The sequence below is a fragment of the Taurulus bubalis genome (genome assembly GCF_910589615.1).
Source record: "Taurulus bubalis genome assembly, chromosome: 14".
In the NCBI taxonomy this organism is placed as follows: Eukaryota; Metazoa; Chordata; class Actinopteri; order Perciformes; family Cottidae; genus Taurulus; species Taurulus bubalis.
Genome location: NC_136602.1, coordinates 5,392,548 through 5,532,216, shown reverse-complemented (window position 1 = coordinate 5,532,216; position 139,669 = coordinate 5,392,548). Strand labels below are relative to the sequence as shown.

At 41.6% G+C, this 139,669-nt stretch overlaps 7 protein-coding genes across 7 annotated transcripts; 3 read left to right on the top strand and 4 right to left on the bottom strand.

Moving 5' to 3' along the window:
* Positions 1 to 1,255: 1,255 nt before the first annotated feature.
* On the bottom strand, positions 1,256 to 25,657 carry LOC306746527 (melanopsin-A-like; the record flags this gene model as incomplete). Its single annotated transcript, XM_079229450.1, has 11 exons — positions 1,256 to 1,420; positions 1,884 to 1,943; positions 2,858 to 3,022; positions 3,115 to 3,310; positions 4,353 to 4,460; positions 4,564 to 4,740; positions 5,223 to 5,394; positions 6,735 to 6,938; positions 7,260 to 7,393; positions 9,313 to 9,458; positions 25,460 to 25,657. 11 exons carry the CDS (start codon positions 25,655 to 25,657, stop codon positions 1,256 to 1,258), a joined length of 1,725 nt encoding a protein of 574 aa, XP_079085576.1.
* A 9,560-nt stretch (positions 25,658 to 35,217) lies between these two features.
* arfgef3 (ARFGEF family member 3) lies at positions 35,218 to 71,997 on the top strand (the record flags this gene model as incomplete). The annotated part of the gene is made up of 41 exons (XM_079229448.1): positions 35,218 to 35,302; positions 37,646 to 37,697; positions 40,459 to 40,540; positions 41,059 to 41,199; positions 41,366 to 41,434; positions 45,148 to 45,264; positions 45,625 to 45,670; positions 46,912 to 46,996; positions 47,300 to 47,404; positions 47,616 to 47,734; positions 48,452 to 48,699; positions 48,891 to 49,003; positions 49,404 to 49,536; positions 49,666 to 50,252; positions 50,893 to 51,245; positions 52,627 to 52,793; positions 52,994 to 53,159; positions 53,552 to 53,659; positions 54,874 to 55,089; positions 56,042 to 56,152; positions 56,842 to 56,992; positions 57,494 to 57,799; positions 59,397 to 59,530; positions 59,842 to 59,987; positions 60,088 to 60,267; positions 60,377 to 60,518; positions 61,017 to 61,139; positions 61,535 to 61,638; positions 61,922 to 62,066; positions 62,176 to 62,304; positions 62,554 to 62,730; positions 63,465 to 63,579; positions 63,733 to 63,835; positions 66,663 to 66,794; positions 67,585 to 67,715; positions 68,640 to 68,858; positions 69,018 to 69,189; positions 69,311 to 69,412; positions 70,005 to 70,411; positions 70,633 to 71,113; positions 71,806 to 71,997. 41 exons carry the CDS (start codon positions 35,218 to 35,220, stop codon positions 71,995 to 71,997), a joined length of 6,894 nt encoding a protein of 2,297 aa, XP_079085574.1.
* An 11,611-nt stretch (positions 71,998 to 83,608) lies between these two features.
* LOC306746796 (high-affinity choline transporter 1-like) lies at positions 83,609 to 89,348 on the top strand (the record flags this gene model as incomplete). Its single annotated transcript, XM_079229776.1, has 8 exons — positions 83,609 to 83,792; positions 85,431 to 85,544; positions 86,192 to 86,347; positions 86,525 to 86,673; positions 87,161 to 87,304; positions 87,937 to 88,090; positions 88,271 to 88,488; positions 88,616 to 89,348. The coding sequence occupies 8 exons, from the start codon at positions 83,609 to 83,611 to the stop codon at positions 89,165 to 89,167; spliced, it is 1,671 nt and encodes a 556-aa protein (XP_079085902.1). The 3' UTR covers positions 89,168 to 89,348.
* Positions 89,349 to 90,349: 1,001 nt separating this feature from the next.
* lhb (luteinizing hormone subunit beta) lies at positions 90,350 to 92,810 on the bottom strand (the record flags this gene model as incomplete). The annotated part of the gene is made up of 3 exons (XM_079229447.1): positions 90,350 to 90,595; positions 91,339 to 91,457; positions 92,756 to 92,810. 3 exons carry the CDS (start codon positions 92,808 to 92,810, stop codon positions 90,350 to 90,352), a joined length of 420 nt encoding a protein of 139 aa, XP_079085573.1.
* A 2,002-nt stretch (positions 92,811 to 94,812) lies between these two features.
* Positions 94,813 to 97,223, top strand: cox20 (cytochrome c oxidase assembly factor COX20). The gene is made up of 4 exons (XM_079230035.1): positions 94,813 to 94,932; positions 95,449 to 95,563; positions 96,008 to 96,071; positions 96,652 to 97,223. The coding sequence occupies exons 1-4, from the start codon at positions 94,900 to 94,902 to the stop codon at positions 96,794 to 96,796; spliced, it is 357 nt and encodes a 118-aa protein (XP_079086161.1). The 5' UTR covers positions 94,813 to 94,899; the 3' UTR covers positions 96,797 to 97,223.
* Positions 97,224 to 100,006: 2,783 nt separating this feature from the next.
* Positions 100,007 to 111,330, bottom strand: LOC306746385 (high-affinity choline transporter 1-like; the record flags this gene model as incomplete). Its single annotated transcript, XM_079229296.1, has 8 exons — positions 100,007 to 101,150; positions 101,256 to 101,473; positions 102,308 to 102,461; positions 103,417 to 103,560; positions 106,202 to 106,350; positions 107,412 to 107,567; positions 110,264 to 110,377; positions 111,147 to 111,330. 8 exons carry the CDS (start codon positions 111,328 to 111,330, stop codon positions 100,599 to 100,601), a joined length of 1,671 nt encoding a protein of 556 aa, XP_079085422.1. The 3' UTR covers positions 100,007 to 100,598.
* Positions 111,331 to 131,172: 19,842 nt separating this feature from the next.
* LOC306746520 (solute carrier family 22 member 7-like) lies at positions 131,173 to 135,379 on the bottom strand (the record flags this gene model as incomplete). Its single annotated transcript, XM_079229443.1, has 9 exons — positions 131,173 to 131,422; positions 132,047 to 132,155; positions 132,311 to 132,525; positions 132,689 to 132,789; positions 133,183 to 133,306; positions 133,481 to 133,649; positions 133,835 to 133,989; positions 134,293 to 134,396; positions 134,999 to 135,379. 9 exons carry the CDS (start codon positions 135,377 to 135,379, stop codon positions 131,173 to 131,175), a joined length of 1,608 nt encoding a protein of 535 aa, XP_079085569.1.
* Between the last annotated feature and the right edge of the window lie 4,290 nt (positions 135,380 to 139,669).

Genomic DNA, 139,669 nt, shown 5'->3' with positions numbered 1-139,669 from the left:
AAAAGGTTAAATAATCAAATGTATGAATTTTAGGGAGATTTTAATTCTCTAACCCATAATTCACAGTATTTCTAAAGAGCAACGTAACACTAAATACACTTTGACATTTACAGAGAAATTCTGTCTTCTAGATCAATGAATATGTGACATTGTGTCCACCCTAGAAGACAATCTGGGCCTTGCACGCCACTTCTTTTTCCAATTATTTTTCCAATTATTTTTCCAATTCTGCATTTCCTGTTCTGTCTTTTAACTTCCAGTTGCCATGGCTGGATAAAGTAGAACGTTTCCGCCCTGATTGGTTGACAAAGCCTGCTACACATAAATGTCATGAGACCTGGCATCAACACAGATATCGAATTAAGATTACAATATGTGGTGCAAAATGCTGCATTAACTAGCTTACAACTTGCTCAACTAATAAACTTTAGCATTAATTGCAACCGTTATCTGCTCCCATCTCAAGGTTCGAGTCACAGGATATTGTGCTCATAATATCAAAGTGCAAAAACACCCAATAGGTTTTGCATTGTTTTTCATTTACATAATGAACTTATATTTTATACATGTATTACCCCTGTTTTCTCCTAATTTAAAAAATATATTTGTAGGGTAGCCTCATGCATTCATTTTTAATGCATCCTGGCTCTGCATCCCAAAATAAATGAGTTTGAGAAAGCATGACGATACCTTCACCTGGCAACGATAATGTCTCTATAACTGTGTGCGGATATTAGTTTTTGGAAATTGGACTGATTTTGCTCATTTGCATAGAAATGGGCCAATTTGTGTCAAATGTATTTGCATGTTACATAATTCAAATACATTCCACCCTTTGTGGATGCTTTGAGAATCACACAGTTTTCATTTGTGCAGGTTTAGAAGCTGCAAAAACTGTGCAATGCTTTTGTGAATCCACAAGTCTGTGTGTGTAATGACTCCCCTCTACATTTTGCCCTCCTTTCATCTTGTACACTGGTGCAATCATCTGTGACCGCTGTGAGGGGAATTTTAACAATATGTCAAGGGTGTGTGTTCAAGCTTGTACACGGTGTTATGTTGCTCTTTAATTGATGCCACTTAAACTGTCTGTTGTCATTTTAATTGATCACCCTTTGTGTTCTAGTAAAAATTGAATTCAAAAGATATTTATATAAATGTAATAATGACTTCCTTGAATACTGTAGTTTTTTTTCCTGATCTACATTTCTAAACATCTGACTGGACGTGAGCCGGTCACATGGCTGCAGGAGCTCTACCCAGACCCCGCCCCCGAGTTGCTGTTATTGGCTGTCTTTGGCCGGGCGGTAAAGGAACCGTTCCGTCCGGTGGGAAGGAAGGGGCTGGACTCCGAGGTGATGACGATGCTCGGGATTCGACCGATCGTGCCTCTCCGAACGTGTCCCTCAGCATGATCGGTCTGTCAGACAGAAAAATACCGTTATCATTTTATGTGTATGATTATTTTGCTTTTAAGAAAGACATGATTTTCATCTGGATTTTATCAAAATACAGAGGCTGATTGGAATGGCAATTGTTTTGCAGGTATTGAGTCATAAATCAACGTATTGGACAAATTAAAATGTTGAGCTGATAATGTTGATGGTTTCATCCTGTAAGTGGCGCATTGAGCCATATTTTTTTCTCTCTGCACAAATATTATTAACTCACCAGAATTGTATTATACTAATTCCAGAGCTTTATTAAATAAAAGTTTAGAAACATTTTGTGGTATGCACTCTTTAATATCTGATATCTATAACAATGGCATCACCAAAATCAGAAATATAACTACATGACTATATCTTGTCTCTTTGAAGGGGAAACACTTGGACAAAGATTTGAGAATTCATTTTCTTTATGCTAAATCTGACAGTACTCACATTTGGGACGCTGCCGCGTTCACCGACTCCTGCCATGGAGATATCAGTGTCACAGGACGTCTGGAAGAAAAAATAAACACATGCAATCCCGTTAGGGGATTATCATACTGACTAACCAGCGTTCTGCAGCGGCCGCCATGACTGAAGCCCTCCTCAACATTAATATTAAATAAGATCATTTTAAATCATGAGATACACCTAAATTAGATTTTAATGAAATTCATCAGCATCCGGGAGGCAGACCGGAAACTAGAGCGTCAACCACTCATCAAATCCAGGATAATGCTTTAAAAAAGTCATGATTTCAGTCGATGATTAACATCAAAAGGAAAAGAGAGATGTTCTGATCCGAGATAAAAAGCACATCAAGCAGATTAAATAAAGAGCACCAAAACACAGTGCAACAGATTAACATGAACACCGGCGTTATGGAAGAAGATGTTTTTCTTTCACCGCACACAAACCGCCTCAACTGACCCTCAAAAAATAACCCGCAGTCCCTGCGACTCCCCCGAAGATGACCCCCGAACCTTTAATAATAATCTACATGAAGAGTCTTTTGAAAAAGTCTGTAAACCTCCTGCTGTTTCGTCCGTCTCCAGCTGTTGTCAAGACACCTGAAGGTCGGCCAGGGCCAATTTTCTCTTTGAGGCAAGTTACAATTTTCACTTCTGCCGTCGTGAATCATCAGCAAAAAGGACAAAAATCTCCCAGGGTGCAATCCAGTGTGTCACATTCTGTTAGTTTACTCATTGTTAAAAGAAAACTGGAATAAAACTTGCAGTTTTTGAATCAGTTCATCTTTTGATTCTGGTTCAGTTTAGGATGAACTTGTTTTCCACAGCAATGTTTTTTTTGGTGTCTTATAGGAATCGTAGTTGGGATGAAGGAAACATTTCAAGCCATATTTGAAGAGCTGAAAAAAGCCTTCAAGCATCAACAATCAAATCGAAAGGAGTTGAGGAACCGTTTACTTTTTCGAAGATGCCCGAGTCGTGGCTCTTCATCTTGGATTTGAAGCTGGAGGAGGGTTTGAAGTCCGGGAGCTCGGCGGTGTCACTGCTGATTTCACAGGACACCTGGCGGCTGGCGGGTCTGGAGCCCACGCTGGAAAGGTCAGCCTCGGTGTCCGTCATACCCTTCGGAGGAAAACACACACTTTGACACACACACACAATCTGTTTTACATCATCACGTATGACGTCAGGGTACCGTTTTTTTCCGAGCTCACCGATTCGCTGTCGGAGGCGGAGGAGAGGCGGGACTTGCGGTAGCTCTGCCGCTTCAGCTGGCTGCCGACGTCGGAGGTCTGGCTGGTCACGGTGGAGCGCCGCGTTGACATGAAGCTGCTGCTGGCCGATTGGAGGTCGCGAGGAGGAACACAGAGCAGCATGCCAAGAAACGGGATGTACTTCGCCAACGCTATCCTGCACAGAGAGAGATCAAAATACCATGTGGCCCCAAGTGAAACACAGGGTTTCCACCAGTTTATCGCAAGCACGGTGGCTCAAAAGGCCGAAGTTGACGTTTCACGGTCAAAGCACTACTTTTCCTTTAACCGTGATGTGACATGACATCGATAAATAACTACAGTTATATAAGCTGTTTTCTTTTTTTCCTCCTGCAGCTTTGATATGCCGTCATATGTGTCTGTGTGTGATTCATTCTCTCCGGTCGATTTAACATTCAGGTTAATCAAGCAGTTGAAGTTCGGAGCTCTCTCTGATTGAATCAATTCGCTGATGTTAGCTGCAGTCAAGGGTAAGGTGTTAACCGGCAACGTGTTGATTTAGCAAAGCTCTTCTATGCTCTTATAATATAAGGTTAGTGTAAAGTTAACGCGAGTGTGATTCGCCCCTCTAATGCAACACTGTGGGGACATCGACTAGATACTAATGTTTGAATCATTTAATTTTTCTTCTTTTGCGACCAACACTTTTTTAAATGTAATTGCACCTTCTTCTTTTTAAATATCTGTTAAAATAGTATTGAACGGGTGGGTGTTTTTGGTGCATTATTTGTATGATATTTATTTTGCTTTTATTATTATTATTATTCATTTTATTTCATCTTATATTCTATTATTTACTTTTATTTGGTTGCTTTACTTTCTTGTTATTTTCTTCTTTACTATTGGAAACTGATTAACACACACACCCAAAAAAAAAACATTTTGATCCTATGTCACACACATATGATGAAATTTCAAAGCTGCAGGAGGAAAAAAGAAAATATCTTATATAACTGTAGTTATTTATCGATGTCATGTCACATCATGGTTAAAGGAAAAGTAGTGCTTTGACCGTGAAACAACTAGTGGAAACCCTGGGTTTCACTTAGTGCATTCTCATCAATAATGTATATTTATAAAAAAAAATAGTATCAAAGTAAAGAAGAAAAACATCAACAGCTGTATCAAACTTTTCAACAACATTTGAGGTATTTCTCAACCGTGTGTGTGAGTGTTACCTGTATTTTGGGTGTGTGATGGCGTAGATGATGGGGTTGTGTATGGCCGAGGCCTTGGCGATGACGGCGGGCACAGAGTTCATGTAAGGAGTCAACATGTCTGCGTACCTGTAGCAGAGAAACAAGTAATAACAGTGAGGACAAACTTCAGCAGCAGGTAGAGAGGAAGCAGGTCTAATCCTCGTCCAATAAATGAATGATGAGTTTTTACCCGGCGAAGGCGGTGAGAGCGACGGCGGAGTATGGCGACCAGGAGAAGACGTAGAGCAGGATGACGATCAGAGCGATCTTCGCCATCTTCCACTCGTTCTGCATCCGTTGGAAATTCTTCATCGAGTTTCGGCAGCTGCCGTGACTGTGAATGCTGCCGTTAATCTTCCCCACAGCCCTGAAACACACAGACACACACACACACACACTTGTATTACTAGACCTGTGAGGACAATGTGTTGACGCACATTCTTTTATTGAAGGTATCCTGAACTCAGGCTGTCTTTCCTCTGTATACTACAATAAGAAACTGTTGACTGTCCTCAGTTTTACGTTTTGAATGTATCAGCAAACTAGAATTAGAGTATAGACCTATATAATCATTGTTGCAATAGGAATGGTGAATCACAGATTACATTAAAGTAATAGTTTATGTTCTTTTATGCTACAAAAAAATCATATTTAACTGTTTAGTTTAGTCCGGTTAAAGTAAATTACTCCTTTTGCAAAAACAGTTATGTCTTAAAATTACAACTAACATGCACAGCAACAAACAAAAATGTCAATAAAACACACAAAAAACACCAAACACACACACACACACACACACACACACACACACACACACACACACACACACACACACACACACAGACTGACTGGTTGGTGAGGCGGATGGCGCGGAAGATGAAGAAGTAGCAGTAGATGATGATGAAGAGCGGCAGAAAGAAGACGAAGATGAAGAGCAGCATGGTATACGCTCGCACCGACGGGGTAAAGGTCATGTAGTCCCACGTGCAGGAAGTCAGCAGGCCCTCAGGGACATAGGCACCTGATGGGTGAGAGACACGGACACAGAGTTTTAATATCCCATCATGCTCTTTGAAGCTGGGCCCAGGGGGCGAGTCAGTGATCCCACTAAAATGCAGTGTCCATTGACCATTTTCACAGCAATATGATTCCCCTATTTCAGGAGTTTTCTCAAACGTGTGAAACAGCGCCCCCTCTGTGTTGTAACTTCTGTTAGGTGTCTGCCGGTGCGTGTGGTCAAATGCGGTACTGCAACCTGACTGAAGTTTACTGAAGTAAAAGTACTAATACCACACTGTACTTGATTTATTTTTTAAGTTAATAAAATGCAAGTGTAGGCCATGTATCTGTGCTATATGTGCATTGTGTCTTTGTGTCTTGTCTAAAAGATTACACATTTTACAATATGTTGTTTGAAGTATAACACCAATAGAGCCATATTGACCTACTTGTTTTAATATAGATGACTGAGATCCAAGTTTAATTTAACTGACCCCCCCTTAAACAACGGCTGGCCCCCGTCTGGCTCCAGTCTGGTCCCTGTGAACTGTCCCTGCTTTCAGGGGTTTTCTGTTTGGACAAGATAAAAATGTATCCAGGGGAAAAAAATGCTAAATGATACTGAATATTACCAAAGCACCAGGTTCCATTCAAATTAAAGCCTGTTTATTGGCTGGTTTACGTTCACCTCCAGCAACTGCAGACCTAATCTCATAAACTCATAAAGTCCTGAAGCAGCTTCCATAAAAAGGTCAGAAGCAGAACAAATATTTTCTTTCATTTCATCTCTCATGCTGTCCTCATGAAAAGAAAAAAGAAAACATGGACACATACATCACATACGCCAAGAAAAAAAACACCCTGTACATTTCTGACATAATGAAACATTTTCCACCTGGAAAATCTTTTCATGAGATGGAAGAAGATTTATAGGAGCTTTTAAGTTTCCATACATTATAATTTACATACAAATGTGTGTGTGTGTGTGTGTGTGTGTGTGTGTGTGTGTGTGTGTGTGTGTGTGTGTGTGTGTGTGTGTGTGTGTGTGTGTGTGTGTGTGTGTGAGAGAGAGAGAATGAAAACCAGGTGAGAAGAAGAAGCAAAACACACCACATATGTGTGTGTGTGATTATACTGAGTTATACTGATAATAAATGGGATTTGAAGGATAAATGAGCAATAACTTTGATAAGATAGAAAAAGCTTTGAGGCAGAACAGAGCAGATTTATGTGGAGCAGATAACAACAGAGCAGCAGATTAAACCCTCGAAACAGTTGAGAAAAGTAGAAATATGCTTCAGTCGGGATGGTTGTGTGTGTGTGTGTGTGTGTGTGTGTGTGTGTGTGTGTGTATATCCTCACTCCAGCCGAAGAACGGCGGCAGGCTCCAGCACAGGGAGTAGGCCCAGGCCCCCATGAGGATGAAGAAGGCCCGTTTCCGCGACAACACGCCGATGGAGGTCAGAGGTCGCGTGATGACGAAGTAGCGGTCGACAGCGATCACCGTCAGCGTGATCATGGAGCAGATCCCGAAGAGAGCGCCGCAGAACGCGTACAGCTCGCAGCCTGAAGACGGACGAGTGAAGATTAGTGTCATTTTAATATAATAATGTTTATTATATCAACATTCTTTGTAACGGACATTCTCTGATTATCTTTCATTCAATAAAGTATCTTAGGGAAAATAAAACCAAAAACATCAAATGAAAAGAGACAAGTGATATGTTTTCCTTATTTTTTCTTCTTTGTTTTCCACAAACACACGGGAAGGAAATTACTTAAAAGGACCGGATTTACACATCTTTACGTTCTGGAGAGAGAGAGAGTGTGTGTGTGTGTGTGTGTGTGTGTCTGTGTGTGTGTGTGCGTGTGTGTGCAGTGGGCTACCTTTCTCTCCAAAGATCCACCTCCTGTGCATGCTGGTGGTGAAGAAGATGGGCGCCTGGGTGACGCACATCAGCAGGTCTGTGATCGCCAAGTTAATGATGAACATGTTGGCCGGCGTCCGCAGGCTGCGACACCTGCAACACACACACACACACACACACACACACACACACACACACAAACACACGCAGTTAGTGTAATACATTAATGACAGCAAATTAATGGTTACAAATTTGCTGCTTTTCCTTTTAATGTTAATGCATGTTAATGTATTAATAATAATGTTGAGGTTTGGACTGTTGGTTGGACAACATAAACATTGTGAAGGTGTCCCGTTTCACCGTTTTTACAAATAAAAAATCAATCAAATCGATTAATGAAGAAAATAATCAGCGGAGTAATCCAGACTGAAAATAAGAATTACTTAATAATTGAAAATGAACTCCACCTCAAAGAACAGAAAAATCCTGCTTTGACATTAATGCATGAGTAATTATAATCTAATGATATTTTATATACTAGTCTAACAGTCACAGGCGACATATTTATACTTTTACTTGTAACAGAGTATTTCTACATTGTGGTATTAGTGCTTTCACTTCAGGAAATTATCTGAATGAATACTTCCTCCACCACTCTCCATATGCACACATGTCCTCAGTTTGATCTTTGACAAGACTTTTCAGAACCATTTCCCCCCCAAAATCCAATGAAAGCTGATTTTTAAGCTGCAGAGGTTTTCATAATCAAGTCAAGTTGCTGTTGCTGTTGATTCTCTGTTGGTCTCATAAAGTCTGTTTTAGAGGACGAGCAAGAGCCTGCATGGAAAAAAAGCGTGCTGCTTCAGTTGTATACTTAACGTTGAATCAATGAAGCACACATTACAGACATCAATGTCTGATTTGAATGAGAGATCAATACATGTCCCATAAAGGGTCCAATCAATATGTGGGCAGAAGACATCTTAAGTGCTCAAGCTTCTTCAAAAGTCTCCAGAGAACTCTGTGTGTCTCAGAAAGGCATTTTCTGTGCAATCATGGAAGAAAAAAGACGTGAGTGTGTGGTCGATAAAAGCAGGCGGCTATGACACATTTAGAAGGACGAAGTAACTTCAGTCTGAAAACCTCTGCAACTTAAGAAGTCCCTCGGAGTCCATCGCACCAATTAGGAACTCTGTCCAATTATTTTCACCTCAAACGCCATCTTTCCTTTTAATGTGTTGTGGCTTATTTGTTACTTTTATTTCAACGCCAAGGAGGAATACATAAAAAATCCTTTCATTTTGTACAGACAGATTTTGTCTCAGCCTCTCAAAGAGCAACATAACAACTGTAACAACATCCTGTGGGATGGCAGAGAATATCAAACTATTATCACTTTACAGCATGTGCTGATGTCTTTTCAGTACGTTTACAGATCTTTATATATACACGAATAAAACTCTGAAAAGACTAATGGCTATGACAATATGCATTTCAATTAAGAAGCATCTCTTAAATCAACCAGGAGAAAGTTATTCATGCTTTTATCTCATGTAACTCTCTTTATTCTAAACTCGTCTGCAGCTGGTTCAACATGCAGCTGCTTGGCTTTTAACTGGAACCACGAGAAGAAAACACACAATGTCAGCCTCCTTTCATTGCTTTCAAATTACAATAGAAATTCAGTTAATAATTAACAAAATATAGGACTAGCTCCAAGCCATATATATAACTTGCAAAACCCATACATAAAAGGGCATTTCAGCAGAAACAATTGATTAGCAGTTCTAGTCATACACATGTTTAGAAACTGGATTTTAACGAGCTTGTGAGTTTTCTCTCCTGGACAACATTACAACATTTTGTTCAACAATGCTCAACCTTTAAATGACTTTCATAATCATTAACAGCATTATCAAACAGATTTTTGCAAACTGCATGACAATTGCATTTCGTATTCCAATTAGAATTGACAGTCTGTTGCAGTAACGGTTGAGACATTGCAGTGTCTGATTTATCTTTGTCTCCTAAGGATCAGTGCGACCATATTTGGGCACAGGAAGTCGTCCTACCTGCTGAAGGCGTATATGACCAGGAGGTTGCCGATAATGCCGGTGATGCCGATGGCGAGAATGACGGAGCCGATGGTGTAGTGGGCGTGGTCGGGCACGTCCACCGTGGGGTAGGGGTGGTGGGGGGCCTCGGGCACCATCGTCACCTGGAGGACCAAACAGGAACATTATAAACGTGACGATGCTGCAGGTGGATAACATTTGAACAAATCACATTTATGGTGGAAAATGGTCTGTTTCTAACGTTGAATCTTTGGCTTTCCAGAGTTGTACAATGTTGTCTCAGGTCCTGTCTACACGACCTTCGTTTTACGAAATATATATATATATAGAAATATATATACGGGGTCTCGGACCCCTGCTTGACTCTTCAGACCCACTTCAGCGTAGTTGTTGCTGTGTAGTGAGTAGTTTGACACCTAATTCATCACCTTTTATTCATTTATCATCTTTCACATATTACGCAAAGAAACATCATCATTTCCCAAATTACGCACTTCACCTCCACACGGAAGCAATGAACCCGGAGTCACTCGCTCTGTTTTAGTGACCTAATATATTTGATTAAAAAATATGTGTGGCCAAGACCTCTGTGTTATAAATCTCTGGCCCAGACCTAAGAGAAGGTGACTTATCATTAGCTAAGTTCACTCAGAAGTCAACTTTCTCTCTCAATTCTTTTGGTCTTTCAGAAGAAAAAAACTCCTGCCGCCTGAAAAGACTGGTCGTGGTTTTTAGGCATTCTCTGAAGTGACATTAAAGTATATGAGGAGGGATTAAAAAGTCCTTCTTATCGATGACATTATCATTCCACATAGTGAAAGACCGACCCACCCACGGACCTCTTTAATCAGAAGCTACCAGCCTTCATTATTTTTGATTGGACTAATATCTCTCACAAGTTCTGCACATCGCTGTTTCTAATTAACTCTGAGCTCCATCTCTCCATCCTCTTCATCCCGTCTCCCCGTTGCCACGTTAACCGCATAATTTACTCCACCTCCGGCAGACATATAAGGCCCAGCTAATCTAAAACGGAGGTCAGCCGGAGCAGCAGTCTGTTTTATTTGACTGAGAAGCACACTGAAGCGGTGAGGATGGAAACCAGCAGACCTCCACTCTGCCTGCAGTGTTTTTTTTTAAACAATATTTTGCTTTTAACTTTAAGGTAGAGCTGGGCAGTACGGCCTAAAATGTACATCACGGCATCATTTTGAAGCACGGACGGTAACGGTATATTTTATTTTCCTTAAATGTCAAAATAAATGCTTTTGAAGGAGTAGAGCCCTAATACATTAAAAAACAACATTTAAAATAATTGAAAAGCTGGTTAACAAGCTGCAGAACATGGGAATATTCAAGTACAGGTAACTCAAATTGGTAGTGAAGTACAGTAGTGAAGTACTACACTATCACATATGGAGGGAATGTTCATGTCCACATACATTTGGCCATGCACAATCCCTTCAAATATGTAAAAGAAGATTGTTATGAAGGTGTGATTAAACTGGAGCAAAACACACACACACACACACACACACACACACACACACACACGCACGCCATCCAGCCCATGGGGCGTAAGTACACTCAAGCGAGATGTTGATGCTGCAGTGACCCATGAAACCAGAAGATGCACCCAGTGTGTTTTAGTCTCAATGTGCATGTTTTTTGATTTATTTTTTTTGCTCACAGTGTAGAACAAACAGTCAGCATCAAAGAAAGAGGAGGAAGAAGAAGCTGTGAAGGACGTGGCGACAGTGATGGAGTCAGACTTGTTGTGACAGCACACGGCTGATGCAGCAGGAAACAAACAAACGCGTCAAGGACACGCAGCCTCAGAGTGAGAATCAGCAGCGGAAATCAACTAAAAACTCACACAACACTTTGAGTCCGCGTGAATTGTTGAAGCTGCAATATTTTTTTTTGTCCGAAAATTTTGCAAAAGATGGCACTTTTAAAACCGAATGAGCTTGAACACGTCCCATTCACAATTAAAAAAAGGGCTTGAAACATTTTATTTTAATTGTCTTGATCTTTATCTCAGATTCACCGTTACATTTCGTACTTTAGAGTACAAGACACACAGTTTATCTCAGAGTCTTGGTGTCTCTGATAGTGATGAACTTCCAGAATATAATCAGATAAATCAGCAGCGCCCCGCGGCTTTTCTGAGATTTAAAAGGATTTTCAGCTCATTGTATTTCTGTCTGGCTCCCAACTTCACTGTTATGGAGAGCATAGTGGAGCATTCAGCAGCAAAAGAGACAGATAGTTCCCCCAAGGGTTGGAAGTGAAGTGAAGTCTCCTCTTCTGGGATGTGGGGTAACTTCAGCCTCTACTTCTGCATCAGATAAATCAATAAAAAATGTAATGTTCTGTTTACTTTAGTGGAGGTAAAACTGTAGGAGGATTATTGAAATGTGCAGCAAGTGGACAAAACATCAGGCCGTACTCATTCATTCAAAATGCTCCTCCAGTCCGTGGCTTTCTTTATCAGAATGTTTTTCCACCCCGTCAGCAGCGAGTGTTTCCTGCTGCAAGGACACCGATCTGTCACCACATTACCCGCCGCACGTCGAGAGCAGCGTGGCCTGTCACGAAGGATTCAGCGTCTCAGCTTCTCCCACAACCGCTGCCTTTGACTCAGGGAGGCTCAGTCTGAACCTCCATCCTCACATCCCGGATGATGCTTCCTCCATGTTTCTCCTCCTCACTCCTCATTTACTAAATGTTAAACAGAGCTAAGTCTAAGTCTGTCATACCTCAAGATGAAATATTGTCTGCGAGAAGCTGCATGTCCCCTCGCTTGTGCAGCTTCAGTTTGATAAACTTAAGTTATACACATTGTTCACACTGTTCTTATAAAATGTTGTCCCCCTTTCAAACTTTTGAAAATCCAACCTAAGTCTTTGTTCGTTGTGGTTTGAATGGACTCTGCTGTTTCTGTACCGAAGCACTTAACATCTTTATGAAGTAAAATACATCTTAAATACACTAAAGTTAACTTAAATGTGTGAGATGTTCATGAAACCCGTCTTTAACTTCACAGTTGATGACGTGGCCGTCGGCAGGACTCTTAACTTGAAAAGCTTTTTAGCTTCACATGTTAATTATCTCTGTGACTTTACTGAAAGGTCGTTTTTCTCACATCCAATATTCCCATGTGATGATTTAATGAGCGTCTCCATGTGCAATAATCACATACTCATTATCTATATTTAGTAACACGAAGTTACCGTATTCATATGAATCATCATTTTGGACCTTAAAAAATGAAACAGAGCGGGATACTGATGCATGTTAGGGATCTTTGATTATTCCCTTCATATCTGTCAATCAAACGGAAAACTGCCTTGAAGAATCGTTCCTGATGAGCATTGCATTCAACAACCAGCCACAATTATATAACGAGATAAAACGACCTGTACATTAACTACATTTCAGTTCATCCTGTGGTGCTATAGCTCTCACAATGGGGTTAATAACTTTAAATAATGTGTGAGTCAGGAGAGACTCGTGCTAACATATGAGCATTATTAACAGCAGATAGAGAATCTTCTCTGAACTGGATATAAAGTGGATCAATGGTGGCAGGCTGACAGCCAGCAGGAATCTATTTCTGCTCCAATTATGTAACACAATCACACCGTGTACCTTTTCTATATGCAGCGTACCCAGATAACGCTCTCCCTGTAATTACAGTCTGTGTGAATAACTCTGGATGTAATTAAAGTTTCATCGCCCCTTATCTGCTCTGTTTTTTTTTCTCGTTCCAGTCAATCTCATGATGTTTCTCCTGCCGATGAAGTCATCTCCAAGTCAATCATCTGACACTGGAGCTGCGATTGTCCAAGTCCAAGTTTGGAAGATGTATAAAAGGGCCAGCTGAGGGATTTTATGCTGATGGGCTGAAACTACGACAAACAAATGGACGATGTGTTCATAGAGTATCTGGACGATTAACCCGTCACTCAATAACTGACTTTGATGAGCCACACCAGCACTGTAAAACCACTGCCAAAACAAATACAACACATCTCTGCAGGTCTAATGGCCTAATGTAGATTAAAAGACAATTTACCACAACTGGAGTTCCTTCTTGACGGGGACTGATCGGGTGCAAAGAAATATCTTGCATGGAAACTGATAAAAGCACTATTTATATGCCATGGGATTGTACAAAGAAGGCCAATTTCCTTTGAAATGCTTTAGAACCAGGAGAAGTTAAGAATCTTAATTTGAGTAAATATTTTGCCAGCAAAATTAAATGTTGAAAGGATATTCAACCTGTTATTTATAATGCATGTAATATCGACTTTTCTCTTCACAGGGCGTGTACAAAGGGAATACATGAAAATGAGATATGAGTTTACAGATAATTGCAGTCCCTCCTCGTCTTTGTGGAAGTTAGTTCATTACTTTTTTCCCACTACACCGACAGTCTCTGGGCATTTCTGTAAGAATCTTTCTGATTCTTTCGGACTATTCAGGGGCAAATAGACGCTTGAAATAGGCATCAACTGATTTTTGGCAAGAAGAAAAAAAACGATCAAAGTGGTGATGAGAATCTTTTGTGTCTGTGGTGGTTTGTCTGTTTGTAAGCGTGCGTGTTTGTTGTCTGCTATTTGTTTGTTCGTGTTCTCTGTTTATTAGTGTTTGTTTGTTTGAAATTGTGTGTATCTGTTTGTCCGTTTGTTTGTTGGTGCGCCTGCTGGTCTGCTGTGACGTCGGGTCAGCAACCATCAGCCGAGATGAAGAGACTGAGGCGACAGGAGCACGATGGGAAGAATAAGAGCGAGGCAGCATGATGTGTCGATTCCAGTTCCCATCAGCCCTCGGTGTGATGCTGCTTTTCACAGACAGAAAGTGAGCTTCAGAGCAGGAGAAACGTTGTAGTATGAATAAGAGCAGAAGAAGTGTCTAAAAAAGAGAGACAGTACTGCCGGTCTGCCAGTAGAGCGCATGTGTCATATACATAGAATACAGATAGACAGCTGTTATTGTCGTAGCTAAACGGCTAAAGTGCAAAACAGCTAAAGTTCTTTTGGTGTTTTTGTCAGTCACCACCTTCCTCTTGCCCAGAAAACATTGCCCAGAAAACAAAGACAACAGTACAGTTTAAATAGGACACAAAGCGCTCCATAAATTAATTAAATCAATCAAAAGTTTGCTTTGAAAAATATCAACATTCTCTGCTGCCCTCAGGAAGGCTGTTCCATAGATCTGGACCATAATGCAAGGATGCCTCTCATGAGTTATTGTTCAGACTTTAGGAATAATTATATTATCTATAATTAACCCCAGGGTTCTAGTAGCTTCATAGCATAAATAAAATCGGTCAAATATATCGGATGAAGACCAAGAGCTTTATAATCCACTAAAAGCACCATAAAATGTATTCTTGGAGCAAACTGATACCCAATACAGAGACTTTGAGATTGATGTAATGTGTTCTGCAGAAAACAGGCAGCTGAATTTTGCAATACTTGGAATTGAGATATATTCTTAATAGAGCATTGCAATAGTCAATCCTGCAGGCAATAAAGAGGTGGATTTATGTCTCTGTATTGGCTTGAGATAAAACAGTCGCAAGATGGTAAAACGCATTCTTAGTTTATAACTAATGTGAGGTTTGAGATCAAAGATAAAGATAAAGCTTATCTCTCTGAGCTTCACTTCTAACTACCAGGACTTCTGTTTTGTCCCTGATGAGCTGTAAACATCAATAACTTAATACCTAAAATACAGTTAAAAAGGGCACCTATTGGCCCTGGATTATCAGGAGACACAGTTCTGTAACGCTGGGTATCATCAGTGTAGCTTTGGGAATGTATGCCATGCCTCTTGATGACGATTTGTAGTGACAGCACATAAAGGTTTAAAAGTGTGGAACCTAAAATGTAACCTTGAGGAACACCACGAGTAATCTTTACAGCTTTTAGATGTACATTACTTCATATAAAATCAATTAACACCATTTTATCTTCAGTTTATTACCAGTTCACCTCCAGTTCACCACCAGTTTGGCACCAGTTTGCCTGTAGTTCCCCACCGGCTCCCTGCCAGTCTACCATCAGTCCATCACCAGTCTACCATCAGTCCATCACCAGCCTACCATCAGTCCATCACCAGTCTACCATCAGTCCATCACCAGTTCAGCACCAGTTCAATACCAGTTCACCAAGGTCAAACTAGAAGCCTTGCAAATCAAGTGGTCCTCACAAAGACAGAACACACACACACACACACACACACACACACACACACACACACACACACACACACACACACACACACACACACACACACACACACACACACTCTCTCTGGCAAAGTGCCATGTACCACTTGCACACCTGCTGCACGGCACAAACACACATAAACAAACACACAAATGTCCCACATGAACACACACACAGTTGATGTATTGCAACAGGATCAAAAGAAGTCAAACTGTGTGGCAAATTTGGGGAGAAAATTCAAATCATAGGCTTGATAGGGCTGAAAATGTGTGTGTTGTGTGTGTGTGTGTGTGTGTGTGTGTGTGTGTGTGTGTGTGTGTGTGTGTGTGCGTGTGTGTGTGTATGTGTGTGTGTCCTTGAACGGAAGAACATTTTTACAAACTGAAGATATTCATGTGCAAGGTGCATCTCTCTTCTTATTGCATTTGTGTGAATAAAAAGGAATTTACAGAAATCTGAACAGCACTTAAGAAATATCCAGGTGGCTTCGCTGTATCAGCTATCTCACGGATTCAAGGATGTATTGTTCTCATTACACAATACAGGACTGCACACAGTTGTAGTCGTAGCCCACTCAAAAAACTGAATGAACTGAGCGAAATTAAGTGAAATAATCAAACAATTGCTAGAAATTAGAAAATCATTAGCTGCAGACGTGGATGAGAGATAACGAGGCTAAAATGACTGTTATGAACAACATGGCTGCTATCAATATTTTAAAAAAAGAGAGCGTGAGCACAGAGTGTGTGCCCTCTTTTCATCAGTCAGCCATGAACGCTTCCCACACCATAGCTGACTGAACGTCTGTATCACATGACAAGCGTACGCATCACACATGTTGTGTGTGAGTTCACCGTCTCTTATACAACAGGCGCTGTAACGGAACAGAATCGGGTCAGTGTTTGATCCTGTCACAGATCAATAACTCCAGCAACCACCGAGCGGAAAGAATCTCCTGAAGTCTTTAATAAAACACAAGAGGAAGAAGATATTTGTTTTTAATCTTTTGAACAACAAGCATGATGAGATTGTATTAGTCGAGTTAAGGGCATCTGTATATATATATATATATATATATATATATATATATATATATATGTATATATATATATATATATATATATATACATATATATATATATATATATATATATATATATATATATATATTGCAATAGTCAATCCAGCAATATATATATATACATTTTATACTTTCAATGCAAAATAAGTGAGTCCAGTTTAAATATCTGACCAGTAAAATGTGACACCAGTTCCCTAAAGATGTAATTTGTCCCAAAACAAAAATATATTCTTTGCTCCTGCAGTATCAATCTATCTATGCAGATAGTTTTGGTTTTATATATTCAGGTTTAGAGACCTCTAGTTTCAATAACAATAAAATAGAATGAAAGGAGTTGAAAATAAGAGTTTACATGATGTTTTTTGTAAAACAAATAAAAAAACATGATTGTTTTTTTGTACCGGTGAACTGAAATGAAACCAGGCTTATCAGTTGTGTGTTTCAAGGACCTGACAGATCTCACACAGAGACAGAACACTTTATTTGCACATGACTTCATCTTCAGACTCACTGAGCCAAAGAAGTACTTTGAATTCGCATCATCTACATGTCAAACAAGATTACAGGTCTGCTATTAGTTGTGCTGCAGCACTTGTTACACAGCAGGGAACTAAACAGCTGGGTGGATGAAAAAAGGAGAGACAGCTTTACCTTTCTTAAATCCTCAACAAGTCTCTGAATTATCTTCCACATTTCTCATTTTGAACTGCCACTCAATCAGGTCTGGAGGTCTGTTGAGCTCAGTGTGCCTGTTAAGCTTCCAAATTGATTTGAAATGTAGCTTTTTATCCCTCTTCAATAACTCTTTATTGAACGAAATGTCAGGTAACAGCACAGTGCAGAGACAATATGAAAAAGCTCAGAGAGATAATGTGACTTATAAGCACTAGTGTGTTCCAACAGGGTCAAACCTTTGTTCACAGCTTTCTATATTCCCTAGATTTATATATGTATATATATATATATATATATATATATATTTGTTTTTCTTCGAAGGCTGATAATTGCCCTTTAATCGTCAGTCTGAGATGAATGCTAAAGCTAACGTTTACTGTTTTTATATCACAGATTTTTGACACATCTCCCAGCTGGACCAGTTATCAACAGAAGACTATAATACATATATATTATATATAATATAAAACTACCGAATGAACACGAAAACATGCTGAACTTTAAGATCAAACCAGCAAAATCACAGGTTTACATTTAGCTGGCTTGTGAGCTGGCCTTTTGAACCCGACCCATCTGTGAACTTCATTCCTCAGTGAAGAGTCAACAGATCAGGACTTTATTATAATTACAGCAGCTTCTATGACACCAGGATCCTTTGGTGTTTGGAAGATACACGATTTGGGACCAGCTGGAGGGATTATTTACAGATTATCAGTATGAAGAGAGGTTTAAAATGTGCTTTTGACCTGTTCCCACGTCCTCTATGGACTGGTGGCTCCGAGGTCCAAACAAACCACAACAGGCTCAGGACCTGTTCTGCCTCGTTATTTCATGTTAAAAAGTATAAATATGTTTATAAAACATTCACAGGACTGATTTTCATCTCCGAAATACATATAAGAACTAAAAAAATCTTTGTTATGTTGAAACTCGACAGCTCAGATTTGATAAAACAACCAAACGCGAATCATCTTGTTAAATAAAACGTATTGTTTGTCATATCAGGTTTCTGGAGACAAAACTCTGCAGTGAAATGTTTTTTATCAGACAGCTCTCTAATTTTGTGTTCTTACATGTGTTAGTGTGGACTGTCTTTCCATAACTGCATTAATCACTTGATATTAACACAAAGTTACATGAAATAATAAATGAATGAGCCGCTTTATTTGTAGAACAATTGATCTCAGAAAACTAGACCGACGGCTGTCTTGAAGGAAAAACATCAACCTCAAAGCTTATTTGGATAACGATCAACAGGAACGCAAAGTTTATGTTTTTGGGCCAAAAGCCTCAAGTCCTTGATGTTTATAAGCTGATAAAAAAAACGTATTATTACATCTGATTTCAGTCAGATAATCGGATGGAAGAAGTAATCCAAAGTTATTCTTAACAAAAGTGCAGAGGTTTTATCAGATTCACACACTGAAAATATCAGCAGTTAAAGAAAATAAGTATTCTAGATATATGTAGTAAAGGTATTTAAATGTAATTGAGTAGATGCTTAAAGTAGCAGGAGAAATGGAAATACTCATACAATACTTGAATACATGTACTTTCCTCCACATTAAATAGGACAGTCTGTCAGGGTTACATTCCAGTCCTTTAAATCTGTTCAGTAATCCTGACTTTTGGTCCAAAAAGAGTTAAATATGAGATCCTTTGACCATAAATCCAGCCCTCAGATTCACCTCAAGGTTATTATCTAATACACATACGAAACAGACGTTCACATATCTCATCATGGCCTCAAATCCCTGCAGTGTGTGTGTGTGTGTGTGTGAGTGTGTGTGGGGGTGATATGATATATATTAGCTGCACATATTTCCTGCTATCAATGGATCTTTTCATCCTTGCTCTCTGTTTTCATTCCCTTCATGCCTCATTTTATTTGTTCAGAGACGACTTCCTGAGCATCGTGCATTTTCTTCAGCCTCCAAACGAAATGACGAAATATGTTGTTGATCATTTCTTTTTCCAAATCATACGGGGGTGGAATGTGTTTATGTACCGCATTCACGTACACATTTGAGGTACTTAAGTCTTTTCTTTTCATGCTACATAATTTTTTCTATACATCACCACATCTCCGAAGGAAACATTTTACTGTTTATTGCACTAGCTGGTAAATGATCAAGTGGACATTACTGTAGCTAACTCAGTTCAACTAAAGCTTTGCTCAAGATTATTGAGACTGTGGTTGGTCTTTATGCTTCAGTGGCTGAGGAGACTTTGACCATCACAGCCTCCTGGACACTGAAAACCAAAAAGACTGCATCGTTCTCTTTCATGAGATCACTCTTGTTTAGACTATTCCATCGTATTACAGCAGAATGAAGACACACATTTTTACCTATTAACGCTCTACCGAGTGAAATGTAACCCCTTCAATGCAGTGACACAATAGGATTACAAATGCATTTAGTTGCAACAACCTTGTTCTAGAATGACAACACATAACTTTGTAGCCTTTATGTACCGTAAAAGTCGGATTATACGCCGCTCCTACCTCCGGTCAGTGTCCCGCTGTAGCAAGCTAGGAGCAGCGCTAGCTAGCGCTGCTACTAGCTCCCCGCTCCTGCTGCTAGCTGGCCGCTGCTGCTGTTACTGTCCGAGTCCCCTCTGCCCAAGTCGGGTGTAGAGCCGGGGCTGGTCCCTACCTTTGGTGGTTGTCGGGGAGCTAGCGGAGAGCTAGCGGAAGTTAGCGGAGAGCTAGCGGAAGTTAGCACGGAACTAGCATGAGCGCCAGCTGGCTACAGCCGGGTGCAAATGGGGACAATGACCGAAGATAGTAGTGGCGTATAATCCGACTTTTACGGTGGCTATGTTTCCCAATTTGACCACATTGTCCTGCTGCTTCCATGTTTGATTGAGATCCGTTAAAGCCGGTTCTTGACCATGTACAATCGCCTCCAAACAACACACACGGGAAGCAAAACTTCTCTGACAAGCGGTGAGATCTTTTGTCCTGGAGAACCATGTTAAATCTATGGAAGCCCGTTTCCGCACACACAAAAAAGAAATCATAATTATGAGATAAAAGTCGAAATCATGAGATAAAACGTCATAATTACGAGATAGTAAGTGCGCATGCGCTTCAGTGACGCTGGCTTTTATCCTTCCTGTTATCTGCGCTATCACAAGTCTCTTCATCCCCTCGCCTCATAATTATGACTTTTTATCTCATAATTATGACTTTTTATCTCATAATTTCGACTTTATTATCTCATAATTTCGAGGAGCAGAATTTTCTTTGAAGTTTTAATTTTGCAGCACAACATATAGTAGCAGTAGGTTGTGGTAGTACTTATCTACAGTAATATCAATAAGCTGTATGGGATCCTCTGCATACTTTCTATTATTATTCTGACTCTTATTATTATTATTATTATTCTGACAAACTTTTGTGGGAATTCACATCAAGTGTTATCAGTCGTGTAATGCTGGCAGAGCCTCTCCAAACAGTTGTCATGTAAAGTAAAAAAACATTCTCCAAAAGTGCATTTACTCTAGTACTGCACTTAAGTACAGATTCAAGGTACATGTACATGAGTATTTTCCATCTATTCCTACTTTATACTTCTACTCCGCTACTATTTATCTGATAACTTTAGTTACTTTTCAGATTACAGTTTTCCATCTCCTTCCTGTCCAGTGAAAACCACGTGTCTCCAGATGTGTTGAATTTTGAATGTTTGTGATGAACTGACGGATGAAGTGTTCTTCATGTGTTGAGAAAATTCTCCTGCTACTTCAGTAAAATCAATATCTAAAAAAGAAAATGTGATCGTGGAAAATGCATCGCCTCAAAGCTGAAAACAGGGACGTTTTACATTTTTGGACATACATGGTTCTCACAGGACTGCGCCGCTAAAAACATATGATGATGTCATATCAAATGATGCACTGCTGTAGATTAAAGTACACAACAGTATTTAAAGAAGTTAAAACCATATTCTGCAGTAAAATGCAACGTACACACTAATACAGCAGAAACATCATGATAGTAAAACAACAGGTAATATTTTACTTGAAGTACTTTAAGTACATTTAGCTGATAATACTTATATACTTTCTCTGAAGTAAGGTATTGAATGCAGGGATTTTACTTGAAACAGAGTGTTTTCACAGTGTGATATTGGTACTTTACTGAAGTAAAGGATCATTGATTAATACTCTGTGAATTATTCATTGTGAAAAGCGAGTCTACCAGAATATCAACCACATTTTTGCATTCATCAAATGTAATTCCGTAAAATCCTTGAGCAGAAATTAAAGTTGAATCACCTCCGTGGTATTGGAGCTGTCACTCAAACACAAATCAGAAACTCCCAATGCCACATCTTGGTTTGATTGTAAAATAATTTGAGGGTATCGGCTCACAACTGTCGTCATCCTCTTTCGATGACTCACAGAAAGAATGAAAGAGACGACACTGAAACGTTATCTGAAGGCCATCCATGCACAGTTTCACGCCGACATTAATGTGTCACATTAACCTACATGTAACTGACAGGAAACAGCTCCAACTGTTGACATGGGGGGTCACGTGTTTACACGCCGACGTGGCCACGTCCTCGTCTATTTAAGGAACCCAATCTCTTTCTAACTACTGGCTCTGAATTGAAACTAATCTCTGACATTCAGCAGCGTTTTGTACATTACATTTAGCTGACGCTTTCATCCAAAGCGACTTACAATAAGTGCATTCAACGACGAGGACAAACTCAGAACAACAAGAATCAAGAAAGTACAATTTTTTCAAGAAAGCCAAACTACAAAGTGCTATCAGTAAGTGCCATTTGAGTGCTACTGGAGTGCTACTTTCTTTATTCGAAGTATAGGTTTTGCAGCAGTTGTAAAGTGGAACACTAACTACTACTGTAGCTGTTAGATTTAAATTGTGTTCACCTTTCCTTCAATAATGGCTCTTTTAACAGACATAAAAAAAGTATTCTGGCACCACATGTGCTCAAAGAAACAATATTGATGTTATGTCATACTTTTACATGAATACAGACAAAATGTTGCATTACTTAAATTATGTTATATACTATTCTGTTGTTAAAGTATCACAGTACTCTTAAATGTACTTTTTCTGACTTAATGTCACAGCTGTGGGTCACCTCTGCTTCACAGCTGGTGACTCAGGCCACTCGGTATACGGTGACCTGTGTGAAGGGATGAAGCTTCTGCTTTTAAAGTTTCCCTCAAAGGCAGTTGATGCACGTTTGATGCGGCTCTGAATGTCATTGTCAAGGCTGCCATCCTCGGAGGGAAGGCTCCCCAGATATTTGAAAGCCGCCACTGCTCTGACAGCTGTTCATCATCGTCATCAACACTGAAGGGCAGGTACACAGAGTGGGTGGGACACTGGTCCTGCATTGACAAACCACATCTGTCTTGGCGGTGTTGACAGGGAGCCGTATCCTTTTGGACGCTCTCGACGCCGAAGCAAGGACAGTCTGATTGGCCGATATGAAATTCCCCTACATGACGATAATGCTTTAAGAAAAAGAAAAAAAGTGAGATTATGGTCTAAAAAAGCGAGAGACGCCCATATATAGTATATGAACCTCTCGACTGAAGAGGCAGTGAGCCCTGTTTAACACAAGGGCATGCTGGTGTCAGTACATCAGGTCAATCAACTGCTAGTAACTGAATTGTACAGTCTTTACACCTTTGATTATCTCAGTTCTGTTAAATTGCTTTTTACAAAAGCCCCAATGATTGATCATGCTTTGCTCACTGGGACTGGAGTTTTGGTCATGCTGCTCTTGGATGGTGAGTTTTAGGGTGGGAGTGAATATTTGTGTTGTTTCCATCTTTAGTCCCGACTTGGTTATTTCAAAGCTTACAAATCACGTTTAAAACAGAAGTTGGTGCATCTGCATTCATTTTGCTAACAAGTTTGTACATCTTTCTTCTTATAAGTAGGGCTGTACCTAATAGTTCAAAGCTTAATGCATAACATTGAAATTGAAATAATTACTATTAATAACTTCCAGAAACAATGCGTGAATTAGTCAACCTGAAGCTACCAATATAATCTTCACACTGTTTAAACAGACGTCTCCAAAACCAGGCAACTTACATCAAAACAATATATATTCATGAATAGCCCAATAGGTAAAAGAAATATATGCTTTTTTTTATTTTGGGGTGAACTGTCCCTTTAAAAATTGCCAACAAGTTCCGTGACAAATCTAGCCGCGCTATCACTTTAGCGTCTTGATGAAACTAAAAGCTTTGCAGGCGCAGACACAGAGACAGAAACCTCAGACTAATATCTCACAATCTGAATAAATTCAACCAGACTCTCTGCATTGACACCATGAAGGAACATGTCTTTCTGACCTTTAACCCTGAGCCGAGAAACAAAACAAAGAGGTGGAAAAGAAAGAGTTGGAGAAGACGGTGACTATCTGATCTGAGCTCTTATCTCAGTATTTTCAGTATTAGAAATACTCTGTTAAGTTAAAGTTCTTCATTCAAAAGTTAACTATAGTAAAAGTCAACAAAGTATTAGCATCAAGATATACTCTAAGTACCAAAGGTAAAAATATACATTAGTGGCCTTGTACCACTGGTCAGTATGTTTCTCATCATTTACTGTATTAGTATTTGACTTTATTAGTTTTATTGAGTACAGCCAACAATAAATCATCTTCTCGAAGACCTTTAGTGTCCGATATTAATTTTCTGACTGATACCAGCTGCATGAAATCAGCTTACTGGTGGTTTCTGTGTGTGTCATTCTAACTACCGTCAGTGGAAAGTTGGCATGCGAGCGACCCACAGCTGACATCGAGAACAGCTTTACAAAGACAACACACGTGCCAATGTCCAATCGACACAACGTTTGCAGATGCAGAGGAATGTTCTGAATAAATACGTCAATATGTGTTTGGAAAATGTGTAATCGATACACGCACACACGACGCGATCCTCGGGAAGTGCGTTATCGGTCCACCGCCGGATCACCTGCACATGCTGCAGGTGTGTACAGTAACCTCGCCGCTGGAGGAGGATATAAAGTCGACCTTTCTGCTGTGAAGCGTGACGTCTGTGCTGCTCCGAGGTGTCGGTGGAGCAGAGCGATAAGGAGAAACATTTCTGCACTGCATCCCTTAATCTGTGTGTGTGTGTCTGTGTGTGTGTGTGTGTGTGTGTGTGTGTGTGTGTTCTGATACCACACCAGACTGATGTGGCATCAGGCGTAATCTAAGATGTATTTTTTCTCCTCCTTGTGCATCCGAGTGCTACGTGTTTACAGCGCAAACAGCCGCACAGAGAGTCTGATGAACCAAACGAAGCCCTCGGGGGAGGAAAGTTGCATTCATGCATTTCCCGCCGATGTGAGATGTGAGAGACACGTCGGGCACTCAGCACATCCCTCTGTGACTCTGATGACAACACAACATTCTGCAGGAATCGGTGCAGGATTTGAGCGCATGCACACAGTGAAACAATAAGTCACATTTTTATTCATCAAACATCATCATAGGCTAAACTACATATACTAATATATCAAAAACAAAATGGAAACTGTTCTTTAAACATTTATGTGTAGTGTTTTTCAATGTGATGATTTAGTAGCCTATGACCTGATGATATTATCAACAATATAATGTAATAATAACACATGTCATCTAATGTAAGAAGCTGCATTTTGAACATCTTTGAAAGTAACCTCGATATGAGAGCGCACCAAACTCTGGAGGGAATATATGTTTTTAATATTGATTTGCTTTCTGGGAATTGTTGGTACTCTGTATAGAGTATGTAATTAGATTATTTTCCGATCACTATTATTGATTACTCAATTCGGGACTATTTGTATTACCATTGAATATTTTGTTTCTTTCTTTTTCCTTTTTTTGGGGGGGAATTTTGGAAAAAATATTAATTAAACGATTTACTGCTTGATGCATTATTAAATGATGAATTAAATGCATACAGAATGAAATAAACACTTTTCCCTGTGCATTTTAAGTAGAATATTGCGTACTACATCAACATTATTTTTCCAATAAGCGTGCAATAACATTAAAGAAGTATAGTGGTTTCTACGGAGTTGGGCTGCACGCTATAAACACCACCAGCCTCGTGGAACCGCAGCACAGAAACTCACCGAGAAGTTACTGGCCGTGGGCGCGGCCGCGGCGGGAAGCTGGAGCTCCACGAGTCGGTACGCATCCACTGCCGAGCCGTTGCCGCTCGCCGCGGATGCTGCAGACAGCGCCAGGGTCTCGGTGCTGCGCGCCGTGCAGTTCGGCTCGCGCTCGCTGCACGAGATGATGCTCTGCCGCGTGGGCAGCAGCAACTCGCTCTTCCCGCCGTTCATCCTCCTCCTCTTCCTCACCCCTCCTCTGTCTGAGGGAGGAGAGAGAGAGAGAGAGAGAGAGAAAGAGAGAGAGAGGGGGGTGTGGGGGGGGGGTGACTGACAGGTGAGAGGATGTGCAGCAGGTGGAATTAAAGGTGCATTAAAACAATGTCAAACAGAATAATCGGAATTCTACTGAACATTTGCGACATTATTTTGGATGCAGTCGGTTCTACTTTATTTGAGTTTTCTATGCTACTTTACTTACATGAATGTTGGTTTTCAAAAGGATTGTTTATAAAACTATTTTTGAGGGTTACAAGTGTGAATGAAATGTAATATAAATATATATATTTTTTCTCTTCACATTATATTTCCTCCTTTGCAGTCTTTCTTTTTTGCATATTAGATTTACTTATTGTATTGCAATGATTGACTGAATAAAACTACTACTACTACTACTACTACTACTATACTACTACTACTACTACTACTACTACTACTACTACTACTACTACTACGCGACTACTGTATACATCCAGCCTTCTCTAGTACATCTCAGAAGAAAATATTGTACATTTTACCCCAACACATTTTTGACAGCTTTACACATTCAAATTATTAAAATAAAATAATAATAATAAAGTATCTTGTATTATGTTAATCTATGCAGCAGGAGGCGATATAAAGTCATTAAAATGAGCTCCACCATAACCAGCTGCAACATTAAAGTGATGAACACCTCAATGCATTAATAACCCAACAATATAAGACTTATATATATTCTAAATTGGCTTTCCTGCATAAGGTGTACTATCATTACCCTTATATTTAATTCAATAGAAGGAACTTTTGATGAATGATTACCAGAATCACCTCTTTTTTTCATAATTAAACCATCTTTCTGCAAACCTCGGATTAAGTTCAAGTACATTTTTATCAATGCTAACATTTCTTTTATTATTATGATTTCTTATAATATCTGTGCATGAACACTACATTGTGACTACGGAAAGTGTTTTTTCTCCTTATAAAAACACCTATAATCCACAGACTTCAGACTCTCACTGGGGTTATTGTACACATCTGTTCTTTGTCATGCAACTACACATTGGAAATGCAGTTTTCAGTTCTCAATCGATACAAACATGTCACCGAAGAGAAATCAATACAGGAAATAACAGGCCTTGTTTTTATTTCACTCAGTCTGATCCTCTGTTTCCAGAAACTCCCCAGCATGCATTACTCTCCAGACCTGAAATGATCCATCTGCCCATCAGATGCCCTGAAACTGTTTTACTCTCTTGTGCACCTGCTCACCTGTTCCTCATTCCCATATTAGCCTCCACAGTGTGTTTACCATCTCCTCTCATCTACTGCTATATTGTTCGTGTTGCTTTGTGCATTTGAGGTCCAGCCTCTCGTCAAACCAAGCTCAAGTGCCTTGAAATTGCATTCGTTCCAATAGCCAGCAGGGGGCGACTCCTCTGGTGGCAAACAATAAGTCAGATTGTATAGAAGTCTATGTGAGAAAAGTAACCTACTTTTCACTTGATTTATTCCTTCCGTAAACATGAGTGCATGGTCTCAATTGCTAGTTTCAAGCTTTTTTTCAATACAGCATGGTGTTCATTTCATAAATGATGGTCCCATTTTGAGTTAGACAATGCAGCAGGGTATACTTTAGGGCGGGGCTACAGGCTAAAAGCAAAACAATCTGGAGGTGTGGAGTTGGAAGGAAGTGAGTTGCAGGCCATATAGGCTCCAGGCTACATTCACTGATAGCAGAACACACATTAATCTAAAACTCAACTGTCAGCCGGTTGACTTGCATTGTGGGTAGTGTAGGCACCAGATTTTGATGGAGGAGAATAAAATAATATGATATCTCTGGTTTTTTAAACTGTCTGTTAAACTTTGTGGTGTTACACATGGTAATAATCTATACTGGATAAGATACCTCATGATTGTTTCGGGTATGGCTTCATGGATCTTTTTTTATGTTTCCCCGATGCATCACTAAACACTATACTAATAATAAATCCACCACCAAGACCGCAGGACTGGATTCACTTTCACTGAACGACTGAATCATTTAAAAATGTCTCCAAATGTTTCAGTTTGTTTTATACACAATAACATCAATAATTTAGCTGCTTAAACAAAGATTGACAAATTGCTTTGAATTCAAATCCAAATATGATGTGAACACTTCACAGGACTAACATCCATCAGTATGTCACAGAGTTAGAGAGGACATGGTCTCCGTACCTGAACGAGTCTTGAGAAGATGAAAGTGAAAATCCAGGATCAAGATCAGAACCACAACCGTGTCCAACGTTGTCAGGAAGAGTTAAACAGCCAAACCCTGGTGACCCTCTGGGGGATGATGGGTAATTTAGCTCCTGGCTTTTGTCTTCAGAAGCTCTGATGCAAAAAACACTCTCCTGTACACCATCCTTTACTTGTCTGCTCAGGTACTTTAACTCAAGGACTATTTAACTCTGAGTCAATTAAACCTGCAGGAAACCCTCAAAGCTCAGAGTTCCCACTGCAAAACAAAGCAAACCAACGTTCACTGACAAACGTCCGGTCGCCAACTCCTGCAGCTCCGAACTGAGTCCAGATGTTCAGTGATTCACGAAGTCTGAAATATGTGAGTGTTTGCTGCAGGGAGGAGGTGAGGGTAATGAATAAGCAGATACACTCAGGTAGACATGTTTATAAGGCAGAGAGGACCACACACACACACACACACACACACACACACACACACACACACACACACACACACACCATGTCTGTGGTGTGTGTCTCTCGGTCAGTGCCCTGATGGAAAGTCATTACGTTGATTATCTGCTGACCTGCTGCTTCTACTTAATGCAAATGATGAGACAAGGACAAACGCTCTCACTGATGAGCACATGCTGTCTGTCTGTGTGTGTGTGTGTGTGTGTGTGTGTGTGTGTGTGTGTGTGTGTGTGTGTGTGTGTGTGTGTGTGAACTCTGAGAATCTTACCTCTGATCACTTTAATGGGAGATCAAACTGAAATCACCTCAAATAGATTTGGATGCTCAAATCAAAGTAAACATAATGTACTGAGCTCATTATGGCTGCTGTTCACCTTTGTACAGCCCAACACTCTGGTGGAAAGTACCTTTACTGCAGTACAGATTTGAGGTACTATAATATCGTACTTTTTACTGCACATCATGATGATCAACAGATTAAGATGAATAAATGCAAAATATTTTTGACAACACCTAAATTATTCTGTTCTTAAATTACCGCCATTATCCTTCCACCAAACAGTGAGGTTACAATTGACATCCAGATCTGTCCAAAATGACATCACTTCATCAATTTATCCTATTAGACATGTGTGTTTAGTTGTGTCATGAATTGCTTATGAATTCTCGATGATCTTTCCGCGAAATTTAAAGAGATTCAACTCAAGGCGTTCCCGAGGTATCGAGAGAATGGGACGAACGCAGTGACCTTGACCTTTGACCTCCAAACTCAACTCAGTTCATCCTTGAGTCCAGGTGGATGCACAGGAAGAGAAAGAGAGAAATTGCATCATGAATGGCTGTGAACACATGTATTGTTGTTGTTGTTGTTGTTGTTAGAGACGTCTAATTGTCACAAGAGGAAGTTTCTTCTTTTCATGGATTGAGAGAAACATTTGTGGGACACCTTAACTCAGCTAATAATAGTCTCAGCATGCGGACATCAACCGGCTGAAGAATAATCACAATTAAATGTGTGTGTGTGTGTGTGTGTGTGTGTGTGTGTGTGTGTGTGTGTGTAACCTGCATCCATTTAATCACCTAAACCGATGGAGAGGAATGTAAGACACTGAATAATTGACATGTGACAACACACACACACACACACACACACACACACACACACACACGCACGCACACACACACACACACACACACACACACACACACACACACACACACACACACACACACACACACACAGAGTTTGAGGGAAGAGATAGAGAGTATGTCAGCAATGAAATGTGATTTATTCCATTAATTACAATAAAGGTCTGAGCACCGTCTCCCAGCCTCCAAACAAAGATCAGCTCTGCTAATTATATGTTGAGTGTTGGCAGCCTCTGGGACGTGTTCCACCTCCTCCACCTGGGCCTAATCGATGGTGGATCAATACATCCGGCATCATTAAGCCTTCCAGAACCAGCATGTGTGTGGGATGAACAAGAGACAATAGGGAGAACGTCCTGCTGCCTCCCAAAATTATAACTTCTGCTTGCTTCAGCAGTTTTACTTCTTGCAAGCAATCTATGTTTCTTTTTTTATATATATAGCTGCAGATAAATGTAACGTAATGCAAACAACAATCCATGTATTTACAACATTTTCTAAATAAACAGGTATTTTACAGCAACATCTGGTCTGAAAACGACACAACTTGCTAAAATATGAGGACAAGTGAGGATAGACACGTGAAGGTTGTGCCTCTCAGTCTGAATAGAAAGAGTCTAGACTCGATACAGATACACAATGAGGGTGTACAGGGTTATATCCCATAAAATACATATCCCTCTGAGCAACATCTTGAATATTAACAGATGACATCACCATTTCATTGCTGTGGTTCAATACTGATCAAGATCAATGAGATGAATTATCTAATACCTTGGGTGTGTTACCGCGGAGGATCTTTATGTCTTCGCATGCTGAGTTGAAGCACCTTCACATGTAATAATCGTTCATATTCATCATCACCACATACTGGTTTATCTACTATTTAAAGGTTGCCTCGGTTGCCTATGCTTAAAAATGAACACAAAGCAGTCTGGTCCTTTATAGGTCGAAATGTTTGATTGCATTTAGTGAAGTAATAAAAAGTTGTTATAATCCAGAGTGCGGATAATCTTTGTTCAACCTCTTTTAGCCGCTGTGACCTAAATATATGTTATGTTTTATCACACAGTTTCTTCTGGAGTATTTACCAGCGACAGAAAGTAATAGAGCACTTTACATTTACTCACCTTCAGCTACTTCTACCTCTAATCAACTCCATTTATGTGGCAAATATTGTACCTGTTAAAGCTTAATTACTAATTAACTATGATGTCATATTATTTATTAAACTACCAGTGTATAAAGTAACATAAATTATCTCTACTTTTGCCACATTTATTTAACATCCAACAATATAATGGGCCATTCTGCATAATGAGTACTTGCATTTGTGATACTTTAAGTATGTTTTGATTGTACTACCTTTGTACCTTTACTTCAGTAAGATTAGCTGTTTTTATTTGTCATTGTGTCCTTTATATATGTTGAACTATATATTTTTGCCTTTTGACTAATTTCACATTTTTACTTGTACAACTGAACTACTGATGTTCTGACTAAAACAATTTTTTTGTTTTACCTTTTAGGAAATTATTAATAATAGATTTGTCTTGTTAGACTAATATTTACTCCCCTTTAAATCTAAATTGATTTGCTATATATTTATATTCTATATACAATACATGCATTGACAGGAGAGTTGACTTTGTAAAGCAAGTAAAGTAAATAATAATTTCCACAGATCTGGTGTCTTTCTGTCTCTCAGGATTTCTCCTTGATTGGCGCCTGATGCAGGAAACCCTAGGCATTTAGCGATATAACAGGTTATGTTACTTACAGTTTCTGTTCTGACTCCTCAACGCGACCCTTTACAGATGAAAAAGCCTTGTCTCTTTGCATTAGCTTGCATAGCACTGTGTTGACGTAGATGTGCCTTATTATTTGACACAATATGAATATACCACCTTGCAACATTATACATAGGTGACAGAAAAGAACAGTACTTGAGTCGATGTACTTGCTGATGTACCGAAGCCACCGGCTGAATGCAAATGTGTTATTTCTTCAGGGTTGAGTGGTCTCAAGAGGCATGGGTTTCAAACTCAGTGGAGAAATGTGTGTCCTGCCGTGTAGAACGAAATACAATCAAAGGTATTTTCTCTGCTTCTATTCATCATTTCCCCTCCTCTGCAGTTAGAGTGCACCTGTCTTTTCTTTATCAGTGTTTTTCTCTGAAGGCTGTTTCATATTGTTGTCTTGTTCTTCAAGGTGGAGAGTTGGTGCTAATGGGAGCTTCTGGACAAATAAGAACATTCTCGACACACGTATTCACAAAGAAGCCTTGTCTCCTTAGAAAGTGAATTGCTCTTATAATGACAAAACACACACAATGAAATAACACACGTAATGACAAAACACACAATGTCATTATCAGCAATGCAATCTGGGATTTGTCGTGGACCAAAGTTTCATGAACACACTATTGTTCTTCTGACTTTGTTAAAGCAGGATATATTCAGCTCATCGTCTCTTAGTTCACCTCTGACACAAGGACCAAACGGATGGCGTCTGATATCATATTTATTGCTATCATCTGATTGGTCGGCCTCAGAGGGGTTTGACGCGTTGATGCAGCTACGACCCAAATCTCACATCGTTATGTAACGTTCATTTGCTGAAAGTGCGACGGGTTCAGCGACGCCCACCTTGTGTTCTGTAATAAACTGGGTCACCGTGGCGACTTAATGCTTCATCCATTAGGGGCCACTACGTTTCACAACACACAACGTTCAGGTGAAAGTGGGACGCCGACAACATGTCCTTCAGTGTGTCCTTTTGCCGCTCATACACAAACCTTCACACTCAACACCATAAAACTGAGCCTTTCTTCTGCAACGGCCTTCGCCTCTGGAATGAATGAAGCTCCATAAATCTGCTCAGAAATCATAGAAAAGTAGTAAGAATCAGAAAGAAAGTCAATAATCATACATCTAGAATAGATACACCAAAATATAACATATGTAATAGCCACAAATACATTGATCCATCTTCTTTACAACCATGGTTGCAAAAGTTTAAAAGAATGCAGAAGTTAGTTTAATTCATTCAAATGCATTGGTTCCTATATCTCTGGAAAACTAGTTGAGTTTGAACTCATCAAAATAAAACATGTGAACTCTTGTTTCCATCTATTCCTGTTGCGTTAAGATTAGTATAATATCTTAACAGCAGATGGCGCTAGAAACCACTGCATGAGGAAAAGGAGGCTACAACAAGATGAGGTCATTACAAGAGCTCCAAGTTCAAATGATGGAAAACATGATGGAAACCAGACGTTTCTGTTTGTTTCAGTTCTTCACTTTGAGTCACACGCTTCATGTACTTTTACATCTCAAGCGTAAACACTTTTTCTGAGATATTTAGATTTCTTTTCCACTCTGATTTTTTTGTTTCGTGCAAGTTAAAACACACTTGCTGTCTCTCTCCTCACACATATTTGTGATAAAAAACATGTTGACATAAAACCCCAAAAAACGAAACCCAAACAATTTCATATTGTGTTGTTTTTTCAAAAAAAGTGAACATTTATCATGCGAAAATTTATATTAGATTGTTGTTATGTGTATAAATGTTTGATTGATTATAATAATAACAATAATACTTACATTTTTTATAGTGCTTTTCTAATTCTCAAAGACGCTTTGTGCTTGCTTTATTTTGATTAGTTGTTTTAATAGAGTTTGATAATTGTCTGTTTAGTTTAATACTTTTTCTTGTTTAGTACACTAGGTGTTGGCATAGGCAGGGCGGACCAGCATGCACCTGGGTGGCCTTATGGGTTTTAACAGAGGCAGCGATAGCCATGATTTCTTTGTTGTTTCGCTTGAAATACTTGTTTTTGGATCATTGAACCAAAAGACCCAATGGCTTCTTTTTTTAATGTTTGTTCTCATTGACCGTTGAAAGGCCAGAGATGCTCTTACAACAGCGTTTGATTTGATGCTTTCTGGCTTTAAGAAGTGTCCGTTATGTATTCACATTATGTAGGTTACATCATGGGGAGCATAGTCATAGTTGCTGGCCGTGTTCAGGATTTCAGGTAAAGAAATAGGAAACAGTAGCAACTCTTTTATCCAACACTGCCACCAGGTGGACACATGGTGACACACACTTCCGTTTATATCTGAATATAAATGTATAAATGGAAAGTTACTTAAAATGAACATCATGACCGGCTTAATCCTCACAGAGATGTTCTGGAGATTAACAAGAACGGACCATGAACCTGTAGATGCAGGAGGGTTAACCAACTCCTCACTGTCGCTCTGTCACAGTCAAGATATCTGAATATATAACTTGCACTTATGTATGTAAAATTTGGCAATAATAATCAATAGATGTATGATATACGCCCTTTGCTCACAAGTTATGGCATGGGTAAAGCATCCAAATATATGAATATGTTGATCAGACATCAATAAAGCATCTTGAAAAAATATTCCTGAACTTTTTAGAGTTCTGACAATACCAAAGAATATGATGCACAGTTTTAAATTGATCTGTGCACTTGGAAAGGATGAACAGACGGTATGTCTGCAGCCTCACCACAAGATGGCACTACATCTCACTGTTGACATTTCTTATGTATAATCATTTTTTGTTCTTGTTTTTGTGTAATATTGTGACACTTGAATATTATATAGGTGAAGGGAAGGCTTCAAATAAGCCCAGTAAATGTCCTGCTTCTTCCTGCACTGTGATATTATTCATCTCTGTTATGTTTGTTTTTTAAATTGTTCAGACTAAACTAAACAAACTATATTAAACTAAACGTACGGCTGTTACACTTATAAATTCTCAAATATTCTCAAATCGTTGTTTTTTTTTTAAACACGAAATTGATGTTGTTGATATATGAATATTGTAAATCAATTAATTTATTGTCCTACTAATTAACAACATCAACTAATTATCCTGCTGACGTGTTTGCATACTATTTTAAAATATGAAGCAAGTAATACAACATTTAAAAAATATAACATTTGACTTTATGTAAAATGACTCCAAGCATCATCATCACGCGTCATCCACCTGTCGCCGCGCCGAGGCCGGAAGTCCCATTCCAGTGACTCCAACGATCCCTGCCGCGGTTTAACGCTCCCCCACGGGGAAACGGTGTAAATACTGTGTTGCCTGGTTGGACTAAAATCCCCCTTTTTCCTTTTTTTTTGTGTGTGCGTAAAACGCTGGGTAGCGCTGTGGTGGGATTCATGCGCGCGCCAAGCAGCTTGATTTCGGGGGATAACACGGTGCCCGGACCTGGACACCGGGAAGACGACGCGCATCCACTGGAACGGATTTCAAAACACGGTGGTGCCGAGGAATAAACGACCCTGGCGGGGACGGGAGAGTGGCGTTTATTCGCTGTGTTTGGGGGCGACAATTAACGTTCATTGTTTTGTCAGGTGTCACATCATCTCCACTATTCGATTTGGCTTTCTAGAAGCCAAATCGAGGTGGTTTTATGCGACGACAACAACATAAAGAAAGAAAAAAAAAAAAAAAAGAGACGCTTCCTTCTTCCACATCCAGAGGATTTGTCGGCTGGCCTGACATCATTGGCTGGTCGTCGAATCATCGCCTTCATCAGAGGGTGGAGGTGTGGGGGGTCAGGGATGCTGTCACTGTAACGAACACGCCTCTGTAACGAACCGTCCTTCTGAGATTAAAACGCCAGCATGGAGGAAATCCTGCGAAAGCTGCAGAAAGACGCGTCCGGCCACAAGCACAAAGCTCTCCGCGACGCCTGCGTCTACGCCCGCGGTGAGTGTAACAGCTGCCGCTCCCCTCCTCCTGCTGCTGCTGCTGCTGCTGCTGCTCTCCGGCTGCAGGAGGGTGGGAAAGGAGATTTTATTGAGGGGGTTTAATCCGTGAGTGTGTTCACCTGCTAGTTTATCCGGTAACATGGAGCCGCTACTGTAGTTCCACAGGCCCGTGTCTTAAAGGATGGTGTAGACGTGTCTCAAGAAACCACAACATCTGAGGGAAAATCAATGTTTCTCATAAGTTAATAGAAGGTGGTCAACCTCTAAGACTGATAGTGGGATGGACGGGATGTTGTCTATTTATTTTATTTTTTTATTCCAAGACAGGAATAAAACATTAATTAAAATAATTGGTGCACTTGCTGTTGTTGTTTTTTGTTACTGGCTCTTTGGGATCAACAAGCAGAGTTGGAAAATAAACCTATTCATTTCAAAAACTCATTCAGTTCCTTTTCAGACAATTTATATAATCCCACCTGATCTGTGTAACATCACAGTAACTTCCAATAAAAGAAAAAGTAAATGATCCTGTCTGCAAGATGGCACCTGAATGCAGCATTCTGGGAGACTTTCAGCACAAACATTAAACCACTCAGATTGTTTTTAGAGGCAGGATGTACATGCATAACACTACCGAGTGCCACAGATATGCAGATTTCTATTTGCAGAGCTTGATGCATGATGTTAAGCGGCTGTGATAACAGCATTATGATCTCATATGATGACATCATGCATAGGACAGCTCAATCGATAGTATCGGGTGTGCTTTTGAAGAAGACGTGCGGCTGTGGGTGTAAAACAGTCATCAATACTGACGTTTTTGCTGAGTCACCAGTCATCTCCTATACCCTTACTAAAAGGGTTGTTCGAATTTAAATGATTCACACCACGAGAACCATGACTTTGAGTATTTTGCAGACACACAAAACATAACAAAAACCTTTTCAAGAAAAAAAAAGAAGCTCTGCAGATTTTGAAACTCTTTGCTGGTCTCATTAGTGTCTTGCCTGCACGGCTCAGTGCTTTCCCCAGATGTTCTCTCCTCAGCAAAGCAGAAAAGCCTCTGAACCAGCACTCAAAAACACATGCTGGTAAAAAGATCTCATGAACGCCATTTAAGCAGGTGGGAAAAGAGCTTTCTTTTGAGTGGGGACATTATTAGTATTTAAAGGCAAGATTCTGCCTGATTGTGCTGATGAAGGCACACTCCCTTCATCTAACACATGCACACTAACTTAATGCACACACACTGCAAGGGGGGCGGGTTTAAACCTAACAGGGCATGAAGTGGAACCGGGCACACGTGCGAAAGCAAGGTGTGTGTGTGTGTGTATGAAGTGTATGAGGCCTCCATGGTGGAAAAACAGACACTATCCCGTGTGCCATGTTTCAGTTATGTCTTCAGTTAAGTTTCAAATGACACGCCCATAACGGCAGCTCACATATTTGGCTCTGAAGTGATGTGAATGTCGCCACCTTAGACACACACACACACACACACACACACACACACACACACACACACACACACACACACACACACACACACACACACACACACACACACACACACACACACACACACACAACCTGGAAGTGTTGTATGCAACATGACAGCCACAGTTGCAGGAGATTGATGCTGTGTTTAAAGATGTCAGCAAGTCTCATATTTCAAGTTTATACACGGGAAGTTGCAGTCGTGCTTCCCTTGAGTGAAGCCAAGGTGACACTTCCTCAAGGTTCCTTTGATGCAGTTGTACACTGAGAGGTCATTTTAACACGAGATGAGATGAACTGCTCGTTTAAAATGAAGCGCAGCATTATTCTGAACAAGCTGTTTTAATATTTAACATTTATTACAGCATATAGTTGGTGAGTTACTATGAATTTGTCTTATTTTAGGCCTTTTATAATACAAGTTCCATTAAACAAAACAGCTGGACACTGTAGTTGTTTATCAAACATGACTGAGTGGGTGAAATAGTGCTTTAATTAGGGATTATAAATTGGATGTTGGATGCAGTCAAAATATGTTCATAAAAATGAAGGAATATGTCACACTGAAACTGTTTTTGTTGAGATAAGGAAATAAACGTAGTATATTGCCAGCTTTTTCCTTCAACTCTATGATCGCCTCTGTGCCAAACTTTTATATTAAACTTGAAAAGCAATCATTGATTTCATACCCATTGTGAGCTAATGTTAGCTCGCTAATATTCTCAAATACTGTTGACATTATCTTTAGTGTGGGGAACCAGATTTGTGTTTGGTCCCCTGAGCTCAACAAACAATATGTGACAGCATGACAATGTTCTCTTTTCTTTGTGCCGTTAACTGACAGAAACCCTGGAGTCTCAGAATGGATCAGCCAAGATTCCTCCTTCACAGCTTCGGTAAGTTAAACAACAAGCCCAACTGAACCTCACGGTCTGGAACCTCGGTTACTAGACCGTGAATCGCTTGAAAACGTTAGCTTTGCCTTCCAGCTCCACATGCCGCACATTGTGTGTTCTTATTGCAGATACACGGATAACCAAATATTAAAATTCAAAGTGTTCCTCTCTGAGCCGCGTGGCTAGCCTTCCTCTATGTTACACACCGTGTGTGATTTGCATGAATTTGAATGATCAAATCATTCCTGGGATGGTATCGCAAATATTGAATTTGAGCACTGAACTTGCACATCGCTCAGTTTTAACACAGTTCGAACACCAGTAGAGTATAATTGCGAGAGAATGTATGAATTCAGGCTGCAGGAGCTGGATAAAATACCACCGCTCTGTCCGATATTGTGCAATGCAATGCAACAGCCCTGTGACGAATATTAACCTGGGGGAAGCTTTGAAATAGTTTTTGCAGTCACCTGACAGGTAAAAGAGGAGAAGTTCACATTCAAACCTGATGATATAACATTACAAAGCAGGTCACCATTTTCATGTTTTAATGATTTTCCCATGAGCTTTTTAAAAAGTATTGTAGTATTATAGTGGATGAGCTCAAACAGACGGGATCGTTTCCTTTCACACACCCAAATGTGTGTTTCCTGCATCAAGAAGACGTCGGAAACACACACACACAGACGAGTGAAAGACACAATTAACAGTAGAAATACGTTTCTGTTGGATGGATTTATAAAAAATCCGGTTTCCCACTCACGCTTTCCACAAACTGACTTCTCCAGACGTGATCATATCTGATTCTGAAACTCTGTCTGTGCACAATAAACACACATTCATGAGCTGTTTTTTTTTGCAGGCCTGCTGTTTCAGATGATATTTGACTTGACAGACGTTCCTTTTGTTCAGTTCTCCAACTGTAATTCTGATCAGGTTCGCGTTTATTATCATGTCTATTAAAACCCTATGAAAGGCTTTGAGTGCTCCGTGCACAGCCTGAGAAACAAAGCTGTTATTGAGACTGCTGCTGTGTGATTTGACGCTCCGGTAAAGGAGTGAGGCCGGAGCTCGGCTGGTGTCCTTAATGATGTTTTGTGCTTTCCTTTTTGCAGCGAGCCGTATAAATGTCAGGAAGGTGCGCAGGGCTGTTCTCAACCAATCGATCAGCTTTCTTTAAAGTCCTTTTGCAGCAGTCCTGAGCTGTCGGGTTGTAAAAAGTGACTTTCATCAGAACACTCTCGATGGAAAGCAGAGGCCATGTGAAGGCAAAGAAACAAACATATTTAACGGATGACCTGCCGATGAAAATAGGAGCGTGACATTAAATCATGCAGAGCTCAACGCACCGTGAATTATTCATTCAATAACCTCTGTTGCTTTATTACGGATTATTGGATGAAATATTGATGATAATGCCTCTGTAATGCAGTGCGACGGTGCTCGTCCAGTGGCTTCCTGTCCCCCGCCGGCTGACGGGAGAAAACGATGGTTCTTTCTGAAGTGTAGTTGCCGTGAGACGTCCTTGATTGACAGAATAACGAAGTCAAGATTCAGAAAATGCATCACAGTTTTTGTGTTCATTCTATTATGTAAATCAACCAAACACATTGTTTTTTTGAGCATTTTATAAATAGGTTAAGGGCCTTCTTTAAGTTATTTGTTTTTCTGTCGACTTCTTTGTCTCTTTTGGGGCTAGAGATGCTCCAGTTGTGCGTTTCTTTGTGGCTTTGTGCTCGTAGAAAAAGCGTCTGATCCCATTGAAGCTGCTGAGGACTGTGGCTCCTTGCAGCCCTTTTGAACCGGTGTAGTTGTGACAGCTCGGAGCTGCCTGAGAACTCTGTGATGAAGCCCAGTGTGGGGCTGCTATCAGCAGCAGAGCACCGTGACTCAACCAACTACAAATAATGAGAGGGAGATGGTGTGTGTGTGTGTGTGTGTGTGTGTGTGTGTGTGTGTGTGTGTGTGTGTGTGTGTGTGTGTGTGTGTGTGTGTTTGTGTACAGCAGAAAACGAGACAAGAGAGAAAGAGAGACACAGTTGAATTGTTGCGTAACTGACTGTCCTACACTGTGTGAGACAAACACATTTGGTTACGAAGACATTGTATTTTTATTATATTGCAAATTCAGAAAATAGTTATTCTAGTCCTTTTCTAAACAAAGACAGTTTTTTTTTTATGAATCTGTAGCTTCATACTAAATACCCTCCATGACCGTCTAGAATTAAAAGGAAATTTCAAAGAATCAACAAGAAAAACAATCTGAACTTGAAGTAAATGCAGTACCACTAAGAGCAGGAAGGAGTTCATGATGGAGGTCAAGACAAAGACCTTCTCATATTCTGGCTGCCGATTGGGTTTAATATGTTATGCGACCCAATATGACGTATTTCTGAGTTAGCATCACGCTGGTTCCCTCGACAAAAGTTTGGGATCATTGCAGCAAATAAACGATCGCTTACTAGAAACCTCCTTTTTAAAGACACTTTACAGATTCTAACGTTTTGTTTTATGATGTACATTTTGAAGCTTTTAAGGTTCTGTTTAACCACAGACCGCATTTCAGGCATCTATCCAAAAACCATTAACTTTGAAACGAGGGAACCAGGAAACGGCGATTCATTTTTGAGTTTTAGGACTCCTTCGTGCAGCACCATGGGAAAAGAGATGTTTTCATAGTGGGTGGGAGTGGCCCAGTGGGAGAGCGGATGATGGGAACAGTTGCTGTAACCTGTTAGTGTTTTTGCTTGTGTGCTTCCAGAGAGCGCTGTCTGCTGCCTCTACAGATGGCTCTGGAGTCCAAAAACACAAAACTGGGACAGGCGGCGCTTACTGGGATGCAGGTACCTCAACATACACTGAAGCAGATTAGTATTCGGCCTTATTATTAGAGCCGTGTCCTTCATTTAATTTATTTGGTTCTGGATTGAATCTGGGGTTTGCAACAACATCAACTTGAATTTTAAGAAGAAATCTTCTTTTTTTACAATTGAACAGCAATACAATGCGTCTTTGTTCAACTAAATACAGCTTTATTAGGTCTAGTATGACCTAAGATAATGCTGCGTAGCCCAAGTTATTGAATTTAAAACTCTGCTACGTTTTAGTATTTACCATTTGCATTAATTGCCACTAAAGTCTTGCTTTAAACCTCCTGAACATCAGAATTATTTCCACTTAAGCTGGTTGCATACAAAAGTATTGAAAAAAAACCTACTACACTACTCTGCATATAATTACATTGTACAGTGTACAAACTTTTGCCACATCAGAAATTGAAGTATAAAAACATGTATTTATTTGGACGTCCCGAGGGAAGCAGCTGCTCCATTAACGCTCGCTTTCCCTCTGCCTTTATCAGAAGCTCCTGTGTGAGGACAGGCTGGTGGGCGGGGTCGGCGTGGAGGTGGAGGTCCTGGAGAAGCAGCTGCTCAGCCAGATGTTGGAGGCCATCAGAGTCACCCCATCCCTCCATGAAGACCTGCAGGTGGAAGTCATGAAGGTAACTTAAATGGACTCACTTGGCCAAAGCGCTTATGATTGTGATCAGTTGAATCATTTAACCTGAGCTGTGAAATATATCTACCCCATAACAATAAAGTATGATAGAAACATTCTATCGACTTCACTCTCTTTTCCAAAGTAGAAAACTGTGTTTCTGTGTGCAGGTCCTGCTGTGTATCACCTACTCGCCAAACTTTGACATCAATGGAGACTCCATCCTCCGAATTTCTGAGGTAGGAAAGCGTGAACCTCTTCAGATGTGTGAGATTATGCATGTAGCAACAACAAAAAAAAGAGACTTTCTGTTTGCTTGAAACAAAACTAATCAGCATTATGCAGAAATTAATCGTTTAGATTCCTTGTTCGGCTGCTGTTGGAGACGGCTGTATTTGAGAATGCATCTAAGAAATAGGTTTGTCTTGGTTTACATCATAAAAGGGATTGTTTGTATCCCGAAAAATGATTTGCTTTATGTGCCGAGTGTTAGACATGAATCATTAGATGGACTAAACTACAACAAAATACAGAGAATAGTTTCACAGATAACGAGTAGGAGACATATGTTCACGGCTCAACCCTCAAGCTGTTTATTTAAAAGCTAAATGAGCCTTAATGAGTTCTGGAAAGGGAGGAAACAACAAGTTTATATGAAGTGACCATTTCATCCACGTCCATATACCTGTGCTGCTGTGGCTCAGGAGGGCGGTCGTCCACTATTCACACTAATCAGAAGGTTTTGGGTTCGATCCCCGGTCCCATGCAGTGACCAGTATCCTTGGGCAAGATATTGAACCCCAAATGGCTCCTCAATTGTGTGTGTCTGTGTGTGTGTGTGTGTGTGTGTGTGTGTGTGTGTCGCTCCTGACGAGCTGGTGGCCACATGTGTATGAATGTTTGTCTTGTGGTCTCAAAGAGGCTTCCAGTTGCAGCTCAGACTAGAAAAACCCATCGATTCTTTCATGGTCCCAGTATTGATTGGACTGGTCACAGACATTTCCTTCTTTTTTTTTTAAAGACAGTGAACTGTGTGCAAAGCAAGCAGTTCATGAGCTCAATCTATTTTTAAAGGTGTAGCTTTGCTCCGTCCCTCCACTCGAAGACCTTGTCTCATGCTGTACTTTCATCCATTATTCAGAAAGTTCAGATGAGTGGTCCTGCACACACACACACACACACACACACACACACACACATGCACATATATATATATATATATATATATATATATATATATATATATATATATATATATATATATATATATATATATATATATATATATATATATATATATAAAACACTCTTGCAGCATTACCTTTATTAGTCTTTGTGTTCATCATATCCAAAATAATTGCACATGCATTGTTTCGAGCTGTAGTGCAACACGAGAGTAGTGTGTTCAGCTCTGTTGTGGAGAAACTCGGGAACAGGTTGCCATGGTTGCAACCTTTTTGAGGAATTGGCAAAAAAAAAATCTTTGCCTTTTGGTTCTCATCAGTGATAAATAATATTTTGGAGAGGAACATGCTGAACTTAAGGATCAACGGCTGAGAAGCAGAACCTGCTGCAGGAACAGTGTTCATTGGCATTTTAATGTTTTTTATCGCCTTTTTAAAGTGGATCCCATCAGAATTGAAGCTGATTACAGCTGCACACTTCCCACAGCCACCTTTTTAAAAGACTATGTGGGCTGTTTATGTCACACTCAAAAGATAGTCTTCAGATAAGGGTCTTCATAATTCCCCTGAGCAGGACAAAGAGCATATTGTAGCAATAAAGGGAGCCCCAGCTCCTGCAGGTGATCCACCTGAGCAGAGCTCTAATGATCAGACAACAAGCAGCCTCCCCTGTTATCTCCAAGCTTAAACCCAGATGAGTGTTTTCTGTAGTGTATGTCTGAATGTCTATTAACAGCTCATAAAAACCTGGTAAATATGTTGTGTAAATAGGCTGTGTGCTGCCAGGGACTGCCATCTGGTGTGTGTGTGTGTGTGTGTGTGTGTGTGTGTGTGTGTGTGTGTGTGTGTGTGTGTGTGTGTGTGTGTGTGTGTGTGTGTGTGGGTCATAACTCAGAGTGGCTGGAGAGGTTGTCAGCAGCACTTCATTATCAGTACCATCCCATGAAAACAGTGAGGCGCAGCACAGGTTCTTAGTGCAGGGCTTTGCAACACTGAGGGATTTATGCAGTTTCAACCACTCATTTAATATTAATTAATTTGCATATATTTGCAAATTGTCCTTTCCGTTCCTGTTCCTCTGATTCTTTGTCAGCTGAATCAATTCACACATTCGTTTGTGATGGTCGAACTTTTTCACAGTCGTGTAAACACACGTGCAGCGTCGTCTGGTGTAACTAATGCAATAAATATAAAAATGTATCCATGTTGGGTTGCCACTTGCCACTGATGGCGACTGAAGTCCAGGAAATGTTTGCCAATTTCTCAAAATGGTTGACAATGGCAAACCTTTTCTGTACAGCCCTGCATGAAAAGTCATTTGCACCCTCAGAGATCATTCCTGTCACCTGCAATGAGTTCACCGGCATTGTGCCACGTTTTTTGTGCCATGTCATGAAACTGGTTTCGCAACTCACAAGCTCAGTCGTTCATGTTTTAGCAAGTTGTGTCATTTTCAGACCAGATGCTGCTGTAAAATACCTGTTTTATTTCGAAAATGTTGTAAATACATGTATTGTTGTTTGCATCACGTTGCATTTATCTGCAGCTATATATATATATATATATATATATATATATATATATATATATATATATATATATATATATATATATATATATATATATATATATATATATATAAAAAAAAAGAAACATAGATTGCTTGCAAGAAGTAAAACTGCTGGAGCAAGCAGAAGTTATAATTTTGGGAGGCAGCAGGAGGCTGCTCCCTATTGTCTCTTGTTCATCCCACACACATGCTGGTTCTGGAAGGCTTAATGATGCCGGATGTATTGATCCACCATCGATTAGGCCCAGGTGCAGAAGGTGGAACACGTCCCAGAGGCTGCCAAGACTTAACATCCAAGTATAATTAGCAGAGCTGGTCTTTGTTTGGAGGCTGGAAGACGGTGCTCAGAGACCTTTTTGTAATTAATGGAATAAATCACATTTCATTGCTGACATACTCTCTATCTCTTCCCTCAAACTGTGTGTGTGTGTGTGTGTGTGTGTGTGTGTGTGTGTGTGTGTGTGTGTGTGTGTGTGTGTGTGTGTGTGTGTGTGTGTGTGTGTGTGAGAAAAGCTAATACTTGAGATAATGATGATAGCTTTCAAATGCAATAATGACCCACCCGTTTACCATTGCTTTTAATGCATTTTCTCTTTAAATCTCATTTATCTATTTTGTCTTACTGTTTTTTATTTGTTTGCTTGCTTTTTTTGTTTCTATCACGCGCTACTTGTGTAATCTGTGAATCACTTTGAGTTGCCTTATGGGTATGAAATACATGTTGCTGTATAGAACATGTGCCTTGCCATGCCTTCGGGTGTGCGTTTGTGTATTTACCGCCTGAATGTGAAGAGTGAGACGCTGCCACTCCTGGGCCCTTGTGTGCTTAAAACACACCACACTCTCATGATGCTGCGAGGCACTTTTGATAAAAGCCTCCCCTGAAAAGCCCGTGTCGCATCACAGGAAGTGTTGCGTTGCTCAGCTGCTCACTAGCGGCCGTCTTACTTTCCGCAGTGTTTACTCTGTGACCTTCTAATCTGGCTGAAAGATGTTTGAAACGCTGACAATACATCCCTCTGCCCCCTGCCTCTCGTTAGTCTGGTAACCGTGGTAACCTTTGACGCCATGGAAACCTCTAAGATATTTTTTTGGGACTGTGCGTCATGACCTGATCTGCTTTTTTGACTCAGACGTTAGAAAGATTACACACTGAAATAACAGATGTGTGTGTGTGTGTGTGTGTGTGTGTGTTCAGGTGTGTATCCAGACCTACGTGTCCAGCTGTCACCAGCGCAGCATCAACACGGCGGTCCGAGCCACGCTGAGCCAGATCCTGGGCGACCTGACGCTGCAGCTGAGACACAGACAAGAGGTGACACCCTCGTACAGAACACACACAATACAGTGGCTATAGATACACTATATTAAATGCTGCAGGAGTACAGGAAGCCCGGGACATCGACCACATTGATACTTAGTGTCAGTGTATTAATAACGTTGCACGAAGAGCTATTTCAATATATGCCAATACTATGTTTACATATATTTCATCAGAATATCTCTAATATGTTGACACAAAGACACATGTAAGGCAAACAGAAACACATGTAAACGTATCCTGTGAATATACTCAAACTTCTCAGAGTGACAGCGCTCTTTCACACCTGTGTTGACACTGAAGCCCAAAAAAGACTCCCAGTAAACATGCCTCCTGTCGTGTGCTCCTCCACAGGGTGCAGATGGAGACGAGGTGACGGCCCCGCCGCTGCACAGAAGAGGTAGGCGACATCATTGCCAGCGCTATCCTCCACCTCTGCAGCTCTCCTCATCAGCCCTAGAGCTGTAATCATCTCTGTTATGGAGTCACGTACAATCTATGACAATTCAATACAGCAGCTCTTCCAGGAATTCTACCTTTTTCACAAAGTGTGTAATGCTCCGTTTTTGTTGACATTGTTGGAAATGTGTCAGTGGAATTATGTCTATTAGTCGAAGGCTGTGTGGTAATGGACAACATTATATTAAGAGGCGTTTCAAATGTTTTGTCCTGACATTTACATACACAAGGGGGTCACAATAATATAAAACATCTCTTAATACAAAGCAGTATTTAACAACAACACCATTAACTCTCCCGTTTGACCCCTAAGTAAACGTCTACGACAGTAGACGTTTATAAGGTATTTGATTGCATTAGATCGTACAGGCGTACCTAATAATGAGCACTATAGAGAGACATTTAGGGTGTCATAGTCAGTTCATCCTGGCTAGCATGCGAAGTCCTCACAGGTTTAATATTTACATTATTTCTGAGAGAAGTCCGGTGAAAAGTCACAACATCTCTGTTGTCTCTACACGGCTCTCAACATGGCGACCCATGAGCCGTTTGCTAACGGCGCTAACGATGCAAACATGGGCAGCGGTGATGACGGCGTTCATCTGAGGGGGAACAGGAGGGTAGACATTACTCCCCTAAATATATATACATAGATAACAGTTGTTTGCGGCTATATTAATGTTCTGAATGTAGAGAACCTTTTTCAAGTGCGCTGTTACTTTGCATACACACTCCCAGGAAGGCTTGTGTGTAGCCGAGGCCGGCAAAGTCTGACAAGCTGCTGGGATGTTCTACCATGGCACCCGCAGGTCAAACGGTTGTTTTCTCATGTGAAGTTAGCATTAAAGCCTCGTGGAGCTGTGAGACTCATCGTCTTCTTTAGTGTTCAGAAAAAACCCGTCAGTAAACGCCTGTAATCACCAGTCTGCGGGTAGTAAGAAACACCTCCACAGCGAGACTGGCAGGGCTTCTCTGTGACTATACAGTCTCACACACGAGAGACAAACGGCATCACAGAGATGGTACCGATTCATTTTATGTATTACAAAGAAATGAGTGGGAGAGAGCGAGAAAAGTGAGAGACAGGCGAATACAATTATTATTATTTTTGTATCACTTCATGTACATATTCAATAACCAGCGCCATGAATTCACTTTGTTATTGTATGCCTGTGTTTGCAGATGTTTCTCCCACCAGCCAGGCTCTGTGTGAAGACGTGGTGACGGTTCTGACAGTTTTCTGTGAGAAACTGGAGTCGGTGGACAGGTGACATGCATCTTTCCCGTTACTCGGCGTTACATTCTTTTGATTGTTGTACTGCTTCGGTGGTAATTGGTTTTAATTGGCTGCGTGCCAGATAATCATTCAAAGAAACAAAAGCCCTGGCTGATAAGATGTGTTCACAGACTGTGTTGATACAGGAACAATAATGGAACTCCTCTGACTAACCCTGTTCACATATCACTCAGAGTGCTGCTTATTTTAGGGTGAGATGCTCAGCCTCTTTAAATATAACAAAGTGTAACATGTATAATATATTCCTGACTGTTGTGTCTTTCCATCCTCCAGTGAGAACCAGCTCCTGCAGCTCCTCTACCTGGAGTGCATCCTCTCCATGCTCAGCAGCTGCCCTCCCACAATGCACCTGTCCAGAGGGTTCGGCGACCTTGTATGGTAAGACACGAAACTCTTCTATAATCCAGTGGTTAATGAAATGGTGTTAGTGATCGAAATTAAATGTTTACGTAATGCTTTGATATTTTTTGGAAGCATTTTTGTCCAGTTAATGGTAGTTTTGAATAATAGTGCTTTTTTTAAAAAATATTTTGTTATTCCTCATCTCACTCATTATGTATTCATGAACCTATAATATTCCTTCACCCAGGAAGCAGCTGTGTCCGTCCCTCGTGGCGATCATGGGAAATCCTGTCAACGACAAAACAATCGCTTCCCACCACGGCTACACGGGCGCGTCGGACCGCCTCTCAGACAGACACAGTCTAGGTAACTGGATCTCAGCCTGCGGGAGGTCTTCTTCACGATTGTATAAAAAGAATACGAGGGCTAGTTTGAGTTGATACTCCAGACGTCATGAAAGAAAATAGTCTCATTTGTCTGTTGCAGAAACTTGCACTTCAGCTTGTTAAGACAGAACTGTTGTTCTGCCTACAGTATGAAACTGTTTCCACACACCCCATATTTTCATAATCATGTCAGTGTCTGGGCTGTTGTGCTGCTAATGGGCCGGCCTGTTCTTCCTCTGAGAGCCAAGTCAAAGATTTTATAGACGAGCATCTGCAGTTATGAAGTCTGATGTCAACATGGATGAAACTGCTTTGGAACAAGCTCATTTACTTAATGAGAGATTAAATAATTAAACAGTCTGGGTCCATTTTGATCCAAATAAACAGGAAGCGGTTGATTTGACCTCCAGAAATCCAGAGCTTGGAAACTAAGACCATATATATATATATATATATATATATATATATATATATATATATATATATATATATATATATATATATATATATATATATATATATATATATATATATACATATACTCAGACCATATATATATAAAAATAAATAAAGAAATACACATTACAGGTAGGTGATTCTAGATCAGACATTGAGACGTCTCTCTGGTTCTAAATGTGCTTCTAAAGGCTTTTATCACCATGATGTTAGTGGTTCATCTCCTTGTTTTCACCTCCAGGATTCAGCCAGGAGGTGGACTCCTTTGGTGGAGGGGTGTCCGATCAGGGCAGAGGGTCCGGCTGTTCCTCCAGCGCCCCCGCCAGGATTGCACCGGTAGTGCGGACCGTGTGTTACATCGCCGCAGAGCTCGTGCGTCTGGTGAGCTGCGTGGAGTCGATGAAGCCGGTGCTGCAGTCGCTGTACCACAGGATCCTGCTGTATCCGCCTCCTCAGCACCGCACCGAGGCCATCCGCATCATGAAGGAGGTGCGAGGACGAGATGTTACTGCTCACCTTTCTTTCAGAGCATATCATAACTTTCAGATTCAGATGTTCCGATTTCAGACAGCCATGGATTTCCTTTCCACTTCACTAAAGTATCAGTAAGTATTTCATGACGTTGCAATCTATTTATTTGTGTGTGTGTGTGTGTGTGTGTGTGTGTGTGTGTGTGTTAGATCCTGGGCAGTCCCCAGCGGCTGTACGACCTCGCCGGTCCGTGCGTGGCTGAACCTGAAACCAGGAAGCGCTCCTTCTCAAAGAGGAAGTCCCACCTGGACCTCCTTAAACTGTGAGTAACGCCTCTCCCTTTGTTCTTTCCTTGGCTGGTTAGAAAATTAAAAAACAATTGGCGTAATTTACTTTATGAAGTTGAGCTTTCTGAATAGCATCTTGTCATAACGTTAGCATTTGCTCTTGAAGCTACACACTGTTACTTTGCACAAAATTGCTCAAATAATGCATTTAATTCACTCTATTACAGTCGCTTTTCATTAATGATGTTCCTTAGATAATAAGCTGTATCATTTATTTGGCACTGGTAATCTGACATAAAATGCACATCACAATGTTTCCCAAAGTAATTAAATAATTAACTAAAATATAATTTAAATCCTGCTGATTTTCACTGAAAGCAACCAAAGCGGTCAAGATATAATGTGCGTTTTGTGTGTTTCTGCTTCCTTCTTCAGAGTGATGGACGGAATGACCGAGGCCTGCATGAAGGGAGGCATCGAGGCGTGTTACTCGTCGGTCTCCTGCGCCTGCGCTCTCCTCGGGGCGCTGGATGAACTGTCGCACGGCCGCGGCATTCAATCTGAGCAGGTACGCTACCGTTAACACAGGACGCTCCAGAGATTCCTGCGCTGCACTTAGGATAAATAAATGAAGTTGATTTTGCAGAAGAATCCGTGGTTTTAAGTACAAAACCGTAACGCAGCCGCTGTTTCTCAGGCTCGGCTTCTCCTCAAACGGCTGGAGGATCTGAAAGAAGGGACGGAGTCGACGCGCGAGTCCATGGAGATCAACGAGGCCGATTTCCGGTGGCAGAGACACATCCTGTCCTCCGAGCAGCCTCCCTGGGACCCCGGCTCCTCCTCCTCCCACGCGGCCGCCACCGAGCGCAGCCCCGACATCAGCATCAGCATCACCACGGAAACGGGCCAAACCACTGTGGATCTGGAGGCGGGGGAGCTTGGCGCGGGTCTGGTCCACACTACTCCTGAGGAGTGTGGGGAGGAGGCACGCCTGCCCTCGCCCTCATCCTGTGGCGGCCAGGAGGGAGGCAAGCGTGAGCCGAGCCAACGGGAGGAGGGAGGAAGAGCAGCGGGGGTTGAGGGGAGAGGAGACAAGGAAAGAGAAAGAGGAGGAGGAGGAGGTGGAGATGTTGGTGGGGGAGAAAGAGGAGCTGTGGTTCCACCAGATGTGGTGCAGCGAAGTCACGGCCTCGTCCACCCCGACATCACCAACTTCCTGTCGGTGGAGTCCAGGAGCAGGCAGCACCACGGAGGAGGGTCACGATACAGCGAGAGCAACTTCAGGTACGTGTGTGACGTTTGGATTAAAGGGACAGACTGCAGCTTTAACTTAATGTGATTGCCATGCTGAGATATTGTAGAAAGAACAAATTAAAAAAGGATGTTGGCACTTAAAAGTGTCGTCTGAACCTAATCTAGGGTTTTGTTGTAGAGTTGATACTCCTCCGACTAGGTTTCATGATGACATCATCTTGTCTTGTTGTTTCACGAGTTTCTGGTATACGAATAAAAAAATATTAAAAGAATTAAGTTGTCATTAAAAACTAACAAAAGGACACACACTGCACTGCCTTGAACAGCGTCGTTGGCTTCCATTTGATTCGGGACTCTATTAAAACTATAACTTGTGACTATTGCTAACAACAAAGATATTAACATTATTTTATCAATATAAACCTCATTTGCTCTGACATTACAGTTTGTCAGGTTTTCAGCTTTTGGACATTGATGTATTCTCCAATGCCGAAAAGAAAAGAAAAAGAAGGTTACTTAGCTACAGAAGGATATATTACTTTAAATAAATCAAAGTTGTTCATTGTGACATGAGTTGGTCTCTCAAGCCACTGACTCATTTCTGGCCGTATGCTTTGAAAATGTCAACAATATAAAAGTGATGTCATCGATCCACCTGTTGCTTCACCAGCATCGAGGAACAGGACTTGTCGCGGACAGAGTTCGACTCGTGTGACCAGTATTCCATGGCTGCAGAGAAAGACTCGGGCCGCTCCGACGTGTCGGACATCGGCTCCGACAACGTCTCGCTGGCGGACGAGGAGCAGCAGACGCCCCGCGACTGTCCGGGCCACCGCTCCCTGCGCACCGCCGCCCTGTCCCTCAAGCTGCTGCGCAACCAGGAGGCCGACCAGCAGAGCGCCAGGCTGTTCGTGCAGTCGCTTGCGGCGCTGCTGCCCCGGCTGCTGGGGCTTCCCACCGCCACGGAGGTGGACCTGTCGCTGCAGAACTTCTCCTCCAGCTTCTGCTCCGGCCTGCAGGCCGGTGAGAGAGAGAGAGAGGGAGAGGGGTTGAGTTGGTTTTACACTGTGCTGATGCAACTTGGTTTCTTTGTTCTGTTTGAAACCCTGGGAGGTGCACAGACCCTGTGATTGTGTGTGTGTGTGCGCTAAACTAACATGGGATATTTGCCGAAGGTGGAGCGGTCCGTGCATCAGTCTCCTCCTTTTATTATTCGGCTCTGGCCACAGGGAAGTCTCTGCTGTTGTTTGAGTCCCAGAATGAGACACTCTGTTTGAACTGGAGTGGATGTAGAATAAATCTTTAAATACTGTGGGGACACTATTCAGAGATATATATATATATATATATATATTAGTGCAGGTAAAGTGAAGAATAAAATGTGAATACCTTACTGGAGGTCATCTTTAAACGGGTAAAACTAGTGTCAATCACAATCTAATTGATCGTATGTGTGGCAAAGATTTTAAGACAAAAAACATGTCACTTTTTAGAGCGGTTTTATTGAAACGTATTGTGCCTTTCAGTCACGACCCACAATCCATCTGTAAAAGCAGTGAGCCTCCTGGGAGTTTTTACTTCAGCAGAGCAAAATTATGAATCAAATTAAACTATACGGTTGATTGATTTAATGAATTTGTCCGAGGCTGCAAAGAGTGAGTTTCTGATTAAAACACTTGACTTGTCATCAGCTGAGAGACAATATGTAACAGTCTCCTCTCTCTCTCTCTTTCTCTCTCTCTCTCTGTCTCTCTCTCTCTGTCTCTCTCCGTCTCTCCATGTTTCACCCCCCCCATTTTTTCTGTCTCCCCAACATCGCACCCCCACTCTCTCTGACCTATTTTCTCTCTCCATGTTCTCCTTCATTCCTCTTTATCTGTTTTCCCACCACCTCCTCCTCTCTCTATCTGCCTCTCCTCTTTCTTTACCTTCATCTCTGTTGCTTTCCTCCCTCTCTCTGTCATCCATCTCCCTCTTCCTGTTTCCCCTTTTTCTCTCTCCTCCCTTTTCTCTCTCCTCCTCCCTCTGTCATATTCCCTTCCTCCCACCATCACCAGTTCTCTCTCTTTTGCCTCCCACTTAGTTTTTCTCTAGACTCTGATTATTTCGCTCTCTCCCTCCATTCATCTCTCTGTGTCTAACGCACTCTCTTCACTCTCACATCAAATCAAATAAACTTGAACAAATTAATACAAATAATATAAAAAATGTGTGCTGAAATGTCCCAAACTGATGAGCCATATTAGGAACAAAATCCCTGCAAACCGTCTCTCCAGAGTCAGCTGTTGCAGCCCACATTAGTGTGGACTTGTTCAAACGTTTTATTTGTATTTTTATGGTTCAATGACGCAATGTAAAGGAGTTTTGATCAATTCCCCAAAACCCCTCCGTCTCCCTCCTCCAGGTGGGATCCACTCTCCGGGTTTCGAGGCCGGTGACACCCTGAGCTGTCAGTCTCTGATGAACGCCGACGGCCTCTACCTGGTGTCGTACTACGCTCTTCTGCTCAATCTCAAGCTCTGCTGCTGCGACTACTACAGGAGGCGGACGCTCGCACCCGTCCTCAGCCTGGTGAGCAGCAACACTCTGACTAATGTAGAATTTGCACATTGTTTTACTGCGTAGGAGGCGGAGTCAAATAGATAAGAAATGAGATCATGTGAGGATAAATACGTATTGGAAATAGGATGAAGTGTATTTGCAGACTTGTAGTGCACTTGCCACCACGCCAGAGTCGGATAGATTGTGATGTGGGTTGTGTTTTTTTGCAGAAGGAGTTTGTGCGTCTGATCCAGATCAGCGGCGTCCTTGTGGTTCTGTCTCAGGCCTGGATCGAGGAGCTCTACAATCAGGTGTTGGACCGCAACCTGCTGGGCGAGGCCGGGTACTGGGGCTCACCGGAGGACCACACGCTGCCGCTCATCACCGTGCTGACAGGTGCTCACGCTGCCTTTTTGTTTGTCCGGCTAGTCTCCACATAACCACACATACTGCAGGCTGCACGTAGCTGTATGCTACACTCACCTGGAAACAGCATGACGTGAAAAATGTCCTTGTTTCCTTCTCGGACATTTTCACCAACTTACTGGTTTGATCAAAGTTCTTAAACCTCAGCCTCTGTCATTGTTTACCTTTTAAAGATAATTAAAAGATGCCTAAAACGACAGAAATATTTGCACATTTTCTTAAAATGATACAATGTTACCAATATTTGCACAGAATGTATATAATTCTGTCCTTGTTGACAGATTCTCAGCTGATTAAGAACACAGACGTCCTCGACAAGGATCACAACAATTGACAACTTGACTTCTTGTTATTTCCCTCAGATATTGACGGTCTGGGCAGCAGTGCGATTGGAGGACAGCTGATCAGGAGGGCGACCAACCAATCACCTCTCAGCTGTGACAAGGCTGGCAGTGACACCGTGATGGCAGGTCAGTGGCCAAAACCCCCAAAATATGATTAATCGATTGATTCTTTCCCCGTTTTACTCAGTGAATTATTCATTCAAAGTACAGTTTCTTTGTCCTTCAGCTGTGAAAGGAGTGACATTTCCAAGATTTTTCCTGATCGTAGTATTTTTGGAGTAATGGAGCTTTTCCACAGCGCTGTTAAATCAGCCAAGCTCAACTCTTCTAATTAAATAGGGTTCACTCACCCCTGAAACTGTATTAATCAGTTGGAAATGCAGCACTGGCTGTGTGTGCTGACAGGTGACGCATCCCACAATAGTGCTGCATGAGCAACTTTTTTTGTTGTGGTGCCTTTAAAACTGGAGGCCACAGATGAGACATAACGGATGAAAAGACAAATAGTAGAGTGTTTTTTATTATCTATATAATCACCAATTAACATATTAGCAACATCAGCAAAATATAACCTGCTTTGCTTACTCATTGGTTGATTTGAAGCTTGTTATATCAAACAAATAATTACTTTACCAAACAAGTCAGTTTTTTGTTTTGGGATATTTATATCAAATATATATATTATATATATTTTGACTTTAATTTCAATTCCTACTGCACTTCAATTGTGTCTGATTGTTTCCCTTCAATCAAATCATCACATTGTGAAAGAAAGAACAAAAAAGGAAAAATTGGTGTACATGACTATTTTACAAATATTTGTTTATAAAGTATTGGAAAAATACAAGGATACAGACCCGTTAGGTCATTCTGTCTTGGAGTGACTTCACGGAGAAGGAAAAAAAGGTTCAACAGCCGGAAAAAGATGAGGGGAGAAAAACAAAAGACGGTCAGGTGGAAAAAAGAGAGGAGAGGGCGCACACACACACACACACACACACACACACACACACACACACACACACACACACACACACAGATGGAGAAAATGAGTCAAGGACCACCTGCACTCCTTCTGTATTTCCCTGGAGGACATAGGATTGGCCAGAATTGCCATGGTAACCGCTGCTGAGTCACACCTGATGATGAGAGCGATACTCTATTTTTGTGTGTGTGTCGGCCTGTTCGTCCAGCCTGTTGCTGTGTAAACACTCAGGTGTAGAGTGGAAAAAAATTAATGAACAAACACTAATTGTTTCATCTCCCTCCTCTTCCACTCCCCTCAGTTAAGCATTTGTGTGTGTGTGTGGTTTATTTATTTTATCTATTTATTTCCCCAGGAGCCGTGTTCTCGCGCTTCATCCTCACCGGCGTGTGGAAGAACCTGATCGACGTGCTGTCCACGCCGCTGACGGGCCGCATGGCGGGCAGCTCCAAGGGCCTGGCGTTCATCCTGGGAGCGGAGGGAGTCAAAGAGCAGAGCCAGAGGGAGAGGGACACCATCTGTCTGAGTTTAGACGGCCTCCGCAAAGCTGCTGCGCTCAGCTGCGCTCTGGGTGGGTGAACCCGTTCGCCTCGTGCGTCTGTATTAGTACGAGAAAAACGAGACGCGCTCTCTTTGCCCTCAACACGGAGAGGTCAAAGGTCGGGGCCAATAGATGTTGCTGAATGTCAGTTAGAAGACACAACAGAACACCACTCCATCTTACTGTCGTTCTCTAGATGTTATGTCTATGTATGGTATTTTTATTTTTACAAGAAAAAAAAGAAGATGCAACAGCCCAGGAGCTGGAAAGTCTAAATCGAATTAGAGGCATGTATGTGCTTTCAGTCGCACCAAATATTTTCAGCAACGATCACTCAAAGCATCCAAATTGGATCAACCTGCCCTGATGTGGCTCCTGTGAACCGTGAAATCTGAATTCCTGTTGAGTTTGGCGCCTTGGATTGCATCAAAGGTCCAACCAAGCACAGGTGTTTTTACCAATGAAATTCAGATGGCTTTATTGGCACGTGTGGGTGTGGCACAGATTGACTGTTCCCTCCCATCCCGAACCGATTGTTGTCACTAAGGAGCACCATGACGCTCAAATAGAGTGAAGACAGGACGCGACACAAATGTGTATGATGTGTCCAGCTGTAGTGGATGAAGAAGAACAAGGGCCAACTGACTGTCAGAAAGGGTTTGGTTTGGCTATATATATATATATATATATATATATATATATATATATATATATATATATATATATATATATATATATATATATATATATATATATGGAGGTGGAGGGAAGCGATCCAGAGTGTAATCATGACATCAGTTGTTGTTCCTATTTGTGAGTTTAGTTTCCTCATGTGATTCCCAGTATAGCACCACCCAAATTCCACCTGATTAACCAACTTCTCCAGAATAATTGTGAGCGCCCGTGAAAGTGTTCAGAGCTTAGATTTAAGTGTGTGTGCGTGTGTGTGTGTGTGTGTGTGTGTGTTGTGTGTGGCTTTCAGGTGTGGCTGCCAACTGTGCCTCAGCTTTGGCCCAGATGGCTGCAGCTTCCTGTGTGCAGGAAGAGAAGGAGGAAAAGGAAGTGGGAGAGATGGGCGACGCCATCACACAAGGTACCGAGAGCAGCAGCTCACACACTGTGATGAATACACACATGCACGCTCACACACAGTATCGCACACACACACACAAACTAATTTAACACAGCATTTGAGTTTGCAGCATCGACTTTACACTAATTATCAGGAGGTCACAGCTCCGGCAAAGCAAAACTTAAATGATTATGTTTTCCATCTGTACGATTCTTGTGAACGCAATGCAGTCATTTCTTCAAATTTGGCAGAAACCTGCTGTAACGGCATCAGCTATATCAGAACTGGAGAGTATTTCCTCATTGAGAAGAGAACAAAGAATTAAAGCAAATGCTTTTCTCCATGGGAAATACGTTTCCGCTCTTTTCCAAACTCTCTTCAGCAAGAGTTTGATTGACAAATAGTTCATCCAATCATCTGCCAAATATTTTGTGTGTGTGGTGCCTGCCCTTTTTTAAAAGACGGCTTCTTAGAAAGGTTTAACTTACATATTGATATATAGATGTATTCCCTGAAGAGTGTTCTGAGTGAGAGTGAGATCTAGTGGAAGCTATACATTACTGTTTGATAAAGTGGTATGAAGTTTGTAAATGCTAAATATTCTTATTTTCTATTGGCGCTTCTGTACCTACATGTGTACATAAATTATATAACACATGTGTGTGTGTGTGTGTGTGTGTGTGTGTGTGTGTGTGTGTGTGTGTCTCCAGTGAAGCAGCGCGTTGAACATCGTCTGGAGCAGATCGGTCGTCCTCAGGGCGTCCGCCTCCACACGGCTCATGTGTTGTGTATGGACGCCATCCTGAACGTAGGACTGGAGATGGGAAGCCACAACCACGACTGCTGGCCACATGTCTTCAGGTACACACACGCACACGCACACGCACACACGCACATGCACACCGCACGAACAGAGACACTGGAATACTGCAGTGTGGTCCACAGCAATAATTGTTGCTTCCCAGTTTTTCCATCTAATTCTTCCACATACAGAAAACGTTTGCCAATGGAATATATTTTATTTTATATTTTTTAACTACTTTTGGGATAATTGAAGGAAGTAGAATTACCTGCTTTGAATTGTGTGAAGCAACATTTCTTTAAAGGCTTAAAAAAAATACAAAACCTTGTAAGTTAGTTTCATTTTCCCACAAAAGAATAGAAGGATCACATGTTCAATATCATTTGTGACATTAAATGTTTTTGAAAGGCCTTTGATTGATTTCAAACACACTTTTTCAGGAAATGGATACAGTGCGAATACAATATGTTGACATTCACTTAATTATTTATTGTATCCTACTTTTCTGTTGCATCTTTTACCTCTTTTTTCACCTTTTTGCCTCTCCCTCTCTCTCTCAGGGTGACTGAATACATCAGTTCTTTGGAGCACACCCACTTCAGCGACGGCTCCTCACAGCCGTCCTCCTTGACCACCATCACCCAGCAGAGCCAGCAGGCGGTGGACTTGGGGATGGAGCTGAGCTGCGAGTCCAGCCCGGAGGCCTCGGAGCTGGGCCTGAGCCAGCCGGTCATCCAGCCTCTGTCCATCCAGGAGCTGCTGAGGGAGCGCAGCAGGGGCCGGGGTCTGGACCTGAAGAGCGGCAGCCTGATGACCGGGACCAGTGCTGCCAAGGCTGTGTGTACGCTGTCCACACAGGCGGACCGGTAGGGCACGGATAGCACAATGCATCTTAGAGTTATCTCTATGATCAGACATGAGTGATCTTATTTTTGCTGTGGTTCAGATATATATCTATATCATTGTTTTAGTATCATGACAAATCTCAACTCAATATTTCTCTATATTATTTAATTATTAACCAGAATATATTTGCCTTTACAGTAACATAATATGTATTTCTAAGATGTAGAGAAATATGTTTTATTGTTCTGAAATGATACGTTTTGCAAGACATTTTTTCTCATCTTACTAAATCAGCTAATGGTAAAAATAATTTAAGAGACTTAGAGAAGAATGAGGCAAGAATTGAATTACCGACACAAATCTGAAGCCGCATAAACAAACCAGGAGACAACAATATGTCATTTAAATGTTGATGTGAAATTTATTTCTTATTTCAATGTGATATCAGAGTGCGCATGCTGAATACCAGACCAAGGAATTTCCCACCATGATTATTATTTAAGAAATAGAATTTATATAATATCATTTCTTTTAGTTGAAACAAAAATTAAGAAACACAAACAATATATTTTATTATTTTTTGCAAGACAAAATAAAAAACAACAACAACAAGAGAGAAAAACTACAACAGTGAATACAGGCCAGTTAACATGCATCTTATTCTATAGTAATATAGAATAAGAGAACAAGGTCGTGTGTGTGTGTGTGTGTGTGTGTGTGTGTGTGTGTGTGTGTGTGTGTGTGTGTGTGTGTGTGTGTGTCTTCTAAACTCTGACGTGGAGTCTCTGGAATTGATGGATGTGAAAGGGGAAAAAAAGACAATGGTGACATCGGTATATAAAACCAAAAAAGGATGTATGTGCAGACAATGAATAAGGACAGCTACCAGCTCCCTCAGTTTATTTTATAATTTAAGTGCAAGATCCCACCATTTTTGTTGTTGTTTGTTGTTTTCACCTTTTTTTCAGCCCTGAAATGTGACATTTGGTGCTCAGCAGGAGATGCTTTTTTCACAATGACCACAAGATGGCAGCAGCAGCCCAGCGCTACCTGAGACCTGAGAGTTTTAGGATTAAATATAGAATTAGTTCAAGGTTAGAGTCCTCAGGAGTACAAAAGAACGTGTGTGTGTGTGTGTGTGTGTGTGTGTGTGTGTGTGTGTGTGTGTGTGTGCGCGCGCACCGACAGTGCTGCACTTATTAAAGTTTGGCACAAGCAGGGAATAAACTGTGTTTATTTCACGGATCATCTCTTATGTAACCAGTTATCTAGGATGCTTTTAGGAGGAGAAAAAAAGTTCCCTCTGATCTTTTGCAACAGATGGACAGAACACATTTACAAGCTGAAAGTGGTGCCGAAACATAGTAAATACTCCTCTGCACATGGCTGTCCCAAAAACAGTGAGCTGCAAGGGCCTTCAAATGCCATGCACAAGAAATTAATTTTTTTTTTTTTTTTACATTTTCTTTACAAGGGACTGTTTTCACCTCACTTTACAGTTTAATGATTTGGGGTATTTTTTTGTACTTATACTTTATCTATACTGTAGATTTGCACATGATGTGATGAAAAGTGTGTGTGTGTGTGTGTGTGTGTGTGTGTGTGTGTGTGTTCCAGGTTGTTTGAAGAAGCAGCTACCAAGCTGAACCTGGTTGGTCTGGTCGGCTTCCTGCAGCAGCTCAGGAAAGCGTCTCAGTCTCAGCTGTTCGACTCTGTTACTGAGACTGGAGACTATTCACTGGCAATGCCAGGTAAACACACACACACACACACACACACGTAGGATAAAGAAAGAGTGACATGAGGTCATGCGCTAATACCATAGTTCTAATATTAAACTTAATTAAACCAAAATTATTATCCTTCTAGAATGAATATAAGTGCAGAAGGGAAACATTTACTTTCTATTAAAGCTCCATATGCTCTTTATGTTACAAACTCCTCATCCCTCATTGGATAACTGATTACATCACCACACATTTAGGAAATGAATACCAGCGTTAATAAGGACATGAATGAAGCCCGATCGCAGCCTTCATGCCTCCTCTGTGTGTGTCTGTAGGAGAGGCCAAGTCGACGCTGGACCGCCGCAGCGCTCTCCATCTCTTCCGCCTGGGCGAGGGCATGCTGAGGATCGTCAGGAACCGGAACCGACCTCTGCTCCACATGATGAGGGCCTGGAGCGTTGTGGCCCCGCATCTGGTGGAGGTAGGCAGCTCCTGAAGAAAATGAGTCGGCCTCAAAATAGATATGAAAGATGCGACACAAGCCCAAGAGTGTCTTCTTCTCCTCCTCCTCCTCCTTCCAGGCTTCGTGTCACAAGGAGCGCCACGTATCCCAGAAGGCTGTTTCCTTCATCCACGATGTTCTCACAGAGGTGCTGACGAGCTGGGCGGAGCTTCCGCACTTCCACTTCAACGAGGCGCTGTTCAGGCCCTTCGAGCACATCATGCAGCTGGAGCTGTGCGACGAGGACGTCCAGGACCAGGTAGAGTCAACTCGTACGGACGTCAATCCATAAAACTACACGTGGAGCACCTTTTTTTGTTTTTTTGCCACACAGTTAAGAAGGCGTCTTTTGCTTTGTCTCCCTGCAGGTGATAACCTCGATAGGCGAGCTGGTGGAGATGTGTTCCCCTCAGATCCTGTCGGGGTGGAGGCCTCTGTTCAGCGCCCTGAGGACCGTCCACAGCAGCAAGACGGACACGAAGGACTACCTGGTGGGGGAGTACTCCATGGGTACGTCTGACAAACCAATACACACACGTTGTATTAAAAGTAATGCCGTAGCCCTTTAAGCCCTAACCCTAACCCTAATAACTCTAACCCCTGATCCTATTTATTGTGTGAGTTGTGTTTAGAGGTTGTACATCGGGATTATATATTATTGTAGCCCTGATTTTTATGTTTAATTTGATACCTAACATGTTTGTTTTTTTGGGGGTGAGGGATTTATACCATGATTTTTTTTTCTTGATTTTCCTGATATAAAAGGGTCCCTAGGGCTCAACAGGTTAAGTTTGCCGTCTCACAGAAACAATCAACATGTTTTACTGTAGTGGAAAAAAACAGGAAAAAGAAATGTAACTGAGAAAAATATCTGGCAATAATCTGTTCTGACTTTATTTACTTTCATTGCTTCCCTCCTTCTTCCCTCAATTCCTTCCTCCTCTCTCCAACTCTCCTCATCAACTCTCTTCCTCCTTCTCTCCTCCTCCCTTGTGTCCTCTCCTCTAGGGAAGTCCCAGGCTCCGGTGTTTGATGTCTTTGAGGCTTTCATCAACACTGACAACATCCAAGTTTTTGCCAACGCTGCCACTGACTACATCATGTGCCTCATGAAGTTTGTCAAAGGCTTAGGTTTGTCCCACTTGTACACGCTATTTCTTTTCAGTTCATTATTTTTTCCACACCTTTCGGGATGTTTGTCATTCTCCCGGATGTAAGACGCTCGTGACGCACGACCTATATACATACATGACCGTAAATTCCCTCATTTTCTTCAGATCCTATTTTACAATGTAACAATTGATAGACTACTGACCAAATTTGTATTATATTTCTGTTGACAATGAATCAGTATCATGACTTTTAGCTTCTACATTTCTGCTTATTTTTTTATCCATATACAAAAGTCACCTTGCACAGTAACATTTGCCATTATTGTGTGTGTGTGTGTGTGTGTGTGTGTGTGTGTGTGTGTGTGTGTGTGTGTGTGTGTGTGTGTGTGTGTGTGTGTGTGTGTGTGTGTGTAGGAGAAGTGGACTACAGGGAGATTGGAGACTGTGTCCATCCGTCGGGTTTCAGCTCCACTGACCTCTGCCTGCCTGCTTTGGACTACCTTCGCAAGTGTTCACAGGTAGGACGTTTTTATTGGGTTATGAGCTAGTTGGTGGAGCAAATATATTTTGTTACTGTTCCACCATTAAATAAATAATTTCAAAGTAAAAGTGCATTCAGAAATTAGACCAAAAACACTTTTTCTTCTCAATACTGTCCATCTAAGAGACAAAATATGACATTAAATAATCTACAGTACTGTCGAGATTATTAGTCCAAATATTGGTTGAGTAAGAGGCAGATAGCAAAAACATACGAGCACATTATTGATCATGTGACATAGTGAAGCATTTGATTGACAGCTGCTGGCAAAGATCTACAAGATGCAGACCAAGCCGGTGTTCTTGGGGGCGCGGCTCGCCAGCCTGCCAATGAGATCGCACGAACGCTCCATCAGCACCGAGGACGGGATGGACTGTGTGCTGCAGGAGTTCGATGACGAAACGGGTAACACGCGTTCCTCTCATTTCCTTACACTGTCCTTTTCGGTCTTTGGTACTTTTTCATCCTCTCTGTCCCCCTCTAACACTCTCTGTCCCCCTTTGCTGTCCTGCAGGTCTGATCCAGGTGTGGATTTTGTTACTGGAGCAGCTCACGGCAGCCGTGTCAAACTGCCCCCGCCAACACCAACCCCCGACCCTGGAGCTGCTCTTCACGCTGCTCAGAGAGGTCATCAATGTGCCAGGTAACACGCCGACAGACGCATGTGTCTGAACAGCTGTTTTTATACCTAAGTCCCACATTTTTGTAGGACAATTAAATAAAAACAAGTTGCGGTTTTTAACAGTGGAATGTTCTTGAATGGACAAATCAGTCACATGACCTCAATCCAAATGATCAGACTTTTTTTAATTTGCTTTGCTGATAAGCGGCCATTATCCACATCAGAAACCCTACTTCCCCTCACAGCGCTAACTGCGTCTCCTCCCTCCAGGTCCGGGGTTCGCCATCTTCTCCGTCATCCAGCTGCTGCTTCCCGTCATGGCTCTGTGGCTGCAGCGTAGCCACGGCGACCACTCCTACTGGGATGTGGCTGCCGCGAACTTCAAACACGCCATCGGCCTGTGCTGCGAGCTGGTGGTGGAGCACGTCAACAGCTTCATACACTCGGGTGAGACGCAGCTGGCTTGTTTCCCATTTTCCACACAGTGCGATCTTCACTTTGTTTCGTTTGAACGCCGAAAGCAGGAAGTGTTTTTGACACGTTTGTTGTGAAAAGAATAACAAGACATTGCTCAAATATTTTGTGTCAGTTGAAACAGATCCTGCAACAACTGTCCTAATTTGTCCTTAGCTGAACCTCAGCAACACACATCAGTAATGTATGGAAGCCCATTTCACAATTATGAGATAGAATATCGGAATTCTGAGATAAGAAAATTGAAATTATGAGATAAGAAAGTTGAAATTATGAGATAACAATCACAATTATGAGATAGAATATCGGAATTCTGAAAAAGAAAGTTGAAATTATGAGATAATAAGAGCACATGCCCTTCAGTGGCGCCGGCTTTTTTTTTTTTTTTAAAGCCAGCCAATTTTCACTTTCTATCTCATAATTATGACTTTTTATCTCAGAATTGCCATTACATTTTTTTATTTTACTGGTGGAAATGGGCTTCCAAAGTGATGAGAAATTCTAAACTGAAGGTCCACCATCACAGATCTGATGAATTGTTATCGCTTGCCTCGTGTACGGAGTAAAGTAGAGCGTGATTGATGACTTGTTATTCCACTGGCCTCCTCTTTAGTCAAATTAAACCGCAGCCACTCCGTCTCGATCCCATGTGCTAACAGCTTGCGTGTGTGTGTGTGTATGTGTGTGTCTGCCTCCCCTTATTCCAGATATTGGTTACGAGTCTCTGATCAACCTGATGTTGAAGGATCTCTTCAAGCTGCTTGTGGCTTGTGTGTCTGAGCCCGCAGAGACCATCTCCAGAGTCGGCTGCTCCTGCATCAGGTGAAATATACTGAAGACCACGTGAACAAAAATACAAAATAATACCAGCATGCTGTTGAGATAATAAACAAAGCGTTAGAAAGTACGTGTCCAGGTCACTTTTCTTCTCTCTGATCTAACCTTTGCTGTTTCTATTGCTCCTGTCTCTCTCAGGTATATTTTGGTCACAGTGGGTCCAGTGTTCACAGAAGAAATGTGGAGGTTGGCCTGCTGTGCTCTGCAGGACGCTTTCTCTGCTACGTTAGAGCCTGTCAAGGTAAACACACACACACACACACACACACACACACACACACACACACACACACACACACTGCTGTTGATGCTGTCAACATGCTGACCCTGCACGTTAAGCTTGATAACCCCAGTTCACCTCACTCACACCTGTTTGTTTCCTCACTGTGTTTCATTCTGTTTCCGCTCATCTCTGTCTGTTTTTACTTTTAAGTACATATATTGTGATATTCTAAAAAAAAAAAAAAAAAAATGTTTTATCATTTCACAAAAGATGGCAAAGTTTTTCATGTTTAGATGTAAGCATAAGAAACTTAAATTGAGCCTTGTAGAGCAGTTAAAAATGAGTCTGGGTTTTTTTGATTATCTGAAGAAAGAAACATGTTATTATTTATATACAACATATTTTTGTATTCCAGTTTTGCCCATTTTGGTGCTGCATTAAAAGAAAAAAGGTTTACACCTGAAATGTAGTTGCTGTTGATTTTTAAACATTTTGAAGATACCTGCCCAGGTGTCAGGACTGAAGAAGTCGGATCGGTGTATTCATTTAGTAATGACGCAACTATCTGCTGTGTTTTAGTACCGTGGGAGATTTTAGAGATTTTGCAGTCTGGGATTGGACCCCTGCTGTTCCATTTCATCTACACAGGGAACAGCTCTTAACTGTGTCTGCGTGCGCGTGCGCGTGTGCGTGTGTGTGTGTGTGTGTGTGTGTGTGTGTGTGTGTGTGTGTGTGTGTGTGTGTGAGTGTGTGTGAGAGTGTGATCAGTAGAGGTGACACTTTGCCAGGCATTTTGTTGGTGGATGTTGTGTTCTTGCTGACTGAATGCAGCTAAGCAGCTTTACAGCTTTGTGTGTGTGTGTGTGTGTGTGTGTGTGTGTGTGTGTGTGTGTGTGTGTGTGTGTGTGTGTGTGTGTGTGTGTGTGTGTGTGTGTGTGTGTGTGTGTTTCAGAGAGAAAGATGATGGTGATCTCACCACCAGTGACAGATTTTTGTTCCTTGCTCGTTTCCAGAAGATACTTTTCTCGGACTATAACCAACTAAATAAGTTGTGTTTATTTTCTCATGGCGTCTCTAAGGACATGAATAACTTATTCTTCATGTCCTTAGAGACGCCAGAAGACCAACGAAGAGGAAGAGGGTCCTTTTGTTTTCTTCTTTCTTCTTGCCAAAGCACTTTGGGGAGGAATTTTATCTCACAGACGATTAACTATGTCAAAGGTTATCAATAAAAGAACTCTTGTGTTTATCTCTACAATGCATCTGGAGTTTGTGGGGCTTAAAACTCTCAGTTTAATATATAACATCTCATAGCTTAACATGCTCTTATCCACATTGACAGACATGCAGTCATGTTGAGCCTAACAGTTTGGTTTTATCTGGCACATCATATTTATTTATTTTGGTTTACATAAGAGCTCCTTTCATCAAGTGGCATGTTAGATGCTGTTGTAGCTGCAATTACATAATGAACTGTAACTTTGAGTTGTACGTCGGAAAGTTGTACATCTTTAAGTGCAGGTGTAGAACATTAATGTCTGTCTCATTGCCTGACGTGCCTTTTCTTACTGCTTTTTGATTTCAGGTTCCACTTTCTGAACCTTAGTCAGGACGTTGTATGAATCCAGAGTCATAGGAGATTCATTACATTGATTTATTGAATTTATAATTTGCTATTAGGACGAAGATAGGATTAAATGTGTGTTTTTTATTTTTAATATCATATTTTTTATAATCCATTTCGAGGTCGCTTTAGGTACTCTACTTTTTCTGATATTGGTATTTTGCTCCGCAACAACTGAATGAAATATTTTACATGTTGGATTTTTACTTATTCATATTTAGTTCATGTCCATTTTTATATTCTTTAGAGAGATTCATTGTGTCCGTTTAGATTTCTTTGTGTCCGATCAAACATTTCAGTTATTCTGTTAAGATTTTTGTAATTCTCAGAGGTGCTGCATGAAAAAAAAAAAAAAAAGTGTATATATACTGTACATATATTTATATTTTGGTCTTTCTGCCTCGTCATGCACAAGCTGTGTGTGTGTGTGTGTGTGTGTGTGTGTGTGTGTGTGTGTGTGTGTGTGTGTGTGTGTGTGTGTGTGTGTGTGTGTGTGTGTGAGAGAAAGGGAGAGGGAGACAATAAAAAGGAAGTGGCAGCGATAGAAGGTCAACAAGAAAGGGAAAGAGGGAGTGGTGTGTGTGTATGTATATATTATGTATGTATATATATATATATATGCACACACACACACACACTTCTTGATTTGCAACAGAGAAAGATTTACTGAAATACCCAGAGAGCGTACAGTATGTAGAGGACACTGGCAGCCCTTAATATAAAGCTTAGTCTTTAACATGTAGCTTATGCTTTCACACACGTAAACACGTGACCTTTGACTGGGTCTATGGAAAAGCTGAATATTTTTTTATAAGCACTGCATTCAGGTCACATCAGGTTTAATGTAAAGACTGTATTAAACGGTGTAATACCTCCTGAGGGAAATGGGGGAAATCTACATTTTTTTTTCATCTGCTGGGCACACTTGTAGTTTAATGATGGATATACTGGCTTTAAAACAATTTTTTACCGGAAGCCACATACTGTAGAAGTAAAATGAGTATTGCATTATGCCAAGAGGGGTTTGCCTCATGCATATAGTTCATCATAACAGTGGTTGTTTTTTCTCTATTTGTGTATTCAGTATATGTGAGCGAGACTCGTCATTGTCCACCGGTGGTGCGAGTAATTAAATGAAGACATGCCCTCTATTGCATCAATGTCCAAACATCAGACTTAGCCAGAGGAGCTGCTCATTAACTTCTCTGTCTCTCTCTGTAGAACCTCCTCGCATGTTTTCACAGCGGTTCGGACAGTTTTTCTGGAGACGCCTGCGAGGTGAAGGTGGCGGCTCCGTCCCACTCTCCTGCAGCTGAGGCCGAGTACTGGAGGATCAAGGCAATGGCTCAGCAGGTCAGCGTGACTTAAATACAGTGGGATGACCACGACCAGTGTACCTTGTGTTAGCGGGGCAGGAGAGAGGTCCAGCTATGGCCAAGTCCAATTTTTATTTACATGTTCATTGGGCAAGGTAAACGGCATTCTTAGCTGTCTCCTTTTTTAAAAAGATAGATTGGCATGAAATAAATGAGCTCTACACATGAGGTCATGACTCTACAGATAAAACAACAGTGTTCAAGGACACTTGAAATGATGTATAAGAATACTTATCTGACATCATTCATTATCTCTCTTGCCGGCCAGCTGGGAGATCTGCGTTTGAAAATGCTAATTTTTTTCATTGCAATAAAACTTGAAAAGTACTAGCTTGCTCTTTGTGAATTCATCTTTAAAGGGACACCACCATTTGTAAAGCATATGACACCCTCTGTCCAAAGACCATCAAATTACCTTTTGGTAACGGTTATTTCTACTGTTGATTAACATCTTAATCTGAAGATTCTTTTTTGGTCTATAAAATGTCAGTTTCTGTCAGTAAAGAAACAAGGAAATAATCACATTTAAGAAGCTGGAATCAAAGAATTTAGATTTTTTTTTTTCAAATCAAATGTGAGAAATGTTTTTCGGGGCAGTTTTGGCACGCAACAAAATTATGTTGCATTTTTTTACCAAAGTTGTCTTAAAGAAATAGTGTTTTCATCTCAAGAGTGGATACTGGTTTAGTAGTATGACAGTATTAATATTGAATTTAACTAAAACTCCAATAAGCAAACATTACCCACTGTCCTCTTTGTGTCCCCAGGTCTTTATGTTGGACACCCAGTGCTCTCCGAAGACGCCCAACAACAAGGAGGGCTTTGAGCACGCTCAGTCCTGCGTCCTCATCATCGAGCTGCCGACCGACCAGCAGTCCAACGGACACGCTCAGAAGAGGTGGGCGACATGACACGGATGCTCACACACAAGCATGTTTCACATGTGACGATGATGGACTGACGTGCTTTCATTTCAAACTTCACACCCACACTAAAACCACACTCCTCTGATCCGGACCTCAAAATACATTCTGACCAAAGCTCTGAGAAAAGTGTTGCTTGCCTCCATTCTTTTTCCTTTTTGGGGAGAATTTCAAGGTGCACACACACACTAAACATTGACAGTGCTTCTGAGTAAAAAACAAACAAACACACATTAGCCAAAAGTCAATTTGACTGTCTGACTTTCGTGAACTACTAAAAATGTAACTTGTATTTTGTGGGTGCATTAACAGACAGGCTAAATCAATAGAGATAAGGCAATCCATTGCATTGAAGAAAACCTGAGGATGATTTAAAAAAATAACCAAATCATTTACTATAACTCTTACCCTCCTTATTGATAGTATGTTGAGAAGGCATTTTATTCTGATTTATTAAATTTACTTTGAACAGCAATACATTTCCACCATTTTAAAAATGTATCTGTGCTCTATTCGACTTTTGGGTCCCTGCTTATGTCGTATGTTTTTTGATTTTGCTTTGGCCATGGAGGCAAATTCATTGTAACACAGAGTGAGTAATTGAGATACAAATGGTAATTGTTTGGGTTATGTATTTCTTTCAGAAAGAAAACTAAATCAGTTTTTCTAAAACATGCCATCTTCTTTTGTTCAAAACTTGAAGAATCATGTTTGGAAACAGAAATGCAGCTAAACTCTAACCCTCACTAACTGTCTTTGCTTGTCTTTCTGCTATCTTTCTGCTGGTTCTAGGAAAATTGGGTAAGGCTGTTTTCTTGACATTGTTCTTGCATGAAAGAGATTATCTTTATTCATTTAAAAACTGATTTGACCGGCATCCTGGTTTCTGAACCCTGCAGGATCCCGTTCCGGACCATCGTGGTGAGCCTGTTGTCGCACCAGGTCCTGCTCCAAAACCTCTCCGACATCCTGCTGGAGGAGTTTGTCAAGCAGCCTGAAGGAAACGAAAAGGCCACACCTGTGACCTCTGACCCCAGCCGGGTAACAGCAGGCTTCCTGCGCTACATCTCCATGACTAATTTAGCCATAATCCTGGATCTGCTGCTGGACTCTTACAGGTGACTGCAACAAGAAACTCAGGCGACATGCAGACGACAGCGTCATATGCATCTCTAATCCCACTGGGAAACTAAGAGAGTCGCTTCATATTAATAATAACAATAATGTTGATCACCTTAACACTCGACTGACTTATCCCCTGATCTCTTCTTCTGCAGGACAGCGCGGGACTTTGACACCCGGCCGGGTCTGAAGTACCTGCTGATGAAGGTGTCGGGTGTCGGTGGAGCGGCTAACCTTTACCGTCAGTCTGCCATGAGCTTCAACCTGTACTTCCAGGCCCTGCTGTGTGCCACGCTGAGCCAAGCCGACGGCATGACGGCACAGCAGGTAGGACCATCGAAACTCTTTACTGGTTTTTGTCCGAGTCCAAAGCTGTACTTGTACATTTTATGTTAACAATTGTCGGTTCCACAAAAATCTGAGGATTGTCACCTCTCATTGTATTCAGGTGAAGAGGATGCTGTATGAGGAAGAGGAGGGCAGCTCTGACTCTTCTCACCCTGGCTCTGCTTCGTCAGAGGATGAAGACATCTTTGAAGAAACGGCACAGGTGATGCGCACACACACACACACACACACACACACACAACGTCTGTTCTAATAATGGGTGTTTTTTATTGTGATAATACATTAGTCAACTTATTCTTATTAATTGAGTAAATTAATTAAAGTGTTTTTAAGGTCTGAAACAAGGACAAATCATCACCTGCGCAGAATAAGTTCTGTTTTTATTTTATTTGTCATATAAGGTAGAAGAAAAGTTTAGAAAGGATGAGCAGTGATCGCCACAAAGGTGAAAAGAAGACAAAGGAAACGGTGCAGGTGCATTTTGTGTGTAAATTGTAAAAAAAAATGATGCTGATCAATGTGCATTGCCCCCTGAGAGTAATTTTAATGAATAGAAAGAGGTCACAGTGACTGACAGGTGGTCATAGAAAGAAAAGAAAAAAATATATATATATATAAGTCTGCTCTTTTATCCATTAGTAATGTCCTCTTTAGTTTGCGCCACTTCAATGAGCTCAGTCCATCAGAGGGTTTCTTGAACTCTTCACCCTCCTAATGTAACGAGTAAGATGAATTATGAATGTTCTGATGTCAAAAATCAACTCGTCCACTTCACTCTGTGTTTCCTCGTGCAGGTCAGCCCCCCTCGCGGCCGGGATAAACGCCATCACTGGCGAGCCCCCATCCCGTCTCTCAGCGTGCAGCCGCTGAGCAGCGCGGACTGGGCGTGGCTGGTCAAGCGCCTCCACAAGCTGTGCATGGACCTGTGCAACAGCTACATCCAAATGCACCGCGACCTGGAGAGCACGCTGGAGGAGATGGCGCTGCAGAGAGGAGCGGGAGGAGGAGGAGGAGGAGGAGGAGGAGGAGGAGGAGATCACGTCTTCTTCCTTCCTCTCTTCCAGTCCGAGACATCCACTCCCACTTCAGCCGGTGGGCTGTCGGCGAAGGGGACGCCATCAGAGGAGGGCGGGTCCAGGTGTCAGGCCGCCGACAGCTCGGCGTCGCCGGGAGACACGCCCACACCCAGCCCAGGATTGAGGTCAGACTTTCATTGTTACAATGACGACTTGCCGAATAACACCCTGTCTTCACGATGCATCACTTATCCATCTGATGAACAGCTGTCTTGTGCATTTCGGCAGAACATTTGACAGGCCTCAGTTTCAAATGAATTCTGCTTCACTCGCATTCCTCTGGGTAACTTCTTGCTCAGTGTAGTCACCCGTCCAATTAAAGTGACCTCTTCTTTTCTCCTCACAGCAGCACAGGCAGTCTGCCCCTCCACTTGCGGTCCGAAGGCGAGAGGCGGGACTCCGGGATAACGGGAAGCTCTGTGGGAGGAGCTCCTGGCGGCGCTGGACCGGGAAGGAGAAAGGAATGGTGGGAAAGCGCCGGGAACAAACTGTACACCATCGCCACGGACAAAACCATAAGCAAGCTGATGACGGAGTACAAACGCAGGAAACAGCAGCAGCAGCAGCAGCCGCCGCAGCAGCAGAGCCACGTCAACTTGTTCATGAGGGAGCAGGGCCGGGCGGGAGGAGGAGGGGAGAGGAAGGGCCCCGTGGAGCCGCAAAGGCCCCTGCAGAGGCCCCAACATCTGGTGGACCAGCAGGTCCCCCCCTTGAGGCACTCGGTCAGTGCGGGACCTGAGGTCCTGAGGCAGGAGAAGAGACCACGATCAGGATCAACCATCAGCTCCCACAGCATCTCCATGAGGGACTCTGAGGCTCAGATACAGGTGCGGATACAGTTTTACCGCACACATGTTTAAACATCCTTTTTTTTAAATAACATAAGCAGCGGGGGGGCAACTGAACACGGAGAAAAAGTTGATGTTGTGATCTTCGCAATAAAACATCTTTGATGTGACGTGTCGAGTCTTGGCCAATCAGCGTTAAGATGTCGACAGCGTCTTCATTTTCCTCCTACCAGTGTTTTAATAGCAAGCTAGTCCGCTTGCTATCACGTTAGCTAACGTTGTTGGGTTGTGTATTGGCGTTAAAGTTCAGACTTGCTTGGAAAAAAACATAGTTTAAGGAAGAGGACGCTATATGCAGCGCAGCTTGATGCAGGGCTGAGGTGAGGTGGAGCTGGGCCTGAAGGTGGAGGTCAAAACAGACATGAGAGGAGTCGCTACAGCTTCCCACTGTCCCAGTATTTCATACATATTGATAAAGCAGTGAATGCTAAAAGCGGTCTCAGCTCAGAATACACAAACACACCAAATTCAGTCAAGTTTACAGAAAAGCTCTTAGAAATGAATATAAAGGACCTCAGATGTATAGTCATGGGTGTGCATGTACGTGTGTGTGTGTGTGTGTGTGTGTGTGTGTGTGTGTGTGTGTGTGTGTGTGTGTGTGTGTGCGCGTAAGACAAACGTCTGCTTGAGTATTGAGCTTCGTTGACATTTTTTGTCTCTCCCCCTTGCAGGCGTGGACCAACATGGTCTTGACTCTCCTCAATCAGGTCCTCCTCCTGACGGACTCCTCGTTCCTGGCGCTGCAGCCGGCGCTCTACCCGTGCCTCAGCCAGCTCTCGTGCCACGTGACCGACGGCCGCGTCCGCCAGGCGCTGCGCGACTGGCTGGGCCGCGTCGGCAGGCTCTACGACATCACCGGGTGACGCCGCGGTGAGGAAGATGCGAACAAAAGCACCGGACGAAGAGCGCAGTCTGTCGGTCAGTGGAGGGCGTAAACAGACGAAAAGATGAATTAGGTTTGATGGCGTGGCGGCGCCGCTGGGCGGTAGATTGATGGAAGGGTTTGGCTTGCTGATGATGCGAAGGCACACTGACGTCGTAATGTAACAAACTGGCGCAACGAGCCGGACCGAGTGATGAGAAAACTGGTTGGTGGTCTCGTGGCACTTTTGAAGAACGAGGGGGACATCGACGAGCGCCATGTGACATTTAAAGGAACAGCGTGTAGGATTTAGTGGCGTCTAGCGGTGTGGTTGCAGATCGCAACCAACTGAATGCCCCACCACTCGGTCCTCTCTTCACACGACTGCGGTAACTTGAGCCGCCGTTAGCAAAACCGTTGTAGCGCTGGTCGCTGGCCTTCCTCCCATTGACGCCACCAATGGAGGTCACACGCCGTTTGGCGGTACAAACGTTTTGCTCTCTGCGGCTCGCGTTGCCGCACTTTGAAAAGCGTGTCGTTGAAGGAAAGTGGCAAAAGGCTCTCGCTAGGTTTGGTTTGTCCCCTCGGGGCTACTGTAGAAACATGGCAGACTCATTCTGAGCTAACAAAAACCCAACGATTCTTAGTTTCAAACTGAAAACATAGTTATGAATATTATATTCCATTTCTGCTGATAGATCCCTCGAAATGCTCAACACTGGCCCTTTACGGTTTTGAAGGATGCGATGAGAAGAATGAAGGATTTAGTTTGTTTGTGAAGGATTCTTTGTATATCATGGAAATGCAACACATAAACACACCGTGTCAAAACTTTTAAATATGATATGCTTGTTGTCAGTTTTGTGAAAAACCTATTTGCTCATAATTTTGACATAATATCGTCACGATATGCTTCCTTCCTCCAACATTGAATTATTGCTTCATCCTAATGTGGATGCCGACCTAAATGTGCGCATATGCAATGCATTGTGAATACTGTTTATTTGTTAGTTTTTTTTAAAGGTACCCTGTGGAGTTTTCTTGCAAACAAACAACTCTATTTGCATTGAGCGCATTAATCAGTTTCTTAGTTTCTTAGCTGTTAATGAGTTCAATTCTTCCAGCCGTTTGATGTTCCAGCTGTTTAACAAGTGCAAGCATGAGATTCAAACACTCGCTCATCAAAACTTAACTCCATTGACATGTGGTCAGAAACTCAACAGGGTACCTTTTTAAGGAAAAGTATTTTTAACTCCGTTTTGGTCATTTTTACTACTTGATATGAGAACAACGGTGAATAACAGTAATAACTCAACAGATGATGCAGTGAGGTAAAATATACTGTGTTTTCAGAACAGGGACAGATCACTAGCATTAGAAAATAAATCCAGCTAAAATTAGGTCAACTTCAGATATTGTTACATTTATTTCTTCCGAATCAGAGAGTGAGGTCCGTTACATCCAGAAACACGTTTTGCATTTCAACCGATTTGTACATGAACGTTTGTTGCTGCAGTGCATATCCAGCTTTAAATACTGTGCATTCTCATTTACTCATCTACCTTCAACTGAATCTCTGAATGTTTATTCTTCACTCGTAAACCTTCTGGAATGAGTGCATCACCAAAATGGAGCTTTCAAGTATTTATTTTAACCAAAAAACTATGTGCAGTATGTGTATTTTAATGTTGAATGCCTATAATATACAACACGTTATTTACCGCTGTTTATGTGTATACATGTATTTATGTAAAGGCTTTATTATTTATATATTTAACGTCATTTTGAGCATTTTCTATTTATTTTGATGGTATATTTCATACGCAACTTTTACGCATTGAGCTCCAACTAATAAGTAGATTGTTCTTTTCTGTTTTGGATCAGTTATCAGAGCCCAAAGTGAAGTCTTCAAATATTTTCTTTTGTCCGACCGGCAGTCCAGAATACAAAGATATAATGTTACAAAAAAGTAAATGTAAAAATTGGTTTTATTTTATCTGGGAAGTTTTGCCTGATAAATGACTTCAACAATAATCAGTCATCAGACATGCTGACATTTGCTGTGGATCTTCAATACAATCTAACAACACAATCGGACCAAAACCTCCCACTTGTACGCATGAAATTTCAACATTTAAGGCACGCAGATTTCCATGAAATTTACTGAGTGAATTCTTGCTCTCCAGAGGATGAACCCCTCATATTTAAATGACCACATGACTTTACTGAAGGTGAACGTGTACTGTTTGCCACCCATCTAGGCATTAATCTGCAGTCTTTAGGTTGTTATCTTGCACTAAATAATGCTCATACCTGGCTGATACTAAAAACACAGTTATGCTACCAGGTATGTTTGGATCAAATTGCACCCTGAACATCTCGTACTGTAACACAACAGGTGCAGTAACAAAGCAGAGATCAAGCTCCGACCATATTGAGGGCAGGCGGGCAGGTCGGGGAGGGGCGGGGCATTCGAAGCTCCTAAGAAGATTTACTCTTCTTTTTTTTCTTCTCTTTGCCGGCATCCTCCCTTCCTCTGCTGATTCAAGATGCACCTAAAAAAAACGACACGATTCTGCAAATATAGCCAAAGCGCTTGGGCCAGCGTACGGCCCGAGACACTGAAGGAGGTAGTGAGGAGGTTTACTCTTCACCCCAGTATGTGTTGCAAAGAGTCTGTCCATCTTCATTTGGACATTGTGTAAAAGACAAGCGGCGACCTGTAAAAATGAAGCAAATGCAGAAGTGCCTTAAACTTGCATTGTTTTTCTAGTGACCACCAGGGGGAGCCTCCACTGGTTGCTAAAACAAGTCAGATTGATAGAAGTCTATGAGGAAATGTGCCTTCTTATCACTTGATTTAAACAAAATATTAGTATACGTGCATACATGCTTGCTGCCACGCTGAATTAACATGGGATAACATAATGTCATCAAGTGGGGTTGAGAAACCTCGGCCCAGTTCCTACTCGCAAATCTATCTGGCACATTTGCTTTGGTGTGTCTCGGCTCTCTCTCCCGGCCCGTCTCTGTTGTCTCTCGACCCCGTTCAGAGCGTCCCTGACCCGTCCCCACTCGTTCTCATTCCCTGCTGTTTGAGGACGAGCAGCGGGTGGACAGATGTTGTCGGCCGTCAGTGTGATCAGCAGCAGTGAAGGGAAGGGTTTAGTTGGTGTTAAGTCCATGCCCACGTTTCCATAAAAAAAAAAAAAAAAAGCAGTCGACTAATGTGCCGGTGTCATGCAACAACAGTTTGTGTTGATTTCTACTTCGCTTGGTTTTCATTCAATCATTCACTCTGACGATTGTCCTTCTTTAAGTCTTCAAGATATTGTTTGTGTTTTGTTATGTCATTTCTGCACTTCTGAGCTTTACCAATATTGTGCGTTTGTCATGTGGCGCCGAGATTAAGACGAGATTGAGTCGTGGACGTAGAAGTTGTGGCACGCTGAAGATCATCATCATCGTCATCGTCGTCGTCATCGCGAGCACAAACATTATCTGCACTCTGAGCAGATTTGATGCAATTGAGTAAAGTTGAAAACCGAGGAGATGCTGCAAATCCATCCATTGTGCGTTCCATCACCAGAAAGATTTTTCCCACAAAGTCTTAGATTTTAAGCTCTTATTGCTTTCTGTTATTGTAAAAGCTCCTTTTTTGTGTGTCCTTTCACTGCGAAAAGCTGTAATCGCATTTGTACTAATAATTTACAGTAAAATCATCCACAGTTTAGTGTGCAGTCGAGGGATTACTGGGTCTCTGAACAGATTGAAGGCAGTGACCTAATAGCTTGCTTCGCTTATCGCTTGCTGGTATATAACCGACTGAAAATAAAGTGTAAAACAATCAAACTAAACTAGTTTGGTCAACTCAGACGATGGAGGAGATATGAGCCTGTTTTGTTTTGTGAACAGTCGGCCTGAGAGCGTAGGAGTGAAAGCAAAGCGGCTTTTAGACGTCGTCCTGTTGTCTGACACTGACGGAGGAAGTGGGCTTCATTCGACCCAGACATTGGACATAGTTTCTAAAGTGGAAGACATACATGAGAACATAGAAGCAGAGAAATAAAAGGTACGACCAGTCAGCGAAACAGAAATGTCCCCTTTTTCAAAGAGGCATTAGAGGTGTTAGAAATGATGCATCGTGGGAAATGAAGGATTCAGTGTTTTCAAGGCTTTGATTTTGACCGTGTGTTGTCTCTCACCTGTCCAGCAGCTTCACCCTTTTTAAACTGAACTCTGATCAGACATGCGGCAAAATAAATAAATCAATTTGATCCATAAATACAATTGAAATGGAAAAGCATCTCTTAGAAATATAAGCTATAACGTGGTACTCAGCAGCCCTACAGGTGAAGTAAGTGTGATTGTTGGCTTAGAGAACATGGGACTAGAGTTTATGTTTCATAACTTTCACTCTTCGGTTACCTCTGTTTTTTGTTTTTTGCTTAGTTGAAACTCTATTAACCAGAAACTGGATCTTCAGCTCTGCAACTTGAACTTGAAACACTGACAATGACAAGATTGTTGACCTTCACAAGTAACTGTAACTAGGTTCTTCGCTCCAAAGAAAAGGTGTGTGTGTGTGTGTGTGTGTGTGTGTGTGTGTGTGTGTGTGTGTGTGTGTGTGTGTGTGTGTGTGTGTGTGTGTGAGGTGTAAAACAGGACGGGATGACTGACAAAGCAGAGTATTTAATTGCAAATTGTTGGTGTCCCTTTTGAGTGCTACAAACTCGCAGGTAGAAAGACACTGCCAAATGATTTGTGTGTGATTTTTAAAGGCTGTTTTTTTGGAACGGCACTACTGTAAAAAGAAAAAGAAAACGTACGACGTATCCGTCCGTGTCCCTGCAGACGAATGTGCAGACAGTTCCCGGTATGAACGCAGGCTTCCTGCACACTCCTTCAGGTGGTCAGCGCGTCTGTTTGCTTCCTTCGCTGACCTTGAACGCTTCGCTGCTGGACCGGCATCAGCAGGTCAGCTAATGTTGTGTGACTGTGAATTTTTAAAAGTGAATTTTCTTCTTTTATTTTTTCTTCCTGCTTTTGATATCAAAGAAAGGCACGTGTATAATCTCTCCTGCTGACGTTTCTAACCCTGCTCTGGCTTTGCCCGTCTGCTCTGTGTGTTGTACAATAAAAGCAGTTTATCTCATGTTTTGTCGTCATGTTATCTCATCTGGCGCACATTTCCAGCACATTTACTACACAGTAAATTTGACTCAAATTGAAAAATAATGTACTCAAAAAAATATAACATTTGGTCCCAATCTAAATAGAGTAAAATTGACTCTATTCAGATGATATATTTAACTCTACATGATAATAATTTACTATAATTTGACTCCCTTCAGCTCTCCTCTGTTCCATTAACCATCAGCTTCCACCATAGCGAGAGGTTTCATGGCGGAGGGAAACGTAATTTAAGGAACCGTGGTGGGCGTGGTCTCGCTGTTTTACTCCAATAGATTTTATTCTGAATATTTGCTCCGACTCTACTGGCTACGGCTAGTAATTACTCTCCAAAATGATGAAATATTACTCCTTTAGAGGAAAATAATAGCAACTCCGGAAAGATTACTCCCCCGTTTCTCCTGTGTACGCTCTGCTACGGTAAACACGTGTTAAAAACTTGTTAAGATCTGGGGGTCAAATATGTATGTAAACTAAGTAAATTGTAAACAACAAATTAGTCGTAAACATATTTTCGGATAACGACCCACAGAGCAAACTGAATTTCAACATTTCCTCTACGCTTTAGCTCTAATAAAGCTTGGATGTAGACCAGGATTTACTGTCGACATATAGCACTGCACATCCCTGCGTTTATCGTATATCGTTTAACTTGTTTATTTGTTCTCATATACACAGATTCTGTTTAGTCATATCCCACAATGCAATGTGAAGTTGAAAGCACATGTTATATATGTCTCGTATGCACAACATATTTTATTCTTAAAATGTCAGCACCTAATTTCCGAGGTCGGAGAATAACTAATATCTCGAACCATTAAGCAAACTTTTCCGTTTAGCATTGAATGTGTGTGTTTGATGACAGCCAATAAGATACTGAAACGGCATCATTTCAAAGTTGGTATTCAATCAAATGGATTTGTAGCCCAATTTCCAAGGACCGCACTGTTTGCGCAAGGATTTTTAACATAGTGGCCACAGATGGAAGTGCAGGTCATGTGACAGCTAGGGGACGAACAGACAGCAAAAAAAATATTTTACAACTTGACACGCATTCAAACATCGACTTTTTGAGTCGTTGAGTGGATCGCATCATTGGTTTCTTTTAACCAAGAACACATGTCTCTTTAACACACACACACACACACACACACACACACACACACACACACACACACACACACACACACACACACACACACACACACACAGTTGTGTTTTGCAGCTAAATCCCCCGCATCAGGACCAGTGACGTGTCTCCTCTCCGCTGGACACACGGACTGTCTGCTGCCCTCGTTTCTCCCTCCCTCCTCCTCCCCTCCGTGGTTATTATTTCAGGCTGATCACTTCAGCCCTGCGGTCAGTGACCCTCTGAGCTCACAGCGGACTGACTGGTCCTCCTCGTCTCTCCGTCCACCACACGGCCTCTGAGCGCTCTCTCGGCCCCTGTAGCCCCTGGCTCCGCCTGGGCTTCAGATCCTCCACCATGCGGTCTCTGTTGGAGAGCAGCTGGATGAAGTTTGGACCGGCCGGCCGGGACTCTCTGGACTGGTCGCCTGGACCCTCGGCTCTGCCCTCCACCAACGAAGAGGCTGCGGTGAGTTCATCCGAAGCAAATCTGTACTGTTTGATCAATCCTTTAATCTGTGCTGTCATAATTGTACATCATGAACTAAAATACTACAACGTTTTGTAGCTTTTTACCGAACAAAGTTTGCACAGCAGACATCGGCAAGATCAAAATGTCGGTTTATCAGCAAAATTATGACACTTTGGCATTTGGCCAATGAGATTAGCAAAGTATATGCCAGATGAAGTCCTTATCTTCTGTTGAATGTTGTGGAGAGTTAAAAAAACAAAAACATTTTTAAGTTTTAACTTGAAGACTCACATTTTCTTTATTTATGTGTATTGTTACTCAAAATTACATAGTGCCATATGGAAAGGAGATTTTCTACGCTGTGACAATACTGATGACCAGTTGTGCCCAAATTAATACTTTACATACATAATAGCTAATATAAAATGAATAATCTCTGCATTCAATCTACATTGAAAGAACTGAAGAGTATTTGAAAGCTGTGTTGAAAGCAAACTGTTTTCACGAGTGCAAAAACAGAAAACAAAAATGTCAAGTTTCTAAGTTTGCCCGCAGATGGTTTGCGTTTAAGATATTTACTTTTCGTATTACTTCTACTCATTCAGATTTGATGCTCATGTTAAAAAGACTCCAGCGAAATGGAACACTACTACTTAATTTTTTATCCAATCTTTATCTTGCATTCAGAGCGTTACCAACAAAGTATTTAGGTCAAACGCATGTATTCAGCGGCTGTGCACTCACACTAACACGCGGCAGTTCTGGTGCTCCAGATTGTACAGATTAATTCACATGAAGTGGCCGAACATGTGTTTTGTAACAGGAAGCGCCATCTGTTGGCCAGATGTCTGAATACCATTTGACTTTACTATTTTTTTTTTTTAATAAGACGTGCTTTTCTCCCATTATTGTTAGTTTCTCTGTTTTAAACTCCTCTAACAACCAGACAGTGTATCCCTTCACTCTAACAGCACAGTCTAGTACATCAAATATAGATACATTTCTATGTGAATATTATGTTATTTTCCTCACTTTGACCGTTATCGTGCGATCTAATCTTTTTGTGCCTGACTCACAGGGCCAGAGTTCAGGCGAGGCCATCATGAGCGCGGGATCCATCACCTTCATCACCCTAGGATCCGTCTCCTTCCTCCTCCTCCTCTTCAGTGTCCTCGGCTTCCTGTTCTGGCGCCGCAGACACGGCTTCAGCCTCAACGGCAAACTGGGATTGGCCAACGTGATCGCCCTGGAGGACCTGCAGGACCCGGAGAGGAACTGCGAGCTGCTGTCCTCCATCCGACGCAGCCGAGGGCACCAGCTGCCCAGCTCCAGCTCGGAGCAGGACGCGACGGACGGCGTGTTCCTCATGGTCTACCTGCCCTCGCCGTACGAACACACGCTCACCAGGATCGCCAGGGCCGCCAGCACGAGCAGCACCAGGGAGCTGCTGCCGCCGAGTCCCGGGCCGGAGACGGGCGGCAGAGACGAGGAAGACGGGATGAGGCCGAACGACAAGGCAACGACGGAGGAAGGAAGCAAGGACTGAATCGAGGCCGGGATACATAAGAGAGGAGAAGATGGAATATGGTGACGCGCCCGCTGATTTCCTGTTGAGGAACATCACACGGCCCTGTCCTGGAGCACCAACACCTTTTTTTTTTTTTTGTCGACCTGTCTAGATTTTTGGATGTGGTTTGGTTGACTGGGAATCGAGAGTCTTCTAACCTCCCATTGGATGATGTATCCTCAGTGATTCTCCTGCTAACAGACACGTTCATGCTGCTGAACACTCCTCGTGACTCTGATACAGAATGACTGGTTTTATTTTTTTAGGCGTCCCTCTCTTGACAACGATGGTCTTTGACAGGAATCAAACCTCCTGCTATTTCAGATACAAGACACTTCTGTAAGACCCCCGTCTGTACTCTGCTGCCCCTGTACCATGCATGTACACTACAGTATAGAAATGACTTTAATGGAAATTTAACTTGTCAATTTCCTTCAGTGGAAAGCAAATGTGATGTGAAACACCTAAATGTCTTTAAGTATTTATTTAAACAGAAAACTAGGAAATCATTTAGCTGAATGGGCAGAGCTCTTTCCCCACAAATGGTTCAGAGGTCTGACCCGGAAAAAATAGTTCACATGAGTTTTATACATCAACAATTATTCTTTGAAATGGTTGCCCTCCCCCCACACTGCCATCCGTGTGCAGACAGGAGACAGTCCACGTCACCCAGCTGGCGCCTGCCGCTTGGTCGCGGCCCTGAGAAAGGAAAAGTGATAGCCCAGAGAAAGAAAACAAGAAAACAGAAGAATCCAAACAATAGAAAGATACCCCTGCTATCATTCCAAGATGGCCCGGTTCAGTCTGGGCGAACTGACCTCACTAAATGATCCACACGTTTAAGAATAATGCCTTCTAAATAAAATTTCCACCACATGACTGACTCACTGAGTGCTTTTCCCGTAACTTTTTACATTATTCCTCATGCGTAAATAATCTGGAACGGCTAGGATTGTAAAAATGTACATCTGAATTGAAATCATTCTATTTTCTACTCAATGCAATGTGTATTTTATCTGTAACACAGCTGTAGCATCCTTTTAGAGATGTATTTTGTAATATTTGTATTTATTTTTTGCTGTGGGATATCTTACAGTCTCATTGTCTCATTGTTTGACCTCTGGATACAATGACTGGCAATAAAGTGAAGGAGTAAGTGGAGCAGTTCTCTCACTCTCTGTTAGTTGTCCTACAGGGATTTTTGATGTATTTCATCCTTAACCATATGGTGGCAGTTCAGGCTAATTATCACCCCAAAATCTCATGTAATCATTTCTGCAGGGGAGTGATGAGGCCGGAGTCCGGACCCCAAACTCTAACTATGTTCTGCGCTGTGATAAACATTTCAAACTGGAGTTGTCTGACTGAAATAAACTAGAACATCTTAAATGTGACAATATCAAAGGCACGAAAGCACCTCCAACCCTGAATAAGCTCTATTAACAGATTGTGCATGAATCTGTCGGCAGCAGGACCGGATTGTGGTATTTATAGCGTCCTGGTGTCTATCATGTTCCTGCAGGCTCTGGGTGACTGCAGGTTAACGACCTGTGGGGAGGCGGGCCGACTGACGATGATGTTGATTTTAATTGGGTTAAAATGTAGATCCTAAACTGGCTGCCCTGCAATGTCATGACGTAACATGACGAGGCCAGGGAAGAGGGAAAAGAGGGAACAGCAGTATGACATAATTAATGTATTGACATGTGAAGTATTCTGCTGTTAATTCTGGTACCGTACAATAAAGTAATTCATTCAGATGTGTAATGTACAGAACTTTCATTTCATAGTTAGATTCTATCTGCATAAGTTTATAATCCGTTCATTGTCGGCTTTAAAATGTATGAGAATGAAAAGCTTCTGCTTTATGAGAGCTTTTTATTTAAGTTCCCAGTTGTTACTGAATGCAATTGCACATTTGGTTTATGTTTATCTTGATAGTTCATAGTAGCATTTAGAAGACAATTTAAATGTTGTTTTTTCATTTTTTTTTAGATTAATAATATATAGGTTTGTTTGTTTTTTCAATCGATCCAATATGGATTGTGTTTTTTTTAGAGGAAGGATTTTTTGGTACTGGTTAAGATATTTTTCAATCGATATTTTTCATTTGTGACTGTAAATGTCTAATATAAAGTTTTTCTAATCATATCAAGTTTTAGTAATATTAAGCGTACATGTTTGATTAGTATATTATACTAAGCATTGTTCTGTGTTTAAAAACCTTTAAACCATCTCTCTTAATGCCCTGCAGTTAATTACTGAATTTTGAAAACATTGTTTACATGCCGCAAGCAAAAAAAAAAAACTACACGATACTCAAACACTGCAGAAATACTAAGTTTCTGCTGTATTGATTTTACACTGGAGATATTCATGAGGTTTCTTATATTTTGCCACTAAATCTTAAGGCTTAACCTTTATTTTGCTCTTTGGTGATTGTTGGCCAGATAGTGACCTTATTTATTAACATGTATATATTGGTTAAATATTCATTTCACATGTGAATTCTTACATAATAAAAACCAAAAACTTGGCAAACAAACATTTTGATGCACGACTTTAGACCTGAAACGATACTGTAATAATGTCCTTGATTGCACAATGACTGAACATTAATAAAGTCAGATATCAGGCCAACAGCAACACAGCAAGTGTCAGCTTGCTGATGCTGTCGAGCTAAAGTTCATTCTGGGCCGATAAAATAAGATCAGATCAAGATAAGGTGGTGGTTTTAGCTTTTGATACAGAATATCAAAAACAACAATCTCTATTGGACTTTTTTTTATGATTCTATGTTTACTAATACATCTTTTCAAATTTGAGGAGGCAATGTGACAGCATTTATGTTTTTAACAAATACATTCTTTGAAGTCACAATAGAAAATTGAGTAAATTAGGGATGGTAAACCACATTTTGGGATGAAAACAAATTGTATTGTGTGTTTGAAAAAGCACACGTTATCGGCTGTGAATCAGCCACGACTGCATAAAAGGAGCGGCTGCAGCTGTTGAAGATCACTGGTTGATTAGCTGTCTTCACTTGTTGGCTGATGTATATTTTATCTGCGGCGGGTGGAGAGAAAAAAAGGATCAGCTGCAGCCCGAGGCTTCTGTGGCGCTATGCCCAGTCACATAAAGACGCACATACGATGCGGTCTGTCATCCAGGTTTAACTCGTTCTTTGTCTACTAAAAGCTGCATGCAGCCCGGTCTGCTCTCTGTGAACTGTGCGGCTCTTCGGCGGTCAGCATGGCTCTCAACGTCCCGGGACTCATAGCCACCATCGTGTTCTACCTGCTGGTGCTCGGGATCGGCGTCTGGGCTTCCGTCAAATCCAAGAGGGATGAAAACAGGACGCAGGCGGACCATGCGGACATGGCGCTGCTGGGCAACAGGAACATCAACCTGGTGATGGGGATCTTCACCACAACCGGTGAGATGATGTTTAAACTTTTTTTTTTTTTTTTGTATCAATTGTTTTGATAACGCTGTTTTATATTCTCAAGACCGATTGTCTTTTTTCTTTCTTTATATATAGTTCCCATATGGTATATTTTGTTTAAGGTACATTGTGCATCATTTCGATGTCGGGGGATGTGTTATCAGAAATGGAATATATTTTGTGACATTTTCGGAGCTCAAATCTTGAGCTGACTTTATGTCGGTGTTACACCCCAACAAAAACTCAAGTCATTTCAGTTATTACTCATGTATGTCACATCTCCTCTGTGTTCAGGGAACCTCTTGGTCTAGGTGAGCTGAAACATCTGGTTACCTCGGGCGGATATTAAACCACGTCTCAACATATTTAGCGATGCTTTTGCACTGACTCATTTTGACAAAAACAATTCTACTTTTGTGACGATTGTGAAAAGACAATAAAAACATTGCGAACACTGAGACACAGAAGGAGTGGAATAGTAGTAACGTTCTGCCCACAAAACAATGAAGAACATATATTGCTGGAGATCAATATAGAGATGCTGGTGTTGTTATGTGGTGGCGATACGCACTTCATTTTTGCTCGACAGGGATCGAATCCCGGTCGTTGCGATCTTTTTCTAAATATATTTTCTTTAATGTATTTCTTCATATGTGGTTGTGATGCAGCGCTCACTTATACAATCACGATCGCTGCAATGGAGATGAAATGTGGCTTGAAGATCTCCAGTAATATGTTTGTGAATGTGTGACGAATCTGGTGACCAGACAGAAAACCGCTGCAGCTGGGAAGTGACGACGCACGCACGCACGCACGCGCGCAGGAAACCAGTTTGGGTGCAATACCAGTCTCACTAGTCATTGTTCCAACATGACAGTCTGTGCGCTGGCACGCCTCTGCACACCACCCTGCATCCCCACTGGAGGCAACCCGCACTAGAGCCCTCTATTGGTCCTCCAGTGCCATAGCATACCAAACAGCCACTACATAACCTTATTAGAGTATGTTTTAGTACATAATCACCTAAAAATGAGAATAATTGTATTTTTATATACAGAAAAAAATGTAGTTAGTCATTTTTATATCTATAAAATCACTATGGGTCTTCACCAGAAGTGTCCGCCACTGTAGTTTTCGAAGAAAGTTCAGTTGGTTGCAACCTCAAAGCTAGATGCTGCAAAATGCTGCACACTAGCTGTTTAAAAAGAATATATGTTGCTTAGTTAATGTGAATGCTTCCGGGTGCCAGAGCGCTGACTGCAGGTCAAAGGGGTCAATAACCCAAACCTGGAGCTGAAGGAGTTTTTGGTGACTCATGATTTCATCGCACCATTTTATGTAATGTATTTGTTTATTTTTGTGAGTCTGTGTGTCCATATCTATTTAATTTCCATTCTTGGATATTTCCTGGGATACCACGTATATGTAAGGACAACCCGGTCTCACTCCCAACTCGTCATATTGTGTCTGTTGGTCAGTGCTCCTCGGCGTCTGATCCCGACGCTCAGAGAAGCCCTTTAGCGTCCGTACACGACACTCTACTGAAAACTGCCCGCGACTTGCAACAATAATGCTCTCTTGGGTTGGAACAAGACATTTGATGAAAATGAACTGTATGTGTGTATGCAGCTACCTGGGTTGGTGGGACCTTCATCATTGGCACGGCAGAGACGGTGTACAATCCCAAGTTTGGACTGATTTGGGCGGTGATGCCATTGGCAGCAACGTTGGCCTTCATTGTTGGTAAGATTCCCTTTAGCAACTTGTGCTTTTGAAGTCTTCACTTTAACTGACTCTTCTGCTGCTTACTGTACTTTCACTTCAGCAACAGGTTCAACTGCTTTCCTTGCTCACTACTCAAATGAGACTTCAACTCCTCTCAGAGTTTTCCTTCAGTCTATTGCCTTCATTCTACTGCATCAAATTGTTTTCATTTTATAAGGTTTGGTGGTTTGAAAGCAACATTTTAAAACGTTCAGCTGTTATAATTTGCAAAGGGAGCAAACCTTTTTACATCAGGACAGCATGTTGTGCATTATGAATAGTTACAATCTATTACATAAACATTTTTAAACTGACACTGAAAATGAACTTCTCCTATTTAATCTTGGATCTGAAGAAAAAGTAATCTCTTTATTCAGACCCCAAGCAAGTTTAGACCCAAACACAGAGGAAGTGATGTGGCAAACAGGGACTTTTCATGATTTAATGAGAACAACATAATTGTAGCAGAGTCCAAAAACAGGCAGGCAGCAGAAGTAACTTAAAATTAATTTCTAAACAAATATCACTTTGGTTTAGACTGGGGCCTTTATGTTTGGTTTGAAAGAATGAAAAGATTACAATAACAGAAGTGGAATCAGAACTGCAACTCTCCTCCTGTTTTCAAGGTGGTCTTTTCTTTGCTGAGCCCATGAGAGACAAGAAGTACGTGACCATGATGGACCCTTTCCAGATAAAGTACGGCAACGGACTGAGTGGACTTCTTTCTATCGTACCGCTGATGTCGGAAATCATCTGGGTGACATCAACACTGATCAGCTTGGGTAACGATTATCAAGTTACATCTTGATGTGTCTGTGTGCAAACTGGGCCTTTTACTGTGTTGTAAGGCTGGACTGCATTAATTAGTTGCTGATCTTTTGATATGATGGTGAGTTATCTTGACTGTATGCTGCTTGTTTAATTAAAGTGTGCGTGGAAACTGCTTGTGTGTTTCACAGGCGTGACCATGAGCGTGATCCTGGATCTGTCCTACGCCGTGTGCATCTGGATCTCTGCTGCCGTGGCCGTCACCTACACCCTGCTGGGCGGTCTCTACTCTGTGGCCTACACCGACGTCATACAGCTCACGCTCATTTTTGTCACCTCGGTAATTTGCTCAATTATTAGGAGAACTTTTGTGTTGAAGTGTTGGGGGAAAAAACAATATATCCTTACTTTTATTCCCTTGTATGGATCAAACTCCAAAAAATGCTGAATCCTAAATGTCCCACAGTGCAAATCAATAGCATCTTTTATTATACCCTCCCTGCCTTCTAAATGCCCAACTATCTAACAACTTGACACCGGCAGTTTGTGAAACGCGCTCTGTTAAAAATGAAAGGCCAGGCTGAGATGACTGACGTCACTCTGACATCATCCGGCATTTTTTATTTAGACTCCGGTGCTACCGCAACGGGACATGATGCATCTTTTTTTTTCACACACTGAGTAGTACTGTGTGTGAGGATTAAACTAACCTTTGTGTGTAAAATCGGTAACATTTATACCGTTTATCCCCAGTTTTATGAGGACGACCATGGAAACGAGCTCAACTTGTATGTGTATCTCTGGTGTTCCGCTCTCTCTCTCCTCAGTGGCTGTGCGTCCCCTTCCTCCTCATGAGTCCCACCACCGTTGACATCACCACCACATCCTTCAACCACACCTTTCAGGCTCCCTGGGTCGGCGCTGTGACTGCAGACAGAGCCTGGATGTGGATGGATATCTTTCTGCTTCTGGTACGGCAATGCAAAGCATTCGATGCCTCGAGACTAATGCATGAGCACAAAAGAGCTTCATTTCAGGAGATATGTGCGGCAGTAGAAAAAAGTGACTCCCAAAATGACATGAAAGTGTAATTGGATGCCACACTTTACTGGTAGTGTGGTCTGCATACTGTGGAACGACGTTAGAGGCTCGAAAGCTTGACTGTTTCTAGAGTAAATGTGGAGTAACTGGATGAAAAGATTGGATATATTTTCACTGCAACTTAAAGTCCAATGGACATTTATTTGTATCTGCTGCAGCATGCATATCGACCCTTTTTTATTTTTTTAAATACCTGTTTATACATACCCGTTTGAAAACCAAAAGGAAGAAATTTAGACTTTTTGTTTCATGATGGCGCCCCTATTTTTGCATTAATTTGTCAATGCTTTTTTCAATGCAGACATTTTGACTTAAAAACAGATACCGGTACAACTAACATTACCAATGACTCTGGAGCATTAAATGTTCCTGCAGAATGTCTCAGATTTTCTCAAAGGCCATTTTTAAAATGAATGATGCATTTAAAAAATACATGCAAAAGTGGATGACTTAATGTGGACTAACTGTACCGCTGTTATTCTAATGTGTCCCGCTATCAAAGAGTATAGGGGACCTCGGTTTCCAGGACTTCCACCAGAGGACACTGTCGGCTTCTTCGTCGGCCACGGCCAAGTTGCGATGTTACGCTGCAGCTTTCCTCATCCCCACGTTTGGAATCCCTCCTGTTCTCATTGGGGCTGTGGCTGCATCAACGGGTAAAGAAGCAGTTTTGTTAAATACCAACTTGAAATTAAACTTTTTTTTTCATCCAAAATTGACATGAAAAGAGGTGGAACTCATATCCGTTATATCCTCTTCCAACATGGTATTATCTTACAGTACCTACCTAACGTATCAGTCTGACTGATTCACCCCGACCCTCTGCTGCTTCCTAGACTGGAACTTGACCTCGTATGGGTCTCCGTCTCCTTTCGAACGAGGTCAGACGGGTTTGATTTTACCCCTCTGCCTGCAGCACCTCACGCCGCCCTTCATCTCCGTCATTGGCATCGGAGCCGTGGCCGCCGCCGTGATGTCGTCGACTGACTCCGCCCTGCTGTCTGCAGCCTCCATCTTCTCCTCAAATATCTACAAGAAGATCCTGAGGACCAAGGTGCAAAGAGGAGGCGGGGGCGAGGCCACCTGATGGATGATGTGGATTAAGCGCACACATTGAACAAACGGATACAACATGTTAATGGACGGTCACGGTGTTTCCTCTCTATTTCTTTTCATTGCAGGCGTCAGAGACTGAGATGCGGTGGGTGATTCGTATTTCTGTGGTTGCATTCGGCCTGGCCGGCACGTCACTCACCTTCCTGCACACAGGCGTCATAGCGTTCTGGATCCTGGGTGGAGAAATCGCCTACATCCTGATGTTCCCGCAGCTGGTCTGCGTGCTCTTCTTCAACGTATCCAACGGTTACGGTGCCACCGTGGGCTTCCTGGTTGGGTTTCTTTTGAGAGCTTTGTGTGGAGAGACACTGATTGCGCTACCGCCTGCCATCCATTTCCCAGGATGCACCCTTGAAGACGGCGTTTACGTTCAGTATTCCCCCATCAGGACCATCTGTATGCTGGCTGCTTTTGCCACCATACTGCTGGTGTCCTACCTGACGGCGCTGCTCTTCAACAAGGGACTGATGCCAGAGACGTGGGACGTGTTTCATGTTAAAGTCCAACGGCCGCCAACGCCACAGATGCCTGCAGACGTTGCCAGCAGCAAGGACGACGCACAACCTCCGTGTGAGGATGGCGGCGTCTTGGAGCCGATGTTGGAGTCAAAGTGTTGACGTTCTAAACTACACCGTACTGTAACAAGATTGGGACCCTAAACACAGTACTACCTCTAAAAAAAAAAAAAACATACTGCGTAGCTTGTTTTAAAAAAATTAATATATTATAAAAAAATTTAAATTACATTATGGCTATCTATAGAGTTTTTCATTTTTGGATATGTGAAAAAAAAATGATACTAATGCCAATGCCTGTCTTGTCGTTTTTAGTGTTGTGGTTCTGTGCATTATTGAGAAAAGAAGCGTTGCATTTTTGCAGGAAGAGAAGGACTCAGTGAAACCAAAATCCTGATCGGTTGTGTTGCCTAAACCTAGTTACGTTTTTAGTTGCACTTCACAACGTTCACCACTTGTTTACTGCGAGTGCAATGTTGCGTCATAGTTTGACGCCCTGTCCAGCGCGTTAAGAGGTGATTCAACTACTGCACAAGAGAATGGGCTGTGTTCCATACGGCCCATGTGATCTCCCACCTAACCAAGTTCCAGAGCAGCGCCCTCCCACCCCAACGGGTGGAGAGTCTGGGGTCAGTGCTCGGCACTGTCACTCTATCCTTGTTGCCAAATACAACTTTTTCTGCCTCGTCTTTATTTAATTGAAGGAAACTGAATTGCATCAATTTATTTGCTTGATGTAAAGGGCTGCTTTAATTAAGAAAATGGGCTTAATCTAACAAAGACTTTGTACTTAATATAAAAAGTGGCTTTCAGACATTAAAATAATCTATTTACTTTAGACTATATTAAGCATTCTCTTCCACTGCATAAAAAAAAACTCAATGTAATCCACACACTTAATTTAATATTGCAAATCACCAGAACACGCATCTTAAGTCTTACTGTGCAGTTACTTCTGTAATTCTATCACCACAAAACTGTCAATGTTCCTATTTTAAAACCCCAATAACAAAGTTGCACACCGTTTCCCTTAAACATACTAGCCATGTCCTCAAAGACGGATCAGACCATACATGTATTGTGTAAATGTTAGTCATAAGAGACACTTGGTGCATGTGGCAGGAAACATCTGGCTGATGAGTAAAAGTCTCGTGGGTATTTTTCTAATGGTCTCATGCATGGAATATAAACTATGAAAAACAAATGTATTCACACTAAATGCAAGCGTTTTTATTTACAACAGTTATTGGTGAAGGGTGATAGTATAGTGTGTTTTAGCTGCTATTACGCAGGGCCATAGTAGTAGAACGGTATGTCGTTCATGCAGAAGTTGGGCTGCAGGCTCTTGAAGGTGCAGTCAGACGTGTCCATGGAACAGCGGCTGCAGCGGCAGCTCAAGGCCACAGGGTAGCTGACCACCGGGTCCACGCCTGGAGAACAGTCTGCAAGCTCAAACTTCTTGTAGTACAAGTCCCGGTACGTGCACACATGCTGGTACACTTTGCCGAACGGTATCTTACTGACGGGGTCCTGCAGGGGAGCAAACGTAACCAGGTGTGTCCATTTTCGAAAGAAGAAGGTCACAATGCTATCAGCCATCACGCCATAAGACAGCACAGCATGATTTCACAGAATCAACTGCTCTTTGGGAGAAAACAATTGTTAAATAACCATAGCAAAGGTAAGTCATCACTGATGTGCAGCAAATAAAGCCCTCAAAAGGTTTTGAAGTGACTTGTGTTGCAACTAAATTTTTGTTAATTCAGTTTTGTCCAGTTGCAGAAAGATGTTGCTGTCTGGCTGGTGGTTTGTTTATGTCACCCTTTGGTCCAATGTGAAGCCGGATTTACATCACATTTGCACTTCCATCCATTGATATGCAAAGCTGAATTAGATTGGATTAAAAATGAATTAATCTGACAGTCATAGGTTGCATTATTGTTCAGGCCATTAGGCAATGTGCTTTCTTTGAGATATAGTAAGATAAAGAGCAGCTTGTGTTTAGCATGTATCTAAGATCATAAAAGACTTCCTGAAATGGAATGCGAGCTCAAAACATAGATCTTATCATCTTGGCATTTCTTAATAATTTCCTATCCTCAGACTTGCACCTTTAATTTTCACTTTCATGTCATCTTAAATGTTGTGTGCATCAGTCTCTACTGTTTCAGTCACTGTTACATCAATGAAATGCGATTAAAATCTTACAAACAGAGACAGGGGGTTTGCTAGAGTCACTCCTCTGAGACTCTTTCCCCTACTACCCACAATACCTTGGTGATGCAGTGACCGCTGCAGATGGTCGCCTCCACCAGGTGACACCTGGGACAGCCCTCCTTCTCGAGAGACACCGTCTGGTTGACCGGCTGGCAGGACGGCAGCTGGAAGGCCTCTGGTGGTGGGAGATGTTGCAATTTGGTACAATGTATGTCACACACACTGCCCCTCTCTTTGCTTTATCACGAGAGGCAATCAGTGCCGCCGCTAACTATTGGTCCCCTCTATTGGTCCCCATAGGACCAAGCATGGACATGGGGTGACAGAGCCTTCTCTATAGCTGCCCCCTCCCTCTGGAACTCTCTCCCCAAACCCATCTGAGACTGCACTGTCCTCTTCACATTCAAAACACAAATCAAAACCCACCTCTTCAGAACTGCTTTTAATGAATGACTGTGTGCTCTTATTGTTTTTATTTATTTATTTTGTATCTGTTTTATTATTATACTTGTTTTATTACATCATTTTTAGGACATTGTATTGTTGTGTAAAGTGACTTTGAGTACCAAGAAAAGCGCTATATAAATTAAATGCATTATTATTATTATTATTATTATTGGTGGTGATGGAATTGCTTATTCGACATTACTGACATCTTAGCACGTGTAACATTCATGGTTCCTGTTAAATAAAACACTTCTTCTTTCTTTGTAAATGCTGCTTCCAATTGGACGTGACAGTTCATTCATGTGTATTGTGCACTAACATGCTAACCATTCAGACACAGCTATTTATTTCACATTTAGGGGAAGTGGAGAGATATTTCCCTTCATGGTTTCATGTATTTTGTAGTTTTTCTTTAAACTTTTATCAAAACCCAAACTTCCATTTTGGCTTTTCATTCGCTCCATTTTACACCTGTATTGAGTTGAAAAGTCCCTTATTGCTCACCATGAATATAAAAGTGGATATTCATGTTTCAGGGGACAGAAAGTCAAAAACCTCTCCACTTTGATACATCTGCTCAAAATCTCCAAATTAATTTGACTATCAAAGATCAGAAATTACAGAGGATAACACATGGGTTATAGCGGAAGTATGGAAATTAATGTAAGTGCACAAAATCAAACTGACACAAACTGTAATACGTATCTCCAAAGTTGTCATGCCTGCTGCTGTCTGCCAACTACCTGCCCAATGTTTGTTTGCAAGACTGCACGCCATTTGTGTTGTTCTTGCCCTGTTGTGACATGCAGTGCTTGTTTTAATTGTTGTAATAGTGGGTGTGTTGGAAATGTTCAGATGTTTTTTTTAATAACTTTTGGCTTTTTTTGTTTGTATCTATTTAAAAAGAAGCTTTGCCAGACCGCTGTTGTAAATTATAATGTGTTTTTAATGTGTTGAATAAAATGGTTAAATAAAAGTTGAATAAAAATGTAAAAAAAAGTACTTAATGCTGTCTGTTTTAATTACCTGCAGGAGCCAGGGGCCAAATGGGAGATGTGGCTCCCAGAAACAAACTCAACATCAAGGGGAACATCACTCTTCTGGCCATCATCCTGCAGGGGGCAAAGTGGGTTAGTTAGTCAATGAATAACTTACTTACATGGACAACTTCGTAAGTAGATACACAACTTACCACCCCATCCATAAAACATGAATACAGCATCTATTTTTAGTAAAGGCATTAGTGTCAACCTGTAAACTCGCTGTAAATTGATACTTGCTGTTATATCTTTGATATTTTCTCATCACAGGTTTCTACTCATAACACTGTATTTTAAAAAGCACTGATTAAGACAGTTAACGACATTCCCTTCATTTTATTCTACAACACTTTGGCCACACTAAAACATACAAAAAGATAAAAGAAAACAGATAGATACATTGGATAAATGGCCTGGTGGTTGTTGGTGTGAATCAGCCTGACCTCTCAGGTGTCTGCAGGCGGTGTGCTGAGGCCGGGTGTCCTGCTCAGTCTTTATACAGCACAGAAGCACCTGGTATCCAGGAAGAAATGCTCTTATAACCCTGGTTACCTGTTTTTGTTAAAGAGATCAGATAGTACCGTTTTAATCTTGTTCTAACCAGGGGATTAGACTCTCTCCGTATCACTTTTACATCCTGTTGCACACATGAAAGCTGCAACATTATCCGGCATTAGAGGGAGCACGGGCAGGTTCAGTGTCTTTGCTGAAGGCCACCGTGACAGTTGTAGTCGTTGAAAGAGGGAGGAGGTTTTGTGACCGGAGGCTGAACTCGAATCACAACCAGAATAACGTGAATGTTGAAGTGATAGTTTATTAGTAGGCCTACTATAACATGGTGTTTTCTTTCATATATCTAATATATAATAATGCTGCTAAAAAAAAGTTGAGTTTGTAAGATAGTTTTATTGCATCTAGATATTTTTGCTATGTTCATTGTGTTTCCCATGTGGGAGTATGAGGGTGCTCCTTGGAACATCCAATGAGGTTTTGGCTTTCAAGAAAGTTAATAAAACCTCTAGTTTGAATCTATATCTCCAGACTGCTAAATGCTATTATTGTATGTTAGAAGAGCTGGTTGTGGAAATACTTATGTGTGGTCAAGAATTCCATCTTGACCTAAGAGCAGGATGAGGACTGACAACGAGTGATCTGCTGCTGCCGGTGAAATAATCCTGTTTTATCAGTGTGGGATCACTGTGACACGTTGACTTCCTGCTGACATGGATCATTTATGACGTTGATCGTTTACGGAATGATGGTTTTAATGGGTTGACATAACACAGTATGATCAGTTTTTTCTGAGGGGAACAAATGAGATGACAGGCACAACACAGGATTTCAATTTCAGTAACTGCTTTTTCCACCTCCTTTGACTGGATCCAAGTAGAAAACAGTGGAAATGTGGGTTGGGAAAGGAAAGAAACATGTGCAGCACCTGTATTGTATGGAGAATATAAAAAATTTTTTTCAAATGGTACTACTTTATTATTAAGTATAAAACAATAATGAATATGAAATAGGCACAAATAAAAAGCAGGATTTGCTGTTGCTCGTTTGGAGAAAAAAAACATACATGCAGTTTTATTAGCAAAGAACATACACATTTGATGTAATTATATTATAGTAATATTATAGTACGTTCTTCTTTTTTCATTTTGGTGCAAAAATTTTAACAAAACGTTATTTCATAATATATTTGCAAATAACCAAAAAGAAATCAAGAAAAATACACAAGAAAAATAAATAGGAAAAAAAGGGTTATTACACATTACACAAAAACATTATATTGCCATCCAGAAAACATAATCTTTTAACTAATTCGCATCTTTATAGATATACAAAATGTGAAATTATTAGAATAACCTTTAACATGATATTTGTATGTACATACATAGCCTAGATTTGAACTATTATCACGATTTAAACCATAGCGTTTTAATTTATAGCGGAACTTTACATCCGCTGGTTCCTCGTTTCCTGTCGGCGATTAATAGCGGATGGACCCATTCGGTCGGTACAGCGCATGCGCGGAAAGCAATATGGTTACGAAAGTGACCACTACATGACGGGTTTTCTCGAGATATATTGAGTATAAACCGTGCACAAGGAGACAAGCAGCGAGGTGCAATGGCAGAAGAAGAGCAGGAGAGCAAGGCCAAGGTGAGTGCGTATATGAACGGTGACGTCCGCTGTTAGGGATCATTTTAAATGGGGGAAGGTCAACTAAAGTGGTTAATGTTCAGAAACGGTTAAATGTTACGTACAGAAAACTTACTTCACGTTTTATTATTTACCAAATGTAAATGATTTAGAAATTCAAGGCTTTGTTATTGTTATGCGCATTAATACACCATCAATTCAGGTCCATTGAATAGAAAAACATGTCCTTGTTTACTGTCTGGACAACATACATACACACATTATATTTATTCTAACATAGGGCCCACAGGATGGATTCACCACACTATACTGATATAACTTATACATATAAATCATAAAACAAGTTTGTGTCAATGCATGTGTAAAATGACTGGATACAGATAATAGTGTTGGTAACATTTGCTCGTTGCCCTCCCATTACGCATGTATTACGTCACTGCAGATCTCAATGTCACTTGCTGGAAGAGAAAAGAAGTCACATGTAAGGTCTACTTCCTCCTCTTTCTGGTCCTCCAGGGCTTCAGGCTGCTGGGGATCCTGGACGTGGAGAAGACTCCGTGTGCCAGAGAAGCCATCCTGCACGGAGCCGGGGGTTCGATAGCTGCCGGCATGCTGCACTTCCTGGCCACAAGTGAGTCTCATTGGATTCTGAACTGTGTGTGGGATTGTTTAACACAAAAATCCGTTTTATACTAATCTGGATTTGTATTATTAGCTTCAATTAAAAGAGTTGTTTTAATAGTTTACGATCAAATACATTGTGTACATCAAGGACTGTCAGATACATGTATTTTAGTCCCTTTTTGAGAAATAAAAACATGTGAAAAGATATACATTTTATACTAAATATGCATAGTTCCCCCTCGTCTTTATCCAAGAGCGTGGTCTTTCAGTTTGAGAGCAAGACTCATTGAGGATGTTTTTAATATTCAGCCTTTTTTAGGCGTGAAATTAATCATCAATCATGCGCTCAAATTGAAAAAAACATTCTGTTATATAAAGTTATGAAGCTAAATACTCAAAACATCGTAACAACTCTCGAATTCTCAGCAGCGGTCTCTTTTGTGGTCTGCAGGTCGGGTGAAACGGTCTTTTGACGTGGGGTTTGCAGGCTTTATGCTCACAACACTCGGGTCCTGGTAGGTTTTTATGTTGAGTCACACTTCATCCTTTTCTTTTCTGTCTTTCCACCTCTAATCAGAACAAACTCTTGTTTGCATTTTCCACATACTTACCATGTAAAGAAAATCGTCTCCCCTTTTACAAGATTTGCAGAATTTCTGCAGTTTCCTCTCTATTCTATTCAATTGAGTTTTATTTATATAGCACCAAAGCGCAATAGATGTTATCTTTTGATACTTTTCATATAGTAAAGGTCTAAAATAATTCTCACCATGAACTAGCACTTGGTGACAGTGTCAAGGACAAAACTCCCTAAAAAAGGCAAAATGAGATCTGACCATCATGGATCCAGACTCTACGACTCCGGAGGTAGAAATTCACCAAAAGAGAGAGACGAGAAAGCACAAAACGACGGGAAAGTAACACGCATCAATATGATACAAATGCATACAGTGTGATAGGAGGTGAGAGAGTAGGTCAGTGCATTGTGGGAAGTCTCCCAGCAGGCCTGAAGCAGCATAACAAACTACAGCCCAAACTATAAGCAAATCCTCTATCTGTGTTGTGTTTGTAACCCTGCCGTGTCTCCTTCCCCAGGTTTTACTGCAGGGTGTTTAACGCCAAGCTCCGTGTGCAGCAGAGGATGATCCAGGACGGCATCAAGAACAAGGTGGTGTACGAGGGGACCGTTCTAGACCCCGCAAACAAATCCAGAGCGGAGACACCATCGGGGCCCTCGTGACCTCCAGTGCTGAAATTCCTTCCTCTGGGAGAAGAAGAGAAACTTTTGAAAAGACTGACTTAATTTACCCAAATGATGGAAGGAACTGAAATTTCAGTGTTTTATGTCTGTTTTCTCAGTTTGTTTCTTGTCTGACAACTTGACCCCCCTAGATGTGGACTTTTTGATTGAGGAGCAAACTGTGCCGAGAGTGCATAGTGATCCTAAAGCAACAACAACATTTTAAAATTTAATATTTTCTAAATGTTGTTCCAAATGCCTTTGTTTAATATTATTCACCACGCAGATGTAGCAGTTAAACTCTCACTCCCACAAACCAAATTCATCCTGTCTTCATGTCTGAAAGTTAGAATTCACCTTGAACCTTGATTGTTTTTTATCATTTAGTATTTAAAAGTTTAATTTGTGGAAAATAAATTGTATGCTGATGAAATAATGCGTTTGTTTTATTTTGGGATGTTTCGTCAGTGGTGCTGAAAGTAGTTTTCCCTTTTTTAAAAAGGTATCGCTGCCTTCCCATGTCCTCAACTAATCAATTAGTATGTCTACAAAATAATTTGTAGCTTAGTAAGAAAATGTGAAATAAAAGTTTTTTACTTACATAAAATAACAAAGGAATTGGAAAAAATAGGGTGTTTTTAGTTGAACATTCTGTTTTCAATATTTTCTCGATGAAAAATAGAACTCAGTCCATCGCAACAGAAACCAATAGCTGAGCTGTGAAGATACTCAGCAGTTGCTGCCTCATTGAACATGCACAGTCCCATTTTAGAGGATGCACCCGAGCTGAACGGTGCACATCAGCAGACCGCTTTATATCCGCAGAGCAGCTGACTCGCAGCGAAAAGTTCCCCTCGGCAAGACCCTCGATCCCCGCAGGCTCCAGGTAGGAAACCGTAACAAAGGCACATCAACGTTTATTATTACGGTCCTCTGAATTTCTTAACATGGCTGAGCTTGCAAAATTTGCTGTGTAAAAAAAACGTCAAAAGTGATTAATGTAGAGTAGATGGTACTGCTGTTATTCTGCTTTTTGTTGGGACTTTGTGGATTTAACTTGCTTATAATGATTTGATTGTAATGTTAAAAAGATCCAGGAGTATAAACTAATATTACTAATGTGTCTACCCAAAAAAATGTCAGGTTTGGTGCACTGTTGTACCACCAGATGACCAGCAGGTGTCGCTGCAGCCGCCCTCTGACTGTTCCACTGCATCATCACCCACCCAGTCCTGCACCATCTCTACCTGGGGTTTCAATAATTCTACTGAGGAAAGGGAAACGTTGCAGGTGACGTCAAGCAAATTACTTCAAGGTGTACATTTAGTCTAGAACAAAAACAAGTCAACTTTAATGGTGTTGTGTTTTGTTTTTTTCTGATGGCAGAAGCCACAGAGAGCCCCTTTTATGGTTTAAAGTAAAAATCTCCACACTTGTCTTTATGTAAAAGAAAATTCTGTCTTTATATCCGTAATGTTCTTTTTTTATAATGTAGAAATTTCCACAGGCAAAGGTTTTAATTTGAGATAATTCGTTACATGCCCAAACTGATGTGTACACATTTCTAAAACATTTGCCAACACATTTACAGGGCTTCTTGCTTGCACTTTAAAATCGTCTAAAAATAATATCTAAACCGCCATGAAGCACTACCAAGCTGTCCTCTCGAGTCCAGACAACACAAATAAAAAGCAAATCAGGATATTAATGCAGTTCTAATCCGACACACCGTCCTGTCACATCCCCGCTACTGAAATGTTCTCATTCTGAACCTCATCGCCTCGTCCCTTTGGACCGCAACACTCGTGTGTTCTTATTATAGAAGACCTTTATCTCCGTCTGTGTTGCCGTGTCCTTTGGGACGATTGTTCCACCGGAGCTGTTGGCACACAGACAAGTCAAGAGCCAGATGTCACCGCAGATAAGACCGCGCTGATATATTGTTACCTGACTTGGGATTGTCACGGTCATGGGGAGGAGGAATGGGGGAGGGGGGAGGAGGAGTGGGGCAGGGGGGCGGAGGGCGGGTGGGTGGGTGTATGGACATCTGTCACATGCCACATGCCACACACTTCCATGTCGAGTTATTTTTGTGTGTCATCACAAGCTTACAGGACACACGTGGACCCAGATAAAGTCATGTGGACAAACATGTACAGGCTTTAATTTCAAAAACGTATTATATCTCCTTACAAATTTTGATTTTTTCTTTTTTTTTTAAACATAAATGCAGTGTCTTAAATACTTTAATATGAACCCTTTGACGTTCTCCATTACGCCAGTAGTGAAGACTGTGGGCCTTCTTTTTTGTGTGTGGATAGTGTCGGTTTCCAAGTGATTTAAAAGGGATTTCCAGTATTATTTTCGAGATTTGGGAGAGGCAGACTTTTGAAAAGCATGATACCGATCGGGGAAAGGAGCGCAAGCCTTCATTAAAAGAAAGTAGTCCGCTGCGAATCACTGTGTCTGGCATGATTTGTGGTCGGCTGTCGCTTGTTTACAAAAACAAGAACTTCCCTTTTTGTATTGAAGTCATTTGGTTGATTTTTTTTGTTGTTGACAGTATGGTGTTTAAAACATAAAGTGTGGTGTAAAAAGACATGTCACATTGCAGGTGGAGTGCGGCACATTGCCCACTGCCTGAAATAATATTCCAGTACGATAAAAAACTATAAAGTGCACGTGTAAAGAAAATCAGGTTTGTTTTAATCGTTTCAAATTAACTGATTCTATTAAATACGTCAGCCCCTTTGCTTCCATCTAATCTGTTTTGCTCGGCCCTGAGTACACCATAATTAAATCCGCTGGCCTTATTGGGTTGTTGGAGCAGCCCTGCTGCTTGTTCTCTGTATTCACTCAGCAGCGGTGTGCTACGTCAGCAGTATTAACCCCATGGTCACGCCTCGGTTTCTATACTTTTCTGCGGAAAGCTATTGTTTTTAAACGCTAATGCCTGCTGTAAACTCAGGACTCAGACCAAAAAAAGAAGAATTGAGTGGGTTCAAATATTAAATTACCTTTTTTAAAGCGTCGAGGGATTATCTCGTGAGCCTGGCGTGCTCGAGCCCGGGGGCCCGAAGGGGCCAGCGAGCTTCTGCACTGAGGGACTTTTATTACTGTTTGTCTTTGGAAAATCAAAAAGCTCACTCGAATGCAGCGACGTCTTACTCGTGTTTTCTTTTGCTCCTGATCTCAGTCCGAGTCTTTTATTGTTGAGTACCTGCCAATACCAAATCCGATCGGATATTTCATTGTATTTTACAGAGCAAACCAAGGGTACAATAAGCCCACATCAAAGTGTGTATGTTTGACAGCTGCGCAGCTCTGCTTTAAGAAGATTACGGCCTTCACAGCAGGTTTCCTTTAATGGTTTCCTAGTAAACTGTGTGCACCGATAGCATTGTGGGTAATAGCTCGGAGCTTTTGAGAGGGGCTTAAACAGTCCTCCTCCATCTGCATGAAAAATCAATTAAAGTTCAATCAACAGCAGCGCTTATGGCTAATCTGTGACACAACTATGAACATTTAGTTTCGTAGTGAGGGGTTCTACATGTGTGGGCCCAGCGGCGTGTTCTCTATTAATCCATCAAAATGAAAAATATAGCTGAGCTCCTATAATAACAAAGAGCATAGGTGTGATGTTTTTTTTCTTCCATTTATGTTGTATATAAAAGTATACAAAAAAATCAAAATATATTGTACTGTTAAAATGATGTCGTTACACATTGCAAACATTTGTTAATAATCCAGTCCTTACCGATGTATAATGTAAAAAATGTATTTAAATGAGCTTTCTTACTTATTAACATGTTGATTCTAACATAGGTTCACATACTTCACTGTTCTCATTTGGCTCTTTCAATTTCTCGTCCTTAGTCTCGGACACGGCGTCAGCTTCTGATTGTTTTGAGTACTGAGCCTTTACGTTAAAAACATCCCACGTCTCAGGAATCAGGCCTTTTCGGAAGATTACGTCCGCCAGGTAGGAGAACAGCAGGATCGACCCCAAGGCAGACAGCATACAAATGGTCCTGATCGGGGAGCGCTGGATGTAAACGCCGTCCACCAGAATGCATCCTGGGAATTTGAGAATGGGCTGGAGCCCGATCAGCGGCTCCCCGCACAGCACCCGCAGCAGCACGCCCACCACGCAGCCCAGCACGGCGCCGTAGCCGTTGGAGATCTTGAAGAAGAGGACGCAGACGAGCTGCGGCAGCATGAGGGTGTAGGTGAGGTCGGACCGGAGCATCCAGATCATCAGGACGCTGTTGTCCAGGAAGGTGAGCGACGTGCCGGCCAGGCCCACGACCACCACCGAGAGCCGGATCACCCATTGGATCTCGCCCTCTGACGCCTGGAGGAGAAACAAGTAGTTCAGCACACGTGTAATTCCATTAAAGTGAACAAGTATAAGGGTTGCATCCTCTGAATGGATGAGTAGTATCCTCCTCTTCCTCACCTGTGGCCTCAGGATGTTCCTGTAGATGTTGGCGGTGAAGATGGAGGCCGCGGACAGCAAGGCGGAGTCGGTGGATGACATCACGGCGGCGGCCACAGCTCCGATGCCGATGATGGAGATGTAGGTGGGGGTGAGGTGCTGCAGCACGAGGGGCAGGATGAGCCCCGCCTCCCCGCGCTCAAACGGAGACGGAGAACCGTAGGAAGTCATGTTCCAGTCTGAGGAACGACGGAGGAACAGGTGAGTGGAAGGAGAAAGACAGATGGACACAAACACACAGATTTGTATTCATTTCAAGTTGTGTTCTCTTCAATTTAAATTTAAAAAAAAAATCACATCTTAAAACTTCAGTGACAACAAAGAAGTGCAACTAAGACACTAAATATTTTCTCTACTTTCATGAATCTGATTGTTTTGATTCAGATTAGGCTAAAGATTTGATTTAATATAATTTTGCAGAAGGGGATTCTAAAATCTTACATCCTGCACTGCACAAGGTTTATTACAATTTTTAAGTTATTATTGATATATTTCATAAAGCGATGCACCGATAACTATCCTGTCTATCGGCCGAAAAATAATATGAAAATATGTATTGCTTTCTTAGCTCAAATTAAATGTAAAAAATAAATACACATCTTTTTCTGAATTGTTATGTATTATTAAAATAATAAAATCTTACACCAGCTACTTGGTAAAGATCTAACAGGAATTACAAGTAAAGTGCAAAACGTTTTATTCCAGCAACAAATTGGTCCAAATTTAAACAGGATTAAACTTCCAGTCTCTAATGTATTCAAACATAGAGTTTAATTAAATAGAGTGGTCCCATTGTCACGATATCTGAGCAAGCTATTGGAGTCAGAATTGGCCCAATATCCAATGTCGGTATCGGTGTCCTCAGTTTATTTACTTTCCATAATTAAAATCTGCAGAGTCAGTCTACGGGCAAAAGGGAATATGATTTAAGTCCCGGATGTAAACATGTTTGAGCCAATGAAGCGTAAAATAAAAACAAGCTCAAAGCGTTTCACTCTGATCCTGAACCGTACTTGTTGAAGCAGCCGCGGCGCCGAGCAGTATGGGAGGGATGCCCAGCGTGGGGACGATGAACGCAGCAGCGAAGCAGGTGATCTTGGCCGTGGCCGAGGAGGATGCTGACAGCGTCCTCTGGTGGAAGTTCTGAAGACCCAAGTTCCCCAAACCCTTGAAGAGATGGAGGACAAACAAAAGAAAAGGTAAGTCACATTCTGGATCATAGCAGCAGGAAAGCAGTATTTTTTTTTCTCTCCTGTAAAGCAATTCAATGCATCACCAAACCTCGAGGTTCATTATCCTGTGTCCTTGTGTTATTTGTGATTATTTTAAATTGTCTATATTTTTATTGTATCATACAAATTAAGCAAGAGCCCCTCCTGGCCACCATCTGTGTTTGCATTGGAAACATTGGGAAACTATGGATAAATATTGTTTAATCAAGATGGAACAAAAGAGTTTTTGAGGATTCAGAAGAAAAAAATACATGAAACGTAAGACCTCAGTTTAAAAATAATAATCTTTTGGCAGAACAAATGATAAACTCCTTGACCTAAATGTAATGAAACACGAGGGGAACAAAAACCAGAGTTGGAGCGGCTCAACCATCCCTACCTTAAAAAACCCTCCACCCCTTGCAGAGCACTCAGTACTGCTGGGAGGTAAAGTCCTTCAGTCTCCTTCACCCGAGCTTATTAACAGATTTAGCAAGACCTCTTTACACGGTGTCATGATTATCCGCTAAGCTCGGCTGCAAGTTGGTTTGGAAAACTTAAGCTAGCTGTCAAAGTCTCAACTGTGTCCGGTGGAGGAATTCACATCTCTGCAGGTTCTATTAAAAAAAAAAAGAAACCGTAGGAGACTGTTTGTGTAACACCTGCAGTGCAGTCCAGCTCATTGCATAAGCTGGATAACAGTCTTATGAAAGAAAGGAGATATAATCTTCGAAAAGCACATTTGGACCCCTTCCAGCCCCGTCTGAGACTTGATATGCCGCCCGTGATTTAATAAAACAGTGAACCAGAGGACATGCTCGTCGGCAATCCTGGAACGAACTTCACCTCCTTTGAATCATCGTCACCTTTAACACACATGCAATCTTTCATGAGAACCCTTCCCGTCTCACCAGAAGCAGAAAGTTATCGATCCACCTCCAGGCTCTGTTTGCCTCCAGGGTCCCGACCCACGGAGCCTGGAAGGTGGAGTTGTAGGCTGTCTCGGTGATGTCCGTCACGGCGGGGCCCATGATGGCGAAGGGAACGCACATCCACTAAGAAACGACAACAAAAAGAGAAAACTTAAGTACACTGAAAACCCTTCCGATTGCCAACAATAGAATAATGTCAGCTCACAAAGGACCTCATGTAAAACCAGTGAAGGCTCATTAAAGGTCATCATGAAGCAACATCATCATTCTATTCTCTCAGTTTACCCAAATAGTTGTCCAACTGTATGTGATTTTACTATTGAGAGACACAGGGGTTGGTCATGGTGAGGCACCTGTACAGTTTGCCTATCTAACTCACACGCGCACACACACACACACACACACACACACACACACACACACACACACACACACACACACACACACACACACACACACACACACACACACACACACACACACACACCTCAGTATCCAGTTCACGTGACTGGTATGTTTTTTTGGGGGGGATTGGGCAATGCTAACCGCTGAGGCACCGTCAATCCCAAACAAGATTGTGCAAGATTAATGAAACCGTTATTCAAAGCTAGTTAATATTATACAATATAAACTATTATATGAAAAGGCCAAAGCTGCTGACATAAAGCTATAAAATAATAGTCAAACATTTTAGGAAATATGCTAAGAGTTAGATGAGAAGATCAATACAGTATCAGGTCTTTGCATTTAACTAAGACTAGGCAACACAACTACTTGTTTAGATCAAGGCAACACAACTACTTGTTTAGATCAAGGCAACACAACTACTTGTTTAGATCAAGGCAACACAACTACTTGTTTAGATCAAGGCAACACAACTACTTGTTTAGATCAAGGCAACACAACTACTTGTTTAGATCAAGGCAACACAACTATTTGGTTAGGTTGAGGCCACGAAATGACATGGTTAGGTTGAGGCAACACAACTACATGGTTAGGTTGAGGCAACACAACTACATGGTTAGGTTGAGGCAACACAACTACTTGGTTAGGTTGAGGCAACAACACTACTTGGTTAGGTTGAGGCCACAAAATGACATGGTTAGGTTGAGGCAACACAACTACATGGTTAGGTTGAGGCAACAACACTATTTGGTTAGGTTGAGGCCACGAAATGACATGGTTAGGTTGAGGCAACACAACTACTTGGTTAGGTTGAGGCAACAACACTACTTGGTTAGGTTGAGGCAACAACACTACTTGGTTAGGTTGAGGCAACAACACTACTTGTTTAGATCTAGGCAACGCAACTACTTGGTTAAGTTGAGGCAACAACACTACTTGTTTAGATCAAGGCAACACAACTACTTGGTTAGGTTGAGGCAACAACACTACTTGTTTAGATCTAGGCAACGCAACTACTTGGTTAGGTTGAGGCAACAACACTACTTGTTTAGATCTAGACAACGCAACTACTTAGTTAGGTTGAGGCAACAACACTACTTGTTTAGATCTAGGCAACGCAACTACTTGGTTAAGTTGAGGCAACAACACTACTTGTTTAGATCTAGGCAACGCAACTACTTGGTTAGGTTGAGGCAACAACACTACTTGTTTAGATCTAGACAACGCAACTACTTAGTTAGGTTGAGGCAACAACACTACTTGTTTAGATCTAGGCAACACAACTACTTGGTTAGGTTGAGGCAACACAACTACTTGTTTAGATCTAGGCTACACAACTACTTGGTTAGGTTGAGGCAACAACACTACTTGTTTAGATTTAGGCTACACAACTACTTGGTTAGGTTGAGGCAACAACACTACTTGTTTAGATCTAGACAACGCAACTACTTAGTTAGGTTGAGGCAACAACACTACTTGTTTAGATCTAGGCAACACAACTACTTGGTTAGGTTGAGGCAACACAACTACTTGTTTAGATCTAGGCTACACAACTACTTGGTTAGGTTGAGGCAACAACACTACTTGTTTAGATTTAGGCTACACAACTACTTGGTTAGGTCTAGGCAACAGAACTATACACAGCATACATTAGGCAACATATTCAATATGTAATGTGTGCCTTGGTTGGGTGCCATTAGCATTGTTGGCTTCGGGCACCTGGGTGCCATGCTATATAAACGTGGGAGTAAATAGCGACATTGGCTATTCCAACCTGGTGTTGTTAGTATTGTTGTCTTCTGACACACAGGTGCTAATAGCATCTGCCATAAACAATTGTATCATTTGTACTATCAAAAATGGCATAGCTAAGCTTTAAATATGGGCCATTTAACCTAGCTTAGCATAAAGAGTAGAAGCAGGTGGAAACAGCTAGCTTGGCTCTTTCTAAAGCTCAGAAATACACTGACCAAGACCTATAATCTCACTAATTAAACGTGTCTTGTGTACTGTACGCACATAAGAAATGTAAGAAACAGCTGGCTCGTGGAGATGCAGATGTAAAGAGCGGGTGGATATTGTTTGTGAACAAATAGTTCCAGCGCGTGACTCCGCCCAAAACCACAAATTGATGGTTTTTACATTTCTGTTTTAAAAACCCGAGACGCAACATGTCAATTACTGAGTTTTAGAGAACTTGCGAGGCCTATTTTTGAACTTCAAACAGAGCCAGAATTACAGTTTCATCCTTTTTCAAACACCTCTCCGGGCATAGCTCCGGGTTATAAAAACAACAACAATCCACGGCCTAAAGGACGGCCAGGGTATACGATAGGAAGCAGCGAGAGCGAAAACTCACCAAGCTGATGAAGATGAGGATGAGCTGGATGATGTCTGTGTAGGCCACGGAGTAGAGACCTCCCATCAGGGTGTAGGTGATGGCCACAGCAGCCGAAATCCAGATGCTCACGGTGTAGGACAAATTCAGGATCACACTCATCGTTACACCTGTCATATGCACACACAAAAGAGTTTTACAACCACTGTGCACATGCACTCATTTACACATTTACGATACTTGTGAGGGCGTGAAACCCTAATGTTGGCCATCACAGTTATGTGACACTAAAACACCATAGCTCTCAATGTCTCGCTGACCTTCGCTTTTATCGCTCTACATTTTCTTTAGAATCTTTATTTAGGCCGGGGGAAGCAAACACAAAGAGGAAACTTTTGAAAACGTCCTTCCTTATCTGGATAAAAATAAAGCAATCAACAGGTGCAATGCTGCGCTGTTTGAGGTTGAGTGTAAACACAACATACTCTCCAGGGTTTTTTAGGATGGGTGAGACAGAATTTGGTAATCTAATCAGTAGTTAAATAGTTTGACAAGGACAGGTTTGCATTGAACTTCCGCAGCTGCATTACTAAATCCCACGTGCACACCCTCTTTTAGTCTTTTAGTGCGTTTGAATGGTGGAGTTTCTTTCATCAATTCTCCTGATACGGTTTCTTGGAACAGAAACTTGTTTGGCCTTTTACTTACTTTACGTCAAGATGAAAGATTTTTGCTGATGTTATTATTTATGACTGCATTCAGGCCTTTTACAACCAAGTACAATAGAAGAGAGGGCAGCAGAAGATACATGATCCTCAAATAATAATGAAGGATGGGATGTTGCTTTTAAATATGTAATAGCAATTTATCAGCATATCATTTTTTTACGTAAACATATAACAAAAACAGAGGTTTTTTTATATTAAAAGTACCTTAAATGTGTCAGGAAAGTGAAGAGGAGCAGAGATCAAATCTAGAGGTAATTGTATCCTTATCTCAGTATTTGAATGAATTCTAAAGCATTACTGCAACACCATCTCGGACCACTCCTCTGGTTCCTGCTCTGACTTCACGTCTTTGATGGAGTTATTTCAGACCAGCCGTACAATTAGATAAAGGCTCGTGTTTCACTCAACACCTCAGGAAAGAGCTGCGATCAACAGCTGCTCCGCTGCCAGGGTCAACACACAAGTATCAAATGCATCACACCCACACATCCAGGCAGTCTTACCTAATCCTATGAGTGTTCCTGTTACCCACATAATCTCGGATACGAGCGAAGCCAGAGACAGAGCGGCCGTCGGTACTTTTCCATATTTGATCTGAAAAGGATCCATCATGGTCACATATTTGTTGTTTCTCATCGGCTCGGCGAAGAAAAGGCCACCTCAATGGATAAAAACAAAGACATGGAAAGATGTTTGATTAATTGGCTGAATGTATTGAGAGAGTTATGTGATCAGCATTCTGGTCAACATCCATCATTAGAAAATGAATTAGTTGAATTGAGCAGATGTCTAACCTTTGGCAAAACACTTGATCTATTGTTTAAATATTCCCATTCAATTCCCCCTGAAGTAGTTTCACTCTTTTCAACAGGAAACCGTTACAGTGGTAAGCCACCAAGATGCTGACGCAATAGATGACGCAATAGATGGGCTGTCTTTTTTTTTCCTCTTAGTGTGAATGTTTTATTTCATAAAGCACTGGCTAATAGTTAAGCATATTGAGCATCACAGTACATGAATTAAAACGAAAAAGTGTATCAGTGGGCATTCATCAGGGTTTAAGAGGATAAATCGTTCTCTTCTCATGTGACTTTTCATGTGGAAGAGGAATGCTGTTTTTTCTCTGCTAATCTCCAGACATAAGGGAAGCTGTGTTTCGACTGATCAAAAGTGTTGTTACTGTACACTGTACTTTGTTGTACATTTCAGGAGATTATGTGTGATGAAGTGCTATAATTACCTCTTTTGAGAAAACCAATTTCTCTCAAACTGCCTTAGTTCTACTTTAGTACGAGATTTCTCACATTGCCCAGTAGTTTCCAGAGAAAGGGAATCATACACCTTAACTATTACGCAGCCATAGCAACACAACATGCAAAGATAACAGTGTCTGAATGCTGCTTTCACATGCGCTAAAGAAAAGTTGAGCCAAGTCTGACAGTGTACAGCTGAGCTTAACCAGTCTGAGATGTCCTAAATCAGGGACACATCAGCATCATGGTCGCCCTCAAAGGGCCGGTTGTACCTGTATAAACTACTCCCGGACATATTGTTAAATAACTGTCTGTGCATTTTATTATTGTTTATTCAAGTGTACAAATATTGCACATGCATTTATATGAATGTACACTATGGTCACTGTACTCTGTGGAGCTATGCTGCTTGTATGACTTACATTTTAAGACGATCATATGCCTGTCAAGCTGTCGCGGGCCACATAAAATGACCTAAACTGTATTACAATTGTCAAATATTTGACCTCAGCATTTAACCCATTTTGAGCATTTGGGAGCAGCGGGCTGCTGTAATGCGCTCAAGAAGCAGCTTGGGGTTCATTGTCTCATTCAAGGACACTTATACGTGTGGTGGGGGTGGAAACCTCCAACCTTTTGGTTAATCAAGGCCACCGGTCCACAGTGGGTCTCTACCTTTTGGTCCCACATGCCACACTTTTTATTTTTTTGCCCTTTTTTCCCCCCAAGGTCGCTGTTTTGCATTGAGATGCAAAATTCGTTCAGGTGCAGGTAATGCTCCTGCTCCATGTTATGTTGTCGTCATATAACAAGCAAGCGTCCTCATTTTAGGTGTGAAGTTTCATGCATAAAATATGTGGGAAGATATTATAATTGTGTCACATTGTGCCATATTATTATATTGTTTTCTCAGTTATAATCATTGTTTTTTTTAGCAAATATTGCAACATTTCTGCAGAAGTCTCCTTCAGACTCTTCTACCCTGAGGACTGTACTGAGCGAGTGAAGAATATTCAGGGCAGTTTTCTTTTCTTTTTTTTCTTTGACTGCGTCTTGACCCCCATTTGAAATTGAAGTGGTCCTCATTAGAGGCGGGACATTATTCACATATCCACAAGAGGTCACGTGCCTGGAAAACATAAACACAGGTTCTTTTAAAGGGCCGGTGTGTCGGATTTAGGACGATCTATGGGCAGATATGGAATATAATAGTTATAATGTTTTTACAAGTGTATAATCTACATAGGGAGACCTCTTTGGACAAAACCCAACTCTGGCTCTAGAGACAGCCTTTTGCGTTTTTACGTTGCCTGAACGCCACTCGCTTGTGAAACTGCGGTAACGCGAGACGCCGTCTGAATTTAGTTTCTCCGAAAGTAGGCGAGGCAAAATGGAGTTTTCCCTCTGAGGCAAATTAGTATTTTGTGTTTTTGAGCCATATGCAAAATATTTAAAACTGAATTTAATTGAAGGTCCTGAAAGATAACACGGCGTTGCCGCGATTTCTGTGGTGATTGGATGGGCATTCAGACGGTATGAAATATAGACGCCGTCTCCGTGACTCAAAACTCACAATCTTGATTAGGCCTTATTTAAACAGATGAGTTGTATAATAATTCAGCCTCAAGTGGCCATTTTGAGGAACTGCTCTTTTTTGGGGGGCTTCATTTCTCAGCATCAGTTTTCCTCTTGGTTGCAGACTGCATCCTCACCGCTAGAGGCCACCAAAGCCAACACAAATGGACCTTTAAATATTTTAACCTCCAGCAGATGCTGTTTTTTTTTTCTTTCTTTCTTCTTCTTCTTCTCCAAATAAGGACAATCTCAAGTCGGGACCAACTGTACATTATAGCCCTGCTTTAGGGATGGGGAGCTAAAAATAACAAAGTCCATTTTTATCCACCCAGCGTGGGTGCGTAATGAGCATCGCAGCCTCGTGGGGCCACCAGTACAAAATGAAACCAGTGACACTGGAAATGCTCGACGCTACACGCACACGCACACACACACACACACACACACACACACACACACACACACACACACACACACACACACACACACACACACACACACACAGGACTTTAAAAGTGAAAGCTCACCTATGACGAAGCACATGGTTGCTGCGATGGGCATCACGGCCCAGATCAGACCCATGGACGGGTTGTAGACCGCCTCCGCCGTGCCCACGATGAATCCACCGCCGACCCATGTCGCTGTTCACACAAAACACACACACACACGCGCGATCACACACACGGGCAGAGGGCAGAGGCAGGAAGGTTGAGCTGCTGCTCCTGTCAAACTCAATCATGCCTGTAACCGGAGAGACTATAAGCCCCTAACTGGAACGTAAGGTGATATTTCTATCTTGGATTTATAAGAAATATATCACCTTTCAAGACTCAAGGTGGAGGAGCCGGGGCCTGTCTACTGCAACTTTAATAAGGGATTAATTTTTGAATAGGGGGGGGGTGAATTTGCTGTAAATTTAATGAGCAATTACTTTACCCCCTCCTCCCCCCACCCCACTACCCCCCAGTCCTGAAAGTGAGCCGACACGAGTGATTTGCACTGAGAGTCATCATCATCATCATCATCATCATCATCATCATCACGATGAGAAAGAAGTGGCATAAGGATGAAGCGACATTTCATACGGATTCATTTCCTCCTGCATGGACTGCCGCGTTAACTTCCCGTTTCTTTTGTCTCACCGCCCGTTATGATGGGCACATGACTCATAATATGTACGCACCATGTCTGCACAATTCCATTGATTTGGTTTTTTATTTCATTTATTACAAGATTACGAGACGCCACAGATAAATTGATTAAATGATAACCTCCTTTTTTTTTTTTAGCGCCGAGCTGTTAATAAATACCAATAAGTCAGATCATCTTTTTTTCCCCCACCAGAACGCGCATAAAGGGCGAAATGACTTCCTGTCGTCGCGCCGCACCGTGTGCCGCAGTTGTACTCGCCTGTCATGGTGAAGATGCCGACGACCAGGTTGATTCCCCGGTTGCCCAACAGAGCCATGTCGGTCTTATCGCCGTCGCTCTTCTTGGCTTCCCTCTTGGACTTGAAGGAAGCCCAGATGCCGATGCCGAGGACCAGCAGGTAGAAGAAGACCATGACGGCCACGCCGGGGATGTTGAGGGCCATGATGAGGCTGCAGGATTCCGACTGGAGCACTGAGCGTCTGCCGGGCAGCCTGGATGATACAACACATCCCTCAGTGCTCGCCGTGCGAGCAGAGTCATAGAGGGGGGGAAGGAAAAAAAGAAAATGCTCCGACGCCTAGTGGCGGCGGCGGGTACTGCACATCCGCAGCAGACAGAACCGTCAAGGTGAAACACACGCAGCACGCCCGCAAGTCATCTGTCCATTTTCTATAAAGCACATAATCGGTGTGTTTTATGCGGGTATGAGGGCTCGAAGCACATTTCAAGCGCTTCTGTTTGTGTATGTGGGTATGCCCTTGTATTTATGTTGACGACCGTTTATCCGATCTAGGGGAGAGAGGGAGGGAGGGAGGGACGGTGGGGGAGTTGGATTTGGGCCGGTGCTTTTTCCTTCTTTTTTTTTTTTTGTAAGTTGGCTTGTCACAATGCCCATGCCATTCAACCACGCTGATACTCAGTCACAGCCTCTTCACTTTCAAAGAATACAATTACACTGTACCCACAGTTTTAGAAATCCAGGCCTGCGGCGTGTACGTTTTGATTGTTTTGTTATTTTTATATTCTTTTGTTCCGATTTCTATTTATGGCAAGGACTAAAGGCATATTTTTGGATCGCTTATTTCCGGGCCTCGGTTGACGGGTGTCAGAATGCTTGTTAACAGTCGGTGTTTCCAGATCAGATTTCCAGTTTCCAGTCCCAATCACAACTTAAAAACAGGCACAGCTCAAATAAAAACAACCTTAAACCATAACCGTGCAAGAAGAAAAAAATCGTAAAGGCATTCATGCGATAGAAAAAACACATCATACGCATACAAAGCTTCATATCTGCATTAAATAACCAAAGATAAAATGTGAGATGAAACCCACAAAGAGTGCAGTCAGACACAAATACACACATTCTTAGGTCAATGTCAGCGGCTATGAGTTCAAGCTAAGTAGATACTCCTGTATCCCCAATGAGGAGCATCTCATGTCAATCAAACGTTTCTCAAATTCAACTTTATATCTGCTTTTGACCATAAAATGGCAGCTTGTTCAGTTATATTGTTCATTGGTTCCATTGTTGATAGCTCCTGCCTTGATACAAATCAACAAGAACAAAGCATATTAAAAACCATTCTCCCCAAGTGGGGGCAGACTGAGCGATTGTTATATAAAACTGTAAACCATAGCTTGTTTTATGAAAGAAAAAAAGAAAAAAAAACTGCTGTATTTGGATGTATTGAACACCATAAGTAATATACAAGTGAAATATATGGTTTGGTACATGAAAAAAATAAAATGTCACAGATGTGCATAGATTTTGGAGACCTCCCCTGAATGTTCTCTGTACTAAACCCCTCTAACTTAGTTCTGCTTCACTTTATAAAAGTCAACCTTTGCAGAGGGAATGTTCACATATTGTGCTATGATTTGGGTTAGAGTTCAGTGGCGGCTGGTGATTTTTTTTTTTTGGGGGGGGGTGCAGTTGGGCGGCGCGGTTTAATGAGAAGAAAAGAGGTTTTGAATAGAATATTCTAAAAAATAAAGCTTTATTTCAAGAAAACACAGTACTCAACACTGTCCAATAACAACTATCAACAAACTGTAACTTTGGGCATGAGAGGTTCAGAGCAGAATGGTTTAAGAAACATTGGGTTGGGTTTCAGAGGTTTACAGAATAAAAAAGAGGTGCCCACACCCTCACATGAAAGAGGTACACATATAGCTACGTGGGAGCTATATGGGCTGTGAGGGAATGATAAAAGTCTCTGATTCGACGAATAGTCCATTCACGTTGCAATAAGAAACGATGTCATTGGCTAGGGCGCACTTTTGTGCGCCCGAAGATTCTCGTTTCATCCGCCAATGAGAAGCTGTCCTCGCCGTAACGCCCCTGAAATGTTTGCTGGCTTCCATAGACTTCCATTGGGCCGGCGCCCCGAGAGGGGCGGGGCTTTTCTCAGTGATGACATTTAACTGGTTTTAAGTGGTTGTTGACAGGGGCTTACGGTCTCCCACACACATTTAGCGTGTCAACACGGTATATTTCGTATTTACATTATTTGGTATATAATGTTTTTTGACAGTATATATTATTATTATATTTTCTTCTCTTTTTTTTTTGATCGCAAAATTTTAAGAGGGCCTCTATTGACGCACCGCCACTGTTAGAGTTGGACCTTACAGCTGCAACATTTCAAAGAAATAATCATCTTGGCGGACCTGAAACCTTTTCATTTTTTTCTATGTGTCATCTTCATTCACTCTTAACCAGTAACATATAGACAGCTATATTTACACATCTGAACACAATCTCACATGTGTACCTTTTATTATAACATCCAAATAATTAAAATAGCTCTAGTGGTTGCAGAGATGCATCCTTTTTAGTTTGGGTATGTTATTTTCAAGGAAAGGGTTTAAAAATAGGTTGGTTTTCTATGAAATGGGAATCATTGGCTTCCATTTCCACCCTTGAGCATATTTGAATTGTATTCAACTATATATTTGTTCTTCTTTTCTACAGACGGTACACAGAAACGCATTGTTTTGTTTGTGGCCGCTTCAGGAACAGTTTCTCTGCCGTACGACATACAACATGCAGTAAAAACGGACACATGAACTAACAGAGTTTCTATCTGCACCCGGGCCCAATTGAATATGCTACTTCATTTAGAAATAGTTAGCTAGCAGAAAGGCTTTCTGCCAAAAATACACACCGCCTCCAGCAGGCTACATTTACACGCACAGGATCTAATGTGTGCCTGGGTCGGGTGGAAATTGCATTGTTGGCAAAAAAAAACACCTGGGTGCTCTGCCATGTTATATACACCCGGGTGTAAATAGTACAGTTGGCTTCTGACAGATGTATGCTAATAGCATCTGTCATAAAATAGAATATGGTATGAATGTTTCACGCATGTCCATCAAGTGTTCATTGCAATGAATGAATGTAAACAAAGCAAGTGTCTAACACCAGTACAAACTAGCCTCACAGCTAACCTCGGTTATTATAACCAGTGATGTCATAGTTGGTGAGGTTATGGCGACTATACACTTTAATTAAATGCAGTTGATTCAGACCAGAATGTGTATAAATGATTAAGGGCCTTCATATCTGCTACCTGTCCTGTTAGATGCAGTTATCAGCTGTTTATGATTCATATTTAATTTTCTGTCCCCTACGCTAGGCCTGTGTTTATTTATGTTTTATTAACAATTGAACTGTTATTTTCATTATGCCCTTAAGATCTTAACACAATGATAATATGTATTTCAAGTGCCCTTACCACATGGTTATTTCCTACCAATCTGTGTCCCTGTAGACCTCAAAGGCAATAGTAGCAATGCTAATAGAAATATGACTTGTAATTAGTATATAATATTAAATGTAGCAGTGGGTGTCCAGCAGGCCCACGGTAGCAGTCACATCCCCCGACCCATAGAAAACCTACAACAACAAAGAAAGCACAAAGGCGCTTTTATTGTGAAGGAGTCTCAGGAAACACAATGTATTTTTCACCAAGGTTAGTGCTGACAGCGAGTGCTCATCAGTGGATTATTTAATTTTACTAGGACGTTATAATTATGTGTAATATAATGAAATGCCTTAAAACCGCCTTAACTTAAAGTCAATTTACTGCCTTTTTCTGGACCTTTCAGCAGCCTGTAATGGTCTTAATCAGCAGAGGGAGACGGGTTAGTTACAGTGTGCATCCATATATAGATTAAACGGAAGGACACCTGGTACCTCGTTCATATATATGACTTTAACATGGGGGTTGCTCTGGGAGGACTTGGACTCGTACATCTCTTTTAAACACAACAACATAAAACACCATGCTTGTATAATAAGAAGCAGCGAAGATGAACGCATAAGCCTACACACTAAGACAAATGGTACACGTCTGCTATTTAACTCCTCAACAGCTCTCAAAACCATGCAGGGTTGGTTTATTTCTCTGTTGGTGCGTTTCTACCTCTCAGAGCCCTTTCATACTCTGACTGTGTTGTCGGTCCCCTAAATTAAAAACATGTTTGCATTGTGACGTAAAAAGGCTTCTATTTTTGTCATAGTGTGGAGGAACTGATGTGACCTTCCCCCACAGCTCAGCGAATGAGAGCGCTGCCACTTGAACTGCAGATAAATATACTCTGTCAACAGTACAGTAAACTATAAGCGCAGGAGGCCAGCGGCACATTCCTTTGAGAAACTGTGATATTGATAACTGTGGGTGGTAAAAGTAGAATATATTAAATAAACAGATATCGGCTATCATAAGAAATATAAACAGGAGATGAGCACGAACAAAGAATCAGCAGGATTCATATTGTCGGCAGGTTATTGAGACCGCAAAACCGCTAACATCACGCTGTTTTTCCCATGATGCAAAGCAAATGGGAGACAGTTGGTGCTTGCGATGGCGCCATGCTGCAGCAGTTGTGCAGTGCGCAGCGTTTTTTCTTTTTGAACCTGTTGTTTTATCTCCACTGCTGACTTCTTTTTTAAACTGGTCTGCGTGTTACAAAAGCATCAATGACCCACCTTTTTTCCACTTTTTATGTGGGCTCTGAGTCCCCAGTAGGGCCGCAAGTTCCCCCTGCTGTTGCGCAACAAAGGGGATGTGACTTATACAGGGAACAACAGAAACTAGCTAAAAAGGAACTTAAAAATTGTGATGATCAGCTGACAGATATATTCTGTTACATTTTCACTTCATCAATCCAACTCCATACGGTTGGCGCTTGCCTCTCTTTGTGAAGTGATTTGGTATTGCGTGCGAAAGACATGTGAGGCGTCATATTCTCATTCATGCAACGATGACTAATCACATCCCAGTAGCGGCGGAAGTCACGGGGTGCTGCACGTCCTCCTTCTTAGACATTAATGTGTCAAAAGGAAATGGATGACAGCAGATTATAGGAAGAGACCTATACGTCATGTCTCCTGTGGTGATCAATGACCACTATAGTGCAAATACCTCAGCACTCTAATTGATGACAAGCTGACCTTCTGGCTTCTTGTGGAGGCTGTGTAAAGAAAATCCAATCAGCACATGCACTTTCATCATGAAGCTTCGAAGGTTTAATGTTTAAAGGATGAAAATGTTTAATTCCTGCTTCACTGATCATCAGTCCTCATGTTTACTTACCTTTTAAAAACAGAAACTGACTGCAGGTGTGGTGGAAAATAATCGTTTTAACCTCGTTGTGAGAAATGAACATGATGAGAAAGCTCTCAAATGTCCGTTGAGTATTTTAATAAACACTTAGACACGTAGCATAATTCAGCTGAATGGATAGAGCTTCTTCCCACGGATGGTTCGGAGTTCTAACCACGAGAAAAGGTTTATCAGAGTATATATGCAGATTATCTCCACCCTCCCTTCGCAGGTGTCCTCCTCTCTCCGCCGAGGCACACAAGGTCAAGGTCCCAGCTTTGGTATGTGCTTGCTAGGTGCTGCTGTCTCCAAGGAAGAGCTTTAAGAGGTGAGATCAGGATGAATCTACAGTCAGACATCAGACACATTTGTTATTTGGGTTTGGTGAGTTTGTGAGGTCAGGATGAGCCGTCTGCATGCACACAATGTTCAGAGTTAAGCGATACAAGTTACATCTAAACATGTAGACCTGATAAGTTTCTACAACACGGTATTATTAAAGTGTAATGACCTTCTCCTCAGTACAAAATTAGGACGTTGAAGAAGGGTCGATCCGTAGCCCTTTAAGCCCTAACCCCAATCCTATTTATTGTTTGAGTTGTGTTTAGAGGTTATACATGGGGATTATGTATTATTGTAGCCCTGATTTTTATGTTTAATTTGATACCTAACATGTTTTTGTTCTTTTATTTATACCATGTTTTTTTTTTCACAGGTCCCTTTTATATCAGGTCACATGGTGCAATCAATTAAGTAATAAAGTAATGTTGCATACGTTACGGGCAGGATGTATATACCTGTTTACCTTCCTTGTAGATTCAGGTGCCACACACTCAGATGTAAGAACAAAAGATTTGCCTCACCCTAAACTTAGTGGAAAATATCTCTAATCTGTCGGAGCCTGAGGGGTTGATGTCAAAGAAAAAAAATCACGGCTCCACTTACACGTGAACACAAAGATAAGGAGCTCCATTCAGCGAGAACTAAGCATGCGTTTTGCCCTGTAAGCTTGTTAGATTCATGAAACTTGTCGTACGCACTCCCACCAACATGACCATGGTGACCATGGTGACCATGCCCTATCGCACAATTGTATGTCTATCAGTGGCTTATCCTCATTCCAGTGGCTCGGGACATGAGACATCACTGTGCGCCCGACCACATGAACCTCCCATACGTTTCTCGAGGCAGAGACAATGCTTTTGAAAAAGTGTTCTTCCATGATTTGAATGACACTTCCCAGTGTTCTACTTTGTTCTGATCTCATCAGAGAAGTGCCGTTTCTGTTATCCTCACACAGTCACTCAAGGGCAGCTGTTCAAAGTGGACGCCGCCCACCCACGCGTCTCCTCGTCCAAGTGTCGGTCGGATCAGTGGAGAGACTTTGGACCTTTTGCGCGTTAATATCAGTCTATTGCAGATTGAGAGGCAACAGGTGAGGTATTCAGTGCACACAGGTATTTACAAGAAACCATTACATACTCAAACATCCGCCTTACGTTCTGTGTTTGATGTTGACGAGCCACACACTGCCTCACTTCCTGCTGATGCCTCCAGGGGTTTGTCCAAGACTTACAGGCAGTTAAAGCAGAAGTCCACTCCAGAGCCTTCTCTGGTCCAAATCCATGTACCATTGTGTCTCAAGTATCATCAGATGCAACATGGTTTTCTGTCGTTGACCTCTCAAATGCATTTGTCAGTGTCCCTGTGCACCCAGACAGTACATTTTGGACAGTACATAAACATTCACTGGCCTCTTTCAAGCCGAGTCACCTACCCTCTACTGTACAATGAGGCACTTAGAGACCGCATAGCACCCCTTGTGTTGACTCCAGGCACTGCATTGTGGCAATTTGATGACCTTTTGATTGCCTCCCCCAGACAGGAACAGTGTGAGGCAGACGCAGTGACCCTTTTGAAACACCTAGCCGCTGAAGGACATAAAGCTAGCTAGCCTCTCCGGGTAACAGTTTGTGCAGCAACAGGTAACATTCTTGGGATGTGACATCTCCGGCACTTTCCCAGAGATGCATTTCTGCTATCGGAGACTTGCCTAAACCTCTGACAAAGAAACAGCTAATGTCATTTTTAGGAATGTGTTCCTACTGCCTGTCTTTCATCCCTAATTATGCTCCTCTGGAGACTCCCCTTGGCACCCTGATCCAGGGTAAAGGCCTCTCCTCGCATCATAAACCGACCTCGTACCTCATGCAGTGGCACTCATTCTCCTTGAGCACAAAACGTCACACTGATCGGCCGCGAGAATGTTCTTAACCCTGCATCTCTTCTTCCAGGCCCTGTGGATGGCGAGGAGCACGGCTGTCTGAACAGAACTCCACGTTCTGTGAACTCTTCGTCCGGACCTCTCTGAAAACTCTTTTGTCTGACCATGATCTCATCCTCTGTGTCGACGGGTCCGCATCACGTGACCCACCCACAGGAACTAATCGTGTTGGTTTTGCTTTTGTGGCAGATTGTGCCGCCCTCGTGTCTGGTCCTCTTCCTCGTCCGTTTCTCTGCACAAGCAGCCGAATTGGTCGCTCTAACAGAAGCAGGTAAAGCCACCGAGGGTAAAACAGGCACCGCTGACACTGACTCGCGTTATGCATTTGGCGTTGTTCAGGATTTTGGCGCTTTGTACATTTCTCAAATCTCTCCCTACACATCTCTTTTCTCACAATGCTAAGATATCGCATGATGCCAGTGTGTCTTGTAACTGAACTGCCCTAGCGTTCCCTTTGCCTCTTAAATCACTCAATGTGATCTTTAAAATGTACTCATTGTACATAGTTTTTTTTATTCTCATGTGGTTGCGATAGGAATTATCTTGACTAACATTACCCTCATCGACCCTGGGCCTTTTCACAGAAACAATACACAGTATCTCTAAACCCCTGCTGGCCACAGGCCAACTGTAACAAGGTCTGAACACATCATCTGCAAATACGGACTGAAAAGAGCCAAAGGGGGGGTCTACGTGTTTTTTAAAAGAGCTGTATTTAACATTCTGAGCATTAATATAGCAGAAAACCGCTTATATCTCTGTAAAGATATTGTGTAGTTGTGTCCACCATGAGCAGAGAATGAAGTCGCTCTCCCTCTGTGTGTGTCCGAGCTCGTCCTTGCTTCATTCCGGAGTCGCTCGTGCTTTTGTGGTGCGGTTGCTCAGCTCGCGCCCGCCACTCTCTGCACTGTGCTCACATGGCAGTTACGGCTGATAACGGCGTCGTAGCCGAAGATAAAAGCAGCTGACTCGCCGGCGACATGTCGAGACCCGTCGAGAGGCAATCAAGATGCTCCCAATCTCCATTCTAGGCACCTTTTAAGCTTCCCCAACAGGGAGTGAGGAAGCAGAAAGACAAAGCTTTGATGTGTTTCTACATGTCAGGGGACCCATACACTTTATCTACCGCTGCATGAGGCCGGTCAGAGCACAGTTACAGTTTTTGGTTGATTTATAGTTATTAGTTATAGTCACTACACCAGGTTTCCACCGGCACGTTAAACTTGTGTTGGTCTTTCATTCAATATTAGTTATCAGAAAGTCAAATCATACACTCGTGATTTGTTCAAAGCTGCATAAAATCATTCTGGAGCAGGAACATTTATTTTGACCACGAAACCTTCTTTGATGATTTTATTTTTAAATCAGGAAGCCATTATCACTTGTGAGAGCAGTCTCTCTACTTAGGTATCAAGCCCACTGTATCTTTACATAGCATATCATTACATGTTTGCTCCTATATTCATGTTTTGAATCATATTGCACCTATCATGGCATAGTCCAAAATAACACAAAGCTAGACTTCTCTACCTCCAGAATTATAAATCTGACATGTTTTTTCATCCTGCCTTTAATCCCATTACTAGAAGTATTTTCATTTGGTCCTAACTGTTAATCATAATGATTAATTGCTGGTTGTATAATTGAAGTGCACTGTATATAGCCAGCTACTGGCTGTTTGTCTTTCACTGTTTATGAGGACGCTCCTAGCGTGCCAGTGGCCATGAACGACACTGTCAACACGACAAACAGCTGTGAATTTATTAGCCCTGGGTGAGAAATCCAGCCTTTGGCGGGGCCACTGTTTATTATTCTGTAACTGGGCCGCCACAGGAAACGGCGTTTAGCGATTCACGTGTCACACACTGCAGCCAACACCTTTACTACTAACAAGTGGCACGCCTCAGTATCACATTCTTCAGATTACAAAGTACTTTAGATAACAAACCAGCGGCAAGGACAGTTAGACATGTTTCCTGATTGTCGCCATTTTCTTTCATTTTATTTTGGTGACCGTAGATCGGTTTATGTCTCCTTCACATGAATAGTGTGTGAAGTGTGTCAGGTGTGGTTTATGTCGTCTTGTCGAATGTGTTTCCTTCCTCACAAGACATGTAGTACGCTGATTTTAAAGATATGAATATATAATTCTATATGTGCTGCAGACAGTGACTCCAGGGCCTTAGTGCAACAGATGGTGTGTGTGAGTGTGTGAGTGTGAGTGTGAAAGCATAGTGTGCATTATGGCGAGATGGATATCAGCCAGTAGCGAGCAAGTCTTTTGGTGATGCAATCTCTGCATTGCTTCACTAGGGGTGTGTAATGATTTGTATTTGGTGCCAAAATCATCATAAATTAAACCGCAGTCGGAAGTGATGCATTATTATATGTAAATCAAGCGTGGCTGATGTTTGTGCTGATTGGACGGGACAATAGTTGAGTCGTGATGGTGCTCGGGGGACGGCCTTGAAGAGGTCTTGTTAAAAAATGGAAAACTTTTAAATTAAAATGTCACTTTGCCACTGATACCAGCGGTTACTTCCTTATTTAGACGAGGATGGATGTTCTGTGGAGACAGGGAGGCATGCCATAATAATTTCATACTCAATTCATTTACACTTTTCAATTCTATTTATTTGCATAGCCCAAAATTTGCCTCAGAGGGCTTCACAATCTGTACAGCATATGAATTTAAACATGCTACTAGCACATATGTACATAATGGAGAATTTCAAAATGTGTCTCTGTGTGTGTTCATAATTGAATAATCCAGAAATGTAGTATTACACATTCATCAAGTTGGAGGACTCATTTATCCTTAGGGTGGGTCAAGCTAAAATAAAAGAAGCTGGATCCTTCAGTTTCCATAATCAAACTCAATACTGTCTTTTATTAGATCCAGCCTCCATCAAACTTCATGCCTCCGTTTCTAAAGCCCGAGTGAGATAACCCAGATGACATCATCGGGTACAGTGGTACTCCCTAAATTGATCGTCATGTAAAATTGTCAGAGTGCCTCTTTTTGTCCTGTTGAGCCACAAAAACATACAAGAATAAATGTAAGAGAAAGAAGGTGAACAATATATTGACACCAATTTTTCATGCAAATATTCTTTCCCTGCATTACCATGAACACACAGGATGATCCATTGAAACCAATTCAGCACATCCAGGCCTCATTCAAAGCAGCCAGCTGAGCTCTTTGGAGATAAGGACGCTCAGCGCTGTAATAAATAGCTTTCAAGAACGCCTGGCCCAAACACACACAAACCATTGAAACATTGATATTCAGTCACACAAGTTGTCTCAGTGGGAATTGAGATATTTGAAGAGGATTCAACACTAATTTAATAATAGTAATCAGCAGTTAAAGGGAAGAAACTGAGCGGTTATTCGTGGATGAAAGATGACATTGTTTATTGCAGGTAAGATAATGATTCAAGATGATTATTGTGCTTTCCTTCGTTCTGACGATGTATTTCTTTACCGCAAACACAGAAGTGGTTCAGAGTCCGTCCTTCACCTCAAGCAGGCGAACTTATCGTCTGCTCTTTTGGATTCATTTTCGGAAAAACAAGATTAATTTTGACCTCTAAAAAAAAGAAGAGTGTAAAAAGAATGGGGCTCTTAAACAGGAGACACTAGAAAACCTATTATTGATGCCACATTTTTATTTTTCCGATCAATTCTTTTACAATTATGAGACAAAGAAGGATGATGGAGAAATTGGCTTTAACAGATATGGATGTTTAAAGCTCTATATCACGTTTAAAAGAATATTAAACCCGCAATAATGGATATTAACATCAATTTATAATAGTGCTGATATCAACTGTTGAGAATTCTCACCTGCTCTTTTTTAGCTCATGGTCGAGTTATTATGGCACACTTACTGTACGGTGCAATCTAATACTTCTCGTCAACCCTGCTTGCAGCAGCAGCTGACAGCTGCCCAGTAATAAACATCCATCAGACACAGTTAGTGACTTCCTGGTGAAGAAAGTGGAACATTTAGGAGCTAAAAGTCCACACCAGTGCTAAAAAGGAGGGTGAGTATCGGGTGAACGTTAGTCAGGCGGACACAAACCTCACAGATATATCACATGTCTAAATAAACAGCTGTCTGCTCACATCTTCACCATAGCAACTTTGCAATATGATAACATATCAGGGCTCTAGCTCTGTAAGCTTGTTTTCAAATTGCTCGATCCCCTAGTGGCCAAAAGCTGAAAACTACTGCTTTAAAGTCACACTACAGCCAAAAGCTTCAATTTTCACAGTGCGAAAAAATATTAAAAGCTTGAAGCTCAGTGTATTTAGCAGTTGTTTTTTGTTGACTAAAAGTTGCTGTTTGCGATATTGACAACACATTGTGGCTCTTTAAGATTCACCACAAATGTTGGGATGATTTCTTTCTTTATTCTATTTATTTGTACCTGACGATGCACATTGTTAAGTTTTAACTGGACTCGGCTGTCTTTGTTCGAAACAAAAAATACAAAAATATCTTTAACGATTTCACCATTAAGTCACAAACAACTGTTCAGTTATTTTTGTTCTTCCAAAGGGCTGAATTTTGCTCTTTGTCTTGACTGAGTTGGTCTTCAACACAACTCGCTGCATCCGCAACATCAGCTGAGCGACCCTCTGCATATCAATCCTAATCTGAGCAGCTGAACACATAAATAGCTGCTGTGTGGCCTCTTATGGCTGACAGCAACACAGTGACAACAACTGTCCCCGTCCGCGTCAATGTCACTGGCAACCTCACTGGCAACGTCACCACATCCGCCGCTATCCAGGCAGCACAAGTGATTGGCTGGTTGACTTTGGTCATCGGGCTGCCCGCCATCGGACTGGCTATTTACACCCTCAAGAATCTGTCCAAAGGTTTGTACTGTCCAATGCCTTACTGTATATACACACAACCCATATACAAACTATGTTACCGCCTCCTACACATAAGGGGGATTGCAAAAATACAATTCCAGTTGGGCTTGGCTCGATACTTCTTCTAGTTTAGCTGTAATTAAACTTTTAAAACCTTCAGGATGTGCTTTGGTCCCAGTATCAGTATTACTAATGGGCCTATCATTGATGATAATAATAGCATCAGTGCATGGTTCTAACAATAGTTGCAATACTAATCAGCATCAGTACATTTAGACTTTTGAAAGCAACATACAAATAAGAGGGAGGCCTTCAGAAATAAGTGGCACAGCGCTCAATTATTAATTCTACAAGGTTTCAGGTGCATGAAGAAAGACGCACATGCAAAGGAAAGTAATATCAGTATTGATCATTTCTGTTTCTTTGTTCCAGGTGGCAACAAAATCCCCATGCATGTCATGTTCCTCCTGATCTCTGACATTGTCAGTTTCTTCGGCCGTCCCAGTGTGGACCAGGACATGGCGTCTGAGCAAATGTTCACCTCGAACCCCACTGACTTCATCTTCTATTTCGGTGTGGTCACGAACGTCACCCTCATGCTGTTCATAGCTCAGGAGCGCCATCTCGTGGTGGCCTACCCGCACTGTCTTGGCTGCTGCAGCAGCATCCGGCATTCCCCTGCAGTCACCTTGCTGACATGGGCTACTCCGTTCGCCGTCTTGGCCCTCGCCATATTGGGGTACAACCTCTGGTTTGCCGTGTCTCTGCTCGCTCCCTTTCCCTTCCTCCTCTTCTTTGCTGTGGATTCCTGGAGGGCCTTGATCTGCTCCCGATCTAACCCGACCACCCCAGAGAGGAAGAGGGCGGTGTGGGGGATCGGTGCGATCTGGGCCAACTACACCCTCCTCTACGTCCCTTTCATCCTCAGCATCCTCCTGGAGGCTCTGGCCTTTAGTAAGGACACAGTTGCATACCTGGGGCTGGTGTCTCACCTGCTGCTCTACCTCAGCCCCCTGGTGGATCCATTCCTCTACATATTCATGACCAAAGGGATCAAAGAGGTGCTGCAGGCGCTGCCATGCTGCCGAAACCAAAGCCGGAGAGAGAACATGACACCCACTGTGGATACTGTGTCCGAGACCGTGGAGACGAGGCTTTGAGGAGGACATACAGTTCTCAAAAAGAATTTCCAAGCACAACCATCAGTCTAGTTTGGGACGACACATACGACTGTTGGATTTTTGCAACGGATACCATAACCATGCCAGCTGGATTCTTGCAATGTCAAATATCACGCGAAAATCTATAAACAAACCTGCTTGGTCCCGTGGGAGCTCACAGGACCGCCTCTTGTCTTTTCTCACACCTTTTTTTGTTTGACGGCAATTTGGATCGATTTTGAATGTAAATAATATCAATATTACACTGTTGATATTACCAAAAATCAAGCACAGGCTTCAAGTGATGGCAGCTAAGGGAGAGGTTCACTTAGACGCTGCAATATTATAATGTTACGTCAGAGAATATTTCTTTACTGAAAGAAAAGCAAAGAACAACGCTGAACTCTTTGGAGAAGTTTCCTCTATTCTCCTGACTGGCAAACGTTTGATTGACAGATGGTTCATCCAATCATCTGCCCAGTACGATTTGAAAGTATCCGGCCTTCTCCAAAACAGTTTTCAAATGACGGCTTCTCAGCTGGTTGTGTGTAACAAAGCATCTGGCCAGACAGATTGGCTTTTAGCACCGTCTTTAGTTGAATTTCACTGGATAAACTCGAGGCTAATCCTCCATAGCAGTGCCAGCGAGCCATAGGGTAAAGCTGGGTTTAGCCCACTTTGAATCTGCCAGTGTGAAAGCTTTCTTAGCCCCAGGTTAACTGCTCACTTAGCTTGGGTCTAAGTGCAGTGAAGCCTTTTCCAGCCAGGATCTGACAGTTTACAACCTTCAGAAACGTATACATGAATGTTAAATTGTTAAATTGACCAAAAGCTCAGCACGTAAGGAAGTGGTTGATTGGGGTGGTGGAAAGCTTTGGCAGCAAACAACATTGGCTTGATCCATGCATGTATAATAAGAACTTGATATCATCCCCAAGATGGCGTCTATTCAGGACATTGAGAATTGCTCACCAGGTACATTCACCCAAAAAGTTTTCCTGCTTCCAGGTTTACTTCCGGTATGCGGCCCACAGAATACGAACATTAAGATTTATCCCTCTGGCCGCTGGCTAGAGTTCCCAAAATCTAGAAATGAGTTAGCATGTGTTTTTTTTTAAAATAGGTCTTTAGTTAGATGCCTGAAATACGGTTTGTGGTAAAGAGATTTTAGTGTTTTGATCAATAACATATATATCAGTAAATACCCCTCTCGTTAATTTTAAAGCTTTCCTCTGTGATGACATCACTTCACAGCCTCGTTGTGCATACTGGTGCTCATGTGACCGTGCTGTACTTTGTTTATAGCCAAACAACTGAACTTGTGTCTGCCACAGAGCTTATTTTCTGCAATATATGCAAAAACTATGGTGGGAAAAATCCCATCGGCTTTTTGTCAAAGGATCCAGTGAAACCTCCGGGGTTGGCCTATACAAAAAAATATGTCATCCCTGCACTGCTTTAGGAGCCGGTGATCATGAGGCGTAAATGAGCCAGTTGCTCTGCTTGAATGACTGCTTACATAATTTCTGATAACACAACAGTCCTTTCAGGTTCTCACAATCATATTTGTGTTCACTGCAAAACCAATATATGCAGTAACTTGTGATAAACTTCTAAATGGATAGTTTCATAATGTTATATGATGCAATGAAAGTTTATTTGGATCTCAAAGTCAGTATAAATGCTAGAATGTGCAGTTAGCTATCCAAGATGTTACACGTGTTTTATATCTTTCCTGCAGCAAACTCCATAAACCAAATTCTAGGATTAGGAATTGTTTAGTTATGTTAACTTAAAAAAGGAAGCTTTATGAGAACGTTATGGTGATACATCTCAGTTTAATGGAGGATTATTGTTACATTTTGGCTTGATTTGTATTCAGCTTTGGCTCATAAAAACAAAGCCTCTGAAGACCATAAAGATTATATATTTTTCTAACATCTTGTACTGTCGGTTACCTTGTGTGATTAGAAACATATTCTTCAGGACTTTGGGGGGCTCAAACATTTTTCTTTTGTTCTTTGAACTCTGCCACATGGCCTTTTATTTGAACACACTCAAATAGGAAAAGACCCACAGTGAGGTTGCAGTCAAGGGAAGGTGATCCGAGGTCGCTAAAAGATGCTTATTTCAGTGTAATCAGGACCGGTGTCCATCAGTAAAAGTAAGTTCAGAGAACGAGGCACCGATTGGTAGAGAGGGCAATTGAGGCAAAATACGTTCCGAGTTATATGTACAACCAATTGTGTGCGCTTCATAACTTAGATTTTTTCACAAATCACAGCTGTCAAAATTAGGGACCCGACCCAATCACAAACGACTTATGGATGATACAACATTTTTATTAAATTAATTAAGTGGCAATACAGGTGAAATACGACATAGTATGATGACAGTGTACAGAATACAGGGGGTTTGGGGGTCTGAAAACACCTGAAAGCAAAGTGTTGGTGGTTCTCTGGAAAAAAAAAATCTTCAAAGAATGCTTTGTCACTTGCTAATGTCACTTAAAATGAATTTTAAAATCGCCCCATGTCTACCAGGATTCACTACTCAAAGCATATATTGTCAAATATGGATTAAAAAATAAATATAATGGTGGCATCTCCTCAGATATTGCTATTGAATCCTCGTTTGTTTCTGGTAAGGCCTTCTTCCATGCATGGCGCTGTTGAAAATGGTCCGCGATGCAAATTTAGTTTAGAGAACCTAACGTTACCACAACGCAACAATCAAGGTTACACCCGGTCAAGGATGTAGACTCAGTAAGCCGTGACCGAATAGTAACATGCTTAAGATAATGCTTAAGATAATAACTTTGTGTGCCATGTGCTGTGTGCATTCTGCTGCAGAGCATACGTAGATGTCGCTTGGTGTTGTGCCAGTGGCCTTGCTAACGAGATTAGCCTTGTGTGTGTGTGTGTGTGTGTGTGTGTGTGTGTGTGTGTGTGTGTGTGTGTGTGTGTGTGTGTGTGTGTGTGTGTGTGTGTGTGTGTGTGTGTGTGTGTGTCCTAATGGATTGCCTTGGCTTGTGTCTACCAAATCTTGTATATTGCATACTGAGGATACAACAACAGTGTCGGCGTCTAGTCCCACCTTGAACACCGGCTGTTCCTTCAACACAGATAATAAAAACTCATGAGAAGCCATTTCCCCTTCATTTCGTGTCGTACCTTTCATTAGTGATGGCGAGGTGAAGCTTCCTGAAGCATTGAAGCTTTCCATCCAATTGGTTCGCTCATGTCCCGGAGCTTCATGGAGCTTCATTTGCTCAACTGCGCCACCAAGTGGACAATAGATGTAAAACAGGCAGAGTGATCATAACGACACCATGGCTTTGGTGTGTGAAGCTTTAAATGGAATTAATTATGTTTGTGACGCCAATACATCAATTATTAACTTATTAATATTGTGTCTATCTTTATGATATATTGGCGGGGTCAAAATCAAAACTCGAAACAATTTGGGAGAGGGTTGTGATGTGACTGTGGGTCAGTGGTTAGAATATCTGACTTTCAGTCAGAGGATCGGTGTTTCAAGCCTCAGCTCTGCTTGTTGATGTGTCCAATTTTTTTAAATTAAAAATAAGAACTTTTCCACTGTGCTGGGCTTTTTTAGACTATTTCGCCTGCTTTATAAAATACCCTTTCACAGGCACACATGAAGCTGGGTACAGAGAGGAAGGGGGGAAATCCATTGAGTTTCTCTGCCTCTTATATTTCAAATCGCACGGCAAACCCACAAACTATTTTCTGAATCAGTCACGTGGTACGGCCGGCTGTTCTATACATAACAATGGGCTCATCTCCGTTGTTTACAATTGTAAAGACAAAGTGTCTCTGTATGAGGTGTACGAACATAAAACAAAGTCCTTGTCCAGATTGTCGCTTCACTGTTCAATGTCAGTTGTGCCCATTGGTTCCAGGAAAAGAGCTGGAGACTCTGCGCAGGGAGAGTCAGCGCCGGCGATTGCTATAGGCGAACTAGGCGACTGCCTAGGGCGACAAATGGGTTTTCTCATCAAGTAACGAGAGACACGCATATTGAGAAACGGGCGCTGTAAACATCTTAAAGCTGATTGGCCAAGACACGTCACATCTAAGATGTTCTATTACGGAGAAGACAACAACTCGGCCAAAAATCCCGTCACATCAAAGATCTTCTCTTGCAAAGATGGCTCACTCCAAAAAAAAAGTTTGTGCGGTTTGAAAAATGTGCGCGATCTGAAAAAAAAAAAATGTATTGCGCAGCCACTTTGACTGGCGCGTGACATTTGCAAAAAATGAAGCGGTCTAAACCATCTGGAGCATAGGGACGAAAAAAGGAAGAGGAGGAAAAGAAATAGATATAAATAGATAGAGGTAAGTCTTCTCATCTCAGCCATTAAGGTGTCAAACAAAATACATGTATTATTGTGCATCACCTAATATTGGACGTTTCATTGCTGTCACTTAGGCTAGCTATAGCTAGCTAGCAACTGTTACTTTGCTAATTTTCTATGTAGGCTATTACTAGCAAACGTAACTTCACTGAACCTACATGGATGTACATGTCAAAAGACCAGTATCTGGATAACATATGCTAGTTATGAAAAGTACAGTTGCTGTCTACATTCATTATAAATGGCATAAGTTCTGTTTAGTGAATTCACAACTAGCAGGTGCATACACACACAGTAACCATTTTGGGGATAGTGGCGGTGTTCACCCTTCTGTACAGTTCCTCCCCAGGAATATACTAAAATGTTTTTTTTTTTTTTATTATTATTAAATTGGCCAGATGCACTCAGGCAATTTTTTCAGAGACCGGCACCTGCTGGAGAAAGGACGCCTGATTCGCCTCCCTCTGAACTTTATAAGTAGCCTACACAACTAGTACTATTGTTGCCGTTTTTATTATAGTTACTTTCATAAACACGTCACATTAAGACTACTAATTGTAATCAGTAGCATTATTTATTTATCTACTACAAGTTACATGGTCAGATAAAATGTATTTGTACAATGCAACTATGTGGTAGGATGATAAAAATGACCAAATGCAATTGTGTAACGAACAGCATGGATGAACTCTGTTTAAATACAGCTGCAGGAGAAGGGACATCCAGTAGCACTCAAGGGGCCAGGAACACACAGGCCAGGAACACACAGACCGCATCAGGTGAGTCTATTTAATAGTATTTATTCAAGCCACATCCATACTTTAAAGTACAATAGAAACATGTATTAAATACAATAGCTTGTTTTCTTAAAGAAGTTCAACCACATTCATGATCATTTCACTTATTATATTAAACACCGCTTGTCTGGCTATACAATTTGCTTGAATACAGGTGAAGGGACATCCAGAACCACATCAAGCACTCAGGGCACCAGTGAAACTACACTGCCGCCTGCAGACACCTCACCCTCCGCAATTCCTGATATCCAGGGAGAACCTATAGATTCTGCTGACTGGCCAGCCCTCTGTGATGCAGTAAGGACAGAGTTAGTTTGCAGAGGACCAGACTTTACATTTCCAAAAATGGGTGGGAGATGCTTGTTCGCCTGTTTGGAGGGGGGGGGGGGGGGGGGGGGGGGTACATTTGTGTGTAAGGGAAAAAAAAAAAAAAGTCAAACCTTTCAAACCTTGTTAACCAGTCATTCCCTATACAGCTTGTATCATGTTTTGAGGTTCGTTCAATAAACATATTTGAAAAAAAGTGTTTTGGACAGTTTATGGAGTTCATTTAATTCTAACTTTGAGTGTGTAATAAATTATTTAAAATAAAAAATAAAGTGTTCTGAAACTATTCTGGTGTTTGTTGTCCATGCACCATTTATTGTTGAACTGCAATGTAGAATGTGCAATGTTTTAGCGAAAAACGGCTATGCAAAGTAAAGCAGTTAAGTTAATATGTGTCTCTTCAGTGATGTAAAGTACTGTGGGTGTCAATCTCGCCTAGGGCAACCAAAGGGCTAGAGCCGGTCCTGGGAAGAGTAGACCTCATTTCCTCTGAAATGAAAGAAAAACAATGCAGCAGTGAGTTGAGGTCATCTTGCAATCTAATGCAACACAATATACCTCAAACTATAGCATTAAAAATTATGTCTGGCCCGTATTAAACCTTTCTTATACATATAAGCCAATGGGGAACCTAATTCATCTTTAGTTGTTGATATTATTGGTTCCATCCAATGTTTTTAATACTCCTGATTCAAATGATTAATTTAGAAATGGATAGCAAGAAAAAAAGCTTTACATTTTCAATTTGAATAATCAGAAGCAAAACTTAATTCAGAGGCCATTGCTGGGTCTCAGTTTTATTCTCAGTACTTCCTCCAGATGTCGCCAAAAACATTTCAATAGTTACACATGGTGGCGTTCATGTATCCGTTTACACACCTCGGACTTTCAACGTCCTCGATCGTCTCTGGCAGCGTCACGTTCAGCGTCTCTGGCAGCAGCAGAGCCGCCAGGCCGGCGCCGATGGCCACGGAGCAGATGATGATCTGAGGAAGAACAGGCCTCACGTCCTCCAGCAGCAGGATGAGCGGCGCCACGGACACGCCTAGACGACTCATGAAGTTGTTGTAGCCCAAAGCGTTTTGTCTGGAGTATCAGAAGGTAAATCATAAGCACACAACTTTATAATTAATCCCCCCCATCGTCATTATGGCATCTGTTTCTGCAGACAGGAAATGTTCAAGACTTTTAATTTAAAAATATGTTTTTCTACCAATGACGATTTAAATGGAAAAATAAAAAGGATGGTTAGAACCTAAATGGTTAACTAAAGGGCAAGTCGCACCTCTTTTACAAAATTTGTTTACGCCCGTTCCCTTCTCATCATATCTCGAGAACGCCTTGACTGAGTTTAGTCAAATTTCGCACAAAGGTCGTCTTGGACGAATGGATTAACTGATCAGATTCTGATGGTCAAAGGTCAAACGTCAAGGTCACAGTGAACACGTCTTCCCCAATTTCTGTAAATGTGTTATTCTCTTCAAATTTGGGCTCAAGGATGAACTGATTAGGGCTTAATGGTCAAATTTCACACGTTTTTGACCATGACTCAAGAAGTCATGCCAATTACACACAAACGTCTACTAGGACGACGTGACATTTTGGACATGCATGTAAACTGCAACTTTTTAGTTCCTAGGAGGGTAAAAGACAATCATATGAATAATGAGCATTAAAAAAGGTCAATGCAGCTGTATGACAGTAACTAACCTGACAACTGTGGGGTAAAGCTCTGTTGTGTAGAGGAAGATGGCCGTGAAGGCAGCTTCGGACAGACCTTTTCCAAGGATGGCGACACCGGCACGCGCATGCCACAGATCTACGCAGAAGGAGCAGTACAAGATAAGTGTGTAAAACTAACTTTAAACAAAAATGAGACGGACACTGATCATACCAGTTCACAGTATCACATACAGAATAATGTACATATTAGCCCGTGTGTGACTCCTGTAAAGTGTAAAAGGGAATAATGACCTTTTGGTAAAAATATGTTGATGGCTATGCAGATTCCGGTAAGCAACAGCGTGCCTACTTGGCACTTCTTCCGTCCAAAGATGTTGAGAAATGAATAGATCACCAGCTTAGCAGGGACTTCAATGGCAGCGTAGATGAAGTGGGTGAGGTAAATGTTTAAACCAAATCCACTGATGTTCAAGCTGATTCCATAATACGTTAAGGCAACTCCAAACCTGCATAATCAATAACAAATCATTATGTTTCTGTAGCTGGAGGGCCTCCTTTCATACATCTATATCTCTCCTGAGGAGATTCAATTAATGATGCAAACGTTTTCAAGAAATAACCAATTTGACATTTCTATTTTCATATGGTATTTTTCCAGGTAGTACGCACCACACAATCCCAGTGAGTAGAGTTAGCCGTCTCATCTTGGGGGTCTTGATGAGGTGAAGGTATGTGTAGCTTTTGTCTTGACGTTCCATGTTGGAGAGTGCCTGGACAGGGGCAGAGAGGGAATGTTAAAGGGTATCGGTTCACATTTTATGGTCAAGCAAATCTTACAGAGGAATATGGGCTAAGCAACACATTTTACTAACAGAAACATAATTTATCAGAACAATTAATTTAGTTAGAAAAAAAAAAAAAATACACATATTACCCTATAAAAAGCCAGTAGCCCTTTAAGCCCTAACCCTATTTATTGTTTGAGTTGTGTTTAGAGGTTGTACATCGGGATTATATTTTATTGTAGCCCTGATTTGTTTAATTTGATACTTAACATGTTTTTTTTTTGGGGGGGGGGGGGGGGAGGATTTATACCATGATTTTCCTGATATATAAGGGTCCCCCGATTGGGGGACCGTAGGGCTTAACAGGCTCAAACTTACCTTCAGTTTGGTTTTGAATGACATTTGTGGTCTTTTGTTGAACTTGGCACATTTGTCAAGGTAAACCTGAGCCTTTTCCACTTTCCCATGGGCCAAAAGCCAGCGGGCCGATTCAGGAATCCACCTGCAATTACATTGAAAATACTTAATAAGGACATTATTGAAAGAACACGGTTCGTCGTCTCATTTTCATTAAAGCAACAGCGCTTTATTCAGTGATACTTGACCTCAGGTGAGCTCCACACGGTGACATGTCCATGTGAAAGAAAACTACAACACAAGTATGTGTTTTACTTGCCACCAGGTCAAGACGGCTAAGCCCAGTGGAGCGGTGGCGATCATGATCAGTGTCCGCCAGTCATTCACCAGGAAGGCCAACCCGGCCAGCAACATGTTACCCACAGACCAGGACAGGCTGCCGATCACGCCGATAAACGACCGGTGACCTGGGTCGACCCACTCAATGCCTGCAAGGTGAGGAAAATAGCATAATGAATTGATAATTCAATGAAAATGCAGTTTATTTCAATTCCACTGGGGAGTTCGGTTGAACATTTGTGATCAGATTAGCTTGTTTGCCATTTGGGAGAAAACACAAAACATCACATTGCGTCATCTTTCGAGCCGAAAGAGCTCAACTCGGCTAACTCACCGAGAACAAGAGAGTTGACGCCGATTCCCGTCAGTCCGAACCCGGTGAGAAATCTCAGCACCGCAAACATAAAGTAGGAGTTCGCAAACGAGCTGGCGAAGCCAAACACGGTGGCCATGACGTACGAGGCCAGGAGAGTGATCTTCCTCCCGTACCTGCAAATAAGAGGAGGTCGATTTAAGATGATATCGTTGATGACATGGGTTTTACATTCAGCGCCGATTGTACACACACACACACAGGGGGGGGGGGAATTGCCTTGGATGGGCAATGTACACGGGAGAAGGTTGTCTTCTCCCGTGTACATTGCCCATCCAAGGCAATTTGCCCATCCAGATGAAAGGTGGCGAATGGTCCCTTTAATATTGTATGTATAAGTATATGCAATTTTTTTTGCCATTTGAACTACTTAAATAGATTTATCACGCAAATGTTGGAGACACAGTCGGTTGACATACTTATCACAGAGGTATCCAAAGGTAATGGCCCCGATCATCACTCCGAAAAAGAAGATTGAGCCTGTGGTTTGTGTCAGGCTTTTCCTATCGCAGACAAGGTCCCACTGGAAGAGCAGATCACAGAGAAAAGGGCGTTAGATTATCTATTGCCGGACACATTTTTTATTTTTTTTTAATATATATATATATATTAGTGGCCCTGAAACAACAAAACACATTTAATGTAATTTACAGAAAATTGTGTTTAACTTTATTAAGTCACATATTCATTTTGGGGGAAACATACATTCAATATGCTGTTCCAAACAACTATGCTGCCATGTGTCTCGGGAACAGACGCAGAGTGGACTAAAAAGCTGTAATAAAAGTATGTTGTTGAAAGAATGACCTTCCCTTTTTGCGATAAAAGAAACATATGTCGGTCAGAAATTGGGAGAAGCGGGTCATTTATATGAATTGAGTTGCAGAAAAAGTCATTGTTTATATAGTATCATCACCTAACTGCATGGTTACTGTTAATACAGCTATATTAAAAAGGAATGCATTGACAGTGAATATTTTGCAGATACTTTTTTTTGACTGGATTTGATTTTCATGCAATAAAAGCATCATAAATGCTGCTATTAGATCCACCTGCAGTGTTTGGGGGTAAGCCAACAATATCTGCCGTTTAAAAGCTGTTGGCTCACTGAAATGATGATGATACCTCTGTTGCCAGGGTGGAGGTGAAGGTGGAGTTGTCGTAAACCCATCCGCTCTGACACTTCACGGTTGGCGGGTCAGCGCCGCTGGAGCCGTTGTCCAGGAGCTGAAACTGAGGCGCCGCAAACATCTCACAGGATTTCGGGTATCCGTCTTCTTGCACAGGGAGGCTGACGGTCAGTCTCTGCTCCTGGGTCAAATTTCGGAAGAGTCCTCCGTCGCCCAGCGTGCTGATGTCACAGCGATGAGGAGGCAGCGCGCTGATGAAGTTATTCAATAAGTAGTGGCAGGGCAGAACTATACGAGGGGCGCACAGCAGGACGATGATGGCGAATTGGAAAGGCCCAAAACCGCCGATTTCCTCCAGGATATTGTCAAACTTCATCTTCACGGTTTCTAGAAGAACACATTTAGAAATCAATTTAAATTGAGTAAGTAAAACAAGAGATAAATCAACTGTTTGGATCACTAATCAATGCAATTAAACACGTGAAAGTACTCACCTGCATATACTGTACATATGCAAAGGATTAATGCATTATTAATTCTGCACTACTGCTGCTAATCCCTGAATAAAGTGACTAAATGATGTCATCGGCTAATTTGCACAAGCTGTAGGAGACAGAAAATATAATGATAAAGCAATTGTTTGCTTGCGGTGGCTTCAGCCAGCCTTTGAAATTCAGGGTTTGATTCCGGCTCCTTTCTGTATTTTTGAGCGTATACTAGTCCAACTAGTCCAGAATGCAGCAGCTAGGCTTCTTACTGGTTTTAACAGACGACATCACATTACTCTCTGCACTGGCTCCCTGCTCGTTTTAGAATTAATGTTAAGATTTTACTGATCTCTTTCAAAGCCCGTCTGGGTACATTGTGGAAATGTTAGCCCCATATAAGTCAGCTCGCAGCCTTACATCCTCGGGTGGGGCCCTTCTGGCCGCTCTAAAGTCGAGGCTTAAATCAAAAGGGTGACCATGCTTTTTGCATCAGGGGCCCCTCGACTTTGGAACGACTTACCTGAGGAGAAAAGGCTTGCAGAATCAATAACTTCTTAAAACCCATTGTTATAGATAGTTTGCTTTTATGATGTGATATGGTCATTTTATGTTCCCCCTGATTTTGTTTGTTTTCTATTCCATTTGCTCTTTTTGGTTATTCGGGTTTAGTACGTTCATTGCCTTCATGGTCCTCTTGGCTCCTGGTTTCTTAAATGTTTACCTGTTTTGACGTCACCTATGACTATAATTTGCTTCTCTGTAGAGCGCTTTGTTAACTCTGTTTTTTAAGGCGCCGTATAAATAATGTTATCATTCGAAAAGTCTCTATCACCAGAAAAAGTCGCTACATTTGTCGCTAGTCACTTTTGACAAAAAAATTAAAAAATAAAAAATAAATAAAATCCTCTCAACCAACCACAAAACACTCTTTGAAAATTGCTGGATATGCTTTGATGCTTCAACTCCCCTCAGCACATTAATCTCCATCTGCCCCTCATCCCTCTCAACCTCTACAATAACACTGTCCTCCTGCCTCGATCAGTTTGCCTCTTTCACCCACACTGCCCCTGAACTCATGAAATCTCCAACAAAACCGGACTCACAGTGCACACCACGGCTTACAAGGAATACATGCAGCATTACAAACTGCCTCTCCACACGCTGCACTTACTACTCTGACGTCGTCCACTCCGGCTCCGCCAACCCCAAGGTCTTCTTCTCCACGATAAAGCAACTTCTATGCACTCCTCCCCCGCTGAGAAATGCAACTCCTTCCTATAAAACTAAAATTGAAACAATCAACTGGCCACTCGCCCTCACCAACCGACCAGTTAGTCAGACTCTTCCACTTCTCCTTAATCTTCCTCTCAGATCTTAACAAATCCTGGCACGAAGACCAACCTGCGTAATGGACCCCTTCCTTCCACTTTAGTTATGGCCCTAAACTCTGTCATCAACTCCTCCCCGTCTACTGGCCCTCAAACTTGCCTCAGTCACACCGATCCTCAAACAACCTGGCCTGGATCCTGACATCCTGGACAACTACCGACCCATCTCCAATCTCCCTTTTCTGTCTAAAATACTTGAACGCACCGTTGCCAACCAACTCAAAACCCACCTGGACTCCAACCAACTGAATGAACCACTTCAATCCGGATTCAGCTCTCACCCCAGCACATAAACCTCCTCTGTCCTTGGGGGGTCAGGCCTTCTTCATTGCTGCCCCGCCCTCTGAAACCAGTACAATCTGACAAGGGGACAGAAGACAAACAGCGTTTAAATAGAAGAGGAGGGTAACGAGGAACAGGTGGAAACACTGAGGGCAGCACAGGTGAAAGGAAACAGGAATCAGGAAAAAAAAAATCAGGAAACAGGGCAGACAGACAATCACGGACAATCACAAGGGAGGAAGTGCAGGACCACAGAGGACACACACAAGACAAGGACTTCACAATAAGACAGGACACCCGACAAACCAACATCGTGACAGTAAAGTGCCTTGAGTACCTTTTAAAAGCGATACAAATAAAATGTATTATTATTAATATTATTATTTGTTTTATTAATTCAGTTCTCTGCATAGTTTTCTGTCCGCAATATGGTTTTCCTTTGGTGAGCAGGACTACATTCAGGCTCCGCAGCTTTTTACACTGTGCCAACTTGATCATTAACAATCTGCGTTACCTTTGGACATAAAGTTTTTGAATAGATTACTAATCAGCACACGTTAAGCATACACAGACGCAGCGATTTATGGAGAAACTTGTGATTGGATGTGAAACAGTGCTTTTTTATTTTCTGCTGTTACTGATTGATACAGAAAGCATTGAAAAATACTAACAGACCCTTTTCATTTGTTTGGAAATTTCCATTTCGATGTGGTAAAGTTACATTTTAGCCTCAACTCTGGAATCAGCTTGAAAGTAATTCAATATTAATATATGCTTTTATCTACACCTGTACAGACACAACAAGTAAAACACACAAAACCCAAGTGGGTTAAACATTTAAAATATATTGGAACGTACCTTTTCACAGAAGTGAGAGGGAAGCGTCTCATAGAAGGAAGAGGAGAGAATCAACTTATCTTATAGTGCTCAAACAAACCTGATTGGTCCCGTGGGAGCTCACAGGACCGCCTCTTGTCTTTTCTCACACCTTTTTTTGTTTGACGGCAATTTTAATCGATTTTGAATGTAAATAATATCAATATTACACTGTTAATATTACCAAAAATCAAGCACAGTAATAATGACTAAAGCAAAACAAATGTAATGCATTAGAAATAAGTATATTTAATTTCTCCAAGTTAGTGATTGTTCATCCACACTTTTTGTTGCAGGCTAATGTGTCGGCTTTTATGATGAGAGCTCATTGATTTAATCACACTGCTCTGAACCCAGTAATTATTTAAAGAGGGACAAGATCAGAAGGCATCCTTCAACCCAGGTGCAGAGATAAAGTTAAGCTCATCACCATAAACTAACAGTATTGTTTCGTCTTCATGATCATTGAAGTGTTTCACAACACTGTTTTAACAACATCAGGTTGTTCATATTGAATATATATATATATATATATATATATATATATATGTAATATAAAATGTAAGTAATAAAAAGGTCATGGTATTATGTGCCATGAAAAAGTAATATTATTAGAAAGTCATAAACGTGGTCATAGTATGTCATAAATGGTCATACTATATTATGTCCTAAAAACAATATTAATGAAATAGCGTGTCAAAAGATATTTTTACTTTATTTTGTTATGACATTATTTTTGACACTTCTAATTACTTTTTATGCCACATATATATATACATTAGATATATACTAGAACTTTCCATGACATTTGTTTAACTATTTTTATGTTGTACTATACATTTTCTTTTTGATTGCATACTTTTTTGCATTACTTTTATTACATTTATTTATCATATACTATACTATTACCCGTTTCTAATGACTTAATCTAGTATAATTTTTTATTACTTTGTTATACCATACATATAACAGGCTAAACTATACAATGCTTCTCCAAGTGAGTCATTCTCCATCCACATCACACTCTTGAATAATGTGTCTGCTCTGATGATGATGAGCGCTCATTGATTTAAACACACAGTTTAGAGCAGGCGGGCCAGGCCTGTATCGGGTGGATGGAGAGTGTTTGTGTGAACTGAAATAAACTAAAAAGCCATTAACTACAAAAGTAAAGAAAACGTACATTTAATTTCAGCTAGAACAGTGTTGTTGGTCATCCTTTTTTGCTAGTGTGTAGCGCCCTGAAATATGTTATTTCATATGTCTTACTAATTTAATACAGCTGTGTCCATTACTAACAATTTACTTTAAATTGTGTGTTTAAGTTAATTCATATATTGTTGTTCCAATGTTTGAGAACATTACATTAACTGTACACATACTGGCTGTCAAGGGCAGACAGTATTGCATGCAGCTTAGAAAAGAGCGCCGTCTCTTTAAGGGAGAAGTGAAGTAGACGGCTGTATACTGGCTGAAGACAAAAACGTATGCTTGTTACTAAACTGGGATTTTGTTAAAAAGTTGCAAAACTGAAGAAGGACGTGTTTGTGGACAGTTTGTTTTAAGGGTGCAACAAGTGCATCAAAGTTTGGTGTCAGTTTGGTTGTAGCAATGTGTTCCTCAGTTAACTGG

Coding starts and splice junctions, on each gene's coding strand:
- cox20 (XM_079230035.1), top strand. CDS start 94,900: ATGGCAGAAGAAGAGCAGGAGAGCAAGGCCAAG. Junction 94,933..95,448: donor AGCAGGAGAGCAAGGCCAAG/GTGAGTGCGTAT, acceptor CTGGTCCTCCAG/GGCTTCAGGCTGCTGGGGAT. Junction 95,564..96,007: donor GCTGCACTTCCTGGCCACAA/GTGAGTCTCATT, acceptor TGTGGTCTGCAG/GTCGGGTGAAACGGTCTTTT.